At 46.8% G+C, this 124,905-nt stretch overlaps 5 protein-coding genes, 1 long non-coding RNA gene and 1 other non-coding gene across 14 annotated transcripts; 5 read left to right on the top strand and 2 right to left on the bottom strand.

Annotated features, from left to right (window-relative positions):
• Nucleotides 1-6,224: 6,224 nt before the first annotated feature.
• On the top strand, nucleotides 6,225-15,322 carry Dusp15 (dual specificity phosphatase 15). Of its 2 annotated transcripts, none has more exons than XM_026402154.2 (7): nucleotides 6,225-6,422; nucleotides 7,068-7,101; nucleotides 8,719-8,801; nucleotides 11,703-11,752; nucleotides 12,687-12,761; nucleotides 13,894-14,065; nucleotides 14,808-15,322. In XM_026402154.2, the coding sequence occupies exons 1-7, from the start codon at nucleotides 6,402-6,404 to the stop codon at nucleotides 15,087-15,089; spliced, it is 717 nt and encodes a 238-aa protein (XP_026257939.1). In that variant the 5' UTR covers nucleotides 6,225-6,401; the 3' UTR covers nucleotides 15,090-15,322. The 2 variants fall into 2 exon arrangements, with proteins under 2 accessions (XP_026257939.1, XP_026257938.1); XM_026402153.2 differs by having other exon boundaries at nucleotides 14,796-15,322.
• A 2,968-nt stretch (nucleotides 15,323-18,290) lies between these two features.
• Nucleotides 18,291-27,078, top strand: LOC113192125 (interferon regulatory factor 4). Of its 2 annotated transcripts, none has more exons than XM_026402150.2 (8): nucleotides 18,291-18,637; nucleotides 22,351-22,540; nucleotides 23,081-23,178; nucleotides 23,827-23,938; nucleotides 24,051-24,116; nucleotides 24,846-25,220; nucleotides 25,833-25,951; nucleotides 26,143-27,078. In XM_026402150.2, the coding sequence occupies exons 1-8, from the start codon at nucleotides 18,407-18,409 to the stop codon at nucleotides 26,248-26,250; spliced, it is 1,299 nt and encodes a 432-aa protein (XP_026257935.2). In that variant the 5' UTR covers nucleotides 18,291-18,406; the 3' UTR covers nucleotides 26,251-27,078. The 2 variants fall into 2 exon arrangements, with proteins under 2 accessions (XP_026257935.2, XP_026257936.2); XM_026402151.2 differs by having other exon boundaries at nucleotides 25,853-25,951; nucleotides 26,143-26,250.
• A 1,921-nt stretch (nucleotides 27,079-28,999) lies between these two features.
• Nucleotides 29,000-30,253, top strand: Foxs1 (forkhead box S1). Its single transcript, XM_026402130.2, has one exon. It carries the CDS (start codon nucleotides 29,025-29,027, stop codon nucleotides 30,024-30,026), a length of 1,002 nt encoding a protein of 333 aa, XP_026257915.1. The 5' UTR covers nucleotides 29,000-29,024; the 3' UTR covers nucleotides 30,027-30,253.
• Nucleotides 30,254-38,120: 7,867 nt separating this feature from the next.
• On the bottom strand, nucleotides 38,121-51,170 carry Mylk2 (myosin light chain kinase 2). The gene is made up of 13 exons (XM_026402149.2): nucleotides 51,065-51,170; nucleotides 50,860-50,961; nucleotides 49,953-50,373; nucleotides 48,671-48,969; nucleotides 47,151-47,256; nucleotides 46,495-46,588; nucleotides 44,627-44,736; nucleotides 44,405-44,546; nucleotides 41,004-41,074; nucleotides 40,762-40,890; nucleotides 40,088-40,240; nucleotides 39,881-40,013; nucleotides 38,121-39,018 (listed from the first exon to the last, which is right to left on the bottom strand). The coding sequence occupies exons 2-13, from the start codon at nucleotides 50,909-50,911 to the stop codon at nucleotides 38,938-38,940; spliced, it is 1,791 nt and encodes a 596-aa protein (XP_026257934.1). The 5' UTR covers nucleotides 50,912-50,961; nucleotides 51,065-51,170; the 3' UTR covers nucleotides 38,121-38,937.
• Nucleotides 51,171-51,311: 141 nt separating this feature from the next.
• Nucleotides 51,312-64,154, top strand: LOC113192124 (uncharacterized). 3 transcript variants are annotated; one of them, XR_003301977.2, is made up of 4 exons: nucleotides 51,312-51,621; nucleotides 52,313-52,673; nucleotides 54,468-54,634; nucleotides 62,148-64,154. It is a non-coding gene; the product is annotated as an uncharacterized LOC113192124 (long non-coding RNA). The 3 variants fall into 3 exon arrangements; XR_013343757.1 differs by lacking the exon at nucleotides 62,148-64,154 and adding an exon at nucleotides 58,877-58,903; XR_013343758.1 differs by lacking the exon at nucleotides 54,468-54,634.
• Tpx2 (TPX2 microtubule nucleation factor) lies at nucleotides 63,897-114,006 on the bottom strand. Of its 4 annotated transcripts, none has more exons than XM_026402143.2 (18): nucleotides 113,920-114,006; nucleotides 111,986-112,094; nucleotides 101,894-102,068; nucleotides 96,467-96,586; nucleotides 93,333-93,459; nucleotides 90,717-90,842; nucleotides 89,547-89,672; nucleotides 87,496-87,617; nucleotides 85,840-85,991; nucleotides 83,540-83,711; nucleotides 80,953-81,094; nucleotides 79,939-80,155; nucleotides 73,163-73,258; nucleotides 71,868-72,044; nucleotides 71,175-71,321; nucleotides 68,943-69,054; nucleotides 68,107-68,294; nucleotides 63,897-66,361 (listed from the first exon to the last, which is right to left on the bottom strand). In XM_026402143.2, exons 3-18 carry the CDS (start codon nucleotides 101,997-101,999, stop codon nucleotides 66,251-66,253), a joined length of 2,241 nt encoding a protein of 746 aa, XP_026257928.1. In that variant the 5' UTR covers nucleotides 102,000-102,068; nucleotides 111,986-112,094; nucleotides 113,920-114,006; the 3' UTR covers nucleotides 63,897-66,250. The 4 variants fall into 4 exon arrangements, with proteins under 4 accessions (XP_026257928.1, XP_026257932.1, XP_026257930.1 ...); XM_026402147.2 differs by having other exon boundaries at nucleotides 101,894-102,007; XM_026402145.2 differs by lacking the exon at nucleotides 113,920-114,006 and adding an exon at nucleotides 113,558-113,735.
• On the top strand, nucleotides 88,776-88,849 carry Trnaa-ugc (transfer RNA alanine (anticodon UGC)). Its single transcript has one exon. It is a non-coding gene; the product is annotated as a tRNA-Ala (tRNA).
• Nucleotides 114,007-124,905: the final 10,899 nt, after the last annotated feature.

Below are 124,905 nucleotides of genomic sequence, written 5' to 3'. Positions count from 1 at the left end.
TAATTTATATTAACTATAAACATACATATGAAAGTATGTTTCATATTCTTATGGGTATATAGGTGTGACAAGCTTTAAAACATGTCTCAAAAGATACACATCAAGCACATAAGAATTGGTTTTTTTTTTTTAAAGAGAGAGAGAGAGAGAGAGAGAATTATTTTTTAATATTTATTTTTCAGTTTTCGGTGGACACAACATCTTTGTTGGTATGTGGTGCTGAGGATCCAACCCGGGCCTCACGCATGCCAGGCGAGTGCGCTACCGCTTGAGCCACATCCCCAGCCCCAAGCACATAAGAATTGTTGTATCTTGGGAGAGACGAAAGGAATTGGAGAAGGACAACTTCAGCTACTCAAGTTTATTTGGAAAGTTCTATTTAAACAATACAGTTGAAGCAAATAGGTCAAGCAGTTCCTTATCTGGATTTTAGATTTTTTTTTCTTAAATGAAAAAACCCTCAAGTCCTAGTAATAACATGATAGAGGAGTCTAGGATGTTTGGGAAATGCATAACAAGGTGGTCCAAACAAGTCGACATGGGGTCAGTAAAGACTTTCAGGAAGAAATGAGAGTTAGCCTGATAAAGGGGATGGGAAGAGCATTGCAGGCAGAGGGAACAATGTGTGCTAACTCAGGGAGTATGGAGTATGTCACAGGAAGAAAAATGCAGATGAGGACCAGGAGAGGGTGTCAAGGAGGGGAGATAGAAGGCCATTAAGCATGAATGCTTTTGTTGGTTTCCTTTTTTACAGATTTGGTAACAGATTGTTTTAGAGACAGGGTCTAACTAAATTGCTGACTTACCTAGCTACTCAATATGTCCTCTCATTTAATCACATAAAGATCCACAGGCCTTTCCCCTCCCCCTCTCCTTATTTATTGATGATAAAACTGAGAAGCTAAGCAACTTGCTGAAGATGCTCCCGGCAGAAGACGGAGCCCCTGAGGTCATGCTAAGCAGGCTGAACTTTTTTCTAAGGGCCCTGGGGAGCTCACAAGTTTCCAATTGCTGCTTGTCATTATCACAAAATTAGTGACTTGAAATCACCCGAAGGTATTATAATGCTGGAGGTTAGGAATCTGACCCGGGTCTCACTGAGCTAGCAGGGTTAGGGTTAGGGTTAGAGTTAGGGAAGCTCCAGAAGAGAATCGGTTGCCTTGTGGTTTCCACCTGCATTCCTTGGCTGGTGGCCCCCTTCCATCTTCCAAACCAGAAGTCACAGAGCCCCACTTTCTGCAGTCACATCCCTCTGACCCTCACTCTATCTCCCCCTCTTTCACTGAAAGGACCCTTGTGATGAATCCAGGTTCTCTCCCCATCTCAAGATCAGCTGATTAGCAACTTGGATTCCATCTGCAGGAAAAAACAAACAGACATAATTTCATCCACGATATTACTTCCCCCTTCCCAGGCAGCATAACGTTGGACATCTTTAGGGAACCATCATTTTTGCCTACCACGGTGAACCACAGAAGGGTTGGAAGCCAGGGAATGACAGGGTGAGACCTGCAATTTTAGCATCTTCATATAACCGGCTTGTAAAACAGTCACTTCACGACTGAAGAAAAACTGGGCTTTGCAATAACAAACATTTTCAAAGGCTGAACAATACACAGCTAATCAATTATTAAGTCTAATAATGATATCTCTCCTTTCTTCGGGGCTTTGAACAACAGTTCTTTCATACATGTGTCTAGATCATTCCCCCTAATGACCAAGTGAGGGTACACAGGACTGTCATAATTGTCCCTGTAGGGATGAGAAAAGAGACCCAAGGACACTCACCTGCTTAGGTTCACAGAGCTGCTACAGCCAGGACTGGGATGGGGACCTAATCATCAGGGTCCTTTATCATTCCCCTCCCCCTCCTTCCCTCCTTTCTTTCTGTCCTTCCTCTCCCCCCCCCCCAGTACTGGGGCTTGAACCCAGGGCCTCACACACGCCAGGTGAGCACTCTACCTCTAAGTACAACCCCAGCCCTTTAAAAGTTTTATTCTGAAACACGTTCTCATTGCATTGCCTAGACTGGCCTTGAACCTGTGATCCTCCCACTTCAGCCTCCCAAGTAGACAGGATCACAGGCGAGCGCCACCTCACCCAGCTGTCAGCATCTCTTTATTCCATTTGGAGTGGGGCATTCTGGGAAACTCAGTGTCAGCGCATCTTGGGAACAATTTTCCAAGTGTAGTTGGGCATCGAATAAACATGTGTGGAGCTGGTGAAGAGCCCTGCTTCGTTCCTGCGGCTCAGATAATGACTGTCAAGGCAGGGCGCCTGAAGCCATCCTAGCATTCCTTCCTTCCCCCCGGAATATCAGCTGCACTGTCCAAACTGTCATCTATGCTGAGTACCCACCCCCTTCTTCCCAGCCTCTTCATCCACTCTGTACCAGGGCACCATCCTCTCTTGCCTGGGTGGCCACAGTCCACTTCTCACCAACTTCCCAAAGGGAAGAGTTAGTAAGGGTAAGAGAGGGACTTACAATTTAAACCAGATGACCTGGCCTCCTGGGGTAAAGTGCCCCATGCTTTCTGTCACATGGCAGAGAAAACAATGTCAAGGCCCAGTCATGGCCATCGATGGTCCTGCGTGCTGGGCCCCCACTCCACTCTCCAGCCCCATCTCTTACCACCTCCCTCAGCTTCCTCTGCTCTAGCTCTTGACAAAGGCCACATTCTTGTCACCATGGGTCTTTTGCAGTGCTGTCCCTTCTGTTGGAAATACTCTCTCCACTCTTATAATAGTGTGTCCTTATATCCCAGTCCCCTGTCCCCCTTCAGAGAGGTTCTCCCTGACTCCCTTTGTGCCTTTCATAGAAAACTTCCCCTTTTGTGAATGTATTATTTGCTATTTGCTAGTTTCATTTGCCTTCTCTCCTAGATCTGAGATGCTCCCTGTGCACCTCCTAGCCGCACTTGGCCCTTAAACATTTGACATGTAGTTTGTCTGAATTAAGATGAACTCTGCATAAAACATATACCAGATTTTGGAGACAATACAATAAAAGTGATATAAAGTACATGAATAATCCTAAATATTCTGTGCTGAAATTATAATATTGTAGAAATAGTATGTTAAATCAAATCATTAACAATTAATTTCCTTCTACTTTTTAAATGTGGCTACTAGAAACCTAAATGACACACGTGGCTGGCGTCCTCTTGGGCAGTGCTGGTCTAGATTGTTAGCTAATGAAGAGAGGAACCATCTCCACCTCGTCCACAGATGTGTGGTACCTAGTACCTCGTACTCAGCAAGTACTTGCTGAGTAATTGTGTTTGTATGAGGAAACTCAGCACAAAGAGAACTGAGGCAGGCAACCTGATGTGTGCTGTGAACTTGAGAAAGAAAGAAAACATGAAGAAAAGGTTTTATCTCCAGTCACCACATTTCAAGTGGACTATGTCCTCTTTTTGTCCTGCTGTGTGCTGACACTTCCCCACAGTCAAGATGGAGAGACAGGGTGATCCCTGGAGGATGGTTTAGCTGCTTCTATGTCAGTCCCATAAGAGGTGTCTGGTCTCAATTATGTTATATACTTGGACCTAGACGTACAGAGTTAGCTGGGACCCCATGGGGACTTTCCCAGGGTTGCTCATTCACAAGTCAGAGGTGAACAGAGTCTTGAACCTTGGTCTTCCAGGACTCTTGCCTCTAATTAGATACCATTTTAGTTTCCTAACCCAGAACCCAGGTGATTTGAATACTCCCACATCTCCCTTCCCCTGATTTTACCTCTAATATTTGGGATCCCCAAAGTAGTTATGCCTGGTCCCAGGAGAGCTTGCCCAGCTGACACCATCTTCAGAGGGGTCAGAGTGGATGAAAGGAAGGGACGGGATGATGGATGGATGAATGGGAGAAGGGATGGATGGATGGATGGATGGATGGATGGATGGATGGATGGGATGATGAATGCACAAGTGGGTGGGTGGATGGATAGTAGGATGAAAGGATAGATAGATGGAGGGATATGTGGGTAAACAGAAGGATGAATGGATGGATAGGAGAATGGATGGATGGACAGGAGGAAGGAGGATGGATGGGAGGATGGATGGATGGACAGGAGAAAGGAGGATGGATGGGAGGATGGATGAATGGACAGGAAGAAGGAAGATGGATGGGAGGATGGATGGATGGACAGGAAGAAGGAAGATGGATGGGAGGATGGATGGACAGGAGGAAGGAGGATGGATGGGAGGATGAATGGATGGACAGGAGGAAGGAGGAGGGATGAGAGGATGGATGGATGGACAGGAGGAAGGAGGAGGGATGGGAGGATGGATGGATGGACAGGAGGAAGGAGGAGGGATGGGAGGATGGAGGGATGGATGGACAGGAGGAAGGAGGATGGATGGGAGGGTGGATGGATGGACAGGAGGAAGGAGGAGGGATGGGAGGGTGGATGGATGAACAGGAGGAAGGAGGAGGGATGGGAGGGTGGATGGATGGACAGGAGGAAGGAGGATGGATGGGAGGGTGGATGGATGGACAGGAGGAAGGAGGAGGGATGGGAGGATGGATGGATGGATGGACAGGAGGAAGGAGGATGGATGGGAGGATGGATGGATGGACAGGAGGAAGGAGGAGGGATGGGAGGGTGGATGGATGAACAGGAGGAAGGAGGAGGGATGGGAGGGTGGATGGATGGACAGGAGGAAGGAGGATGGATGGGAGGATGGATGGATGAACAGGAGGAAGGAGGAGGGATGGGAGGATGGAGGGATGGATGGACAGGAGGAAGGAGGATGGATGGGAGGATGGATGGATGGACAGGAGGAAGGGGGATGGATGGGAGGATGGATGGATGGACTGGAGGAAGGAGGATGGATGGGAGGATGGATGGATGGATGGACAGGAGGAAGGAGGATAATGGGAGAATGTATGGATGGACAAGAGGAAGGAGGAGGGATGGGAGATGGATGGATGGACAGGAGGAAGAAGGAGGAATGGGAGGATGAATGGATGGACAGGAGGAAGGAGGAGGGATGGGAGGATGGATGGATGGACAGGAGGAAGGAGGATGATGGGAGGGTGGATGGATGGACAGGAGGAAGGAGGATGGATGGGAGGATGGATGGATGGACAGGAGGAAGGGGGATGGATGGGAGGATGGATGGATGGACTGGAGGAAGGAGGATGGATGGGAGGATGGATGGATGGATGGACAGGAGGAAGGAGGATAATGGGAGAATGTATGGATGGACAAGAGGAAGGAGGAGGGATGGGAGATGGATGGATGGACAGGAGGAAGAAGGAGGAATGGGAGGATGAATGGATGGACAGGAGGAAGGAGCAGGGATGGGAGGATGGATGGATGGACAGGAGGAAGGAGGATGATGGGAGGGTGGATGGATGAACAGGAGGAAGGAGGATGGATGGGAGGATGGATGGATGAACAGGAGGAAGGAGGAGGGATGGGAGGATGGAGGGATGGATGGACAGGAGGAAGGAGGAGGGATGGGAGGATGGAGGGATGGATGGACAGGAGGAAGGAGGAGGGATGGGAGGATGGATGGATGGACAGGAGGAAGGAGGAGGGATGGGAGGATGGATGGATGGACTGGAAGAAGGAGGATGGATGGGAGGATGGATGGATGGACTGGAGGAAGGAGGAGGGATGGGAGGATGGATGGCTGAACAGGAGGAAGGAGGACGGATGGGAGGATGGGTGAGAGTGCAGAAGGGCTAATGGGTGAGAAGGAGGGTGGGGACGCGGATGAATGAAGAGTGAGAAAGGCAGAGGGGGAGCGGAGGCTGCACCGACGGGGTGATGTAGCAGAAGGAAATCACCCACTTTTCTTGTCGCGCACACAAACTGAAGAGCTGGGAGCCCTTCGCGACCCAAGTCCAGGCGCCTCCCGTTTGGCTGGAGACCCGGGGCGGGGGGGCGGGTGCTCGGCCCAGGGGCGCAGGGCGGTCGGGCTCCGCGGGAGCAGGATCTCGGGTGGACCCGCGGGGGGCTCCGTGGACACCCCTCCCCGCCCGCGCCTGACGGTGCCAGGGTGGGGGGAGCGCCCCGCCCCCACCTCCGGAGGTGGCGCCCCACGCGGCCGCAACAAGCTGCCGTTGTCCCGCGGGCCGTGGGCCCAGCACACTGGGGCTTTGTCCGGCCCCGCCACGACCCACGGGGGGGCCCCACATGACCGAGGGGGTAGGAGGAGCCTGCGGCGGTGGCGGCGGCGGCGGCGGCGGCTCCTTCGTTTCCCTCCAGGGCCGGGGGTCGGCGGGCGGTGGCGGCGGCGGCGGCGGGACCAGGTTGGGTAGGGCCGCGGACGCCAGGCCCCCGGTTCCCCGTCAGGCTGCAGGCTCCGGGCCCGGGCCAGCAGGGCAGCTGTGACCCGAGCGCTTTCCGGGCGGCGAGCTGGGGGTGCGCCCCGACCCCCGCCCCCAGGATCATGGGAAATGGCATGACCAAGGTAGGGGGGCGGCGACCGCGCATCCCTCACCTGGCTGTCTCCAGCCCTTCCGGCAGGCCACCGGCTGCGACTAGGTCGGTCTGCCCGCCTCTGACCTTCTGGTCCCTCTCTGAGCCCTGTGTGTCCACACCTCTGTGTCCCTGAGGTTCCGAGGCCGCGGCGTGTTCTCTCTCTCTGCCTGTGTCTGTCTGTCCTCTGTGCGACTCGGTGTCTTGCTGTATCTCTGTGGCTGTCTTGCTGTGTCCCTCTCCCAGACTCCCCAGACTCTGGTGCTGTTTTTCCGACCCTCCCCACTCGGCCCCTGCATGCCCTACACCTGCACTGGCCTCGGTCCTCCGGCTCCCAGCCCACTCCTCTGCTCTCCTCCCATTCCCCCTGGGCCCTTTGTCCCCTCCCTCTCTGTCCCCTAAGCCTCCCTCCTCTTCCCTCTCGCTGGTCCCCAAGCCTGACTCTCCCTTGGTTAACTTGCTGGCCTGCTCCCCCAGCCTCCCCAGAGCCCCAGACTCTCTCACAGAGGGCCCAAGCCGCAGCCATTGCTCCTGAGGGACCCTCATGGGACAGAGGGGGGGCTGTGAGTCCCCCAGCCACCCGAGGTGGGAAGTGGTGCGGCCCTGCCCTGCTGACCCCTGCCCCTTCTTCCTCTAGGTACTTCCTGGACTCTACCTCGGAAACTTCATTGGTGAGCACTGCCCACTCTGTCCCCAGCCTGAGTCCACCATCATACTCTGGCCCACACACCAGAGACAGGAATGGGGCTAGAGGTGGGGAAGCCACACCAGGCTGGGAGGAGGAAAGGGGTCCTGGGGGTTGAGGGGGAAGGGGCGGCCCTGGAGCGCTGGGGTCTGATGCTGACATCTTCCCCTTGCCAACCTCCACCCCAATTTCACCTCAAGGCCAAAGGGCAAGGTTCATGATCTGAGCTGGGACCATGCGGCAAGTCTGCTCTGCACCTCTGCTGCCTCCTTGGCTCAAGGCCCACCAGCCTCTCCAGGGCCCTTCTGGCCCTGTGGTTCTGAGCTGAGGTCTGCTTGAGGGTGTGTTTCCACCTGGGAATCAAGGAACCTTCCCCCATCCCCTTCTCTCCCGAGGAGGGGTCTCAGGCCCTCCTGTAAGCACAGACCCATCATCCAGCTGAGGCTGGGGTGGCAAGTCTATAAGCTTCTGCCTTCCCTGTTCTCTCATCCAACATTTCCCAACTTTCAAAGGGGGATGGGGACAAAGAGACAGCACCCCCCATCCCCCTCCTCAGGGGCTTCCAGGTGGCAGAAGGGAAGCAAATCTAAACAGAGATCTTTGTGAGGGAGGAAACAGGCTGAGGCAGGTGGTCCAGGGCTTGGGGGAATCAGAATAAAAAAGCCACTTCAGTCTACAGTGTTGAAAGGGAGGAGCTCAGATGTTCCACCCTCGTAAGCCCTGGTCCCTTTTTTCCTAGGACCCCAGTAGCTCCTGCCACATTGATTTCCATTGGCTATATTAAGGTCTGAATCCTCTTTAAGTATATAAGTCCCATGAGGATAAGGAGCCAGGGAGTTGACCCCCAGACCCCGACGGCTGCATACCATATGCACTCCCAAGATGATTGTTGAGTAAGGCATGGCCTTGTGGAGACGAGGGCCATGTACCGTTTATTCTGATACTAGAAGGTCTGCATGGGCTAAACATCCAGTCCCTAGAAAGGCTACTGTGGGACCTACCCCTGAGTAGTTTTCCATATATCTTTGTAGATACAAGATATAATATTTCAAACAAAATGGAAATCTATCCTGCACACTGTTCTGGAATCTGAACTTCCCACTTCAAAGTCTACTGTGTGCATTCTTGCACATCAGCACAGAGACGTTTTAATGTCTGCACAGTGTTCCAAACTATGAGTATGTCACTATTTACCAGTCCCTTTCTGATGGACATGAGGTGGTTGTAATTGTTTAACTATTCCTGATATGAACCGCGCTGCAGAGAACACTGTCTGCCACCCGACAGCTTTCTGTGTATACAAACGCTTCTGTCCCCAGATTCCTAGAGGCAGAACTGCTGGGTCAAAGAATGTGCTGGGCAAGGGTGTTTAGGATGGAAAGAACAGCGTGAACAAGGCAGGGAGAGGCTGGGCTGTGTCCTCTGGGTGCCCCAGAGGCCATTCTGAGCCTCGGGGTGTACAGGACCTGGGGAAGGAGCCGCAGCCAGGGGAGGAGGGGCCCAGTGGTGAGGTGCAGAGCTGGGTGGCGGCTCTCGCTGTACTTAGCCTCAGTACCCAATAAGCCATACTTGCCAAATTGGCGCAAGCACCTGTTTCTTTCAGATGCCAAAGACCCGGATCAGCTGGGCCGGAATAAGATCACACACATCATCTCTATTCACGAGTCACCCCAGCCTCTTCTGCAGGTATTCTGAACCCCCATTCCAGGGCTGTGCATAGGTGGGTGATGGGCTCTAGATCTCCATAGCACCCATTTATCAACTACCTACCATATGCCAGGTCCTGTCTTATCTTCTTGACTCGTGCTTATGCCTTCTTCACCATTGGATTGGTTTATATTATCATCCTTATTTGGCAACTGAGGCCCAGAGAGGTAAATTAACTTACCTAAGGTCACACATCTAAGAAACTTACCAGCTGGGATTTGAGCACAGGCCATCTGGCCCAAGAAGTCTCTCCTTGATGCTTAAAAAGGCCCTCACAAAGCCACAAAGGCCCACGCAAAGGTCCTCACAGTGGCGCATGCCTGCAATATCAGCTCCTCAGGAGGCTGAGGCAGGGATATTGCAATTTTTTTTTAATAGAGAGGATTTTTAATATTTATTTTTTAGTTTTCGGCAGACACAACATCTTTGTTGGTATGTGGTGCTGAGGATTGAACCCGGGCCGCATGCATGCCAGGCGAGCGCGCTACCGCTTGAGCCACATCCCCAGCCCAGGGATGTTGCAAATTTGAGGCCAGCCTCAGCAACTTAGCAAGACCCTGTTTCAAGTTTGAAATAATTATAAGGGCTGGGGACATAGCTCAGTGGTCAAGATTCCTGTGTTCAATTCCCAGTACTGGACAGGGGAGGGTGGACAAGATCTTCCTATTGCCTTACTGAATGGATGATTCCAAACAGATGATTCTGGGCTGTGTCTTGCTATGCAACCTTGGACTGTGACTTCACCTCTCTGGGCCTTTGATCCCCAACTCTGACTGTCCCCCCCAGGGGCTGTTGTGAAGGTGCAAAGAGAATGCAGGGTGGTGAATCTGCTTCCAACACTGCAAAGTGTGGTCCCCACTGCAGGGGCTGCATTGACCTGGAATCCTGGGAGAGGGGAGGTGAGGGTGTCAGGACTGAGGAGGGAAGCAGTCAGTCTAGACCAAAGGCCCTGCAGTAGGAGACCTGGGTTCTCATCTTCATCACTTGTTCTCTTGCTGACCTTGGGCACAAGACTTCCCATCTCGGAGCCTCAGTTACCTGACCTACTAAATGGAATTTTTTATATCAGTACCTACCTCACTGAGTGGCTGACAGCCACATAATAGATGCTCAACAAATTAAAACTGATATAATACCAAAGTTTAAAATATTCTTATCACAGAAACAGAGACTCCTCCCCATCTGTTTATAAGTCTGTGTCACCAGGCGTGGTGGCACATGCCTGTAATCCCAGCGGCTCGGGAGGCTGAGGCAGGAGGATCTCAAGTTCAAAATCAGCCTCAGCAACTTAGCCAGGCCCTAAGCAACACAGTGAGACCCTGTCTCAAAATAAAACATAAAAAAGAGGAGCTGCAGGGGCTGGGGAGACAGCTCAGTTGGTGGAGTGCTTGCCTTGCATGCACAAGGCCCTGGGTTCCATCCCCAGCACCACAAAAAAAAAAAAAAAAAACCTGGGGAGCTGAGGATGTGACTCCGTGTAAAGCGGCCCTGGATTCCATCCCTATTACCAAAAAAGAAAATCTGTTCTGCCACAGATGCGCTATGTGGGGTAGGGTCCTTTCCCTCCCTTTCCCTCTCTGGGCTCGGTTTATTCAATTTGGGTCCTTTTTTGAGGTGCTGGGGGTCAAGCCCTGGGCCCAGACATACTATGCAGGTGCTCTTCTTCTGACCTACACCCCAGCCCTAGGCCTCCATTTTTTCATGTGACAGATTTGATAGTCTCTAAGGGTACCCTCCAATAATCTATGACTTTCAGTGTCAAAGAAGAAATTTCCAAGCCATTGGGAGTGTGAGTTTGCTTTATAGGGCAGCCTCGTTCTAGAGTATTGAGAATATGCAATCTAAATAGACTGCACAGGGAGGGTTGTCAGTTATTAATATATTTACCTGTGAGGTGACTGCTTACAAAAATTAGCCTGTGCCCCAGCGGCCCTCCCTCCTCTCACTAGCCTCTCTCCATCCCAGGCACCAGTGAATCTAGCAGAGTTTGATAATATCATGCAAACCCAAGGCCAAATGTTTTGCAAAGTGAAATTGCAAACCTTGCAAAAGATGCAGGGTTTCATGACCTTGGGGAATGTGAGCTAGGTAGAGAAGGCCAGGACTTCACACAAAGCCTTGGGCAAATGCGGGCCTAGTGGTGGGTCACTTGAACATCAAAATATCGAGAAAAGCAATGAGGTCCTCAGGATGTGAGCAGAAATAATCTTGACAAAATTATGTGGAAATTAATAAGCATGAAGCAAAGGGTATCACAGCAAATGTGTTGGAAAAATTACCCACAGTCGATTCCTTGACTAATATGTAAACTTGGTTTTATAATTTTTACTTCTTTTCAAGATAAACAAATCTGCTCTGCCCTTTTTACTATGTAATTTTGCAATCTCCACTTGCAGGGGAGACACTTTCCCAGGCTATTGGATAAAAGGTTTGCCAAGTCCTTCTTATCAAGTCCTCATGTCCAAGACACCTATGAAGTTAGGGCATTGTCTGCTCAGAAAGCTCTGAATCACAGACAGAGTTGGGAGGCTCACAGAAATGGTATCTACTTTCTTTGGACAGAAAGAGAAGAATGGCCCAGAGAGAGGCAGGAACTAGGCTGGGGTCACACAGCACTTGGGTTGCTCAGGCCAAGGAAAGGGGGTGCAGGCAAGGTCCCCACTCCCTTAGCGTGGGTTTTTGCTTATTTATGTGCTATTGGGGATTGAACCTAGGGGGACTCTGCCAAGGAGGTACACCCCCAGCCCTTTAAAACAAACCAACAAAAAAACTTATATTGAGAAAAAGCCTTGCTAAATAGCTCAAGATAGCCTCAAACTTGTGTTTCTGTGCCTCAGGCTTCAGAGTCACGGGGACTCCAGGTGTGCTTTGTCTTTGCAGGATATCACCTACCTTCGCATCCCGGTGGCTGACACCCCTGAAGTACCCATGTGAGTTTCCCTGAATGGACCAACAGAGCTACCTCCTGTGGTGGGGGAGGGGAGGCCTGAGGAAGGACAGAGAATACTCACACCGGATAGCTATAGCTGTCACAGGGCACCTCTACCCAAGTTTGACACTGTCTCAACCATGCTCTTGTGGTAGGTCCCCATCCCTCATTCCTGAGCCTCAGTAGTCTCCTCAGCAATGAGATGGGGACAGTTCCCTGCCTCTAGGGATCAGGTGCACCAGCAGATTCCAGAAGGTGAGGCTCAGCCTGTTCCTGGCCTTGGAGTTAAGACATCTGGGTTCCAGCCAGCCTTTGCCATTCCCTGCTGTGTGACCTTGGGCAAATCACTTCCCATCTCTGAGCCTCATCTGTAAAACAGGGTTCTGACCAGAGGCAAGGAGGCTTTCAAAGGTCCGATGACATGCCTTAAGGATCTAGGACAGGACTTATTGTGTAGTGAGGGCTCAGGAAAACAGACATTTTTGCTGGGGTTATTCGCATCTGTGCCCTTCAGCTCGGGATGGACCCAGGCTGAACTCCTGCCCCGTGGGGAATTCTGCTCCCAGCCCACGGCTGACTGTCATTGTTCCTAGATGTTCTTACGTGTGGCCTTTCAAGGACATAGGTAGAAGGTGACCCCGGGGTCCCACTTTTCAGGGTCCCACTCTTGAAGACCCTGAAAAGTGGGACCCCGGGTCTCCTCCTATTTCCTTGAAAAGCCAAAACCGGACCCCAGGACCCTGCAGGGAGGCTCTGCGGGATGGCGGCCCCTCCCAGCCTGGCCTGCCACCTCCGCTGCCTCCCACACCTCCCCCTGCTCCCTGCAAACGCTGGCTGACCTGAGCGCCCAGGGCTCCTGGTCCCTTGCTAGTCCCATGAGGAAAGGGCTCCCGGGAAACCGCCCCATACTCGCTCCTCTGTCCTCTCTTCTCCAGCAAAAAGCACTTCAAAGAATGTATCAGCTTCATCCACTGTTGCCGGCTCAATGGGGGGAACTGCCTTGTGCACTGGTGAGTTGAGGGGGATCTGGTGGCTGTCCTCCATCCCCAACACACAGCCATCCCATGGGCCACAACACCCACAGTCCGCCATTCATCCAGAGGAGCCACCCACAGGCTCAAGTCAGGGTCCGGTTCTTTACCAGCCCTGTGGTCGCAGCCCAGCAGTTGTTTCTCCCTGTGATTCAGTTTTGACATCTGTAAAATGGGGAAAAGGTTGTTGAGCTGACAGGGCTGTTGAGCTGTTGAGAGAGAGAGAGAGAGAGAGATGACCCAGAGAGGGGCAGGAACTGGGCTGGGGTCACACAGCACTTGGGCAGTCCATTCCTCCTGGCTCCCCCTCTCCTCCCTCCCAGGCTTGTGAGGTGGGGAATCCAGGCTAGGAGGAGAGACTTTTGATCTACTCATTTACCCCAGGCCTTGCCTATGTCATTCATTCCACAACTTCTCACCAAGCACCTGTCCTGTGCCTGGCTGGGGCTCTGGCAGAACCAGACTGAACCTGGCCGGCATTTCTGGAGCCTCCATGAGACCACTCTCTCAAGCCTTGCCTTCTCTCTCCCTCCTTCCCCGTTCCAGTTGCACTAGACTCCCATATTTCAAATCCACCAGACTTCCACCTTACGGTCTTGGTGCACGCTGCCTAGAACATGGTTGGCTGACCCTTACCTATCTCTCAAGACCTCTGAAACCCCTTCCCTGACCCTTCCTCATCATCCCCACTAGATCAACACCTCTTCCTCTATGGAACTCCTAGGCCCCAGACTCATCTTTAACACAGTTACCACCACCTGAAATCATGTCTCTGGTTAGTGTCTGTGTCCCCCAACTTACTGAGCTCCAGGACAGCAGAGACCATTGCTTTTTTATTCCCCCCCTGTATCCCCAGGACCTGAAAAAGGAAAAGATGATGAGGAAATATTTTTTGAATGAATGAATGAGGTTTCGCCCAGGCCCTTGATGTGGGAGAGAGAATGCCAGGCAGAGGGAATCTCATGGGCAAAGACCTGGAGCTAGGAGGAGAGGTCCTGGCCAGTTGCTTGTGGTTGGAGGAAAGGGCAGGGGCGCTGCCGTGGGCCGGTGCCTGGGAGGTATGGGGGAGATGGAACCTTACCTGAAGCCTGGGGGCTGCTGGGGAGCCCAGCTTTGCAGGCATCTCCCGCAGTACCACCATTGTGACAGCATATGTGATGACGGTGACGGGGCTGGGCTGGAGGGAAGTGCTTGAAGCCATCAAGGCCACCCGGCCCATCGCCAACCCCAACCCAGGCTTCAGGCAGCAGCTGGAGGAGTTTGGCTGGGGAAACTCCCGGAAGGTAAGGGCTGGCAGGAGCTGCTTGGTCTGGGGGGTTCCGGGGACCCTTCTTTCCACTTGAACCTGAGCAGGATTGGGAGGAATTCAGCCCAGGCTTCAGATCTGGCAGATTATCCTGGGGTCTTGAACTAATCCAGCCCCTGAGTTTAGTTCCTGTTAACAGCCAGGTGGGTTTGGGGGCTGCCCCTAGACCAGTCTGTAGACCCTTCAGTCTGGCCAGGTGTCCCAACATGCCCTCAGGCCCTATCTATCTGCCTGCCACCTAAAGCTTTGAGGGTTTAACCTCTTGGGGGAAAACTGGCCCTGCCACACCCCAACTTTGGATCTTTCTGAGGTCAAAGCCACCCCCTTCCTTATCTCTCCCAGAATTTCAGGAATTGAGGTCACCCGGGCACAAAGGGTGAGAGAGGAGGGAGGAAAGAGGGGAGAGCTGGGGACAGCCTGAAGGCTCCCAGCAGGGTGACAGAAGGGTCCCCAGAGGCTTATCTACAGGGCTGTGCTAGAAAGAAGCCCTGGTGAGCTCAGTTGCCGAGACCACCCGATGTGGTCAGAGGCCAGAGGGAGGGGTTCATGCGGCCCCCGCTGTGTAGGTGGGGGTCACTTTAGCAAATCTGGAAAATGGAGGGAGTTGCAGAGGGAGAGGGACTCCAAGGGATGCTCGCGAGGGCGGGCGGGGTGGGCAGCGGGCCGAGGGCGGCGGCCCTGGGGCGGGACAGACCCTGACTCCGCAGCGGCCACCCCAGCTCCGCCGGCAGCTGGAGGAGCGCTTCGGGGAGAGCCCGTTCCGCGACGAGGAGGACGTGCGCGCGCTGCTGCCGCTGTGCAAGCGCTGCCGCCAGGGCTCCGCCACCTCGGCCGCCTCGGCCGCCCCGACCCCGCCGCACTCGTCAGCCTCGGACGGGACCCTGCAGCGCCTGGTGCCGCGCACGACGCGGGACGCCCACCGGTCGCTGCCGCTGCTGGCGCGCGTCAAGCAGACTTTCTCTTGCCTCCCGCGGTGTCTGTCCCGCAAGGGCAGCAAGTGAGGACCCCACCCCAAGCGGCTCCCCTCGGCCTCCCGCTCCGCCCCTTCGGGGGCTGTCTGGGCCCCCCACCGTCAGGACGGGCCCCGAGGCTGTGGGAGCCCCGCCGAGGCCCGATCCCTGCCCCCACGCCCACCTCGCCAGTCTGCGTCCGCGGTCAGTGTGTCCTCCCTCTGTGCGTCTGTGTCCGGGCCGGCCAGCTGCAGCCACCTGGTGCCTTAGTCCTTGGGCTGGGGGAGGGCCCCGGCTTCCACCCGTAGTGGCGGCGGGAGCGGGAAGTGGGTAGGGGAGGGGTGGACGGGGCTGGAGGGACATTAAAGAGACACGAAAGCTGCCTGACCCCCTGCCTGTCATTCAACAAAGGCCAGACCCTGGTGTCTGCGGAAAACAGGGCGAGGTGTGCAGTGTGCAGCCGTCGGGGACGCAGGAACCCAGCCTCCTCAACTGCGGTCCGCAGAGCTGGATTCTGGGACCTCGAACTCCTGACACAGCCCCTCCTCTCTCCCAGAGCCCTGATCTCCCTCCTGAGAGGCTCCTAAGTACTTCCTTCCATCTCTCGAAGCCCCCCACCTCTTCTCCATACAGGGACTGGCCAGTAAAGTCCAGTAGTGCTTCCCCAACACCTGACCTCTCATTGCTTAAGTTTACTTTATTTTAGGGGAAGATGTAAGCCTCAGAAAGGTCAGGCAGCTTGCTCAGGAACACACAGCTAGAACTGGGAAGCCTAAGTCTCATGACAGTTGGTAGGAAGTAGCTCCTGATTTGGGAGGATACTGGTGGGGAGAACCCACCTCCAGCTAGTGGGAATCATCCTTCCCAGCTAGAGTTTAAAAGCAAGAGCAAGCAGGGACTGACCCCAAGAATGAATGAATAGAGGTCATCAGAGCTGAGGAGTTTGAAGTAGCAATAACCCAACAGCCACTGCTATGGGCTTCTAACTTTGTTCCAAGCCCTGGGTATAGGGGGCCTGAATGAAATGACCTTCCTGTCATCCCAATCTTCTATTTCTCCTTCATTTACCAAATGTTCATTGAGCGCCTACTGTATGTCAGGCACTGTGTTGGGCACTGGATTTACAGCAGTGGGTAAGACCTCTGTCCTCACCTTGCTGACATTCTAGTAAGATACCAGGTAAGAAAAAGGAAACATACCAGGTGGTGAGGGAGTGGGCCATTTTGCTACTGAGGAGTGTACGGAGCCTGTGTCTTCTTGGATAATTTATGGTACCACCGTCCAACTGGTTTAAAACACTCAGATGGTGTCTTCCCCTATTTAAAAACCACAGACCCCATCACCTGGAGGACAAAACAAAGCCCCCTGATCTGGTGTTCTGTGTCCTTCAACATGCTCCCTCCCCCCTTCCAGCACTCCTCCACTGCCTTGGACTCACAGCACACCACTCATTTGTGTTTGTGCTCACTCAGGCTGTATGCTAAACTTTCTACCTGCATCTCAGGCTATTCAACAGATGAGGAAAACTGAGGCTGGTGCCCAAGGTCATCAGGTAGCAGGTGTTGGGGAAGTCTGGCTGTAGACCCCACCCTCTAGACACCATCCTCTGCAACCTAGAAAAATGAAGGGATGGTCCAATACACTGAGGACTCCTGCTTAGTTGTACAGCCTGCCTCAGACTCTGAAAATTTAACCAAACTTGGGCAAAAAAGTGTCTGAAAAAAAATCGCATCTGTATTCAACATACACAGACTTTTAATTTCCCTAAACAATACAGTTTAACAACTATTTACAAAGCATTTACATGAGAGGTGATTTAAAGTCTAGGATATACGTAGGTTAAATGCAAATACTACATTATTTTATATAGGAGACTTGAGCATCCATGGATTTCAGTATCCAAAGGGGTCCTGGAACCCATCCCCCACAAATACTGAGGGTGACTGTCATTATTCTTGTAGCTAATCATATGAAATAATTTGTGCTCTGCTCCACTGGAGTCTAAACCCAGACTGTGTCTATGGAAGTGCTGCTGGCACATGGAAGGGGGACACAGGTGCACATGAGGGACAGTGCTTGGGTCTCTGGTCAGTGCTGGCTGGAGCCCCGCTCTCTGCCTGCTTCAGGAGAGGATGTTATTCTCTCCACCCTGTTTCACTAGGGGCTGGAGCAATCTGAATTTCTTAAAATCTTTCAGGTCAGGAATCCCCTTTTGACAATTGAACGAAAGAAACGTAAAATACATAGATGTGACAAAATTTATGTACTATTTCACAGGATCACAGACCTCACCAGGAATCCATAAATCCCAAGTATAGCTGCCAGGAGGTAGGCTGCAGCACCATTTAGGTCTCTGGACTCTCCCCAGTCAGCTTTGAATGCTGACTCTCCCACCAGACTCTGGGACTTTGTTACAAGGCTTCAAACCTTCTGAGCCTTGATCGTCTTCATGTTAAAATAGGTAATGAGGCTGCGTTGAAGCTCAGTGGTAGACGGCTTGCCTAGCTTGTTTGAGACCCCAGGTTCAACCCCAGCACCACAAAATAAGCAATTAGACTTGTCTCCTGTGCTCTTGTGAGAACCAATGTAGGCACCATAGGGAAGGGTTCAGGCCCAGCACCACAGTGAGCAGTCAGTAAATGGGGATTCCCAATATCTGAAGAAAGAAGTGTGGCTCTGGGCCACCTGCATCAGAATCCCTCCTTCAGATTCAGGTTCCTGGGCTTCTGGCCCAGAAAGTCTGATTCCTCCAATGGGGTCGGGAGTCGGCACCAGAAACGGGTTCCAACCTAGCCAGTCCAGGTTCTGAAAAGAGACTGAAAGCCAGGGGAGGTGTGGTCCCGGCCACTGGGGAGGTTGATCCAGGAGAATCTCTTAAGCTCAGGACTTCAGGGGCCAGCCTGGGCAATTTAGGGACACTGGGGGGGGGGGGGGTTGGCATGGGAAGAGAGGGAGGAAGAGAAGGAGGGAGGAAGGGAGGGCGCGCAGAAGAAAGGAAAATCAGAGACCAACAAGTGTCCAGGGGGCTAGGCAGAGCAGACCACGGGCACAGGAGTGGGGCAGTGTTTGTTCCCTGGGTAGCAGTCGAGCACCTTCCTCCCAGACCCAGAGCCCAGGCCACCCACCGGAGTGCTCCTTGGGTCTTGGCAGTCCGGGTGCCTCTCTACAACCACCACGTGAGGCCCAGCGCCCTCGGGCCAATCTGTCGCGGGGAGGGGCAAAAGGAAAGCGAGAGGGGACGTAACAGAAAGCGAAACCCTCGCTCAGACTTTCACTTCCTTGGGCTCCGCGCGCCATCCAGGGGCCTGGTGATCCCTGAACCCGTGCGGGTCCCCTCGGGATCCAGCCCTCGCTTCACAGAGCTCCAGATGGCCAACGGCCCCTGGCGGAAAGAGGAAGAGAGGGTCCCGATCAGCAATGGACCTATGTTGAGAACCGGGGGTCCCCTGCGTCTCCGCGACTGGCTAGTGGCACAGATCGAGAGCGGACTCTACGCCGGGTTGCGCTGGGAAGACCCGGACAAGACCCTCTTCCGCATCCCCTGGAAGCACGCAGCCAAGCAGGGCTACCAGGCGCAGCAGGACGCAGCGCTCTTCAGGGTAAGGGTCAGGAGCCTACGGACCCCAGCCCGGGACGGCTCTTGCAGCTCATGGTGGCAGCGGACCAACCCATGAGCTGTGTGACCTTGGGCCACTAGCTTGGCCTGGAGAACTAAGGGTAGTGTCCTCCATATGGGAGAACCTCAGACACCTCCTAAAACAGAATCAGCCAGGCTGGCGGTGGACCTGCACCATCCCCATCTCCTCCCACCCCACGGCAGAATGAGATGCCTCTCATTCCAAGCCCACCAGACCCTGCAACTTGGGAGCCTTCTCCGTGCTCCCATATTGGACCTTTTCAGGGCCCCCTGCAGAAAGAACTCCTTCCCCTTGGCCATCCTTAACTTTCTCCAAGTTGACTCCTTTCCATGCACACTCTGAAATCTCTCCCCAAGCAATAAGCAGCCAACTGCACACCAGGCCATTGTCACCACTCCAAACACCCAGGTCACCTCCAGCTCCTCCTTCTTTAGCTTCACCTCTCCCTTCACACCAAGAAGTACATGCAATGTCCTCTTCATTTATCTCCTCCTTCCCAGTCCCCCCACCATGCCCCAGCACCCCCAGTCTGCTTTCTGTCCCTCCTGCTAATATCTCTAGTTGCCAAATCCTGGGATACATCCCAGCCTTCACCTCCTTGACTTCTGCATAGGCTCACACCTGGTGGACTCTCCCTTCTCCCAGAATCATTCTCACTTGTATTCCAGAATCTACCCCTCTTGTCCCAACCCCTGCTGCCATTTTCCTCCCACCTCCCAGGCCCCTGCTGCTCAGCCTCCATCTCCTCCCCTCCTCTATGGGGGCTCCCAGCACTCCCTCTGGACCTCCCTCCTCAGCCTCAGCAGGGAGGCTCCAGGCCTCCCCTCCAAGCCTCAAGCCTGCTGATCTTGAAGTCTCCCAGATGCTATCTCCTGGGTGGCCCCCAGGCCCCTCAGATTCCGCCTATGACTGTACCACATTTGTCAGCTCACCCCCCACAAAATTCTGCCACCTGGGCACCTGAACCCTAGCTGCTCTGCAACTTCCTACCTCATAGTATCCAATTAGCAAGGCCTGCTGGCTCTTCCTGCAAAACATCTTAAACCCATTTCCACCCTCTCTCCCAGGACAACTGCAGTGACCTCCCTGAGCTCCCCCCTCCTCCCACCCCCGGCCCTCAGCCATCCCCTCAGTCCTTTCTAAGTGCAAAGATGTCCTCCTCAGAGTCCTTCCAAGGCTCCTATTGCCCCTCACCCTGGCCTCAAAACCCCGCAGAACTGCCCCTCCCCACCTCCTCCCTTCCCTCCCTAGCTTGGGTTCTTTCACTTTCTAAATACTTGGTGTGTTGCCTTAGGACTTTGTACGTGCTGTTCCCTCTTCCCCCTCCTGGCCAGCTCCCGTCAGCCTCAGCTCAAACATCTCTTCCTCAAGAGAGTCTTCCCTGGTGCACTCATTAATTTAATGCATTTATTAAGCACCAACTCAGTGGCCTCCCAAGTCATCCCCATGGGAGCCAGTATGAGTTCCCTATGAGTTTTCCTGCCTGAGATGACTCTGTCTCCTTACAGCAGACTGTGAGCTGTGTGAGGGTGGCAACACTGTGCACAGTGCCTGGCATATAGTAGGTGCTCAATAAGTGTTGAACAGGTAGATGCATGGCTTATCCCTTAAGCTTTATTCACTGTAGTTCAAAAGAGGGGGATTCTGGGGGCTGGCCCTCCCCATCCCTCAACCCACCACTAATATACATATGTGACTCCGTGGCCCCAACAATATGTGACTTCTGGTGCCCTGTACCCATGGGATAAAGCTTGACCTTCAAGATATAATCTGTCTTCAACCCATGTCTTCTTCCTTAATTCCTCTCCCCTTTCCCCCAGCACACATAAATATGAATTTCATATTTGCAAATTCTCCTGCTTGCCAAAATGTATTTGTATTCCCCAAATCAATACTTGAGGCATTTTTGCAACCATTCATAGATATGCACAGAATGACCAAAATGTCAGTTGCCCAGGGGGGACATCTGAAGCTGAGAGCGCTGCCTTCTGTCTTCAGCTCCCACACGGTGAACATTGACCCTTCCATGGTCTATGTAGTGCCGTATGTTTAATATTTTGTGAGTGATGTCCCTATTTAGAATGACCCCCAAGCATAATGCTGAAGCGCTGTCTAGTGTTCCCCAGTGCAAAAGGCCACCATGTGCCTTAGAGAGAAAATTCATGTTAGATAAGCATTGTTCAAACATGAGCGATAGTGCTCTTGGCCATGAGTTGAATGTTAATGAATCAACAGTGTATATTAAAGAGTGTCCTTCAACAGAAAACACATTAAACAATGTTATGGACTGGTCAGTTGAAGAAAATGCTGTGACCAGAGAATTGCAGAAACTTAGCCCTGTATTTCCCCATGTGTGTGCCTTAGAGAGAAAATTCATGTTAGATAAGCTAATAATGGTGTCATATTGGCTAATTCAGTGTTTGTGGAGACTTAACAGAACATAACTAACTTGCGTAACAAGAGTCTGCACTGAGGCATACATGCCCAACCCCTTGCTGATGTCAGACATTGCAACGTTTTTGCCATAGGTGTCTATTATTTTTGTTTTCGTGCTGGGCATTGAACCCAGGGGTGCTCTATCCCTGAACTACATCCCCAGCCCTTTGTATTTTGTATTTTGAAACAGGGTCTTGCTAAGTTGCTGAGGCTGGTCTCAACTTGCCCTCACCCTACCTCAGCCTCATGAGTCACTGAGATTTCAGGTGTGCATCACCATGCCTGGCTTCATGCCTATTAAGTTTTGCTTTTGATGTGCTCTCTGGACTGACTCATTTCAATATCCTTAGTTCAAGGATAGGTGTACAATAAAAGAGTAACAGAGAAGAATGCAGCAGATATAATGCAAACTGATGTCTCTGGTTCCATATTTTGCCTCAAGAATCTCTCATCTGGGGGCTGGGGCTGTAGCTCAGTGGTGGAGAGCTTGCCTAACATGTGAGAGGCACTGGGTTGGATCCTCAGTTTCACATATAAATAAATAAATAAAGCAAGCTATAAAAAATACTCTCTCATCTGAAAAGTAGGAGGCTAATTAGAACCAAGTTTATTTATGTTATTAGTATTTATATAATGTTACTCATTTCATCTTTTTGGATCTAAATTCCCTCTTTTATAAAAGGAAGGAAGACTAATTCTTAAAGTCTACTTAACTCAATAATTCCATGATTCTACAATGGAATCATATACTAGTAATAAAGATTTGTTAATATTTTAAAAAGAGATGTTCTCTGCCTCTGGAAGATTTCTCCTGTATTATTGTCTATTAATCTTATAGTTTTATCTCCTATCCATGTTTTTTTAAATCATCTGGAGTCCACTTTGTTGGTGGCAATAGGTAGGGACTTAGTTTCATGATGATCCGGATAGCAAACCATTGCCATTATTGATATGCCATCACTTTATTATTTATTGTTGTTTATCACAATCCATAATTGGGGACATGATGATTTCTGATCAGCTGATCACAGCTGCCCTCTGATAGGATTGAGTTCCTTGAGACCCAGGCTCATATGTCTTGCTTCCCATCAAATCCACAGCTCTTTCTAGAATATAGTAGGAACCCAAAGACTATGGGAGGGGGAGAGAGCCCCAGAGAAGGATTTAGAGCCAGGACAGTCTCTCATCCCCCCCCCCCCGCACAGCCCCCCAAGTGCTCCTGCCCTGCTCTCCTTCAGGCCTGGGCTGTGTACAAGGGCAAGCACTTGGAGGGTACTGACAAGGAGGACCCCTCCACCTGGAAGACGAGGCTCCGCTGTGCCCTCAACAAGAGCATCGACTTCCGTGAGGTGCGCGAGCGCAGCCAGCTGGACACCTCCCACCCCTACAAGGTCTACCGGCTGGTGTCTGACCATACCTCCCGCCCAGGTACCACCCTGCCCCTAAGGGTAGTGGCCGAGGGTGGCTCTCTGGGCAATGATGGACCTGTTGAGCTTGAACTCTGGGGAATTTAGAAGGCGTTTAGATCTCCCAGTTTCCCTGTTAGAAAAGGGGGAAGGGCTGGGGTTGTGGCTCAGCGGGAGCGCTTGCCTAGCATGTGTGAGCACCGCATACAAATAAGTAAAAATAAAAGTCTATTAACAGCTAATATTTATATACAGAAAAGGGGGAAGCAGGGGCTGGGACTGTAGCTTGATGGTAGAGCGCTTGCCTAGCACATGTGAAGCATGGGGTTCAATCCTCAGCACTCCATACAAATAAACCAATAAAATAAGGCATGCTGTCCATCTACAACTACCAAAAAAAAAAAAAAAAAAAAAAAAAAGAAAAGAAAAGAAAAAGAAAAAGAGAAAGAGAAAGAAAAGGGGCAGGTCCTGCAGTGAGCTGCTGTGCTTTTGACTGGGGTGACCTTAATTGAGGGGTCCTTTTGGGGCCCTGGGAACAACAAGCTGTTCTTGCTCCATTCAGTTTCCAAGGTCCATGCTTCTCCTGCAAAAGAGGGCACTCCCTCAAGTCAACAGCGACCCCATGGAGAAGCAACTGGGCCTGCCTGCAGGGGACATCAGGTCAGTGTGGCCTTTGAGCCCCTGAAGACTTGTGGGCTCAGTCACTGCTCAGCGAAGCCACCCCGTGGCCTCCTCTCTGTCTGTGATCTCCAGCAATCATTCACCTCATCCCTCCATGAACCCCACCCATCCCCCCACCAGCTCTGCTTTCTTGGTACCTGTGGCCCCCCTTCCCAACAAGCCCCAGCCCCATCACCCTTTGACCTCCCCACCTCTAGTGTGCCCTCTGCCCCCCCCCCACTCCATCTCCATCATTCTGTCTGATCACCTCTGTTATCTCCTCCCTGTCACCTCTCCCCATCATCTATGGGTCATTGCTCTGACCCATTCCCCTGTCAGCTCCGGCCCTTTCTGTGTCCTTAACGCCCCCATCAGCCCCTGTTCTGTGGCTCTGCCTCCCCATCTCCTTCATCTCTAGCTCCTTCGCCTCCATGTTCACCTCCAGCACTTCTCTCCCCAGCTCTCATACTATCACCTCCAACACTCCTATCTGCTCTTCGGAGTGGGGAGGGTCTTGAGTTCCCATCAGCCGGAGCTGGCCTTCAGTCTGCCAGACCTCCCCCTCTCCAGGTGGCATCAATCTAGCAAGCCTTGGGGCCCTGGGTCTCCTCTCTATTTTCATGGCCAGCCCTTTCTTCCAATGCTCAGGATGGCTCCAGATTAGCCACAGAGGATGAGGACAAGGAGCAGCCCCCAAGGCTGGCCCAGCAAGGCTCCTTGCCACCAGCCGCCCTCCTCCCAGACCCTTTGGCTGACCACAGTAAGAACTCAGTCTCCTCACCCACCCCAGCCTCCTCCCTGGCCTCCCCCTGGATCTCCAGGTCCAGGAAGTCAGGGTGAGGTTGTGTCTGACTGATCCCCTCCTTCCCCAGGGTACCAGGCACAGGACCTTGGACACCCCTGGAGCTCAGTGCCCTGTGAGGACTTCAACAGCCCTGGTAAGGAATCTAAAGGCCCTCTCCTAAAATAAATAAATATCCTCTCCTCTGACCAGTGTGCAGAACTGGGGAGGGCTGGGGATAGGGCCAGCTAGCCTGTGTCTCCTGCCCCACAGGGACTCCCCAAACAGCCACAACACCTAGCATTCAAGGACTTAAGTTTGTGTCAGGCATCTTTCTAAGTTCTCCCTATAGACCTGCAATATAGAGGCTGCCATTGCCCCCATTTTACATATGCAGACACTCGACCTTGCTCAAGGTCACACAGCTAGTTACTAAAAGGTCACAGCTCCTAAGGGGCAGTGGGAGAATTGAATCCAAGGGCTGCAGAGCCCGCAGCCCGAACTCATATTGAACTGTACTGCTGCTCCTCCTACCGCTGTGTTATTGCCGTTGCTGTTATTATTTCAACCAGTATTAAATCTTTGCTGGGAGAGCCTAGAGATCTGGGCTAGGAGAGCCTCCAGGCCATACCCTCCTGTACAGGCGGTCCCAGACCCTATGCTTTAACCACAGAACTCCACTACTGGTTCGTCTCCACTGGAAGCTATCATTTCACTATCACCAATGCTAGAATATTATTGTGACTGATTGGGAGGGAGTGACAAATTCCCGAAGTGGGAGCCAGAAGGACCTCCCGGTGCGCCGCCCCCCGGCTGTGTAGGCCGGTGGCAGGGGAAGGGGTGGCCTGCCAACGCTCCGCCCGCGCCCTCTCCCTGGTGCCCGCAGATTACTGGCTGCACGTGCGTCTTTTCTATGGCCCGGCGCTGGTGCGCGAAGCCACCGCGCGCACCGCGGAGGGCTGCCATCTTAGCCCCGGGACAGCTGCCTCCGCCGCCGCCCAGCGCCTGCTGGGGCCGCCCGCACGCTTGGCGCAGGTTCACTTCCCCGAGCCTCCGCCGGGCGCCCGCGTGCTGCGGCGCCTGCTGCCGCACCTCGAGCGCGGCGTGCTGCTGTGGGTGGCGCCCGAGGGCGTGTTCGCCAAGCGTCTGTGCCAGGGCCGCGTGTACTGGCGTGGCCAGCTAGCCCCGCACCGCGCGCAGCCCAACAAGCTGGAGCGCGAGCACACCTGCCAGCTGCTCGACACGCGCCGCTTCCTCGAAGGTAAGCGCGCTGTAGCTCCGCCCTAGGCGCGGGACAGAGGGCTGGGCCGGGGGCGTGGTCACGCGGTAGCCAAAGGAGAGTGGGCATCCGAGAGGAGGATGCCGGGATCTGGGCCCAAGCGTCCTGGGCTTGGGGTAAGCATCGAAACAAAGGTCACAGCTCAGAAGCGCCAGGGATGGGAAAGAACGTGGACATCAAGAGGGCTGGCCACAGATCCCGGTCTAGGTCTATAAGGGGAGTAGGCGCCGGGCATACTGAGGCCCTTAGATCTGTGACATAAGCCTAGGACTCAGGTACGTTTGTTAGCATAAGAGCGCGGGGCATGGGGTGGGCATCAGAGCACTGGCAGACATAGGTGAATAACAATAAGCATGGAGTAGGCCTAATGACCTGAGAGTGGGCAGAGGGACACCAGGCAAGGGACATGAAAGCAGAAAGTGGGTGCAGATGTGGGACATAGCACAGGCACAAAAAGCTGGCCTAGGGCATGGGCACCCAATGGGGATGTGAGCTTACAGAACCTGGGCTCAGGATATAAGCACAAGGTGGGCACCGGGTGGGACGCCTGCTCGGCCAGCCACAGTCCCAGCCCCACAGTCCCGGTGCTTGCAGAGCTGCACGCCCACCTGCAGGATGGACGGCCCGAGCCAGAATACCAGATCCGCCTGTGCTTTGGCGAGGAGTACCCGGGTCCCCCAGACCAGCCGGAGGAGAGGCTCGTCATGGCTCACGTGAGTCACTCCCTCCATCCCACAAGAAGAACCACACCCTCCAGGCCGTCCTGTCCCTCTCCATACCCAGCCCCATCCCACCCAGACCTGTATGGCCCTCTAATATATATATAAATGGGTGTGGGGACAAGGCTGTCACTAGGGCTGTGACTTCCCATGGAAACAGAGTTGACTGCCTCCGGTCCCCACAGGTGGAGCCGTTCTTCGCCCGTGAGCTGCTCCTGCACGCCAGGCGACTTCGCCCTGGCACCCCTCGGGGACCCCAGCAGGGCATCCTGGATGGCCTCACCCACCTTTGACAGTCAACCCCACTCGGGATGCTTCCCCCTCTCCCACACACTAAAGGAAGCCCCACCACGGGGTGAGACACCCCAACCCTGCCCTCACTGAACCAGTGGACTTGGGGCCTCCCTCACCTATTGCCCTGATAACGGACAGCTTAGGCGTTGGTGGCCTTAACTCTCCCTGAAGGGAATGGATCCTGGAACGCCGAGGGGGTCGGAGGCCCAGCGCTGGGCCTAGAGCGTCAGCCGGAAATAGAATTCGACCTTGAGGCCCCAGGAAAAACAGTAATGGGGTTAGAAACAGGACTAAATCGCCTGTTGAAAGCCCAACACGTCAACAGCTGCTTAGAGCTAGTCTTATGGTGCCATTGGGTTCATTTGCTTAAAGCCTAGTTGACCTCAGGGTGGTTCAGAGTGGGAACAACCAGTAGCAGTTGCTTGGCCTCTAAGGGACTCTGGGCTTCCAGATCCTTCCTCCCAACTGCTGCTAGTCTCATTCCTTTATCTGAGGGTCAATGAGAGGGATCCGGAAACAGAGAATTTGAACCCTGGGTTTCAGATGCTGACCACTGAACCACCAGCACAGTCTTTAGAGAGTGAGGCAGGATCCCAAACATAACCCTAAGGCAGAGGCCACAGTGGCAATCCAGTCCCTCCCCCAGCCCCACTCATCTTCACAAACTGTGAGTCGTGGGGAGGATTGGGAGGGTTCCCAACTGGAAGAATTAACCTCGATGTTAAATCCCCCCGCCTCATGGGTAAAGCAACATTTTTCTTGCTTTTCTGATTTCTGACTTTATTTATAGGAATCCTCTTACAGATGCCAACATAATAAATCTTTTAGTGATGCATTAATAAGTGCCTGTGTGTGTGTTGCTTCGGATCCTGCCCAGAGCCTCACACATGCTAAGAATGGACTGTATCACTGAGCTAAACCCCCAGCCAGTAAGCTACTTTCATGGGGATAAAACTGTAAGATTTAACAAAGGACAAAAGTCAATTAGTAGCTGGCACAGTGATGCACGCCTGTAATCTCAGCAGCTTGGGAGGCTGAGGCAGAAGGATCGTGAGTTCAAGGTCAGCCTCAGCAATTTAGCAAGGCCTTAAGCAACTAGTGAGACCCTGTCTCAAAATAAAATATTAAAACAGCTGGGGATGTGGCTCAGTGGTTAAGTACCCCTGGGTTCAATCCCTGGTACAAAAAAAAAAAAAAGTCAATTGTTGCTGTTTTTTCAAGGACTAAACAGACTTTTTCCTTTTCTTTTTTTAGTTTTCTCTTTTTTTAGTTGTTGATTATATGTGGTGCTGAGAATCAAACCCAGTGCCTCACGCATGCTAGGCAAGCACTGTACCACTGAGCTACAGCCCCTCAACAGACGTTTTTTTGAACACCTATTCTGTTCCAGGCCTCTTTCCAGTGTCCAGTGCTGAATACTAGGGATAGAGCAAAAATAGCACAATCCCTACTGTCTTGGGGTTCACAGCCTATTTTCCTGTGACTGTCCCCTAATCTCAGGAGAGGCAGCCCTCTCAGAAGGGGTAGTGTTAAGGAGTTAAAGAATCCTGAATTCAAATCCTAGCATTATCATTCACTAACTGTGTAACCTCAGAAAACTTACTTAACTTCTCTGAGCCTTAGATCCCTCTTCTATTAAAAAGAAGCTATGAAGACCTCCAGATCAGAGTTGGTCCAAGGAGTAAACATGGTGGGGGGAGTGAGCTGGCCTGAACAGAGTAGGTGACCACTGTCTTGGCAGTGGGCAAGAGGGAGGATACTGACCCATCCTTCAGAAGAGCTGTCCTCTGGGCCTGAATGGTGTCTGTCCTCCTGGACCCCAGCTAGAGGCTGCAGCGGGGGTGTCTTGGTGCAGGATTCTGTGTAAGAGAGCCTGATGACCCCGGATTGCTGAAAAGTTGCCAGCTCCGTTTTAGAGATGGAGAAACTGAGGTTTGACCAGCATTTTCCAGACGCCTCCCGGGAGGATCTCTCTGCCCAAATGTCTGTCCTCCCCACACCTGACACTAGAGGGCGCGAGGGCTCACAGAACTGGGCTCTGCCTCCGCTGGGAGCCCTCCCCCGGGGCTGGCCCACAGGGTATGTGTGGCCTCCGGGGCTCTGGGTGGCGGGAAGGAGGTGATAGAGGAGGAGAGGAGAAGCAGGACCAGCGGTGGAGACTCAGAGACCCCTGTGGCTTCTCTCTGTCACCCTCTACCTGTCTCTGGTGGTCTTAGCAGCGCACAGCACACCCCACCTGGCATCTCTACCTGTCACTGTAGTCCCCACCTCCTCTCTGTCTCTGAGGGTTTCTCTGGGTGTCTGGCTGGTTCCAACCCACCCTGTTGGCCCCTTGCCTCGGTGTAGCCCAGGTCTCTCCCTGGAGGTGTGTCTGTGAGTTTTGTCTGCCCGTACCTCCGTCTCTGCCTGCTTCTCTCTCCCCCTCTCTCCTTCTCTCTGCTTCTCTGTTTCTGCCACTCTCTCTTTTTCTGTCTCGCTCCATCTCACATCCTGTCCCTCCCTAGCTGCTACCACCCAGCACATGTGGGCTGAGGGTCTCGGTCCCTTCCCTCCCACCTCCTCACCCCTGGCAGCTGCTCACAGGCCTCTCCTGCCGGCCCCTCCTGGGGCTGGCAGGGGGCGGTGAGGGAGGAGGGCCCGGTAGGCTGCTGGGCCCACCCCTTTTTGCCTTCCCAGGCCGGGAGGCTGGGCCAGTGGGCCTTTTAACCAGCCCGCACAGGCTGCTCCTGGCCTCTGTGGTCTCTGCAGCCACCAACCCGGCCAGCCGGCCAGCATGCAGCAGCCGCCGCCACCACCACCTGGGCCCTTGGCCCCGGCCACCGAGCCCACCAAGCCCCCCTACAGCTACATTGCCCTGATCGCCATGGCCATCCAGAGCTCCCCGGGGCAGAGGGCCACACTCAGTGGCATCTACCGCTATATCATGGGCCGCTTTGCCTTCTACCGCCACAACCGGCCTGGCTGGCAGAACAGCATCCGCCACAACCTGTCTCTCAACGAGTGCTTTGTCAAGGTGCCCCGCGATGACCGCAAGCCAGGCAAGGGCAGCTACTGGACCCTGGACCCCGACTGCCACGACATGTTCCAGCACGGCAGCTTCCTCCGTCGCCGCCGCCGCTTCACCCGTCGGGCAGGTGCAGAGGGCACCAGGAGCCCTGTCAAGGCACGCCGGGGACCCGTCAGGGCCACCAGCCAGGACCCCGGAGTCACCCACACCACGACCAGCAGGCAGTGCCCATTCCCACCAGAGCTGCCAGACCCCAAGGGCCTCAGCTTTGGGGGTCTGGTGGGGACCTTGCCAGACAGCACGTGCCCAGCAACTGCTGATGTCACCAGGCCTCGGCTGCCCATGGAGCCCAAGGAGATGTCCACACCCAAGCCTGCAGGCCCAGGGGAGCTCCCAGTGGTCACTTCACCCTCCCCGTGCCCAGCGTTTGGCTTTCCTGCCAACTTCTCTGAGGCCGAGGGCTTTAGCAAGGCCCCCACGCCCGTCCTGACCCCCGAGGCAGCCGTCGGGAGCGGCTACCAGTGCAGACTGCAAGCCCTCAATTTCTGCATGGGCGCCGACCCGGGCCTGGAGCACCTGCTGGCCTCTGCAGCGCCCTCCCCGGCACCCCCCACCCCGCCAGCCTCACTCCGGGCCCCGCTGCCCCTGCCAGCTGACCCCAAGGAACCCTGGGTCGCAGGAGGCTTCCCTGTCCAGGGAGGCTCCAGCTACCCACTGGGGCTGCCCCCCTGCCTATACCGGACACCAGGAATGTTCTTCTTTGAGTGACAGCAGCCTCACCTCTGTAGGGCCTCTGCCAAACCAGTGCCAGGCTGAGCCTGGCTCTAGGACCTGGAGAGTTCTCAAAGGACCAAGCCCCGGCCGGCCCAGCACCACCTGGACGGGAAGCCAGGACTGGAGCAGCGGCGTTCAGCCGGGCCCTTGGGGCCCCTGGAGAAACTTGGGGGTGAGGGGGCCGGGGTCCTTGGGATTTGTTCTGTGGCTCTTGGCCCCAATAAAACCAGTGTGATGAAGAGGGGCAGCTTGCTGGGTAGTTGGGGCTGAGGGCCAGAAAGCTGGGTTCTACGTGTGACCGTGGGATGGTGCCGCAGGGGCTGGGGACCCCTAATGGAAATGTCTCGCTGGAGGCTTTCTCCTGCTGGGGACTTTCTTGGGGAGTTTCCCAGGAGCAGAGAATGGGGGCAGGCACAGGAGGGACTCAACCAAGAGACACCAGGCAGGGCGTGAGGCAGGGCTGGCCCAGCCCGAAACCGCGAGAGACTCAATGCCCTCCACCCTCCATTAAGAGTTAAGCGTAGCTCTAATACCTGGGACCCTCTGTGACATTTCTTCTGTCCCAGGCTTGTATCCATCATCTCACCAGGGTGCCACAGAATGGGAGCCCCAATTCCAGTGACAGAAGCTGAGGTTCAGAGGGTCTGGGGTCCTCGGGGCTCATGGGAGTCGGATGGCAGATGAGTGACAGAGAGGAGATGGCAGCCAGGCCCGTGGGCTTTGACCCACAGTTTAAGGGAGATGCAGGAAGGAGAACCCCAGTCCCTTCCTCCTCCAAGGAGGAAGGGCTTCTTTGAGACCCTGGATTGTCAGTGCTAACAAGGTGCCCCTTGTCCCTAGTCCAGACAGGGACCCCTGGGCTTGAAAGCTGTACGGACCCCCTTTTGTGGATTTCCCATAGGAACGGGGACCTCTCCTGGGTTTCCTGGTGGCTCTTTATGAAAGTGTTCCCCTGGGGCTGGGCAGCCTTCCTGGCTGACCTGGGTACTGAGCTTGGCCCTTTCCAGTGGCCCCCTCCCATGGGAACAGGAGACACGAAGACACTGGTGGCGCCCACAGAGGAAGAGACTCGGGAACCTCGCTGTGGCGTCTGTCCTGAAGGAGCAGGCAGACGGTGCCCTCCCAGAGCCCGGTCCTCCCCTGCAGATCATGGGTCCAAGGAGAGGAGAAGGAAAGGGGATGTTGGGGCACCTTGGTGTTGGCCTGGGGCTCTGAGGGTCTTCTGTCCCACGAGGTGACGTCCAGGGTCCTGGAGATCCTTTCATTGGGGAGGTGGCCCCGTCTCCTCCAGAGCCCTCCCCTGGGCAGCTGGCCATGCTGACTTCAGCCCAAGTGGCTCCCCCCTCCCTCAGCAGGTCCCCTGGGGCCTGGGAGGAAGCGAGCCCGGCTGGACGGCCTGAAACGTCTGGTTCCCACAGACTCCAGAGCCGGGGTGGAGGGGGGACCTGCAGGGCGGGGGCTCACTGCAACCAGAAGGGGCTGGGAAAATGCCTGGCCAGCTTCGGGGGCCCCTTCTCCCCACGCCTGTCGCACCCCGCCCCCAAGCCACCAAACAGTGGGGAGAACCATGAGGGTCTGTCCTGCCTCAGGCGGACAGCTTCATGGGTCGGCAGGGGGGGAGAAGGGTCCTCTGGTGCCCGGGCATGGCCCAGGAGGGGGAAACAGACCCCAAGGTGTTTGCCCCACGGCGAGTGCCCGTGTGGGTCAGCGTGTGGCAGGAGGTGTGTGGCCATGCACGCTGTCTCAGTTGGGTGGAGGAAGGAGGCCTCCGCTGAGCACCATTCCCCACGGTGCCTTCCTGTGGGGCCCTGGAGACCCCAGTCTCCTTCCAACCTGTGTCCTGAGCTGGCAGGAGGATGGGAGGCCCACATCCTGTTCCCCACTGAGGAGGGGAGTCCCTGGGGGAAGAGGCCTGAGTCCCTGCTCATTCCCGCCCTGGGGTACCCACCGCATCCAGCAGCCAACTCAACTCTGGGCAGGAGCCCCCTCTGCACCCCTCCCTCTGACCCCTCAAAGACTCCTTCTCTGTCAAGAAGTGAAGACAGGCCCCTCAGCTCCAAGCCCCAGGCAGGAGCCGGGCTCGGTGCCTGCTTGGCCTCACTGCGAGCTGGACTGGCGCCCACCTCTCTGGGCCTTGGTTCTCCTCCCTTTGCCCGAGGGTGGGGGATGGGCAGTCTGACTCTGGGTCTGAGTCCCTGGGGAGGGTCTGCCCTGGGGGGTGGTCTGGAGGAGGTCCCATCCCCAGAGGAGCTGTGCCAGGAGGCCAGACACCATGATCTCATGTTGCCCCTGCTCACTGCCCAGCCCAGGGACCCCACCCTCTGGGCCTCCTGCCCTCACATTCTTTCCATGACCAACAGACACCTCTGGCTCCCTCCTGGCCACCCCCTTCTGGGTGGGCATTGACGGGGTGGCCATCTCCACACAGATTCAGACACTGAATCTGGGTCACCCAGAGAGAGCCTCCTGGCACACAAAAGGAGAGACTGAGGCCAGAGCAGGTGAGTGACGGCCCGAGCTCACACAGCCAGGCAGGACAGAGCTGCCCATGGGTCCATGGTCACGTCCCTCTGCTGCCTTCACTATGAGGTTCTCAGGGGACGGTCGGAGCCATGGGGTCTGACTGCACCTCGGGTGCCCTCCTCCCAGAGGCTGGTCTTTCCCAGGTGAGGACCCCGACCCCATCCCTCCCCACAGGTCGGAGCAAAAAAAGAAGGATCCTGAGCGACCTGGCAGAGGGAGCCTGGACCAAACCCTAAAATGGCAGCATCGTGGGCTTTAAGAATATTCCAGAGTTCTTAATCACCGCCGCTCAGATTCTTGGAATATTGGAGTTGGCCGGCGGCAGCTCCCACCCTGTTTCTGCCTCCCCTCCCTGACCCCACGGAGGCTGCCAGGAGGGAGGAGGCCCCTTCCCATCAAAGCAAGGACGGTCAGGAAGCTCCTCACCTGCTGAGAGGACTCCCTGCCCGCCAAGGCCACCCTGCCCACAGGCCCGGCCTTCCCCAGCCTCCTCCACTGGGCCTTATCTCCTCTCCCGCCCACCGCTTCCTTCCCTGGTTTATGGCATTCCAAGGCCCGGGGGTCACTGCTCCTTCCCACACCCCAGGAGCGCCCAGGCTGGGCGGAGACCCTCTCCCCCAGAGGGTGGGGCACCGGGAGGCTGCCACAGTGATCAGGAAGCCTGGTGTGCAGGACCAGGAACCCAGGCCTGGGCCCAGACACCCTTCCCCCCCAGGCTCCCGTGGCCCCCAGCCCAGTGCCAGGCCTGAGTGCCTGGGAGCCCACCCCAGCTCCGCGGCTTCTAGCTGCCCGGCAAGTGACTCCCCTTCTCTGTGTTTTCTTCATCTGTAAAATGTGGACATTCATAGCACCTATGCCCGTGGGGTTGGGAGGATTACATGAGTTAATATTTGCAAAGTGCTTAGAACAGGGACTGGCGCACGGAAATTGCACTCTAAGTGTTTGTTAAGTGAAATAAAAAGGCATTTGGGTCCTGGGCATGTCCCCCTTAACCTGACTTCTCCCCCACCTGAGTGGTGTCTGGTTGCTGTGGAGGGAGGAGGACAGGATGCAGAGGGTTCCGACTGTGACCTAGTCTGAACAAGGCTTTGCCTCGATTTCTGGCCTCTCTACTTCCCTGCTGTGCAAACCTTGAGCCAGTAGATTCACCTCTCTGAGTCTTGTTTTCCTCATCTGTGAAATGGGAGTAATGACTCCTACCCAAGGACTGGTAGGTGGGAAGTCCCATCCTGCAGACTGTGTGTAGGGGTCAACAGGAATGAAACTGGAATTAAAAGCAACCCGCCGGAGGACCTTCTACCCTGGGCCAGTCCTCTCTGACCCTTCCTTCACACATGGCAAAAACCACATCCCTGAAGGTCCAGAGATGCCTCGTCCCTGTTCCCGCCCTGCTGGTGACTCAGGGAGGCAGCTGGTGGGGACGGAGGAAGCGGTTCCATGGCTAAAAACAGGCTAGAGGCCTGTTCCGTCCCCCATCGCCCGAAGGCCAGGGCTGCCCCCTCAGGACCACGCCCTAGAGCCAGCCCCGAGGTCCCTCTGTCCCCCTCGAGTGCCAGGGAAGTCGGCTCCCTGAAGACAGCCTCCTCCCTGCTGGGCTCCCTTTCCATCCCTAGGGCTTTGCACTGGCTGTTCCCTCCTTCTGGAATGTTCCTCCCCACTGGAGGACTCTACATTTTTAAAATTTTCTTTTCCCTTTTTTTTTTTTTTTTTCTTGTGGTACTAGGGATTGAGCCCGGGGACATTTTACCACTGAGCTACACCCCCAGCCCTTTTTGTTTGTGTGTTTGTAAGACAGGGTCCCCCTAAGTTGCCCTGGCTGGCCTTGAATTTGTGATCCTCCTGCCTCAGCCTCCTGCTGGCGACTTCTTAAAATCTAGAGCCCAAGTCAGACACCAGCTCCTCCAAGGAGGCTGCACACCCCGGGCTCTTCCCCCTCTCTGCCCCTGTCCTTGCCATCTGGTGGCTTCTGTGTGTGCATATTCATGTTCAGGCCTCCACCTGAGGATGCAAGACTCAGCCCACCAGGTGGGGCCTGCCTGTTCCTTTCATCCTTGGAGTCCTGGTCACCTTAGTCCAGGCACCAGGGATTATAGCTCAAAGGCCCCCCAGGGCCCCCTCGCCCAGAGCAGCAGTCCCTGTGGGGAAAGGCCTTGAGATCTGGCTGCGACTCCCTCCTCCCTCGCCCTCCAGGCCTTGGCCTGGCTCCTCCTTCGGCCTGGTCCGGTCTCCCACCAGGACCACAAAGTCCTCTCCTCCACCTTGTCCTTCAGTCTCTGCTCAGACGACCGCCATCCTCGCTTCTCCCCCAAGAGCACGTTCTACCTCCATGAGTGCTGGTCAGCTGCCCGCTCTGGAAGGAGCTCTACCCAGGCCTCTTGTCTTCTCCCTGTTTGTCCCCAGCACCTAGAACAGTGTCTGGAACCAGCAGGGGCTCAGGGAACAGCTGTGTGACACCTCATGCAACTTTGGCCTTGACCCTGGGAGGCAGGGACTATTAGTACCCACCTTTCCAGACAGGAACTGGGGCTCAGAGAGGAGCCATAAGTGGATTTGAATCCTTTCTGTTTACCTGGAATTCGGTCACTTGTTCCCAGCCCGTCTGCTTAGAGATGTCTGAGCTCAATACTTCCCGGCTCTCGATCTCAGTGGCCTCCTGAGAAGACACCGCCTGGCCTCCCCTGCTCTCCCTTCTCCAGTCTCCATTCACTGACCCGCCCAGATGCAGGAGTCCTTTTTAGTGCACGAATGTGATCGTGTCCCTCCTCTGCTCACAACCCTTCCGTGGCTCCCTACTACCCCGAGTCAGCCTGCCCTGCAAACTTCTTCCCAACTTCTCCAGACCTACTTCCTGCTTCCTCTTATACAAAAGCCCTGCAGCGCCTGGTGCTCCATAAACACCACCCTTTAGAGTGAAGGGAAGAAGCGGGGAAGGAAAACAGGGTGGAGGCGGCTGCCAGGTGGGATGGTGGGCCAGGTGGGCACCTCCCTCAGGACGGCCCGGCCACCTCACACGCCCAGGGCCCAGGGCGGCCCGTCACTGGCCGAGTCTTTTCCCACCACTGCCTGGTTGGGTCCAAGGTGGCTGGTGGAATTCAAGGCCACTAGACCAGACAGGAAAAGGCCACGTCACCAGTCCGGGTGTAATCCAAACCAGATGTGGCCTCAGTGGCTTCCAGGCCCATGGGGGTGGTCACTGTGGGCCTGGCCCAGGCCCAGAGGCAGGAAATGGTCTTGGAGGAAAGCTTTCTGGGCTGGGGCCAGTGGGAAGGGCAGCCCCACTGAGGGGTTAACCCTTCTCAGCCCACGGGCGGGGGGAGTGCCCCAGCAGCACAGCCCACCTTGGGGGGCCCAGGGAGGGACGCTGCGGGAGGCGCTCTGGCCTGGCCTGTGGGCCAAGCGGATCATGCAAGGAAGAGGGCAGTCCACAGCTGGCACCTTGGGAACCGCAAGGGACAGAGCCTCGGCCCGACCTGCCCAGGGTCCAGCTTGGCCCAAACCAGAGACTCCCCCCTCCATCAGGGCAGCTCCAGAGTGAAAAGCCTTTTGTCCCCGTGATCACCAGGGATGCCAGCCATTGAGAGGGTAGGCACCCAGGCCGCCCAAGAGGGGCCCCCAGCTCACACCTGACTGTGCTCTGCAGCCCCAGAGAGAACAAGACCTCTCTGAAATCCTCTTTCCCACCCACATTCTCTGCCTCCAAGGAGCAGGGGAGGCTTAAAGGAGGCCCCCAAATAACCCAAACAGCTTTCTAAGATGCCTTCCTGGGAGGAGATGGAGAGGGGGTCCCTCAGCCCTGGGCCTTGGTCCTGTGTTGGCTTCTTGCCCAGGACTTGTTCATTTGCTGTGTGGCCTTGGGAAGGTCACTTTCCCTCTCTGGAGCCTGTTTCCTTACCTGTGAAATATGCTAAAGCCCACCCCAGCCCATCCCTCCACTGTCCTCATGGCCGTAGGGGTGGCAGAGGAGAGCCTGAGGCTGCCATGGTCACGTTACAGAGGAAGAAACTGAGGTGTGGCTGGGAGTCTGGAGGCCTGGGTTCTGGTCCCAGCATCTTCCCCTTTGGGCCTTGGTTTCCCCAGCTGGATCCCAGCCTTGAGTTTCTGCTCTGGCTGGACACGGCCTCCCCCCTCCCCCTCGAGGTGACTCATCCCTCATCATCGTGCTGTGTGGCCGAGGCTCAGCCTGGGTGGGGGCCAGGGAGGCCGCAAGAACCACTCAGAGGAAACCGCAGGCCTGGCCCAGCTGGCAGGTGGCAGGGGACGGCGGGCTCCGGGACCTGGGGCCCCGCCCACCAGCAGGCCTCCCCACAGAGCCCACACCAGGCTCCTGGCCCAGGTTCCCAGCCTGAGGAGTCACGCACAGGTCCCAAAGTCCCCCAGGCCCACCCCCCGCAGGGCACCTGCACAGCGGGACTCTGCACCCACCTGCTGGAGCAGGGTGGAGCGCTCTGGGCCCTGGCTTCAGCCCCCGGGGCAGTGTTTGGAGAGGGATGGAACCAGCTGCTAGGCCTCACCCGGGTCAGGTCCAAGGTTGCTCGAGGCAGGCAGAGCAGGGTGAGGGGCAGGGCCCACCTCAGTCGGGGTTCAAACCCTGGCTCCACACCAAGTGTGTGACCCTGGGCCAGCGGCAGACCCTCCCTGGGGCTCCCCCTGAGCTGGGAAGCAGCAGAACGCTCACCCGCTGGCCCCGAGAGCGGCCCAAGTGGTCGGAATGGGGCTCACTGCACCTCCGCCACCCCCCCACCCCACCCCCCACCCCGACCTCTGAGCCCCTGCAGGCCGCACCACTCTGACCCGGCAGGGAGGACGGCCCTACCAGGCTCCGACCACCTGCCCTCCAGCTGCCCCTGCCAGGGGAGGCAGCCCCCTGCCCTGCTCGGCTGCCTGGCAAGTGGGAGGGACAGAGAGCAGGACTCTGCCCTGGGTCCCCTGGGCACCCTCACCACCGCGGGCACCACAGGCCACCGCGCCTGCCCACGCCTTGATTCTGCAGGCAGCGGGGGAGCTTGCTCCAGAGCCTCGCTCTGGAGGCAGAAAGTCCATTTCCAGCCCCAGGCCCTGACCCGCCTTCCAGCGCTTCAGTTCCCCTTTCTGAACTGTCCCCTCATCTGACAGCAGATCAGAACAGCTCCCTGAGCCGGGCAGTGGCCCACACCTGTCATCCCAACAGCTCGGGAGGCGGAGGCAGGAGGATCGGAGGTTCAAAGTCAGCCTCAGCAACTCAGTGAGACCCTGTCTCTAAATAAAGACGATGACCCCCCTGTGCCACGCTCCTGGTGCCCCAACCTGATGGAGGCAGAAATGATACAGTCCCGGTAGGAGGACTAACGACATGACACATGCCAGCCCTTAACCAAAGCCTAGCGATCACTACCACCCAGTCACTGTGGGCTGCTGCTGCGCCCTCCCTGCCACAGGTGAGAAACCTGGGTGCACAGCAGGAATGCCTCTGGCCCAGATGGCGAGCTGGGCGCTCTGGCTCCTAAGCCTGCGGGGGTGCCCAGCGCTCAGATGGACGTCGGAGAGTGCCCACCCGCACCGCGCAGAGGGAAGGAGGCCACGTCCGCGTCCAACCTGTACATTTATTTACAAGGCACAAGCTGAGAGCAGGTTGGGGGCTGCCCAATGGCCTTTGCACTCCTCCGGGACCTGCTGACCCCTGCATCTGAGGCCGTGGGTGCCCCCTGGGATGGGTCCAGAGTGGCCAGGTGGGGCGGGCTTGACCCTCAGGCAAGCTCAGGGGTGGTCTCCTGTGTCCCCCAGCCTCTCCCGGCCCCCTGCCAGGCCTGGGCGGGGCGTCCCCCTCTCACACAGTTCCTGTGTGTTGGTGGTCACCAAGAAGGCTGCGGGCGGCCAGATGGTATGTGCAAGGCCTTATCTGCCGGGAGTGGGCGGGGCCTGAGGTCCCCCTTCACAAAGCCTGCTTCTTCCGGGGCAGCTGGGCCTGAGGAACTGGGGGCTGCCTTCCTGCCCCCTCGGGGGGCCTCCGCCCATGACTGCAGGAGCCCCAGCCGTCCCACCCCAGCTAGGAGCAAGCCCAGGCCGGTGGGCAGAGCAGGGGCCACCAGGGCAGCAGTTCAAAGGGAGCCAGGGGGAAGGGGAGTGGCCGCAGTGGCCCTTGGTGTGGTCTGGGGTGCGGTGGACAGCCAGAGCCGGTCTGGGGGCGTTAGCTGGATGGACCTGGCCACACTCCGAGCGGCTCGGCTCGGGTCGGGGAAGCGTCACTGCGCGGAGGCGTGGGGAGCCCCGAGCCTCCCTGCCCGGCGCAGCCTTGTCCTGACCAGCCCGCCCAAGGATCTGGCCTGCCCTCTCGGGCCTTCTGGACTGTGTGGCCTCAGCCCTGGCCACTGTGCGGCTGCGTCCGGGCCTCAGCTGCTCCGGGGGCTCAGACCCCTAGAGCCATCAGGGACCCCGAGCTGCTGATCTTCTTGAAGCGGTTGGCAGCGCTGACAGCGATGAAGTTTTTCTAGGGCAGGAGAGAGAGGGGTCAGGGAGACCCCGTGAGGAAGCTGAGCGTCCTCTCAGGGTCCCCTTCACTCCAGGAGGGCCAGAGGCCGGGGCAGGGACGGCCCAAACCAGCTACAGGATGGCTTCCTCCATTCATTCATCAGATTAAGTCAACCAGGCCAGAGCCCAGACCACTCTAGTGGCTCTAAGTAAAAAACCTCTTGTGGTGGCAGATAAGTCCCTCTGGCTCCTGTCCCTTTGTTTCTCTCTGACGTCATTCCTACCCCTCACTCACTCTACTTTCAGCTATACTGGCTCCTACCTGTTCATTGAACTCACCAGCTGGCTCTGCCACAGGGCCTTTGCACTGACTCTTCCCTCTGCCTGGAATACTCTTCCCTCAGTCCTGGCACAGCTCACTCTGTATCTCCTAGAGGTCTCCCTTCACAGGCTTCTCGGCGAGCCCTCCCTGACTGCTTATTTATAAGTGCAGCCTCTCTCCTGGCACTGCTGATTGCCCTCATTTTTTCCTAGAACCCATCCAGCCTTAATCCATTCCAACAACTCTCCATTTTCCACCCAAGGTAGTCCACAAGGATTGGGATCATGGTCTCTTGTGTCCACGGATGCCTAGAAGTAGTGGCTGTTTGATAAATATTTGGAATATGACCCCACACAGTGACGGGGTCAGAGACACTTTCCTGAGCCCCGGCCCCTGATGAGCCCCTCCCCAGATGGAGGGGTGGGCGGAGGGCCCCACTCGGGGGGAGGGAGGCCAGCCCTGTTTTCCAGGCCTGGTGGAGGAAATATGCCAGGCAGGGCTGGAGGGGCCGGGGTCTGGCACGGGGACTTCTCCGCCCACCTCCGGCGCCCGGCGGTACCTTCCAGCGCCTCTTCATGAGGTATTTCTTGAGCAGGATCTGGGACTTGAGGCGGCGGTTGCAGCGCTTGGCTTTCTCGGCCAGGTTGTTGAGCCAGGGGTGGGCCAGGCACTGGGCAGCGCTCATGCGGGCCCTGTGGGAGGGGCGTCAGCAGGGCGATGGTGGCACGGTCCCCACCCTCCCCCGCACAGTCACACGGAGGCTCACCCCTGATCCTTGACGATGAGGTTGGAGACAAAGTCTTTGGCCTCATCCGACACGGCCTCGAAGGTCTCCTCGTCAAAGTACCAGTTGGCAGACAGGACGTTGTTCAGGGTCTCTGTGTCGTCATCTCCCAGGAACGGGGAGAGGCCGCTCAGCCTGGAGGAAAGAGGTGGCAGGGGGCCGGGGGGTGAGACTGGACCTGCAGAGTGGGCGGGGGGTGGGCAGAGCCTCGGAGGCACACCATGTGCTGGAAAGACCCCCGGCTTCCCAAGTGGGACAGACCTGGGTTTGGATCTGGCTGGGTGACTTTGGGTAAGTCACTTCCCCTCTCTGAGCCTCACTCTTCTCATCTGAAAAATGGGCATGATCATCCCAGCTCCCCAGGGAAGATGAGGAAGGACGAGTGCAAGGCCCGGTGATGAGCGCACAAAAAGTCTCCACTGCCCCTCTGCCCCGCCCGGGTCGCCTGCAGCCTGCCGTCCAGGACCCTGGGCTGAGATGCTACGCCTCTGGGGGCCTGGGCTTTTCCATCTATGAAATGGGTACAAAAGCCCCTTTCCTGGTTCTCCCAGTGGGTGGGCCCACCTCACCAGGACCCCGGGGCCCACCTTGGCCTCTGCTGCCCCTCCCGTGTACCCCAACCAGCCCCACAGTCGCCGCCCTCCCCCGGGGCTCACAGCATGTAGGTGATGACCCCCAGGCTCCACATGTCTGTCCTGTCGGAGATCTGGTCATAATTCACCACCTCAGGTGACAGGAACTCCGGGGTCCCAAAATTCACCTTCAGCTTCTCGTTGGGGTTGTACCTGGGGGTGCGATCACCAACTCAGAGCCCCAGCCTGCTCCGGGCACTCTCTGCCCTGCCCTGGCCCTGCCCACACAGAGGCCGGCCCTGCTGTCCCCCGCACCCAGGTGGTACCTCCGTGCCAGGCCAAAGTCGATGATCTTCACCAGGTGGCCCGTGGTGTTGACACACAGGATGTTCTCTGGCTGCGGAAACGGGGTGACCTGGATTGGCCTCTGATCCTGCTCTCTGTCCCTCTCCACCCAAGACCAGGCTCCCCGACGCGAGGCCCAAGTTGCCAGTGTGGGCAGCCATCGGGGGCCATCCACTCTGACTGTCCCTGCACAGAGAGGAGGCTGAGAGCCCCGGGGGACTCGCAGGAAGGCTCAAGGCTGGAGAACACTCCGTGGGTTTGGGTCGGACTCCCCTCCCTCTAAGCCACAAAGAACCACGTCCTAGCGATTCTGAGGGGGACTGAGGTCTGCAGAGGAGAGAGGTGTGCCCGGGTGGGTGGCCAGGGCAGGGCCACCTCCAGGCTGTGGAGCGCCAGAGTCCCAGGCCAGAGCACACCAGCCCAGGGCTCCCAGGGCTGTGACCCCAGGACGCAGCTGCCATTCACCCCTCTTTATGGCCGAGAAAACTGAGGCTCAGACTCAGAAGTGCCCTGGTGGCCCAGAAATGAATGACAGAACCAAGATCTGAGCCTGGATTGTCAGACTTCAGCACTGGCCTCCCGACGTCCCCGCCAGCCAACAAGGTCCCGTGGTACACTCTACGGGGTAGGCCTGGGCGCATGGAGTGCTTGTGGGTTGGTGCAGGGCAGGGACCCTCTCTCCCAGTCTCCTTCGTCCATCAGTGACCAGCTAAAGCATTCAGCAGGTGCTCAACAAGGCTCCGAGGAAATCTGCTTGTCCAGCTCGGGTGAGTGTGAGGAGGACACGCCCAGCCTGTTTCCTCTTCCTGAACACGACCCAGGACCAAGCCCAGTCCAGGGCAGACACAGGAGGGTCCCCGTGGTTTAAGGCAGGTTCCACATAAACCCGGCTCCTTCCTGGAGACGGAGGCCCAGCCTCAGGGGCCTCCTGCAGTAGAGGGAGACAGGACCAAAGTCCTTGAGCCCCTGGGTCTTCGCCACGACCCGGCACTAGGTCCCTCTGGGTGTCTGATTTGAGGTCTTTAATCAAACGCTTCCTGAGGCCTTTGCAGAATCCATGGGCTCACTCGGCCAGACACAAGAGACCTCCACGGTTCGGCCGGGTCCCACCAGGACAAGGAAAAGAAAGGCCCAGGCTGCGGGCACTTGAGGGAACAAGCAGACTCGGGCCTCCTTTTGGAGATGCTCAGGCCAGAGCATCCCCAGAGGTCCCCAGAAGCCCTGCCGCCGCGAGTCCTGGAGAACAGCCTTGGGCTGGGGAGCAGCCCACTCTCTTGATCCTGGCAAAACCCTTTTTTGATGAAGATCTTATTGTCATCCTGAAAACCACTGCAGGTCGACCTTCCCGGGGGCAGTGCATTTGATTGGGGATCCTGTTCTAGTCCCCAAAGAAACTGGCTTTCAGAGGGGAATGCAGGCCTCCCATGTCCCCACGCAGGCACCAGCTGCCCCCAGTAACTCTGGGGTCACCTTGATTCTTTCCTGCCCCTGCCCCCACTCAAACCATCAGCAAATCGGCTTGGCCCAGGCCCCCTCCCTCTCTGAGGGTCTCCCCACAGTCTCCTGAGCACCCCACGCCCGCCCTGGCCCCGTGGAGCCATCTCTTCACCCTCCTCCCTCATCATCACAGGATGGTGACAGGGCACTTTCACTACGCGAGGCCCAAGAGGCAGTTGGAAGGATCCCATGACCAGGCAGATTGAGCCTGTCACTAGGCGACCCCCGTAGTGTCAGAGCCACCTCCTGCCACCCGCTCCGACCTCCCAGTCTCTGGCTCTTGCCTGTCTCCGTCCTCGTTATTGTTGTGCACTTTCCTGTAACACTTTTAATAATATTTTTATGGGTATAGATGTATATATGTGTTAACCATTTCTTTTTTTTTGGGGGGGGGGTTGAACTCAGGGACTTAACCACTGGGCCACATCCCAGCCCCTTTCTCTATTTTATTTAGGCTCCGTCTCACTGAGTTGCTTAGGGCCTCACTAAGTTGCTGAGGCTGGCTTTGAACTCGAGATCCTCCTGTCTCAGCCTCCTGAGCCACGGGGATTATAGGCATGTGACACTGCACCCGCCATAGTGACCATTTCTAAGTGTATTTTTTTTTTTTCAATGTTAGAGATTGAACCAGGACCTCGCACATTTCAGGCAAATGTTCTACCATTGAGATACCCCCAGGCCTCCGCACATTCTGAAAGGTTTATAATGCTAATTACTGTAGTTATTATTAGTCATGTTATGAATGTCCGTTTCCCCCACTAATCTGTAGGTTCCCTGAGACAGGTATTCTGTCCTTTGTGGTCCTTACGGGAAGACCTGTGTTAGGGGTAGTCTAACCTGCTACTGGGCAGTCCCTTCCCATCACAGATACTTGGCACGTGTTTATCAAGTGAATGAATGAAATCGACCCAGCTGGTGTCACTGACGCACTTCGGCATTAACGTTTCATCTCTGCTAGCCTCGCCACTTACCCCACAACGTTAGCACCTGCTGTAAGGGTACCTGGCACTGGTGCGGCCCCTCCCTACTCCACACCTGGGCAGGTGTCACCAAGCTCCGGGCAGCCACTACCAGCCAACAGGAGTTGATGTGGTACATGATTCCAGGTAACCTCCCGACCTACTGCATGCCTGGTGCCATGCCAGGTCAGAAAGGGACATAAATATTTTCCATTAAACTGATGGTGACACCCACGTCTCCTGCATTGGTGCCTGGACAATATTCTCATTGGTTAGCTCCAAGAGGGCAGGGGTCGGTCTTTATTTGGTTCAGCCTCAGATCTCCACCATGGAACGCTGGCTGGCAGACAGCAGGCCAGAGACACATATTCATTGCTTTTGAATAAATGAACAAGCGCTCATAGTACCTATCACAGGCCAACACGGAGGCAGCTGCTTAGCCACCTGGATGTGAGACACACCGAGCCTGGAGCTCACGGGACTGTAGAGGATCCTTTAGCATCCAGGCCCGGTGGCTTACACCTGTAATCCCAGCAGCTCGGGAGGCTGAGGCAGGAGGATCACGAGATCAGAGGCAGCCTCAGCAATTTAGCGAGGTCCTAAGCAACTCAGTGAGACCCTGTCTGTAAATAAAATATAAAAAGGGCTGGGGATGCGGCTCAGTGATAAAGCACTCCAGGGTTCAATCCCCAGTGCCAAAGCAATAAAAAATATTCTTTAGCAAATACTTAGCACCGGACTAGAAGTTCCATGAAAACTGGAATCACAGGACCCCCAGCTCCTGGTACTCAGTAAGTACCCAGTGCCCTTTGAATCTGTTACTGGAACGATGGATGGAAGTAGGGGTGGAAGACCACTGGTGACAACGCGGACATTGGGTGTTAGTGGTTAGTGCCTCATCCCTTTTGGGAGCCCCTGCCCAGTACCTTGAGGTCCAGGTGCAGGACCCTCATCTTGTGCATGAAGAGGATCCCGTCACAGATCTGCCTGACGAACACCATGGTGTCCACCTCGGTCAGGTGGTAGTCTTCATCCACGATCCTCTCAAAGAGCTCGCCACCCTCGATGCTGCGTGCACAGACCGCAGTACAGGCTCACCCTGGGAGGCCGGCACCCACCCCCCGCACCGCCCCCGGGCTGGTACTCACTACTCCATGAACAGGATGATCTCGTTCGACGTCTCAATGGCCGCGTAGAGCTGGATCAGATTGCGGTGGTTGAGCTGGTTCATGACCTCGATCTCCAGCATCACCATTTCCTGGGGACCCGTCAAGCAAATCACTCCCTGCCTCCAGCCCCTACACCTCACCCCTGGCCAGACCTGCGGGTCCCTGCCTGGACCCCTGCCCAGCCTCCTTCCCTGCTGGCCTCTGTGCCTCTGTCTCCCCCCTTGCTGAGATCTCTCCTTGGAAGTCCACATCGACGTCACAACTGTCCACTGCATGCAGGGATCCGTTCCCAGACACACATCTCGGCCTCTGACCCCGTCCTGCAGCTCCACACCCCAACACATCAGCGGCCTGCCTGCCATTCCCGGGGAGGACTGAGAAGGAGCGCAAATCCACCGTTCCCCAGAGGAAGCCATGGATAGCACCTTCTCCACAGCCGATGGGCCCCGGCTTGCTCCCAGCACAGGGGCAAAACGTTAGGAACCACCTCAGCTTCCCGTGTCCCTCGCTTCCTCATGCCCCACACGGGAGCCACTGGTAAGTCCTTCAGTACAGGCCACTTTCAAACTAGATGATGTGCCGGTCATTTCTCACCTCCTCGCACCGCCTTCTTAGTCTAAGTCACCAGAATCCATCACTTTCAAGAAGTGTGCCAGCCTGTTACCACGTTGGTAGGTTGGTATTGGCTCTGGGTAGGGACATTCACACCATGGGAAACCTCAAATGCCACCCATCGGCCAGGCGCGGTGGCGCACACCTGTGATCCCAGCAGCTCGGGAGGCTGAGGCAGCAAAATTGTGCGTTCAAAGCCAGCCTCAGCAACTTAGTGAGGCCCTACGTAACTCAGTGAGATCCTGTCTCTAAATAAAATACATAAAAAGGGCTGGGGTTCGATCCCTAGTACCAAAAACAAAACAAGAAAAAAAATGCATTCCTTGCTACCATGCTTAGAGCCATGAAGGGCTGCTGTGCTTCAAGCTGCTCCGTGTGCGCCTGCTGTGCTCTGGGCCTTTGCATATGCCACACTCGGTCGCCTCTGTGGAAAACGTCATAACCTCACTTCTTAGCACCCCTGCTATTTCTGGTACTTGGTCCTTACTTTCCTGTCATGGTCCCTCTCCTCTTCCTCCTCCTTTTCTTCCTCTTCCTCCTCCCCTGTGCTGAGGATGGAACCCAGGGCTTTGTATAGGCAGGCGCTCTACCACTGAGCTACACCCCATAATGCCTTCTGCCTGAAACTCCTTCCTGCTCTCTCCTCCAGAACATCTCACTCTGAAAAGCCCTTGGTCAGGAGAAGCTGGTCCAGGAAGCCTCCCTGACCCCATGGCTGAGTCAGGGCCTCCCTGATCCCACTCCTGAGCCCCCCGCTCCCGAGTTGCGGCTGTGAACACCTGGGCAGGAGGCCATCCTCACCCCCACACCAGCCCCTGCCTCACCACCTGTGCCCAGCTGCCCGCCCATTACTCATGGCCTCTGCGCTGGGCCCAGGCTGGGGACTAGAGATACTTTACACCGGGCCCTTCCACCTTGGTGGGGACAGGGACTGTAGCCACACACTTCGAGACTCTAGTGCCCAGCACAGGGCCTGGCCCAGAGCCCACCCTCACCAGCAGGGCTGAACTGAACCCGCGTCATGAAGAGCCCAAGCCTGGAAGGGGGCAGTCCCCAGAGAAGTTCACTAACTGAAAAGTCTGGTGTGTGGTGAGGGCCCGGGCTCCTGCAGAGAGCTGTCTGTCCCTCTGTCTGTGCGGCAACTTCAGTGCCACGATTTTCCCACCAGGCAGAAGGTGGTGAGAGGTGCCCACTCAGGCACTGCCCGCCCCGCCAGCCCCCCCCCCCCCCGCTACCTTGTCTTTGGGGGTCTGTTTCTTGATGACTTTGGCTGCCAGCTTGAGGCCTGTGGCCTTCTCTGTGCAGGTACACACGGCGCCAAACTTGCCTCTGGAAAGACGGGAAGCTGGGAGTGAGGGGCTCTGAAGGGCAGGGGGTCAGCAGGGCCCTGTGCACTACTCCTGTCTTGGCCCCAGACCCGATGGTGACTCTGGATCCTCGTCTGGGAGGTAGGAGCCATGGCCCAAGCCAGCCCTGCTGCGCTCCGGAAGCCGGGTACCGGCTGAAGGCAGGCTGTGCTCAGGAAGGGCAGCTCCTGGGCAGGATGGCCCTGGAATGAACCCTTCCAGGCTTCGGAGGGGCACCCTGGGCCTCAGGGAGGGAGCTGGCTCTTTAGTGGTACCAGACCCAGCCAGGATTGTTACCAAGCAGGAACTGCAGGGTCACTGTGGTCCCAGAGACAGGAAAATCCTGTGTCTTTCCTCTGGGAACTCTGAATGACCAACGGTGTGTCCATGAGAGGGACAGCGTCATCTGCATGAGACAGCCTGTGCACGTGTGGGCACACAGAAATGACCGTCTCCACGTGACCCGTCCCCTAGTGAGCTGTGTCTGGGCCGGGGTCTGGGTGCCCACCCACCTCTGGGTCCCAGATTGGGGTCTCAGCTCTCACCCTCCCAGCGCCTCCTTGGAGTTCATGCTGAATTCACTGCTGACGTTTGCGGTCCTCAGCTCCACGATGCGGTGTGGGAAGGGGGCGGGGGGTGGTGGGCAATCGTCTGGGGAAGCAGAGCAGAAGGTCAGTGTCAGGACTGCTGGGGATGAACTCTGTCACCCCTTGTCTGCCTGCCTGGGTCCCTTCCAGGGAAGGTAAATTCACTGAATGATCACTGGGACACCAGGAGAGGTGCTAGGGGCCCAGTTTCCAATTTCCTGTTCCAGGACACCTAAAATAATCTTGGAAGAATCCAGTGTGCCCGGGCAGGACCATGGGAGAGCTGATAGGACTTCTGGGACCTTCCTACTTTGTAAGGCCGGGTACTCCATCCCCAAGTGTCTTTGTTTCTATTAAAACAACCAGTACAGCGGCCGCCAAGTGGAATCCCAGACACTGGGGCTGCTGGTTGGGGCTGGGACCTGCCCTCCCTCGCGGCTGATCTCGCCACCCGGACCCGGGCGGAGCAGTTCGGTGGGGGGATGGCGCCACCTAGCGTCCCCATGGGGAACTGCGGGCCCCGCGGGCCTGCGGGCTGAGTCATGGGGAATGGAAACCTCTTTATAAATAGCAGGAGGGGCAGGGAAGCCGGCCGGTGATAAATCAGACGGCCCTTGGAGGAGGTTCAGGTCCCGTCTCGCCGAGGATGTGATCTCAGGGCGGGGCGGGGGGGACGGAGGTCTGTGCCACCGCTGGGGGCAGGAGGCAGGGCTGCTGGCCGCCGCCCAGCCGCCAGGTCCTCCCACCCAGTCTGGGTGGCACTGTGCCGCTCACCAGGCAGGCTGGCGGGTCTCCCGGGGCACCTCGGCCGGGAGGGGGTGCGGGTGGCGTCCGGACACTGGGCTCTCCTGACCCCATCTCACCCACCCCAGCCCTGTAGCGTCCCTGTCCGGGCCCTTTCCGTCTTCGCCCGCTCCCCAGGTCCACTCAGACTCAGGGCTCTCTGCTGCCCACTCACAATCGCCCCTGGCTCCTTGTCCGCAGTCCTGCCCCATCTCATGCACAGTTCCGTGGTCCCTGGTCCCACACACAGACACCGGTGCTCCTCAGCTCATGAACTCTCTATGGCTCCCAGAAGCCCTTCCCCCCAACCTGTAGTTGACCAAAGCCGGGCGTTTGAGCCCTGGTCCAGATTGACCCTCAAGCCACACTGCGCTGCAGGTTCTTGCTCTAATAACCTGCCTGACTTTTTTTCTTTCTTTCTTTCTTTTTTCTTTTACTTCATTTTAGTCAAAGTAGAATAAAATCTAAATTGGGAGTCAGGCCGCCTTCGCTTATGCTGCAGGGTGCTTGGCTTCCTCTCTTCCATTTCTATCCAGAGGAAATACTTCCTGAGGCTGTGAACATTCAGTCTGGTGGGCCTGGGTGGGGCATGGCTCAGGGCCTTTCAGTCCCCTGAATGGGGACTCTTGGGACTGATGGGTCCCTCCCCTCCCCCCACCTCTAGGGCAACCCCAGTCCGCCTGCCCCTGGCCTACCCAAAATCTGGAAGCAGTCCTCTTCCCTGGCTGTCAGACAGAGGGCCTGCCCCACCTCCGATCTCTCTGAGGGAACAGCCTGGAACTCGATCCCCCTCGAGGTGTCCCCTTGCACCTTAGCCTGGCCAGCCTGGCCCGGGGCTTTGTCTCCGGCTTCCTTCTGGCTCCCTGCCTGGATGCTCTTCCCTCCTTCTGCCTTGGCTGGCCCAGGATCTGTGGGGTCAGGGGTCACCGGCACCCCTTCAAAGATGAGCTCTGGCACCTCGCTCGGGGGCTTCTCCACGAGTGGCTTCTCAGAGCTAGGAAGTGAGAACAGAGTTGACGCTCCCGGCAGCCGCCACCCTGCGCCTCGGCTCCACGCTTCCAGAACCTACCTCACCTGCAGTGCCCACCCCTGCCCCCAAATACTTCCAAATTCACTTTGTGCAAAATCAAGGAATGGTCATTACCTTGACCATCAACCCACTACTAGGTCATTGTTAACTATGAATGGGTTGCTGATATCATGTAGATACAGCTAAGGAGCTATGGAGCTGGGAAGGGGGGTCCTAGGGATGGAGCCCAGAGCCTCTAGCAGGCCAGCCAAACATTCTACCGCTGAGCCTCATCTCCAATCCTTTTTCTTTTTTCTTTTGAAACAGGGCCTCAATAAATTGTCCAGGCTGGCCTTAAACTTGCCATCTTCCTCCTTCAGCCTCCCAAAGTAGCTGGGATTACAGACAGGTACCACCTCACCCAGTTAAGTAGATCGTGATTCTTAAAAACTGTGACCATGAAATTGACATTACATGATTATCAGATTGCTATGGTGTGATCACTGTGGATGGCAACGTATCAGGAATGACTTCAGGTGTACACAACTGACGCAACACGGGACCTGTGCTGAATGATGGTTACCAAAGTATTAGCATTGACTACCAATCTATCAGTCATCTTTTCATATTACACCAGTAAAATTAGAATAAGAAGGATTATCCTTTCCCCCAAGGTCTTGGCCAGACCTAAGTCCACGGAATAAGGGGGACTCTTGACCCCAGATGCCTAGAAAAGGAAAGAAAAATTCAGCCTAGGTGGTCTTTGGGGATAGCTCCCACCTAACATTCCAGGTCTGGTTTGTGCAGGGACGAGATGTTTAACCAATGCCCAGGACAGAGGGACCTGGACCTCAGAACTCCCCTCCTGGAACCGAAGATGATGATATCCTGGCCAGCTAGGGGACCTGAGCATGACCCCGGGATCAGAGCCACCGCCCCCTCCCCACTCCCAGGCAGAGGGTGTTCACCTGGAGATGGCCGCGGGGCAGCTGGGGCTGTGCAGAAAGGCCGGGGAGCCCCTCCTGGCGGCGGCCTGGCCCTCGGCTGCCTTCTTGCCCACCTTGGGCTCTTCGGGGCCCTGGCTGCCCGAGGGTCCCTGCTCTTCCCTGGACTTCTTGACACTGGCCTCGGCCGTCGCCGTCTGCTGGGGCAGGGCTGCCGGCTGCCCAGCACTGCCCTCGGCAGGCCCCCCGCCCCCATCCCCCTCTCCCCCGGGGCCCTGGCTGCCCGCTGAGGGTTGCGCGGGGGCACCGTCCCCTTTCTCTGGGGTGGGGGCTTTGGTATCTCCCTTTGGGGGGCATGGGTCAGGATCTTTCTTGGGGTCTGGGGGGCCAGGGTCCTTCTCTGCAGCCGGAGGTCCTTCACCTGCAGCACCTGTGGGTGCCTCTTCTGCAAAGGAGGTGAGACATCCATCAGGACCCGCCCTCCTGGTCCTCCCTCCCCAGTCAGCTGGGCAGAGACCAGTTCTGGGCTCAGGTCTCCACTAGGAAATGGCTTGCAAATGCTGGCCCCACTGGGCCTAGGGGTCACTTGGTGGGCCCTAGAAATGAGTGCCAGGACCTCGGAGGCCTCCGTGGGAGGCTCTGTCCCTTTGGGTGGGCCTTGCTGTCCCTCCCTCCACCCCTTGCCTAAGGTGTGTAAGTGGGTCCCCAGGAGCCATCCACGGTGGCTTCACACCTCCTGGTCTCTCCAGGAAGGGCTTCCTGCAGGCCCTGGACCCAGCCCAACCCTACCCACAGATCATCCTGATGTCTGAATCCCCATGCACCATGCAAAGAAACTTCGGCACAGAACTCCCTCCGAGGAACTGCCCAGCCTTGGATTCATACACCCCTTCCCAAGCTCCTCCCTCCATCTTCGGCCCCAGCTTGGCACCTGTTGATGGGCTCTGGATTCCCAGCTCCACTGCTCCGTTTTCTGTCGCCATGAGGTGTAGGGAGGTGTGTGCTTCTGTTTGTCTAACTCAAGTCTTTCTAGCTGCAGAAAGAAGAGTGAGGTATGTCGAGCTAGTGAATACCTCCTGTGGTCTGGCTGTGGCCAGAGGAGGCCAAGGCCAGCTGACTTGAGGGTAGAGACGTACCTGGAGCAGAGAGGGGCAACCTGGTGGCTGCCTGTCTCGCAGCGGCTGCTCGGGAAGAGTTCTGGGGAGGTTGTAAGGGATTGGGCCCGGTGGGCAGAGGCGGAGGCAGGGGCACGGGCAGTGGAGGCGGGGACGGAGAAGAGGATCTCTTACACCAGGGGCCATGTAGCCCAGGCTGCCACCACCTGTCACTCTTGGCCCCCGTTCAGAGGACACGGCATTCTTCCCACGGCCTGGCTGGGGGGAGAATGGTGTGGAATAAGCAGGAAGAGAAAAGGGAGGGGGCCCCAGGGGGCCCCGGGGGAGCAGCCCTTTCCCAGGCCTTGCCCAGTACCCCTGACTTGGTCAAGACCAGAGGGGGACCCTGGCAGGAAAGGGGCTCCCAGGCAGGGCTGAAGGGCAGAACGACACCCAGGCCCAGCCCGACTCTGCCACCTGCCTGCTACAACTCCTAGGTCCCCCAGAATCTGAGGAAAGCCCGCAGGTCCAGGGACAATCACCTGACCCAAGTACCCCGCTCTGTGCCTCTGGCTCTGGACCTATCGGACCATCTTTGGGTAAGAATCGTCTCAGGGGTACCTGCTCCACATGTCCCTAGGCCAGAAAGCTTTTTCCTTAGATAAAAGGGATGGTGAAGGCTGGCTGAGCGGCCACGGGAGCTGGTCAGTGCCCTGGGCCCCTCTCCTGTGCAGGGCCAGTTCTCTCTGATGTCCCACCTGGAAGAAGGAAGCTGGCAGAGGCTTTTCAAGGATGCTTCACTTCGGTGGGGACCTGAGGGACGGCCTGGTCTGAGGTGTTGGGGCTGAGACAGGGAGAGCTGTGCTCTGAGGAGCCTGCCCTCGCCCGGGGGCTGCTACCCAGACTTCCTCTGCGGCACCCTGATCTGGCCACCCCACCCACACCGTGGCCTCGGCTCCCCCATCCAACAAAGGCAACAGCCACTGCCCAGGTGGGCGAGGGAGGGAAAGCCAGGAGGGAGAAGGCCTGGCTCCTAGGCGGCGAGGCAATCCATGCCTATGCAGGGGGTGGAGGAAGCCGTTCCTGAACCTCCGTGTTTTGTTTCCGAGGTGGCACCAAGAGCAAGGTGCAGAGTGGCAGCAAGAGTGAGCCATGGCGTGTGCAGAACGGCCGGGGGATAATACATGAGGTTTCCTTTATTTATTTTTTGGTAGTTGGGATTGAACCCGGAGTGGGGGGATTTACCACTGAGCCACATCCCCAGGACTTTTATTTTTTTTTTATTTGCAGACAGAGTCTAAGTTGCTTAGAGCCTTGCTAAGTTCTGAGGCTGGCTTTGAACTTGCCGTCCTCCTGCCTCCGCCTCCTGAACCTCTGGGATTACAGGTGTGCGCCACCGCGCCAGCTTGTCAAAGGTTCTTGACATAAAACTAGCAAAAACCCAGAACTGGAGCCCCCTCCGCAGTGTCGACTCAGTGTGACCCTCCATTCCAGGCCTGGCCTCTGCTCCCACCCTTCTCTGTTCAGTTGACAGCCTGCCTCTTCCAGGAAGCCAAGTCACTCATGCCCACATAGCACCTGTCACAGGCCAGGCCACAGTGCTCTTGTGTAGATGAGCTTACGCGAGCGATCTTCATAACAACCCCATGAGGTAGGTGCTCTTATAGATGGGGAAATGGAGGCACATCTGTCTTTACGCATCATCTTGATAATAACTGGCAGTATTTGTTCCATTTTTCTGATGAGAACAAGGAGAGTTAAAGGAATGAGTGGCTCACCTAAAAAAAAAAAAATCACTCAAAGAAGGGATGGCAGGGAGGTAGCTCAGTGGTAAAGCACTCCCCTAGCACATGTGCAAGGTCCTGGGTTCAATGCCAGCTCTGCAAACACACATGCACGCACACACACAAGCGCGCGCGCACACACACACACACACACACACACACACACACACACGGAGTTGAGGCAGGAATGTCTTATTTCAAAGCCTAAAGTCCTCTTTCCTCCCTAAACTTTCCCAGAATGTGCCTCCACCCCTCTCCCTGCTGGTCACCCTGTGGAACTCATAACTTTCTGAGGATGGAAATGCTTCCTGTCCGTGACTATGAGGGGACCTCCTAGCCTTCTGTTTGTTTGTTTCCACAGCAAGTTCTAGTTTAGCTCAAAATGTTGGATATGTCCCTGCAACCAACCCCTGTCAGTGCCCCAGGCTGATCCAGCGTGGGCTGACAATCTGGGCAGGGATGCTCACGTGTGTCCCCAGCACAGAGTGTGCCTGCCAATCACTGTTTGATAACTGTTAAATAACTGAGTGACCAGCGAGAAGTGGCCTTGGGTGGGATTACTAGGATTACTGTGCCGGCCACTGCTGACATCCCCTTGTTATTATTGTGGTTATCAATACCAGGCATGTACTGGGTGAGGACCACTAAGGGCCAGGCTGGACCGACTGCCAGATCCTCCTGAGGGACACTAGGGCCAAGTGTCAAGAGCATTCTCTCTCTCTCTCTGTCTCTATCTATCTATCTATCTGTCTATCTATCTATCTATCTATCTATCTATCTATCTATCTATCTATCTATCTATCTATCTATCAGTACTAGGGATTGAACCCAGTAGTGCTCTACCACTGAGCTACATTCCTGGTCCTTTTTATTTATTTTTAATTTTTTGGTGCCAGGTAGCGAACCCAGGGGTGCTTAACCACTGAGCCACATCCCCAGCCCTTTTTATTTTTTTATTTTGAGACAGGGTCTCAGACACTGCTGAGGCTGGCTTTGAACTCTCGAGCCTCCCGCCTCAGTTTTCCGAGCTGCTGGGATTACAGGCATGCGCCACTATGTCTGGCCTTTTTTAATTTTCATTTTGAGGTGGGATCCCATTAAGTCACCCAGGTTGGCCTCAATCAAACTTGTGATCCTCCTGCCTCAACCCCCCTTGGAGCTTGGGTTGCAGGCAGGCGCCACCGCAGCCAGCTAGGAGCATTTTGAAGATGCTGAGACTGATGGATGCTAGAGAGGATAAATAGTTTGTCTCCAGAGTCACAGAGCTTAGTGAGTGACTTCAAATCACCCAGATTCAAATCCAGAGCTGCCTCTAAACAAGACAAAAAATCCAGGCTTAGATAACATAAGTGACCTTTTAAAAATTATTATTGTTTCTGTTTTAGTTCCCAAATGAAACTTAATTGAACTTTTACTAATAGGGGCCAGATACTGGGGTAACAAGTGTCCTTTTAATCCTTACAAAACTGCTGAGTAGAGGTGAGTGGTGCTGTCCATGAAGCTCTGTGACCTATAACTGTGATCTTAGACAAGGGCTTTTGAGGGTGTCCAGGTCTCTAGATGAGCATCTGCCCAGGGGAAGGTTATAAAGCATTCTGAGCAGTGCAGGGGAGCATAGTATGTGCTTTATCAACATGAGCCATTTCATTCCCATTTCATAGATGCAGCAGGAAAACTGAGTCACAGTGCAAAGCCACAGTCAGGATTGAAACCATCTAACTAACCCAAGACTTGGCTCTGAACTGCTGTGCCCCATGGCCTCCTGCTCACCAGGCAGCTGGGAGTGTTTAGCCAGCACATGTGTGGAGTGTTGGGCACGGTGCCACAGGTACTAGGGGCTTGATAATGCTGTAGACGCCTCAGGTAGAGGGCTCAGCTGTGCCTGCCGGCTTCGCCAGTGTCTGCTGCTGGGATGGGAGGCCAGCCTGGCTCCCGATCCCCTGGATTGCTTGCTCCAGCCAGCTGCTCCATGGGAGTCCCCAAGCTGCTTCTCAGCACTCCCTTGGAGGCACAGGGGTGGGGCACCGGGAAACCTCCTCCACTCAGCTAGGGGCTGCCAGAGCCCCTGCCCACCCTTAGAAGGGGCTTCCCCGCCCTACACCAGCTCTGCCTCTACAGGGGCAGGACAGGAAGTGGGGCAATGCCAGGACCAATTAAACCAGCCAGGGGAATTAAGGTCAGCAGGATGCAATTATGCCTGTTAGATTTAACAAGGCCAGAGGGAAGGTTTCTCCAGCCAGAGTTCGCGGCTCCTTAGGCCTCTTGCCCTGGGTAGCTCTGCCTTCTAAGAGCCCGAGCTCCCAGGCCCGTCCACCTCTGAGAATTAATCCGCAGTGGAGGGGTTAACTCCACCCGGGCACTGTTTCCTTGGCTCCTAGGAGGAAATTGGTCCAGCCAAAAGGCTTTAAAAGGACCTGCTCAGAGGAGACATTTCCCCCCCTGACCCTTTCCCTGCTCCCCTGTGATGGAAAATCCAAGGAGTTGAGCAACGACCTCTCTGACTCCAAAGAGAGCAGCCAACTCTCCTGCAACTTCCAGCCTGGTCCTGACCTGAGAGCCACTCGTGGGTGTCGTTGGCAAGTTCTGTTCTCTGGCCCTCTCCCACCTTGGGCCCCTGAGTGCAAAGTCCTGGCAGTACCTCTAGGGTCTCTGGAAAAGCCCTAGATGAGGCTGTCGTCCCCTGGAGCAGCCCTGTCCTTGCTGCTAAGGCTGGTGGGCAGAGATCTGTGGACACCCTCTGTGGCAAACTGGACACAGAATTCTCTGGAAGTCCAATGGACACACTGTCCTGTTCTAAAATTGTAGGATTTTATTTACTGAATACTCTGGCCAGGACTAAACCAGCCACCTTGGAGACACAGAAATGAAGTTGGGGGAGGGCTACAGGATCACCATCTATTGCATTTTAGGTTAAAAAAAAAAAAAGATTGTGAAGTCCTTCATGGAATAGGAACTTCTCGTTATTCAAAATATTTATAGAGATGTCTGGAGAGATGTAGGTACATATTAAGAAGTGTGGCAATGGAGAGGATTCCTATTCTTTATTTGCCTGGATTTTCCAACTTATAAAAAAATGATCCTTTATAACTATGATCAGATTAATAAATCAAAACATCAACAGGGACACATCAACAGGCAGAAAGATAAGAAGTTATGAAATGCCAGGGGATTTCGGAAGCAGTCTTTGGAACTGAGGGTCTGGAATGACTTCCCAGAGGAAGGTGAGGCCCAGGCCCCCAGAGAACTCAAATTCTCCCCCAGGGCCATGTGCCTGAGCCCCACAGATCTTCTTTAAATGAAGACTGCTTGGAACGGGGCCCAGTATTATCTTTATGGCCAGCATTTCAGGTGGTTTTCATGCAGGCCCAAATTTGAGAACTGCCAGGCCAGTGGCTGGAAAACCTCATGAGAGCCTTTGAAGAGGATCAGTTTTGAGGCAGTCTAGATAAGTCACAAGGGCGCAGCCTGTGGAGAGCTCCGAGGACACATATCCTAGTCAGGGCTGCCCTCCTCAGCCCAGGTGATACTGGAAACACCTGAGAGCATGGGCAGCTCCTGTAATCTGAGCCCCTCCTGATCAGACCAATTAAGTCAGAGCATCTAGAGATTGGTACAGATTTTTTAAAAGTTCCCCAGAGGATTCTGATATGTCTTCAGGGTTGAGAGCCACTGCTGAGTCTTTCCCAAGAGGGAAACCATGTTTTGGGTTTCCCTTGAATACCCCCCTTGAGTCAGGATAAAGCGATGCCTATGGCAGGTGTTGCTTCTGACTGGTGTGGGCTATGTGCACCCCGGATAGCTGACACTCTGCGAGCCCAGATGTCAACTCTGAACAGACAGGCCAGGTGTCATTCAGCTCTGTACCTCACAAAACTACGTGGTGCTACCGTAATTGGTAGTTAAAACTGCTGATGTTATTGTGTATTTATTGTGCCAGTCACAGGTATGAGCTCCTTTAATCTTATGAGGCAGGGACCATAACCATTTCCATTTCCAAGGGGAAATCAAGGAGAAACTTACCCAAGGTTTCAGAAGTAAATGGGGTGGGGGGCAGAATTTCAACACAAACTGTCTAGCGCCAGAGCCCTCATGCTTAATTTCCACTCTAATACACAAAATATTGCCCACAGAAAAATAAATTCAAGGGGCTGGGTTGTGGCTCAGTGGTAAAGCACTTGCCTAGAATGTGTGAGGCACTGGGTTCAGGTCTCAGCACAACATATAAATAAATAAAGGTCCATCAACAACTAATAAAATATTTTAAAAAGAAAAAAAAAGAAAAAGAAATTCAAGAGTGAAGAATATTTAGACTATTGTCATCAAGTTGGCTGCTCCAGGGCCTGACATTCAGTAGGTGCTTTGTAAATGTCGAAGAATTAATGTTCCTACTTTGGTAGAGCCTGGGACAAGGGAAAGCCAAGCCCAGCCCCTCCTTCACTCCCCCTGCTCCCCCACCCCAGCCCAACTTTGGTGGCATAAACAGCAAAGCTAAAAATAGCTCCCTAATGACGTCAGAGGAACAAGGTCATTTGAAAATTACCCAGAGCCACTGGACACCTCCCTATAGGATCAAGTAGCAGGAGGGTACCCCAGGCTGGTGCAGCTGTTCCAAGAACAGGAAACGTCCCAGGAGCAGACTTGGAAGCCCTGCTGAGCGAAGGCAGGGCACTGGAGGGACACTCACATGCCCAAGAGTGGAAGCCAGACCAAGTGGGCAGCCCCGACACAGAAGTGAGAGCCATTCGACTTTATCTGCACTAAAGTCATTTCCATCCCAGGATCCCAGGAAATGGCTCCAGAAGCAGGGAAGGCCTGTTCTGTCTTGTTGCACAGGACACTTCCCGGCCTGCCATTCAGCTATTTATAAAACTCTGGGCCTGTTTGCTAAACTAGGTTACCATAGAACTAGGGGCTGCATGGCGAGCTGAGTGGTTGCTGGGAGGAAAGGGCCCTCCTGGGATGGTGAGGGGCATCCAAATAAAGGGCAAGGAGGGGGCTGGGGAAGCTCCTCCGCCTGCAGTCTGCTTGGCACCCTGACCACCTCGGCTACCATTCAGGCCTGCCGAGGCTGTGGCTTAATTGACTGGCAGCTGCCACATCCCTGACAGGAACCTAAGCATCCGGCAGAGTAGAGGAGACGCCTGCTGTGCTGATGGCAGGTGACAGTGAGGAGAGGACCTGCAGCCTCGGGAGGCTTAGCTGGAGGCTCCCCCAGCAAGGTCAAGAGTTCAGAGAAGGCTCCCAGAGAGGCAGGCCCTACCCTCCTGGTGCTCCTGAGGATGCCCATCCCCTCCAGGGTACAAGCTGGTATGGGAAAAAGGCTCTTGGTGCAGACAGACCTGGTCCAAATTCTGACCCTGTCACTTCTATCAGCGTGACTTTGGGAACTCTGAGCCTCAGTTTCCTCATATGACTTATTGGAAAGATATATGGAAAAATATCCTTCCTTCCACCTTCCTCCTGGGCAGTCTTGGCTGAGGAGACAAATACCTTCTCAGTGAACCCAGCAACAGGATAAGACTGCACAAAGGTGATTTCCAGGGGGCCATCGTGGGGAGCAACATGCTCTCACTCTAGGTAGGCTCCTGACTGGTCCTGACACCCTAGGCCACAGGAGAGTGGCTGCTGGCTCCTCAGCCCACGGGAACCTGAGTCAGGATTTGCAGATCCCTCTCCTGGCACGGTGGTCCCCACACTTGGCCATGCCCGGTCATCCCCTGGAAGGTGTATTAAAACACACTGATGAGCCCCACCCGAAGTGTCTGATTCAATAGGTCCAGATTAGGGGAGGGAATCTGATGCTCATGCTGTTGGTCCGCGGATCACTGAGGACCACTGTCCCAGAGAAAAGTCCCACTGCCCAAGAAGCTGAGCTTCCATTTAGCTCATTTCCGAGGCCTCTGGACAGTAGACAGCAGCAGTGCTCAGGGAACACTCAGAGCCAGTCAGTACAGCTGACATCCCAAGGCAAGAGATGCACACAAAGTGATGCCCCTGCCGACTCCTGCCCCACTCTGCCCGGCCAGCCGTGCCCTGTGCTGCTTTGTGCATTTGTGTTCTGTCGCTGCAGGACACACCACCGCCTGAGAGAAAAGGGCCAGTGTGCAAATTAGAAAAGGGAGGCCGTCCTAAGCTCGGTGAGGCTACAGCGTAGACATCGACCAGCAACCAACAGCAATGAGATTTCTACAGGTTCAACTCAAAGCCATCCCTGTTTTTCTTGCTTGCTCGAACCCCCCTACAAAGTATCCCTGTTCCTTTCAGCTGGCTGTGAACTAGCAGCTGCTGACCCTGTCCTGTCAGGTTGTTAGCTATGGGTAAACAGCAGGGGCTTCTGGCAACGCTTGGTGACACATACCCACTGATAATTAATACTGAATATGTGACTCAAGCATAGTCACACAGTTACACCAGCCAACAGAGGTGGTAACAGTTACTATTGCCACCCACAGTCAGTTGGGGTCATTTTATAGCTGGGGAAAACTCCACCAAGCTGGAGGGTCCTTTCCAGAAACATTCGAGCCTGGCACAGTAACCCCAGCAATTTGGGAGACTTAAACAGGACGGTCACAAGTCACAGTCAGCCTGGGAAGCTTAGCAAGACCATTTCAAAATAAAAAATAAAAAAGGACTGGGGGTATAGCTCAGTATAGTAAAGCACCCCTGGGTTCAATGACCAGTAAGCCCCACCCCCCCAAAAAAAGAAAAAAAAAACACCATTCTAATCATTTTAACTTCTAACATGAGAAGATTTAAGCCCAGAGAATGCAACTGTCACACCCAAGGCCATAAAGCCAGAAGCAGCTCTCCCAATTCCCAGTCTAGGGTTTATTCCACTAAATCAGTCTGTGTTGCTCCTGAACTCTGTGCCAGTTATTCAAAAGCAATCCAGATCTCCTTGACCACGGACACTGTAGAAACTGAAAGGCAGCAGAGAGAAATAGAAAACGAGCTAGGAAAGGTTATCAATTTTACTGTGACATCCTTCCAACAATAGAAAGACCACTTCAAAAAAAAAAAAAAATCAATCTTGGAAAAAACTGCATCTTGGATGGAGAGGGGTATTTCTTTCTGCTAGTCTGTAAGAATTCATTGAACATTCTGTGCAGTCTTTAACCAGTTCCAAGGTCAAGAGAAACATAAGAAAATATGTGTGTGTGTCAGAGGACATTATTCAGGGATTAGTCCCCTGGAGTGATCTGGGCTAGATTTCCGCTTCCAGAACAACCCTTGGAAAGTCCTCAACAAGATAGCACACTGGTTTCCAACATATTTGGTTGAAGTTCACATGGGAAAGAAGGGGCAGAACTTGCTAGAGGTGCCCTCTTGCAGGGATCAAGCAGCTGGCTATAGATGAAATGTAAATATGAAAGTAGGGCTGGTGGGATTTAAACAAATTGCCTAGAAAAAAATGGAAGATGAAAAGAGCTTTATTAATTGTTCTGATTCAATCTTGCTTGACAGATGTGGAAACTGAGGCCCAGGAAAGGGGGATAACTTGTTCAAGTTTACCCAGCCTGTCAGTGACATGTGAGATTGTAGACTCCCACCCTCACTTTTCTGTTTTTTTTTGGCAACACTGGGGATTGAACCCAAGGATGCTCTACCACTGAGCTACATCCCCAGCGCTTTTTTTTTTTTTTTTTTTTTTTTAATTTTAAGACATAGTCTTCCCAAGTGACTTAGGCTGGCCCCAAACTTGTGATCCTCCTGCTTCAGCCTAAGACTGACTGGGATTATAGGCCTGCATCACCATACCAGCCCCACCCTTGCTCTTCCCAAGGCACATACAAGCCCAGCTAGAGTAAGTGAGACAACATCCTTTCTCCTTTCAAATCTGACCTGGAGGGCCAGGGATATGGCTCAGTAGTAGAGTTTGCCTAGCAAGGATGAGGCCCTGAATTCGGTCCCCAGCACCCCCCAAAAAAATTGGACGTGAAGGTTCAGAGATCACAAATCCACTGGGTGAGCCTATTTGAAAATGTAGACTTGGAAGACTTTAAAATAACAGAACTACAATTTTCTCCAGAAAGGTTTTGCTAAGTGCCAATGTATTTTTTCACTGGGCACAGGTGCCAGTAATGCTGACATCACATCAGCCAGAAGGAACTCTCCATTTTGCAAGAGCATATGCCAGAATAATGTCATTGACTATACTTTAGGGAGGGGTTTGTATTTCCTTTTGAGCATATATTTTAATTACAAAGCTGAACTGGTAATGGTTAGAACACAGCCATTTAAAGTTTAGATACAGACATGACACATCAGGGGGATGCAAATACAGACAACTCTGCCCTATAAATAGGACCCAGAACAATCCTTTGCAAAACAAACATCTTCACAGGGGAGAAGTAAACTCAGAACAGAACAGTAGGCTGTTATTAAAATTGGCATTTACAAAGTATGCAATAATACAGGAAAAATGTGGTACTGAGTGAAAGAATGCAGTACACAAATACGTGTGTGTGTGTGTGTGTGTGTGTGTGTGTGCAGAAGAGACACACAATGCATACAAACACAAGTTTTACATCAAACACCAGGCCATCTGTGTAATGCATGCGTGCCTGTGACAGAAGAACAGACTCCTCATCTCAACTTGGCACCAGGGAAGTTTAAACAATGGGCCCCGAACTACATTTCTAGAAGTTAATGACCACTATTAAGTATTCTGACCCACTGAAATCTATTTCTCCCACTCTTTGCTCCTGAGAGAAGGCCGGAGATAACAATCATCACAAAAACAAGTTGGGCAGCAGCACATGGCCAAGACACATTCACACACCTGCCTATAATGTCGCAGGTCAGCAGCCCCATAACTACATAGGCCTCTGTAGATCAGAGAGGCCAGATTTTATTAAAATTTATTAAAAACATTTTAAGGGAGAAGGGCAATTGATGTCTTCAGAACAGGCTGTCTGCAAAATCATTCTTTCTAGCATTTCCTTAAGCAGATTAACCTGACTCTTCAACTACATTTCTGTGAGAAAAGTCGGCATTTATGAAGCCTTTCAGGAAGCTGATGCCTTCAGCACAAAAGAGCCATGGTTTGGCCTAAGCCCAGCCCTTTATTCTCTTACAAGAGAATGATAAAAACAAGCAGACATTTCCAATGTCGACAGCCTTCTCCACAGAGCTAGAAAAGAGTAGGTAGGCAAGAAGGCAAAGGAAATGAGGGGAGACGGGCTGGCCGCAGGCTTCTTTGTAGCAACTGCGCTGGCTTTAACTGGATAACAAATTGTCCTGGAATTCTTGGCATCAGAGCAAACATGTCGGCTCCCTGGTTACGCCTTCGTCACTGCTGAAAAGTACCACACACTTTAACCTTCCTGCTCTTTCCATAGGCCTGGGTTTGTCCCATCTCCAGGAAACTTTATATGTTGTCTAAACTGAGCATCCCAGCAGGCTGCAAGGCAGACGGCAACTCAAGATTCAGAATGATGACCAATTCCTACCTGGATCCACACCATGCTGAAACTCAGCCTGCCTGTGCAGAAATAAGAGCCTGGCCACATGACTAACAGCTTTTTTAACTGCCACTCTCAGCAATGAGGAAGTTCCCCAGCAGACAAGATACTCTTGAGATGGCTTTCTTCAAGGGAACTGAAAAGAAAATGACATCAGGATCTAACAGGATCCCAGGTTCAACCAGATACTCAAAATAAGCAAATGCCCACAGCTCAACTAAGCCAAGAGGGGTTGCTAACCTACCCTTGAGTCATTAGGGCTGCAAGTCTCTAGCCCAGCACATCATGCAGAGGTCTGCCTCCATGTCACTAGGTTCACATAAGAGGCTTCACACTTCAGTAAGGAGGCAGGTACAAGCTTGAGGTAGCACCTGAACTACATCATTCAGATACATCACAAGTTGAAAAAAGGTAAAGAATAGAGTATAACACTATTTGCATATAGTAATAAAAGCAGGGGAGGTAGGAACACATATATGTAGAAACTGCAAGAGAACGCAAGGACATGACAACTATCTCTGGGAACGGCAATTGAACAACTGGGAGAAAAGGCTTTGGCTGCTTCTTCTTATCTATAGATGGACAGTATGCCTTTATTTTTATGTGGTGGTAAGGTTAGAATCCAATGCCTCACACATCCAGGCAAGTGCTCTGCCACTGAGCTACAGCCTCAGCCCCTGCTTTATATCTTCTAAATTTTCAATCATGTGAATGTACAGAACCTTTCTAAGAACCAAATTTTAAAACATTTTAATGCAGAAGGCTATAATTCTCCCCACCCCAACCCTCTTGGAGACTAACTCCAGGAGTATTCAATCACTGAGCTCCATCCCCAGCCGTTTTTTTTTTGAGACAGGGTCTTACTAACTTGCCCAGGCTGAACTCAAACTTGTAATCATTCTGCCTCAGCTTCCAGAGTTGCTGGAGTTATGGATGTACACATACCTAGCTATAATCTTATTTTTCTCAAGGCAGGGGAAATTCTCTATAAATGTGTGTGCATGTAAACATTCTTGAATACAGAACTGTGAACAAGGGGTTACTTCCAGAGGATGGGAGTAGGTGAAGAAAGGAGACTTGCAGGTTTTATTTTATGTCTACTGGTGTGTTTCCAAGAGGCAGTACTACTTTTGTAATATTTATTTTAAAAAAAGAAAACCAAGCTGGTTGTGGTGGTGCACTCCTGTAATCCCAGCGGCTCAGGAGGCTGAGGCAGGAGGATTGCAAGCCTCAGCAAAAGCGAGGTGTTAATCAACTCGGTGATACCCTGTCTCTAAATAAAATACAGAATAGGGTTGGGGATGTAGCTCAGTGATCGAGTGCTCCTGAGTTCAATCCCTGGTACCAAAAAAGAGAAAACATTTTATGAAAAGCAACCTTGCTTCCAATGAGAGTCCCTTAGTTCCCACATCACTCAGTTACTGAAGCACATGCCATCTGTGTTATAAGTACCTGTCCGGGTCTCCTTTCTGTTAAAACATTGGAGCAACTGTAGTCTGTCCATCCCTCTGGCTCTACGTAGTTACCACTCTGATGTGACTGTGCAGAGGAGATAATATAGAATGAAGCAAATGGGGTAGAAGGATCCCTTAAGTTAATCATTCTCAATAACACTTTTCCCAAAACTCTCAACTTGAGGGCTGGATTTATTGTTACACCTGAAACAATCAAAATCAAAAAATGATTTTATATGAATAAAATATCAGATGGAAATACATGAATGACAGTGAATGGTTATAGGAGAACTGCAGTTACAAGTAGAGAAAAAAAGTCAGGATAGGATGGACCCAGAAAAGGGATCAAGAGATGGTTTCTCAAGTGAAGAAACGACAGAGGTGCCAGGAAAAAAGAAAGCTCTGAGAATCCCCCGCCCCCACCCCCAAATATAAGGACTAAGGTAGAACCAGATTTCTCACAGTTCAAGGGATGGAGGAGCTGCCTTTGGGCTGATACCTGCATGCTCTCCTTAACTCCCTTCTCATTCTCCACATCCAGTCTGTTAGCAACACTCAGCAGTTACAACCTCAAAATGCATCCAAGATCCAACCATTTCTGAAGAGCTTTCTACTGTCATGTGTAACTCATTAGAATAAAAAAAAATAAAGAATCCAACCATTTCTTACCATCTCCACCGCGATCACCAGCTCTCACTCTCTCAGTTACAACCTCCCATGCTCCCCTCGCCACCCCAGTTTATTCTCACATAGCAGAATGGGAACACCTCTCACCAGACAGAAGGACCCAGTTATTCCCTTACTCTCTCCCTCCCATTTAAAATGTAAGCTCCATGTAGGCAAGGTCTTTGTTTTTGCTCATTGCTGTATTCAATGCCACGGTATATAGCACCCAATATTTGTTAAATGGACTAAGTAGTCATGCAACTGTATACTGCATACTTCTAGGAAATGAATCCAGGAATTGCATTTTGTACCAGTTTGTGGATATTCAGGAGGATGAGAAACCTGCAAATCACACTGTGAAAAACACTATCTTGTTCAGTCACCCACTGCTGAATCTACAATGGCCTGCACAATAGGTTTACAAAAGTTCACTGAGAGAATAAAATGATGAATATAAAATAGGGCTAATATCACAAAGTGCTGAGAACTGGCCTACACAGAACACTAATGTTTCTATATCTAATGGTGCGGAAGATAATTGACAGAGTAGATGCTCAAAAATAAATGAAATCTGAAAGAAAATGTATTATTTAACACAGACCCAAGCCAACTCTGTGAAAGCCACAAAAAACACGGAAATGGAGAGATGGGGCTGGGGATGTGGTTCAGCGGTAGAGGAGGGCCTAACACGTGTGAGGCCCTGGGTTCTATCCCCAGCAGCGCACACACAGAGAGTTCAAGGAACTGACACCTCTATTATAATAGTTTGTGAACAATAATAACTCAGATGTAATATAATTGCTCTCTTAGAGAGATTTTATACAAGAAACATTTTGGAGACACTAAGAAAGAAGGACCCTCCTTATCTGAGAAGGCCAGATGGTTAACAAAAAATTTCTAAAAGATTTTACTTGAGCTAAGTCTTAAAAGGAGGAATTTACAAGAGGAGAAGCAGCTCATTTAGGGAAAAAGGCTCAGTCTATGCAAAGGCATAACACACATGACTGGGTGATTACTGGGAGGGAGGTAGCAAAATGTGGAGGATATTCTGACATTAAGACAGAAAAGTTACAAAGCATTTTCCTTTAAGCACAGAGCCTATGTTCTTAAAAGTTCCTGGACCCACCTCTCCAATTACCCATTCCTCAGTAAGATTTGACCTCTAAAGGGACCTGACAGACTTAACATTAAATAACAAAATCAGGAAGGGTAGAACAAAACATAATATGCTAGGCTAGGTCTTAAAATGCATGCGGCACCATTCCCTGTTATAATCAGCACTGATGAGAGAGACTATGCCTATAGCAGCTCTGCTAGAAGCTTGCAAATGGTGCCATGTGGTTCCCTATGAATCCATGTGTTGTTCTACCTGCTCACTGGTGCAGGACTCCTGAACTATAAATTCATTTTCATGCAGAGATGAAAAAAAATCTGGTATAAATTATTCCTCATTTAAACCATGACTTAAACCCTATCTGAGGATTTAACTACTTTATTTTCTGATTAAAACACACACATACACACACACACACACACATATATTTATATAAAAAGGAAGGGGATAAAGAGAAATAGAAATTGCACTGTGCTGACACAGACACCTAAAATCCTAGTCAGAGTTAAGTCCAATATTAAAGGTCAACTGATGGTTTAAAGGAAATAACTACAAGGAGTATGATGGAGACACAGATGAACCACGTCTCAATGTTAGCCTCAAAAATGAATGAGAACAATTCTCAACAAAACTGGAGTCCACCGTTGTCAGGTATGCTCTTCTAGGCATGGGTAGGTAGGTCCATGCCTGGTGTGATATAAGGAGCAGCTCCTGTTCCAAGCAGCATCTGCAGCTCACAGCAGAGTTCAGCAGTGGAATCGAGTGGAGAACTTAGGAGATACAGGCACTGTCAGAGGCTGGTCACTTGACTTTACCTCCACAGCCTGGTACTTGCGTATTGGATTTGCCTTGTGCACCTGCAGAGAAGAGAAAATAAGTTACCACTGAGAGAAATGTCAGAGAACTATGCTCACAGTTGTTTTTATTTTTCCTTTTAGAAAAAATGTTTGTACAGTCCTATAGATCCCAGTCATGAATTTAAAGGCACAGGTGGCAACACAGTAAAATGGAAAAGCATATGAGCTTTGGAGCTTCTACAGGTCTTTCTTGGGTTCCCTTGCTTTCACTAACAATGTCAAATATATCTCCAGTATGATCTACACGTTGTTATGGGGCTACACTCAACTGCAACAGAAAAAAAGAGTCACAAATTAGAAATTTGCTATAATTTTAGGCTTACTTACTCATATTCACCAAAATGGACCAAAACAAAATATAAAAAGTAAAGAAAACAACAATAATCAGAAAGGGCCACTGTAAAGGACATGGTCCCATCCATTCTTTTGGATATTCTACAATCAAGCCTGATTCAAGCCAGATTAGCAGAGAGAGAACTGGCGCTAACTGTGTCTTCAGCCTATTTTGAGAACTGCTGTAAGAAACAGTTCTGTAGTGGGGACAAGATGCAGGTACCAAGTATTGAAGAAAATCAAAGAAGTTGAGGGTGATTTTATGAGTGCATTGGGACTGAGAACTTGTTTTCTCATTCAATCAGCAAATAGTAATTTGGATGTCCCACGAGGCTATGGTCTCTTGAAGTTGTTCTTAGAGCCTTCCCGTGGGCATAGTCACCTATGGGTATCTATTTCAACATTTAGACTTGCACTTGGTTTGTTTTGGGGATACTGGATGGGGACTGTACCCAGGGCCTCACTCATGCCACAGTAAAGACTCTGCGACTAAACTACACCACCAACGCTTTTTAAAAAAATCTTTGAGACAGTCTTATTGAGTTGCCCTGGCTGGCCTTGAATTTGCAATCCTCTGCCTCAGCCTCCAGAGTAGCTGGGATTACAGAAATGTACCACTGGGTCTGGCTGACAATGGGATCCTTAAGGTAAATTATGATTTTTTGGTGGGGAAGATAATGAATATCTAAATCATTATGCTGTGCGATTACCTACACCATGAGGATTACCTAGACCAACAAACACTGTAACTTCAAAAAGTCTGAGCCAAATATTAAGAGGAAAGAAAAATACATAGTTGCTACACAGTTTCCACATCCTTCCCTAAGTATTCTGGTCTAATTGTAAAATGTATTGTTTCTTGTTAAGCACAGAATAATAAAATAAATTAAAAAGTAAACAAAAAAGAATCCTAGGAAATACATCACTGTGTATGACTATATCTATGATGTCTTCTTCATGAAGCTCCCTGGAAGAAATTCTGTCTAACTACTATATGAAGGATAAATGTTTTTGCTTTTTTAAAATAAATATATTTTTTAATATATTCAATATTCAAATATATTGAATATATATTTTTTTATAAATATTTTTAATATATTTTTATATTTAAAAAAATTGGTTTTATATTAGTTTCATAATTAACAGGTTGGTTCCTAAAAAGGGCCAAAATTGTGGCTCATATTTAGACTACAATGTATACATCTTTTGTCTCATTCACACCTCAACCTCCTCACCCCACCCTGAGTCTGGATGATTTCTCTTTTTTTTACTTGTCTTTGAGATAGCCTTGCAGGCCACTGTAGATCCTGTTTAGAACAAATGTTCTAAAGCACCACCTAGTGCTTAAGAAATCAAGGTAAAATAAAACAGAGACAACCTTGGGTTAGTCAGTACTCATGCTACCCAGTTACCAATTCTTTCCGTAGCCTGGCCAGCTCCTCCTTCCTCTGCTCTTCTTCCTGTTGCCTGGCCTCCTCCAGCTGCTGGATTTTCTGGGCTTCTACCTCAGCCATTCTCTTTTCCAGCTCCTGCCGCTCCTTGGCTCTCTTCTCAGTGGCCAGCTGAAAAGGTTCCTGAACTAGAGAACCAGAAAGGCCCTCTGAGTACAGAAACAGAAAGAATATTGGTGCATAAGAAGTATTTGCATGAACCCAGCCCCCCAGGATTGAGCCAAGTAGCAGAGACTCTAAGGAAGCCCTGCTAAAAGAAAGGCAGAGTAAACCACATAAAAGTCTTAGAATTTTAAGAGTTGTAAGAGCCCCTGGAAATCATCTAGTGTAAATGGAATAAAAACAAGACCCACAAGGGTGAAGTAAACTCAAAACTATATAGTGATTTTAAGATGGTGGTAGAAGAATCCCAATTTTCTAACACACCACCTAGTGCTTAAGAAATCAAACATTCTGTACCTAAGGCTCGGCTTCACCTAGAACTCCAGAAGGACACCCTGGCCTCCCTTTCTCATTTACTTGCTACTCTTTGGTAGGGAGAGCCTGTAACTTACTAAAAGGCCAGCGGTTTCCACCAAGGCTCATGTTATACCAATCTGTCCCCAGCACATTCTGAAACTCAACAAGGTACTGGATTCAACAGAGGCAAAAGACTGGGTCTAAGGGAAGAAAAACCACCATCCTCTAAAACCCAACACTCTGGGTGAACCAAGTATTGTCTGATACAACTGAGTCCCACTTCCCCCAGGAAATCTTATAATTCTGCCCCAGACCCCCAAAAGTTCATAGAATACTACCAGCAACTGATTTTTTCTCTTTCTTGGGAACAAAGGGCTCCTGGGAGGTGATGGTATTTGGACGAGCCTTGAAGCAAGCTGCTTCTTTCTGTTGTTTCAGTTCTTCCTCCAGCTATTAGGAAGAAAGACTATCAGACAGGCAACTTCCATGACCACCACGTTAACTCAAGATCTAGTGTTTCTGAACTGCTTTGGCATTCCAGATAGAAGATGATGTGATCTAACCTCTAGTTACCTTCTCCCACCACCCAGAATCTAGAGTCCACTCAGAGAACTAAAAAATATCTTTAAGATATTTTTAAGGCCTATTTTAACATCACAAAAACTCTAAAAAACTAGATATTATATGACTTCCGATGTGATTCATTAGATACCATGTAATAGCACTATAAAACATTCTCCTGGCCTGGGGATGTGACTCAGCAATAAAGCACATGCCTAGTATATATGTGCAAAGCCCCAATTCAATCCCCAGCACCACATACATACACACACACACACACACACACACACACACACACACACACGGGAAAAAAAAAAAAGAAAACCCTAACCAGAATTAATCAAGCCTCTAGATCTATAGGAAACAGAAAAATACTTTAAATGAAATATTTGAGCAAAATCCAGATTGTGGAAAAATCTACACAATCTAGTTCACTCAACAAATAAAATACAAAGAGACAAGTTCACCGATTGAGACTTAGAGATTTATCAAACAAGGGCTGGGGATGTGGCTCAAGTGGTAGCGTGCTCGCCTAGCATGCGCGGGGGCACTGGGTTAGATCCTCAGCACCACATAAAAATAAAATAAAGATGTGTCCACCGAAAAACTAAAAAATAAATACTAAAAAAATTCTCTCTCTCTCTCTCTAAAAAAAGGAGGGAGATTTATCAAACAAATACGTAATGTGGACCTTATTTTGATCTTGATTTGAACAAGTCAACTGTTTCAATTATGAAAAATTTAAGGATATTTGAATATTGACTATTTGTCTCTATATAGGAATCACTGTTAATCTTTTTTTATATTATTGTGTTTGTTTTAAGTAAGTCTTTATTTTTTTGTGTGATGCTGGATATCAAATCCAGGGGTTTGCACATGTTAGGCAAATACTCTATACAAATAAACTTACACCCTTAACCCAGTCTTTATATTTTAAATACAAGCTCAAGTATTTTTGATGAATAGAGATTCAGTTCAAAGTAATGTTGTGTAGGTAACGTATACAATGGAGGAGTAAGTGGTAGAAGTACAGGTGAAATAAGATTTTCCATGTTTTAATCATTACAGAAGGTGTTAGGTTCATGAAAGTTTATTATATCATTATCACTTTACTTTTGTTAAGTATTTGAGAAACTGAAAATGCCCCACAAGACATCCTATGTCTTGGTCCTTAAGAAAGGGAGAGTTACTACTATTGCCAAAGCAGCAGTCCTTAGGTTTTCTACAAAACAACGCCAAAAGGTGGCCTGCACTCGGTCACAGGGAAATCAGATCTCTTGGGCTTCAAGAGGAGTGATTCCTACAAATAATGACTAGCCTAGAGCTCCTTTGGGGCAGAGTCCAGGATAAGTGACGGCATAAAATACTAACGAACACAAAAATTTTTAAAAATGTTTTCAACTGGGTAGAAATACATCCTAATTAAACAAGCCAATAACCAATCAATTGCTTTTAATTATTTTGTTATCTATAAAGAGCAAGTTTATCACACACCATGCTGAGAAAATAGCATATCATATTGAGAACTTTTTCTTGCATTCTGTTTCTTACCAAAGCAGTCAATAGAACAGAGTGAATACTTAATGAATGAGTCTAACAGATGGAGCTCTCAGACTCAAGCTCAAAAGAAGCCTGAGTTCTCACATTCCCAAGATGATCACTTAAATCAGGGGTCAGAAAACTTCAGCCTAAAGGCCAAATCCAGCTTGCAAATGGTTTTGATTCAGCCCTTGAGCTAAGAATGTTTTTTACATTTTTCAAAGGATTGAAAACACAGGCACACAGTATGTGGTAGAGGCTCTTCTAACCCATAAAACCTAAAATAATTATTATCTGGTCCTTTTCAGAAAAGGTGCTGAACCTTGATTTAGACAGAGTACACCGAAATAATCAAGTATGTTTTCCCAGATGATTTTCAGTATAGTTGGTCTGCCAGTCAAACCAACCAAACAGCCAACCAACCACCAATAAACCAACCAACATTTTGGCTGCTCTCCCCAGGCTCCCACCTGGTGCTTCCATATCTGTGCCTTAACAGCACCTCTTTTGTCAGTCTCCAAGCAGAAAGGCTCAATCTGGGTCACATTCTTCACCTTCTTTTCTGGCAGGCTAACGGTGTCAAAATGAGGCACAGGAAGGGCCTTAAACTTGGGCACCTAATGCAAAAGAAACATGAAATTTAAGATGAAGACTTCTTCGGTTAGAAGGCAAGAGCTCCTCCAAAATATGTGGAAGAACCTGAAAAGTTTGGATGGCCAGCCAGTTTTCAAAACAGCACATGGTCTTTTAGAGAAGAGTAATGAACCCAAAAGGAAATCTAGGTTTTCCTCCCAATATTGCCAATAACTGGCAGTATGCTCCCAATAACTAGGAGGAAGTCACTTAACCTCCTTCTGCCAAAAGGATTACTTAAGGGGCTGGGATTGTGGCTCAGTGGTAGAGCGCTCGCCTAGCATGAGCAGGACCTGGGTTCCATCCTCAGCACCACATAAAAATAAAGGCATTATGTTAAATAAAGGCATTAAATATAAATATTGAAAAAAAAGGATTACTTAAAATCATTTGCCCTGTTTTATTTCATAAAATTCTTAAGAGGGATCAAAGGAAAGTAGTGATTTTACAGTTAAAAGTACTACATAAGAGGTTATATTTGAGGGCTCAAAGAAAAGCAGTATCCTACTTGCAGAAAAGGAAACACCTACCTCCCCTTTCTGCAGTTCTTTTATTTTCTTCTCCTTCTGCAACTGTCGTTCTTTGTCCCGAGAATCAAAGGAGAAAGGGCACATTTCCACAGTTCTTGCCTCTGGGATTTGGGGCTTAAAAGGCACCCCATAATGTGGCACAGGTTGAGCTCTTATTACTGCCTGTTCATCCTCTTCCTAAGAGAAACTGCAGTTTAGAAACAAGACTCCTCATTCTCTCCTATCTCCTCAGCATGCAGTCAGAAGATACTGTAGGGGTAAGCCATTAATGAAGGCAAGTCCCTCAACCTTAGATGTTTTAGCTTCCTATTTCTTTTCTTTCCTTTCTTTCTTTTTTATAAATCTGAAGGTTTTCACAGGAATGTTATAAAAATTAAATGAGGTCAGACAGTGTAAATAAAATGAAGATAAGAAATACATTAACCAGGTATATACCTTAGCCTCTTCTTTGACCCAGCCTCCAGACTACAATAAAACATGTGACTGGAGTTAATGTGACTGGGTTGCCAAACCCAGAATAGGACCAGTAAGTTGTTTGGGTTCAAGCTGGTAACATAAGATAACTGTGTATTTTAGTTTCAAATGAACTATAAAAAGGCTTATGCTTGAGATCTGCTATAAAATTACCCTAACTCTGGATATTTATAGATAAATGGGAGATGTAATAAGATACTAGTATGATCAATGACAGTTTATATATTACAAATCCATGAAACATCACTAAATAGTCACCTTTGTGACCCCTGGGTTAACAGAGATAGGAGGAGGTGGATGTAACTGCAAGGCCGATATGACTATTTAGTATGAATTTAAAAGTCCCTCACTGAATAATGACTATAACTCAAGACAAATAAAATGCAGAGGTTGGCAATTTTTGATCCACTTTATAAAGACTAACTGACTTCAAAACTATAGAAACAGACAAGCCTCCAATACCTAATTCTTCCCTACAGTTTCCATAAACTGTAACCTATTATCAGTGACAGAAGATTCATACCTTACCAACTACTTTACTCTTGGATGAGTCAAAAAGATGATCAAATGTTAATACCATATTTAAAGACAACTTCGGACAAAAGTAGTTGTGTTATATCTCTTTTAGGTTTAAGAAATGGTAAGGCTTAGGGGCTGGGGTTGTGGCTCAGTGGTAGAGCGCTTGCCTTGCATGTGTGAGGCACTGGGTTCGATCCTTAGTACCTCATAAATAAATAAAATAAAGATCTATTAAAAAAAATGGTAAGGCTTAGATTGACTATGCAGAAGGAAAAAGAATCCCCCTACTTCCAGGGAATTACCTCTTCCTCTTTGGTGGGTATTCGAATTCTGTTTTTCAATGCGAAAGCTGGTGACTTGGGGACAGTGATTGGAAGTACCTTCTTTTCAGGAACACCCTGGAAGGAACACATAACTCAGTTAAACATCCTGCAACAACCTCCACTATGAAAGATTAAATCACTTTCTTAAAGAGAAGTTTATGTATCATGACAACAGATCTCTGCTCCTAGAACCTGTAGAAGTAAACACCGCCCCCAAAATCCACAGATGCTCAAATCCTGTATAAAAATGGTGTATATTTGCATAAAACTTATTCTTTCCTGTACAGTTTTTCTCTAGTTACTTATAATACCTAATATAATGTAAATGCTACGGAAAGTTGTTAGTCTGAATTGTTTAGGGAATAATGACAAGAAAACAAAGTCTGTACATGTTTAGTACAAATGAAATTTCCCCCCCAATATTTTCCAATCATATTTGGTTGAATCTGCAGAGGAACAAGGAGAGATGACTATACCTACAAAACTTCACTGCACTTATTTGTTTAGATGTTCATCCGCCTCAGCTAGACTATAAGTGCTTTCAAGGGTAGGGACTATTTTATTCCATCAACCCCTAGCATCTAACACAGACCTTGGCAAGGATAAGGCATTCAGTAAATGTTAAATGAATGCTCTAAGAATGAATGCATGAGAATTTGAATGTTGGACTCTATGAAGATACCTTGGGAGACTTCTCCTTAATCCCAACAATGCTGCACCTGCTCAAAACATGTTTGGAATGTCTTTCTTGGAGTGGTTTTGAAAGCCACTTTTTGGACCATGCCAGACAGTTGCTCAATCTTTTATCTTTCATTTAACAAAATTATTTCTGCCTCTATTATCTTGGGCTACTCAGAGGTTTTTATTTAAAAAAAAAAAATTCTTTCTTCTAGTTCTAAACACCTTTAGATTAGAACAGATTTATAAACCCTTTAGGTGACCACTGTGAAGGAATGCTCACTCTGCTATGAAATTTCTTGTGTTTTCTAAAGAGTGCTATCACTAGCATAGTGAAATCCAGTTCAGCAATCTTGTAATGAGTGGCAAGAATCCAAGAAATAATTTACATACAACAAAACCTGCTGCTACAATAGCCAGCACAGGTGGACATGAGCACATCTTGACTGAATGCACCAAGGGCATGTGGAAGTAGAAAGAACAATGAGCCCAGGCCCAGTTCTGCTTCCAGCCTATAAAACCAGGCACATCAGATAGCCTTCTAGGCCTGGAGAGGAGCAGGGCGAGGGGGTTCATAAAATAATTTAATTAAAATAAATATCCAAGGACTCCTTTAGTTCTAAAATAATCCCCCCTTTCCTGTTTCCTCCCTCTAATCCAACCAGTAGAGATCTACATTTTAAAAGAGGAGCAATGGAAATCTCTAATACGTAGGCCATGACAGAGACATTATGAGTGAGATCAATCCTCACTAGTTGGGGGGGAGGACATGGCTAAGAAAATGATCTTTGTAGCAACTATCCACCCACACCCCTTCTCTACTACAATAAAAACCAACTGGAGACTTGATTTGAAATAAAAGGAAATTAGACTTCCAGAAAAAAAATGAAGATTTCTTGTTATTTTAAGTTTAAATCATAAGCTCCTTGAGGACTAGGATATTGCCATTTTCATTCCTTTGCACTTACAAGAAGACCTGGTAGTAACTGAACATATGTTGATTACTATTACTCTGCGTATTTGTTTACATGTTAGTCCACTCTACCAGTTTGTGCAAGCTTTAAGAACAAGAAGGTCATGTCTTTGAATTCCCAGTATCTATAGATACATAGGCCGGTCCATGTCAGCTTGTACTGTACACATCTGGTTATCCTGTATTTGTAGGAGTTACTGATGGTCCTTGTTCTCAAGGGTTTCACACTTTAATGGAAAAAACACAATCAATAAGTAATAAATTAGCCAGGCTGGGTGACAGACATCTGTAATCCCAGCAACTTGGGTGGCTGAGGTAGGACGATCCCAAGTTCAAAGCCGGCCTCAGTAATTTAGCAAGGCCTAAGCAATTTAGTGAGACCCTGTCTCAAAATAAAAAAGTAAAAAACAAAAAAATGACTGGAACGTGGCTCAGTGGTTATGCGCCCCTTGGTTAAATCCCCAATACCAAAAAAAAAAAAAAAAAAAAAAAAGTCATAAAGTGAATATTTTCTAATTTTCACAAATGTTCTAAAGAAACCCAGCAGAATATGGGGCTAAAGGCTACTAGGGAAACACATTCCCTCAATGGGAAGTTTGAGGAAGGTATCTCTTAAGAGGTGATGTGCGGTTAGAAATGGGCAATGTGGGTGGACAGATGACACATTTAGGAAAAACAGCAAGGAAGGAGTTGGGGCTGAACACTTGAAATGCAGGAAATGCCCCCAATTGCCCTGGAATAAGTCTCAAGCCTGTCCCAGAGCAGTTAGGAAATTACTATAAAGCAACATTATCCCAAGGAGTACACAAAGAAAGAAAAAAAAAAAAAAAAAAACCCTGCTAGTCTTTCCCTAAGTCATCCCTAAAATATCTCTGCTAAAATTATTCACTGGCCTCACTGATACCACATGTACCTCAGGAGCCCCAGCCCCCCATTAGATACAGGCACCAAGTTCCCATTTCACACCCTCATGCGCAAGGCTTTCATCACTCTGCCTCTGCCCCAAGAGCCCTTTCTTCATCTCTGCCTCAGGCCCACTGCTGCTCAAGCCCATCTCTCATCAGTCCTGTTGTCCTCTTGCCACCTTCAACCACAAGTGGAAAGCACAAGAAGCAGTGTTAAGGACACATGGAAATAGGACTTCAGCACTAGGGGCACATGGATGGGGCATGACAGCAGCAGGCAGACATGCTAAATCAGGCTCTGAGAGGCAGATTTCTTCAGTTCTGTTCTAAGTCCAAGACCAGAAGTTAAGAGAGTTAATCTCAATTCTGCCACCAGCTTTTTAAAATGTTTCTCTGAGTGCATTGCCCTTTGAAAGCCTCCCTTTCTGAAAAAATAAAGAGGATAGAAGAAAAATACATCTCCTTCTATGCTTTGATTCTCTAGAAACAAAGACTTGAAATGAAATTAAATCCTGGTTCTGCTTACTAGACCCCTCTTACTGTTTTATCACTTTAAAAATAGAGATAAAAAGTCCACTTCTTAAAGCTATTACAAGAAATAAATAAGATAATCTACATTAAGCACTCGGGACAATATAAGCACTCAATAAAATGACAGCTATTACTATTAACACCTGACTGCTTACTGCGAGTCAGGCACACAGCTTGTCACCTGTGCTGCCTCCACACTGCATACAACAAATCAAAACTCCAGGGCTGGGGCCCAGGAATCTGTTTCTGTAATAAAAGCCCCAGAGGGATTCTGAGAACCAGATGAATTTGGTGAACATTTTCCTTCAGCACACATTAATTCAGTGCCACCTTATTGACTTACCTACTGCTTCACAGATCTTTTTGTTTAGAATTCTCAAAAGACATAACCTGGAACAGTGCTACTCTCAGACTGCAACTGCAATCAACATTTAATGAGCTTTAGTCATGCTTCCCCGCTTACCACTCTGTCTTAGCTTCTCCAGAGCACAACAAACTTACAATAATTTCCTAATCAGAATTTTCAAAAATGGATTTCAGGTACAACTGGTGATACAGACTGTAGGTGGGATGCAAACATTTTTGTTAAATAATCACATATGTCCTAAGAATTTTCTGTTTTAAAAGATATCATCTGGCTTGGGGTGTAGCTCAGTGGTACAGCACTTGCCTAGTATGTATGAGACTCTGGGTTTGATCCATAGCATGGTGGGGGAGGGGGGGTCTGAAAAACAAATAAAAGATATCTTCCATTTTAAGACAAGAGGACTCTGGGGCCATACTATCTATCCTAGTTCTGCCACTGGCTAGTTATTTTATCTCTGCTTCCTCACTGCAAAATGGACTAACGCAAGTACCTACAGTGTTCATCTCATAGGGTGATTGTGAGAAAATAAGTTATTATATAAAAGTAAAGAGCTTAGAAGGTCAACTTGCTAGAGCTATTTTTACTTATGTATTTATTGTTCTTGATCATAAACCATTTATTTATATCATGTCTATCTTTAAGAACCTAAAAGCACTTTATATAGTTTTTAATTAATATTAAAATATAATTAAGGTGACCAAAATGCCTGTCTCTCCAAATTTGGTTGTAGAAATAAGGCACAGATATAAATTGATGTTTAGAAGCCCCACTTTCCAATTCACTAGGTGGGACTGCTGAAATTTAGGCCAAATCCTAGTTGGTATTTTGGGTCCAGGACAGCAAGGGCTTAGGAAGCCCCAATGATTTGGGAAGTCAGGGGTGGGGGAGCAGTGGGGCCTTTGATTTACAGGGAGAAGTGGCACGTGTCTAAGTGCTAACTGGCTGCATAGTTCAGGCAAATCCTCCAAAATGGAAATGGGAGGGGCTACTTGGAAAGATGGCTCCCCCAGAACTTCTGTTTGTCTTATGCTTCTCTAAGGGAAAAACATGCAATCTTTTAGTGTTGTCCACATACATTCTATCAGCAGGGCGAACACCCTGGTTCTGGATAAACAGCCAATATTTTCAGCAACTATTCCAAAAAGGGTTAGGACCAACTACAAATCAATGTGAGGTGCAAAATGAAGTATTTCCGGAATTTCCTATTTTTCCTGAGGAAAAAATTATATATATTTTTTTCAAATGTAAAAACAAAGTAAAGAGCTTAGAATAAAATCCTGTTATATAGTAAGCTTTATATTAAGTGTTAACTATTATTATGTTATTCAAGGGGAAAGGGGTAGGTTTTCCACTTATGTATTTGCTTAAAAGTTTCCTTTAAATTTACTTTAAAATGTTGGGGGCAGTGGCACATGCCTGTAATCCCAGCAACTTGGGAGGTTGAGGCAGGAGGATGGCAAGCAACTCAGCAAGACTGTCTCAAAATAAAAAAATAGGGGCTGGGGATGTGGCTCAAGCGGTAGCGCGCTTGCCTGGCATGCGTGCGGCCCAGGTTCGATCCTCAGCACCACATACCAACAAAGATGTTGTGTCCGCCGAGAACTAAAAAATAAATATTAAAAAAAAAATTCTCTGTCTCTGTCTCTCTCTCTCTTTCTCTCTCCCTCTCCCCTCTCACTCTCTCTTTAAAAAAAAAATAAAAAATAAAAAAAAATAAAGTAAAGGCGGGGGATGTAGCTCAGTGGTAAAGTACCCCGAGGTTCAACCTCCAGTACACAAATAAATAAATAAACATATACAAACACATACATATATACAAACATTGAAGCTACAAAGTGAATTGATTTTTTAAAATACATAAAACCAGTGTTGATATGTAAGGAACCAGGGTAAAGTAAAAACTGAGAACATGGCATGAGAATTAAAGAACAAAGCACACAGGAGAGGAAAAGCCAGGAGTTTGGAGGAGAAAAAGATGCTTTTTTTTTTCCCCCCTGATACTGGGGATTAAACCCAGGGGCATTTACCACTGCAGCTTCATCCCCAGCCCCTATTTATTTGTTTGTTTAGAAACAAGGTCTATTAAATTTCTGAGGCTGACCTTAAAATTTAAATCTTCCTGCCTCAGAGTTGCTGGGATTACAGGTATACATCACCATGCCCAGCAAAAAAGATGCTATTAAAAGCAAGGTACCAGATGACTGTCATGAAAGATTTGAGGATACAGTTTCTCTTTTCTGGGTCTCAATTTTCTAGTACATAAAACAAACATGTTGAGCCCTTCAGGCTTAAGGTCCTGAGGTGTGCAGTCAACCTACCTTTGTCCTGTCATATTCAGGACATTGTTTTCTAAGAAGTTAATGACAAAGAAGGCACAACTCTTAGTGACTAATCACTATATATAAGAGTTTGGCCTATGGTGTATGAGTTTGTAACAAAAAAGCGGGGAAGGCACTATAAATAGAAAAGAAGTCTCACATTTAAAAAGCTTTCAACTAAAAGAGGATATGGGAGATAGAACCATTTGTAAGCATAAACATAATTCTTGTAAGCCCTGGAAAACATAATCTCAGGTTGTTTTTGACTTAGTGCTAAGAAAATAGAATAAACAAAACTAGGTACCCAATGAAAGGTATAATACTTGTAGTTTCACTGAAAACCATGATGACTCTAAAGCAAGTAAGAGAGAACAGTAAGCTAGGAGTGATGGCATGTGCCCCTAGTTCCACCCACTCAGGAGGTTGAAGCAAGATCACTTGAGTCAGGAATTCAAGGCGGGCTTAAGCAACATAGTAAGACCCAGTCTCAAAAAAATAAATGATAGGATACATGTGGTTTATATGAAAATACTACACTATTCTATATAGGAGACTTTAGCATCTGCAGACCTGAGAATCTGTGGGGGTCCTGTAACCAATCCCCCATGGATACTGAGGGATGACTGTATATGAGAAGGACAGAGAGCAGTGCCTGGCATACAGCACAAGCATTAACTATCACAGCAAACATAGCATTCCCTGAGCCTTCTGAATGAAAAAATTCTCTCCTCTGAATTCTTATAGTACTTTAAACTGTCATCTCTCTGAACACTTCCGCATTTTATATCATTTAAGTGCATATCGCTTCCTTTACTGGACTTTAAGTACTAACAGCAAATTCTATTTCTGCTTCATCTCTTTAAATTCCCAGCTCCTAATACAATGTCCTGCTCTTAGTACCCACTAGTACGTTTGTGAATGGTTAGATATTCAGCTACAGGCAGAACACTCCGGCCAGCACACAAAGCCTCAACTGTTCTTACCACAACATCTTCCAAGATCTTGGTAGGACAAGGTCTGGAATGAAATTCAAAGCATTCATCCTCTGATTTTTTCTTTGGCTCTCGCTCCTGGATTCTTTTCTCAATTTCCAAATCAAAGCCAACAGGCTGAGTGGGTGGTTTCACAGGTGGTTTCTTGGGCAAGATAGGCCCACCTTCAAGAATTCTGGGATCTAGTTCACGTGCTTTGAATTTATATCTGTGAGAGTTTAATGACAACCACAAATAAATAAACTACACAAACAACAAAGTGAAGCAAAAACAAAAAATAATCATCACTAAGATGACCAATCATACATGATAAAATTTCCATTCTCTCTCTAAAGTCATTATCTTTACTTTTAAGTATAGAACAATGAGACAGTCTCAACATTTCCACTTTTAAGATTGGACTTCTCTTCACAGAGGAGTTTCTCCTCCCTCAAAAGAGGCACAAATAGGAATAAAACAAATATATAGAAGTTCCAATGCTAACCTTATTAAGTGCCAGTTTGCTCCACTAATAATTGTAAAAATCTCTTAAGTAGCCACAAACAGGACATTTCTTAATTAGAATTGTAAGAAGCTCGAAGCTCTCCTATTCCAACCTATGCATTAGATTTTTATCAGGACATCTGCATATTCCCACTTTCAGGACTTTAATCATAGAGGCAGATACACAGCCTACAGAGCCTACAAGAGTTTCATGAAAAGAAAACAGCAACTATCACTCTTATAGAACAAAGAGAAAGCCAGGTACAGTGGCACAAGCCTGCAATCCCAGCAACTCAGGAGGACAAAGCAGGAGGATCACAATTTAGTGAGATCCTCAGCAATTTAATGAGATGCTTTCTCAAAAATAAAAATGAATAGGGATGTAGCTAAGTGTTTGTAAAGTACCCCTGGGTTCAATCCCTAGTATTAAAAAAGTTTTTGTTTTTTTTTAATTTTTTAAGAACTGAGAGGAAAGCAGGCAGTCCTTGGAAGCTTTCCTCAGATACTGCCAGTGAGACTTACTGCTGCAGCTTCTCAAGCTCCTCAGCTTCCTGTTCCGCTGCACTTTTGTAGGTAACAGGCCTTGCCCGGTATTTGGTTTGTAGTAAGGGAGTTTGTGGGTCTCTGGACATCTTGGTCACAGATGATTTGGAAGGTAACACATCTATAAAGCAAGATTAGATATTCACTCGTTTCCTAAGATCTACTGTACCTATAAGTGCTGACTCAACTAGGGAGCCCAAAGATGAATAAAATCAGAGTGGCTAGCCCTCCCCACTCAGCTCTGCTATGTCAGACTATTTAACAAATACTCCCTTCTTATTATCACTATTTATTGAGGGGTAGCCTTTTGGTAAATTAAATTCCTGTCATCTTCTAAATCTAATATCCATTCAAGTCTGATGGGTTTGTTGGCAATCTACCAGGCTGCATTTTCTATTTCTGTCATTGACAATTAAGATTTCTTTAATCTAGCTTTAAAAATAAGACCTTTACAAAGCTCAAGAAATGAATCTCAGTTTTATAAATTTCCCAAAACTATATATCAAAGCATCAGTAAAAAAAGAAGTAAAAAAAATAAAAACAACTATGTCAAAGCGTAACTACGAAGATAATCACCACCACTCATAGAAAATACTGATTTACCTGGCCAGGGACAATGCTGGCAATTCTCATAATTATTTAGAATGAGTCCTCTAATTTAGTTCTTATCACAAAACAGGGGGAAATCAAAACCAAATCTATTTATTTTGGAAATAAGTCATGCTTCAAATATATATACAAGGGGGCCAGGGTTGTGGCTCAGTGGTAGAGCACTTGCCTAGCATGCAGGAAGCACTGGGTTAAATAAAATAAAGGTATTGTGCCCATCTACAACTTAAAAAAAAAAAGAAATTTAAATACATATTTTTAAATTTTTTTTTAGTACGAGCATAATTTAATTATATCTGTATAAAGTAAAATGTGTATAAAATAGATTTTTATTTCCATTTGCCACAACTAGGATTCTAAGAACAGGGCATATCAGATTAAATCTTACCATCATATATTATTTGAGAAGCCAAGTTTTATATTTAAATTTCCATAGGGATAAAAAAAATGATATTTTGCTGGGTGCAGTGGCATATGCCTATAACCCTACTCAGGAAACTGAGGCAAGAGGATCCCAATTTATTTTTTTTTTTATGGGAAGGGAGGTACTGGGGATTGAACTGAGGAGCACTTAACAACTGAGCCACATTCCCAATCCTACTCTGTATTTTATTTACAGACAGGGTCTCACTGAGTTGCTTAGCACCTCGCCGTTTCTGAAGCTGGCTTTGAAGTCCCTATCCTCCTGCCTCAGCCTCTCCCCACTGGGATTATAGGGGTGTGCCACCATGACAAGTGAGGATCTCAATTTCAAGGCTAGCCATGGCAACTTAATGAGACCCTGTCTCAAAACAAACAATAAAAAAAGGCTGGGTTTATAACTTTGCGGTAGAGCACTTGCCCAGCATGAGTAAGGATACATCCTCAGTAACAACCCCCCCAAATTTTTTTTCATTATTCTCATAATATAAAATCTGACAAAATGAAAACATTAAGAAATGCTGTATGGTAAGGCACAGTGGAGCATGCCTGTAATCCCAGCAATTTGGGAGGGTGAGGCAGGAAGACTGCAAGTTCAAAGCCAGCCTTAGCAATTTAGCAAGGCCCTAAGCAACTTAGCAAGATCTTGTCTCAAAATAAAAAATAAAAAGGGACAGGAATGTAACCCAGGGGTAAAGTGCTCCTGGGTTCAATCTCAAGTACCTCCTTTAAAAAAAAAAAAAAAAAAAAAAGAAAGAAAGAAAAGAAACATGGGGCTGGGGATGTGGCTCAAGCGGTAGCGTGCTTGCTCGCCTGGCATGCATGCAGCCCGGGTTCGATCCTCAGCACCACATACAAACAGAGATGTTGTGTCTGCCGAAAACTAAAAAAAATAAATAAATATTAAAAAATTCTCTCTCTCTCTTAAAAAAAAAAAAAAAGAAAGAAAAGAAACACTGTATATACATAGCCAGGTGTAGAGACACATCCCTGTAATATCCAAGCAGCTCAGGAGGTTGAGGCAAGAGGATCACAAGTTCAAAGCCAGCCTCAGCAACTTAATGAGACCCTGTCTCAAAAAAATAAATAAATAAAAAGACTGGGGATGTGGCTCTGAGGATAAGTACCCTTTAGATTGAATCCCTGGTACCAAAGAAGAAATGCTATATTTTATAAAGGAACTCTTGTGGTTACCTAATACAGTGCTAAACAATGCCTATGCAAGGATATAAAAATTTTAGAGAGCTCAAAAACAAAATGATCACATTCTGTTTTATCTAGAATACTAGCCCTAGTCTCTCGTTGACAACTATTTTATAATACCTCCACTCTTCAGGCTTAGTTTAGAAATTGTTTTCATAAAGATTGAACCTATTAGATTAGAACCCATTCATCAGTTCACCGCCAAACCCAGAAACCCACCAGCATTTGAACTCACACTATTCACTCTTCATCCTCCTTTTAAAGAACAACCACTCCACCTATGTGAAGAATTCTAGGAGAAGGCACCAGCCAATTTTATTAGTAGAAAACTTACTAAAATCTTCCTTCTTGCTCCTCAAATGATATCTGTTAGGAGTTCGTTTATGGAAGGCTTCAACTTGCTGTGCAAGGGGCACATATGTAGAAGCTGCTTCATCAAATGTTCTCTTCTTTCCTTGGGAGAGGTTAAAAGGCTTTGTAATGGTACATCCCTTAAGCACATGAGCCTATGAAAAGAAAAGTTGTTCCACAAACAAAATGTTATAATAAATATAATAATAAAAGAGCACAGATCTACCATAAGGCATATATTCTGCACAAATAATAAAAATATAAGCCTGGCATGGAGGTGAACACCTGAAATCTCAACAAACTCAGGAGGCTGAGGTAAGAAGGTTCCAGGTTTGAGGTGAACCTCAGCAACTTAGCGAGAACCTGTCTCAATACAAAAGGGCTAGGAATGTAGCTCAGTATAGAGTGCCCCTGGGTTCGATCCCCAGAACTCCAAGAATGAATGAATACATAAACTGTGTAATACCATTGAGCTACATTCCCAGCTCCCTTTTTGTTTTTTGGCTTTTTAAATTTGGGACAGGGTCTTACTAAGTTATGGAAGCTGGCCTTAAAACTGCATTCCTTCTGCCTCAGTCTCCCAAGTAGCTGGCATTACACCCATGCACCACTGCACTAATCTCCCTTTATTTAAAAAAAAAAAAATCGAGCATTTAACAAATTATTATTATTATTATTTTTTGCAATAATACTTAGTTTTCCCAAGCATGTGAGTATTTTGAACTAATCAAGACCAAACTTTCTTAGAATTCAATGGGGGAAAAAATGCTGCAAAGGCATCCTACCCAAACCCTTTAAAGTCAATTGACCAGGCTCTGGGTCTGCATCAAGTCAGGCAGATGACTGATGAAAAAGCCTACTCCTTAAATCACTAATTTTAATAAAACTAGTCTCTGACAGGAAGAAAAAGTTTAAGGATATATCTTAAAAGGAACACAAATTCAGGGTTTAAGATTGCAAAAGACTGGTCTGGGGCTGTAGCACGTGCCTAGAATGTGTGAGGCACTGAATTTGATCCTCAGCACCACATAAAAATAAACAAATAAAGGCATTCTATTCTGTCCATCTACAACTACAAAAAAAAAAAAAAAAAACTGACCGACTTTAAAAACTGATGGTGCTCTGGAGTTGTGGCTCAGTGGTAGAGGACTTGCCTGGCATGTGTGAGGCCACAGGTTCAATCCTCAGCACCACATAGAAATAAAATTTTAAAATATCCATTTACAACTAAAAAATATTAAAAAAAAAAAAAAAACCAACAAACAAACTGATAATGCCAGGGGCTGGGGTTATAGCTCAGCGGCATAGTGCTTGCCTTGCACTTGTGAGGTACTGGGTACAATCCTCAGCACCACATAAAAAAATAAATAAATATGGCTGGGTCTGTGGTTCAGTGATAGAGCGCTTGCATGTGTGAGGCCCTGGGTTTGATTCTCAGCACCACATACAAATAAATAAATAAAGGCCCATCAATAACTAATAAAAATATTTAAAATAAATAAATAAAGATATTGTGTCCATCTTTAAAAAAAAGAAATAATTAAAAAAACTGATGATGCCAACTACAAATGAGAGTAGATTATCAGTTCTAGAATTTTTGAATTATTATTTAATAAATATTTAATAATTTTAATAAATAATTTTATTAAATAGAATTTGAGTGATCTGCCCCAACCTCATTTTCCCCATAACCTCTCTTATATTTTGTATAAAATTTTGCAAACCTAAGAGTCTGTCAAGAATTTTATGACAGTAAAAATGCCTATACCTTCAGTTTCTCAAACTGAATGTGCTTTATGCATCTTTTTTTTTTTTTTTTTTTTTTTTTTTTTAAGGAAGGAAGGAAGGAAGGGAGAGGAGAGGAGAGGAGAGGAGAGGAGAGGAGAGGAGAGAGAGAAAGAAAGGCAAGTCTCTTTTTTTTTTTTTTTTTTTTAAGAGAGAGAGAGAGAGAATTTTTTTTTTAATATTTATTTTTTAGTTCTCGGTGGACACAACATCTTTGTTGGTATGTGGTGCTGAGGATCGAACCCGGGCCGCACGCATGCCAGGCGAGCGTGCTACCGCTTGAGCCACATCCCCAGCCCACTTTATGCATCTTATCAATTACATTTTCAGAGCAACTTAGTAAGATAGTTTCCAGGAAGGAATGATTTATCCAAGGCCACACAGTTTACAAAAGATTTACTTAAATTCAAAATATATACTTCTCTGAATTGTACTACTGTAAAAAGTGACCACAAATGCTACACTTGAAGTCTTAACTGAATTAATTTATCAACATACAGGAGATGAAGGATGCTTTCGAAGTTCAGATACAAAGTTTACTTCCTTATACTCCTCCTGGTTCTTAGGGTGCTGTTTGATTCGCTCATCTGTGCGGAAGTGGAAGTCAACTGATTTAGTTACTTGGCTCACTGATTTCTTCACAGGTTGCCCTAAGTGAGAAGCAGAGTAAAACAGAGATAACATGAAGAATAGAGAACATCGGGCTGGGGATGTGGCTCAAGCAGTAGCGTTCTTGCCTGGCATGCATGTGGCCCAGGTTCGATCGTCAGCACCATATACAAAGATGTTGTGTCCGCCAAAAAAAAAGAAAAACTAAAAAATAAATATTAAAATTCTCTCTCTCTCTCTAAAAAAAAAGAATAGAGAACATCAGTTGAGTGCAGTAGCTCCTGCTTATAATCCCAGCAATTCAGAAGACTGAGGCAAGAGAATCACAAAGCTGAGGACAGCCTTGGCAACTCAGCAAGAAACTGTCTCAAAAAAAAAAAAAAAATACAAAGGGACTGGAGATATAGTTCAGTAGTAAAGCACTGCTGGGCTCGATCCCCATTACCCACCTCCCCTAACACAAAAAGAATACAGAACATCATTAAATCCTCTTTTACACTAATCCTTTTGGTATTCCTATTACCATGGATCTAACTGTTTACTATCTACATGTAACCTGGAACTGAAAACAGTCCTCAGGGACACTAACACATGTCATGTTTATTAAGTCCTACTGGGTTTGAAGCCCTTTGGTCAGATACAAGCAAAGGGAAGAATCCCATTTCCTAGGTATAATCATTACTCTGGAGAAAAAATTACTAGAATACTTTTGATAGGAAAAGCTATGGACTGATCTTTTTCATGTGGGGGGTGCTAGAGACTGAACCTAGAACCCCACATATGCTAGTCAAGTGCTCTGCTACTAAGCTACACTATCACTCCCTATACAATGACTTTATTTTTTTTTTTTTTTTAAAAGAGAGAGTGAGAGAGGAGAGAGAGAGAGAAAGAGAGAGAGAATTTTTAACATTTTATTTCTTAGTGTTCGGCGGACACAACATCTTTGTTGGTATGTGGTGCTGAGGATCGAACCCGGGCCGCACGCATGCCAGGCGAGCGCGCTACCGCTTGAGCCACATCCCCAGCCCCCCTATACAATGACTTTAAACGCAAACTTAGCATCCCTAAGAAGTAAAACTTATAAACTCCATGGTTGCTTTTTCAACCCAGTAAGCAGACTCTTTAGTTTTGACTTAATAAATCTATGTCAAAGTAAAGCAAAACTGTAATCTTTTCCCTCAGTTATACTTTTCCTCCACAGCTACAAGTGAAGTTGACTCAGCTCTTTTTGCCTTTACGATAAAAGGAAGAAACAACAACAAACTGGCCTGTATAATTATTTTGCCTTTTGTCTCAATCATAGTTCCTTCTTTTTCTAATACAAAGAGGAGGAATAGCACACCTAAGGAAGGGCTAATGCAGATAAAATGTTTTATGGAATAATCATTGGGATATAAATGGAATTCATGTCCAGTCTTTTAATACACCCAGCCTTTAGTGATGACTACCAAGAAAGCCTTTTTTTGCTTTAGAGACCTCAGAAAACCCTACCAAGATTATAAAAAGCATCCCTCAAAAATTAGTCTCAACCAGAGCCAAGCTGACCTGCTCCTGCAAGAGCAAGTTTCTTGTATTCTTCATTCTTTTTCCGCATCTCCACTACTTCCTGCTGCATTTTCATTCTCTTCTCCAACTCTTGCTCCTCAGTACTTTTTAAAACCTTCTGCCTAAAGGGAAATCATTAAGAGATGAGAGGAGAAAGAGGCCCAATGATTCACAAGAACTTAAAGGTATTATATAGACTGTTTTTAATCTATGATAAGTAAGCATCAAAATCCAAAAATATTATCTAATAAGCAGATATTGGCTTAATTAGATAACATGATAAAAATATGCATACTTCAAAATTTAAGAATTTTTCGGAAAAAATATAGCCAAAACAGACTATAAAAGACTCACAAATCTGTGCAATGATTAGCTTTTATGCCATATAAAAAATTTAATTCAAAAATCCAGGGACAAGGTTGTGGCTCAGTGGTAGAGCGCTTGCCTAGCATGTGTGAGGCACTGGGTTCGATCCCGGGTACCACATTAAAAAATATATAAATAAATAAATAAAATTAAATAAAGATAGTGTGTCCATCTACAACTAAAAAAAAAAAAAATCCAGTAGAACAGTGAGGCTGTAGAGTATTTTGCATAGCACATGTGAGGCATGGGTTTGAACCTCAATACCACATAGAAATAAAAATAAATAAAATAAGGGTATTGTGTCCATCTACAACTAAAAAAACCAAAAACAAAAAACAGTAGAATGGGAAAAAAAGAGGACTAGGGATGTAGCTCAGAGGTATAGTGCTTGCCTAGTATCTGCAAGACCTTGGCTTGATTCCCAATACTGAAGAAAAAAACAAGAATAGGGAAAATATTTACCAACAAATATAACAAAGAATACGTAAGTGTAATAGAGAAGACAGAAGTAAAGTCAACCGGGGTTCAAATCTCAACCCTGTCATTTCATTTCTTACCTATATGAATTTTTTAAAAAATTATTTAGCCAGGTTCAGTGCCACATGCCTATAATCCCAGAGACTCAGGAGGCTGAGACAGTAGGATTAAAAGTCTAAGGCCAGGGGCTGGGGTTGTAGCTCAGTGGTAGAGCGCTTGCCTTGTACATTTAGCATCACATAAAAATAAATAAATCAAACAAAGTTATTGTGTCCATCTACAACTAAGAAAAAAAATTTTTAAAAAAGAAAGTCTGAGGCCAGCCTGGGCAACTTAGTGAGACTGTCTCAAAATAAAAAAATTAAAAGGACTAGGACTGGAAAATAGTGGTAGAGAGTGCCCCTGGGTTCAATTCCCAATAAAAGGAAGTAAGGAGTTGGGGATATAGCTCAGTTGGTAGAGTGCTTGCCTTGCATGCACAAAGCCCTGGGTTCAATCCCCAGTATCCCAGTACCACAAAAAAAAAAAAAGGAAGTAAGGAAAAAAGAAAGGAAGGGAAAGAAGAGAGAGGGAGGATTAGAGGAAGGGAGGAAAAGAGGGGAGGGAAACAAGGCAAGCAGGCATGATTGAACTATGTCATGGCAAGTGAATAAAACAGAACCCAAAAGTTCTTTATTAACAGTTATGAAAGTATGTGTATCTACTTAGATAAAGGCCAAAGGGAGCAGGCTGGGATCGTGGCTCAGTGGTAGAGTGCTTGCCTGGTATGTGTGAGGCCCTGGGTTTGAATCTCAGCACCGCGTATAAATAAAAAAAAGGGAGCTTTTAAAAATGAAAATTGTTGGGCTGGGGTTGTAGCTCAGTGATAAAGGACTTGCCTCACATGCGTGAGGCCCTGGGTTCGATTCTCAGCACCAAATAAAAATAAACATATTGTGTCCATCTACAACTTAAAAAAATTAAAACTGTTCAATGTATGTAGTAAGAATCTTTACCTTTTCCTTCTATATTTTAAATTTGCTTTAATAGCATATTTTTCTCATTATTTAAAGTATAAGCACCCTCCAGAACACTAGTAACAATTCACTTTGCCCCCTGGTCACAACTTTAGAGGAGTTTCCCAAGCTCCAGGAGCACCAAATGGAATGAGGATGTACCTTTTTGTAAATGGAATCTATTTGCTCTAAAATATAAATAGGGAAACTTACTTTATGAATGGTGTGCAAGTCATAGTATGTCTGCCCTTGACTTTCTCTGAGGAAGATTCAGCCTTTTGAGAAGTATCTTGAGAACTGCCTCCTTCCTCTTCCTCTGGTTTCTTTTTGTTGGTAGAACTTAAGTTCAGAAGGACACAAAATATATTCTCAATGTCCTAAAGCATATGCCACACCATCCTCTCCAAATCTACCATGTGGCTTAAATTTTCTCATTTTTAAGATGGTAAGCATGTATCAACCACATAATTCTTTCAATAGTATCATCTGAACATATATACCGAAGGTTCCAGGGAATAAACTTTGAAAAAATCAACAGAGGTCAAGGTAAAGGTTGACCAGCGGTGATTCGGTAGAGTAAGATGGGATTCTTTCTATCAGCTCATCATCAAATGAACAAATGGCAGACATCTAATCCCCTTCCTAATATCTATTCCATCTCTTTCTTATTAATAAGACCCCAGTTTGGGAGGAATCACCAATATACCAAAGCTACTACAAGTAAGTGCTGAACTTGTTTTAATAGACTCCTCTGCAACTAAGGGGTCAAGGTAGTAGTCTGGCAACTAAAATACAATTCAAAGGCTTCTGGGAAAGATTTCATTTTCCTTCCACTACTGTACTCCTTCTCTTGAAAATGGATGTGATACAGCAGCTACCTTGTGGCAAGAAGCAAAAGGAAAAAGCTGAGAAACAGAGCAGCCACCTTGAGCCACAAGTATGAAAAAAAATGCTAAGAATCAGAGATGCTAGCCCTGGCATTATTTACCCACTGAACCAAAGCCAGCAGCAAACTACTTTGTAAAGCAAATAAATCACTATTATTTAAACATTTCAGCTGAATAGACCATGACTTGCAGCAAAATACATTCCTAACTGGTAAAAATAAGAACCAACAGTATATATTCAGCTTGCTCTTAGACAGGGAATCAAACAGAAATAAAATCTGTGTCAAGGCAGATTTGACAACCTCCAGGGTGCATATAACAATTTACCTCATCATGGTCACAGCCTTAAGCTTCCCCAGATCCAGGTGCAAATATATTGCGGATGTACATATTTTACTTGTACCCTATTCCCTTGGAAAGAAATTAACCTTACAGGTGGTAAGCAAGGCACACACAGTACGTCTGCTCTCAGCAGTTAGACGCTCAGGCTACTTACACTTTCATTCTTTTGGAAGGTGGTATTTCACTGATTACGGGAGTGGCACATCTCTTTGCTTTCATTTGAACATGGCGTTTTTCTTTTTGCTCCAAATCCTTCTGAGCAGAGAGTCTAAGAGATCTTCTATGGTAGAGGAATTGACAAAATTTATAATGAATACAGCTGCTACAGACAAAATGTTCTTCAGAAGCATGAAATTGTAAAAACTACAAAAGATTATAAAAAGCTTAAAAATATTATCTACATTCCAAAAATCTAACCTCTCTTAAGTTGCTGACAATTTTTGAAATTTGACAATAAGATTTTGGTTAAATAAATTTGTGTTTATAAATTAAATCTCAATAAACCTGATTTAAAAAAAAAAAAGAGAGCAGGTACAGTTGAGTGTACTGTTGAGTTTCTTAGGAGTCTGGGGGGGGGGGGGGGGCATGGAACTCAGGAGTTCAAGACCAGCCAGGGTATATAGTAAGATTCTACTTCCTTTAAAAAAAATAAATAACTTGCCAGCAATCACCTATAATTCCTTCCTTTTATAGGTCAGAGTCAAAAGAAATGAAAAGGCTTGACTCTTTTAGTCAACATGTTAGTAACTTGCCATAGCTTGTTACCATCAGACTTAAAATTAGAGTAGAGCTTCTAGAAATTGACTAAGGTGTTCATTTTTTCCTTTTTCTTTTAGTAGACCCTACCTTTGGAAAAATACAAGAAACAGTGAACAAAACACAAATAAATAATTACAAAGTGAAGACTCATGAAATCACCACCTAGGATAAGAAACAGAATACTGACAATAGCTGCTATCTTGATTTTTACAGTAATCATCACTTCTTCTTTATCATGTTACCAAATAAGCATGCATCCCATAAATATGATATATTAGTTCTTAGGGAAAACAATAAACTTCATAAAATATAAAAATCAGACTACTACAAGTATAATTTTGTGTTTTATTTCACTCAGTGTTGTAGAATTCCATATATATATTAAGAGAAGTTAGATTTTTGGAATGTAGATAATAATTCTAAGCTTTTTATAATCTTTTGTAGTTTTTACAATTTTCATGTTTCTGAAGAACATTATGTCTGCAGCAGCTATACTCATAAATTTTGTCATACACACACACACACACACACACACACACACACACACTTCAAAAGCCAATAGATGAATTAAAATACAAAACTAAAAATTATTTGTATGACGGCTAGGGTTGAGCTGAGTGGTAGACACTTGCCAAGCATGTGCAAGGCTCTGGGTTGAATCTCTGGCACAATAAATAAATAAGCAAACAAACAAACAAATATTTGAATGATACAAATATAGGAAAGGAAAATCAGAACAACAAAAAAAGATGAGATGTATAGAAAACACCAAGTACAAAGGCAGTTCTAATTTAATTAAATTCATGATTATAATACAGAAATGGTAAAAGCAAATATAAACATTTTAAACAAAATGCAATTATTAGATCAATGGTAGAGTGTTCATTTAGCATACATGAGGTCCTCAATTTGATCCCAAACACCACAAATAAAAGTGACAATAATAAAATAAAAGTCAAAAACAGGTCAAAAGTTAAAGGATAGCAAGAAATCTACAAGCTACGTGAGATAGCACATGACTAATCCCAGCTACTCAGGAGACTGAGGTAAGAGATTGCAAGTTCAAGGCCAGCCTTGGCAACTAAGACTTGTCTCAGAACAAAGAGAAACAGGCTAGGAATGTAACTCAGTGCTAGAGCACTGGCTTAGCATGTGCACTCAAACTTTTTCAATCCCAGTGGGGGGGGGGGGTAATAAAGAAAAAGATACTATGCAAATATAACCTTGAGAAACATTGAGGAATAAAAAGAAACAGGGGCTGGGACTGATGCTCAGTGGTAGAGTGCTTGCCTAGCACATGTGAGATAATAGGTTTGATCCTCAGTACTGCATAAAAATAAAGTTATAAAAAAGAGAGATAAAATAAATAAAAATGAAACCTTCAAAAAATATGACATCAGGAAGATGTAACAATTAAATGCATATAAAGCTTTTGGATCCAGACTGATCAGGATCTGAATTCTAGCTCTGAAATGACTTGCCTTGGGCAAGCAACTTAGTATGACTGAGCTCTGTAAATTAAGCTTACAAGCTACAATTCATGTGTTAAATGAGGTAACATAAAGAGTGTAACACAGAGCTGGGGCCCTGGCTCAGCGGCAGAGTGCTTACATGTGAGGCACTGGGTTCAATCCTTAGCACTGCATACAAAAATAAACACATAAAATAAAGGCATGCTGTTCATCTACAACTACTAATTTAAAAAAAAAAAAAAAGAGTGTAACAGAGTGGACACATAGGAGGTGATCTACGGGGTTATTACTTTTTTGAAAATGATTATAAGCACAACTTTTTTCTTTTTGGTACCAGGTATTGAACCCAGTGGTGCTTTACCACCAATCCTTCTTTTTTTAAATTTTAAGACAGTGTCTCCCTAAATTGCTTAGGGCCTTGCTAAGTTGCTGAGTGCCAAGGCTGGCCTTGAACTTGCAATCCTCTGCCTCAGCCTCCCAAGTCGCTGGGATGTGCACCACCAGCAAAACCATAATTTTGAGCCCTAATACAGACTTACCTCTGAGGCTGGGTTGGAGTATTTCTTGATACGGCTCTCTCAGTTTCCAGGGAAGAACAAGCATTTGAAGGAATGGAATATTCCATAAGATTTTCCTTTTCAGCCTCTTTGTAATAAATGTTGTCAACTGTGGAAAACCAAAAAAAAAGTTGGCACTCAAATCCAAAAGGCAATAGATTAGAAAAGATATAGACATATATAAGTATAGATATATATATGACTTAATACAGAATATATATGACTTAATACAGAATTCTAGGTTGAAATCATGTATACACACACACACACAAACACACCCTTCCTAAGCAAAGGAACCCTTAGTTCCAGTGATATCTTATGTAGCAGTCTGTTTATAAAAGCTTCTTTGCTGCCGGAAGTGGTAGCACATGCCGATAATTCCTGCAACTCAGGAGGCTGAGGTAGAAGAATTTCAAATTCTAGGTCAACCTCAGCAATTTAGCGAGACTCTGTCTCAAAATAAAAATTTTTAAAAATTTTTTTTTCTATTGTTGACAGACCTCCATTTCATTCATCTATATGTGTGCTGAGAAATGAACCCAGTGCCTCACACATGCCAGGCAAGTGCGCCACTGCTGAGCCACAGCCCCAGCCCATCAAAATAAAACATTTTTAAAAAGCTACTATGGTTAAAGCAGAAATAAAATATGCAAGTTGGGTGCAGTGGCACAACTCTGTAATTCCAGGACCTCAGGAGGTTGAAAAAGGAGGATCAAAAGTTTGATCTTGCTAAGCCAGCCACAATAACTTAGTAAGAACCTGCCTCAAAATAAAAAGTTAAAAGGACTAGGGATATAATTCATTGGTAAAGCACCCTTGGATTCTTTTTTTTTTAATATTTATTTATTCATTTATCTTAGTTTTAGGTAGACACAATATCTTCATTTTATTTTTATGTGGCGATGAGGAATGAACCCAGTGCCTCACACATGCTAGGTGAGTGCTCTACCTCTGAGCCACAACCACAACCCAGCACCCTTGGATTCTATTCCCAGTATTGAAAGGAAGGGAGTAAAGGAAGGAAGAAGGAATGAGGGAGGGAGGAAGGCAAGCAGGCAGGCAAAAGAGAAAAAGCAAAAGACACATGAATACCAGGCTGGGGTTGTGGCTCAGTGGTAGAGTATTTGCCTAGCATTGTGAAGCACAGGGTTCGATTCTTAGCACTGCATATAAATAAATAAAGATCCGTTGACAACTAAAAAAATATTAAAAAAAAAAAAAACACAGATGGATACCAAAGTTCAGGGTCCTTGTTCCGATCCTGAACTCAGATACCATTTATACCCACAATCAATTATTTGAAAGTCAGCCTAGCAGCACAGACTATGAACTAATCAAGTTCACTGAAAATATGGTTATATCTCTGATACAGCCCCTCTAGTTACAAAGTGACTGAGATCAGTTTCAGATTTACCCACAGGATAATTTTCAGATGTTCTAAATTGATTAAGTTGATAGGTGCACAGCTCTGAGTATACTAAAAAACACCAAAATGTCTATTTTAAGTAGATGAATTACACGATAAATGAACTGTATCTCAACCGAGCCATTACTTTTTTAAAAAAATCATTTTCAAGAGGTTTTAGGGACTGGGGTTGTAGCTCAGTGGTAGAGCACTTGATTAACACATGTAAGGCACTGGGTTCGATCCTACCACCACATAAAAATAGATTTAAAAAAATAGACAGGTGCAGTGGCACACACCTGTAATCCTAGCAGCTTGGGAGGCTGAGACAGGAGGATAGCAAGTTCAAAGCCAGCCTTAGCAAAGGCAAGGCATTAAGCGACTCAGCGAGACCCTGTCTCTAAATAAAATACAAAATAGTGCTGGGGATGTGGCTCAGTGGTTGAGTGCCTCTGAGTTCAATCTTTACTACCCTAGAAAATAAATAAATAAATAAAGGTACTGTGTTCATCTACAACTAAAAAGAAAAACAGGTTTTAGGACCTCTGAATGCATGCTGCTCCTGTTCTGATCAAAGAGACAATATTGAATAGAGTTAGTAACCACCAGTTTAAATGTCAATCATCTTTTTTTTCCCCTTGGTATAGGTGATTGAACCCAGGGGCACTTTGCCTCTAAGCTACATCCCTAATCCTTTCTTTCTTTCCTTTTTTTTTTTTTTTTTTTTTTTTTTAATTTGGAGTCAGGATCTTGTTGTTACTAAGGCTGACCTCAAGCCTCAGCCTCCCAAATCACTGGGGTTACAGGCATGTGCCACCATACCCAGCTCAATCATCTTTTTTAAAATCAATACATAAGTCCAAGAATTCATATTTAATGGTAAGCAGTACACTCTTCTCTTCTGCTGTTTTGTTTCCCAACCAGACCCAAGTTAGGTTTTGTCATAAAACAACAATAATTAGGCACCTAGCAATAAAATTTTATATTAGTTCAAGTTCTAAGAATTAAAATAATAATTAGAACAAGATTAGTTTTATGATCATCAAGAAATTAACTAGCTCAGGGGCTGAGATTGTGGCTCAGTAGTAGAGTACTTGCCTAGCATGCATGAGGCACTGGGTTCAATACCCGGCACCACATAAAAAAATAAAATAAAGGTATTGTGTCCATCTACAAATAAAAAAAAAAAAAAATTTTTTTTTTTTTTTAAAAAAGAAGGGCTGGGATTATGGCTCAGCCGTAGAGTGCTCACTTTGCACGTGCGAGACCCTGGGTTTGATCCTCAGCACCACATAAAAATAAATCAGTGAAATAAAGGTATTGTGTCAAACTACAACTAAAAAATAAATATTAAAAAAAAAGAAAAAGAAAGAAAGAAAAGAAATTAACTAGCCCAGTTCACCAATAATAAACCAAGAGATACAGCATTTAGGTAATTTCCCAGGTCCTCAGGTTCCTAATACACTGTCCCACATTCTGTCAAAAAACTTTTTTCTGGGCTGGGGATGTGGCTCAAGAGGTAGCGTGCTCGCATGGCATGCATGCGGCCCGGGTTCGATCCTCAGCACCACATACAAACAAAGATGTTGTGTCTGCCGAAAACTAAAAAATAAATATTAAAAAAAATTCTCTCTCTTAAAAAAAAAAAAAAAAAAAAAAAAAAAGAAAAACAAAAACAAAAACACTTTTTTCTAAAAATGTTCTTTATTACCTGGTCTCAAAGGTGTGTCATTAGCTTGCTGAAGATTAGCCTTTTTCACAGAAGTTTTACTCTGAAAAATCTCTCCTGTCCCATTCCCAGGATACTTGTTTTCCAAATTGGCCTTCTCATCTGCAAAAAAGCAAAGTCATCATCATCCAAACAATGAATAAAAGCAAAACAAATTTGCACCAGGTACTTAAAACAGGGAATAAAGCCCCTTCCAGTATCTTTCCAATTTGTTTAGGAAGAACAAGCAAAGTTCTAGCAATCAAAAGGAAGAGGAGGACTGGAAGAGTTAGGAGTACCACTAGGCAAGTGGGCTACCACTGAGTTCAATCTCCAGAAGAAGGGAAAAAGAAAAAGGAAATGAATATACATTATATCAGAAACTCTGAAAACTGTCACTAAACAAGTGGTAACACTGAAAAATGTACAATGAACAAAAGCAAAAGTTCGGAATCTGCAAGTGTAAATAGCTCCTTATCTTTTGCTTGATACACGATCAGGGCCATACAAACATGACCTGGCCTTGTCTACTATTTAAATACATTATGTTCCTCTTAAAGTAAACTGTAGCCACCAGGAACTGTAGGACTTACAAGGGATATTGTATAGTCAGACCTGCTTCTACAACTGACAAGATGAGACATGCATGTCCAATGCATGCAAGTGAAGCAGAGCTAGCTTCTCTCTTAACTGAGATAATTTTATCTTAGGTTCTGCTGTGCAAAATAGTGAAAAGTCTATTCTACCAACACCACACTGATAAAGCTGCAGGAATGCAGTGATCCCCAGCAATAACATCTCTGTGCCTGTATGCTCTGATTGCAAGTGTATAAAGACATGATTATCTGAAAGAAAAGTGGAAAGTAATATATTAAAATAAGAAAGTTCTGAAAGATTGTGGGATTAAGTTTTTTTCTGCCAAGTTGTATGTAATAGTATTGTTATGCTAGTATTTCTTTTTCTATCATTCTTTTGTTTGTTTGTTTGTTTAAAGACAATCTTGGAAAAAGAAATCCTCAGGGGCTGGGGATATAGCTCAGTTGGTAGACTACTTGCCTAGTAAACACAAGGCCCTGGGTTCAATCCCTAGCCCACCAAACAAAGAAAAAAAAAAGAAAAAAGAAATCCTCAGACAGCCCAGGCATTTCCTCCAGGTTCCAGAGAAGCAAGGACACGGGGAAGACCCCTCTAGGATAGCTAGCCCTCTTATATACCCCTTCCTCCCAAATCATTTCCAACAGACCACTCCTCTCAGGATTCCCAATGGATACCACTAAAATCCTTTCCCAAGAGAATGGCAGATGCCATCACATTGGGACACTATACTTAAGTGCCAAGTATGGCTACAAAGGATCCATTTTTGTCCCTACCACATATTGATTTCTCCTTCAAGGAGGATGACGACATGAGAAAGAATAAAATGAAGGGGCCTCATCAACCACTGATCTCACATTATTATTCCAAAGTTAAGTAAAAACATAACCATGTGTGAGGCACTGGATTTAAAAAACTAAAAAAATAAAAGCATGTGTCCATCTATGACTATTAAAAAAAATAAACATATTGTGGCCTGGCTTCAGACTATATGCCACATCACAGAACCAAATCAGGCAATTCTGTTATTGAGGACTGGGTCTTTAGGAGCAAAATCTTTCCACTTAAAAATGAATTGGGAAAGGGAGTGAGAAGGGAAATTGCATGGAAATGGAAGGCGATCCTCAGGGTTATACAAAATGTCATATAAGAGGTAAGGAGGGGTAAGTCAAGAGAATACAAATGGAAGACATGATTTACAGTAGAAGGGGTAGAGAGAGAAAAGGGGAGGGGAGGGGAGGGGGGATAGTAGACAATAGGACAGACAGCAGAATACATCAGACACTAGAAAGGCAATATGTCAATCAATGGAAGGGTAACTGATGTGATACAGCAATTTGTATACGGGGTAAAAGCGGGAGTTCATAATCCACTTGAATCAAACCGTGTAATATGATGTATTAAGAACTATGTAATGTTATGAACGACCAATAAAAAAAAAAAAAAAAATGAATTGGGGGGCTGGGGATGTGGCTCAAGCGGTAGCGTGCTCCCTTGGCATGCGTGCAGCCAGGGTTCGATCCTCAGCAACACATACAAACAAAGATGTTGTGTCCGCTGGAAAATTTAAAAATATTAAAAAAAAAATTCTTAAAAAAAAATGAGTTGGGGGGGTTGGGGTTGCGGCTCAGTGGTAGAACACTTGCCTAGCATGTGTGAGGCACTAGGTTCGATTCTCAGCACCACATATAAATAAATGAATAAAATAAAGGTCCGTCAACATCTAAAAAAAAATTTTTTTTTGTAAATGAATTGGGGGCTAGGGTTGGGGCTTAGTGGTAGAGCATTCGCCTAGAATGAGGTACTGGGTTTGATCCTCAGCACCACATAAAAACAGAATAAAGATATTGTGTCCATCTACAAATAAAAAAAATACATATTTAAAAGAAAATGAATTGAGGCGGGCAGAGGGAATGTAATTATAAAAGGGCAACACCAGGCACAGTGGTACACACCTATAGTCCCGGCTACTCAGGAGGCTAAAATAGGGGGTTATCTCTTGAGCCCAAAAGTGTGAGGCTAGCCTGGGAAATAGTGAAATTCCATCTCAAAAAATAAGTAAATAAATAAAGATAAAATAAGATAATAAAAAATAGCTGGGCATAGTGGCACATGTCTGCAATCCCCACAGCTTGGGAGGCTGAAGCAGGAGGATCTCAAATTCAAAGCCAGCCTCAGTAACTTAGTAAGGCCCTAAGTAACCCAGGGAGACCGTCTCTAAATAAAATACAAAAAAAGGGCTGGGGACGTGGCTCCGCGGTTAAGCACCCCTTGGTTTACCCCCCAATACACCCCCCCCAAAAAAAGATAATGAAAAATAAAACAGGGCCAGGAATGAAGTTCAGTAATATAGTGTCCCTGTGTTCAATCCCCAATATTATAATCCCAATAACTTGAGAGGCTAAGGCACAAATCAATCATCACAAATTTTAACTCATCCCAATACAGCAAAAGAGGTGGGTGGCGGGGGTGGGGGCAGGGGAGGGTGGGGAACTTGTGCAAAGGGTTGGGTGTAGTTCAATTGGTAGAGTGCTTGCATGGTATGCAGGAGGCCCTGGGTTCAATCCCCAGCATTGGTAAGAAAAAAATAAATAAAACATTTGGATTTTGACTGAGGTAGCAGAAACATGAACCTACACAAGTGATAAAATTGAAGAGAATTTAATACATATACACACACAAAAATGAAGTAAAGTAAAAGCGGGGAAATCTGAGTAAAATTGGCATATTATATCAATGTCAATATCCAAGTTGTAATATTATAGTCTATGTCAAATGATACAGAGCAAAATTTCTTTTCTTTTGGTACAGGGGATTGAACTTGGGCACCAAAACACTGTGAATCACATCCCCAGCCCTATTTTGTATTTTTATTTAGAGACGGGTTCTCACTGAGTTGCTTAGTGCCTTGCTTTTTGTTGAGGCTGGCTCTGAATCGGAGATCCTCCTGCCTCAGCCTCCCAGGCCACTGGGATTACAGGCGTGCACCACCACGCCCTGCTTATAAGATTTCTTGTGGCTGTCATCATTTCAGACATGTATGCCTCCTGGAGACTTACTGAACATTGTTTCATCTGGATTTTCCTATACATCCTCAAAGCCTGAATATCTGTCATTTTCAATTACAAAATAACATTAATTTGTACTTACAGTCCATTCCCCAAATATTGGGCATTTTAATTACAGCCAACCACTAAACAATTTGATAATTAGGGGTACACACTCTCACAGTCAAAAATCTGTAGAGAGGACTAGGGTTGTAGCTCAGTGGTAGAGTGCTTGCCTCACATGCATGAGGCACTGGTTTGAACTCCAGCACCACATATAAAATAAATAAATAAAATTATGCCCATCTACAATTATGCCCATCTATTATTAAAACAATATTAAAAAAAATTTACAGAGAATTTTAGGTTCCCTGCAATGAGGGTAATTACAAAATTGTAACAATAATATGGTATTACTACAGTTAATTTTATGCAATTATGATTTTTGGTAGTTATAGATGGACAGAATGCTTTTGTTTATTTTTATGTGGTGCTAAGGATCAAACCCAGTGCCTTACTCACACCTGCTGGCAAGCGCTCTACAACTGAGCTACAGCCCCAGCCCCCTGCAGTTAAAATTTAATGTCACATCTTTACATTTATTTACATTTCTCTCAGCATATGGCACCATACATAGTCCATAAGAGTCTATGTTAAGTTTGATACATTTTAACTTTTCATAATTGATTTGTACATATTTTATGGTACTAAATGACAAAATAAAATATTGTTTAAACAAATTTTAGACATGCACAAGGAAGAGGAGGACTGGAAGAGTAGGAGTACCACTGGGCAAATGGGCTACCACTGAGTTCAATCTCCAGAAGAAGGGAAAAAGAAAAAGGAAATGAATACACATTATATCAGAAACTCTGAAAACTATCACTAAACAAGTGGCAACACTGAACAATGTACAATGAACAAAAGCAAAATTTTGGAATCTGCAAGTGTGAATAGCTCCTTAGAAAAGCAGTGACACATGCTTGTAATCCCAACAATTCAGAAGGCTTGGACAGGAGGACCTCAAGATCAAGGGCAGCTTCAGCAACTTAGTAAGACCCCATCTCAAAATAAAAAAGGGGTTGGGATGTAGCTCAATGGTAGGATGCCTTTCCATTCATCCTCCCATGCCAAAATAAAATTTGTGCATTCATGGCATACTGAACTTTCTGAAACTTCTAAGCTCTGCAATTGACAAGTTTTTTTTAAATTATCACAAATCTTACAAAAAAAAAAAAATGTATGACTGGACCCATACAGTTCAAACCCATGTAGGTCAAAATTCAAATATATTTCTATCAAGTCAGGGATGACAAAGTATCTTGGTGCATAAAGGGGTTTGTATATTAGAATTGTCTTCTAATTCCTCTTTGTTTTTTCATTTTGTTTTGTTTTACCTTTTGCAGTACTAGGGACTGAACCCAGGGGAGCTCTCTACCACTGAGAAACATTCTCAGCCTCTTTTCTTTTGAGATAGGATCTCGCTAAATTGCTTAAGATCTTGCTAAATTGCTAAGGCTGGCCTCAAACTTGCAATTCTCCTGCGTTAGCCTCCCTAGTCATTGGGATTACAAGTGTGTGCCACCATGCCTAGCTGGGTATTATTTTGAGGCAAAGTCTTGCTAAATTGCCCAGCCAGGCTGTCCTCAAACTTGCAATCATCCTGCCTCAGCCTGCTGAGTAGCTGGGATTATAGATGTGCACCACTGCCCAGATAAATAACTCTGTTTGAAAGGTACTCAGAGAAAATCAAGCCACTAATTGTAAAATGGCCAGAGAAAGCACTTACCAAACCATGAATCTATGTTTTCGGAATCTTCCTCATCATCCAAAGATGTAAAATTAATGAAGTCCGTAGGAGCATCGAAAGAATAAGTTGTTGTAACTTGTGACATTGTCCACCCTTAATGCAGAAGAGCAGGTTTTTTTCAGTATATGTATGACTTTTCTCAACAGGTCACTTTCTGAGGAAAGAAATGATTCAGAAATTTGGTTGCAGCCAGAAGCAGTGGCACACACCTGTAATCCCAGTGGCTTGGGAGGCTGAGATAGGAGGATCAAGAGTTCGAAGTCAGCCTCAGCAACGGTGAAGCACAAAGCAACTGTGAGACCCTGCCTCTAAATAAAATACAAAATAGGGCTGGGGATGTGGCTCAGTGTTTGAGTGCCCCAGGGTTCAATCCCTGTTACCCATCACCGCCAAAAAAAAAAAAAAATTTTGATTGCACATTAATCTAAGGCACTGATTCCCCAACAACTACTTTGGTTTTACTACTGAATTTTGCAATTCAGAAAATCATCTGGACAATATGCATTTCTATGTCAAATCAACCTAAAAATTAGTTGTTCCGGTTTTTGCTTTAGTAACTTGAACACACTCTTTGAGATGTTGGGTACTACAAAGAGAACTTCACAATGTTATGTACTGTACAGGGTGTATTTTGTTGTGTTGTGGCTTTCTTTGTTTTTTTGGTTTTTTTTTTAATTAAGGATTGAATCCAGGGGCACTTTGCCACTGAGCTATAACCCCTAACCCTTTTTATTTCTATTTTGGTTGCTGAGGTCTCACTAAGTTGCTGAGTCTGGCCTGGAACTTACAATCTTCCTGCCTCAGCCTCCCAAATCACTGGGATTATAGTTGTATACCACTGTGCCTGGCTATGCCAGGTTGCTGAGTGCCACAGTTGGAACGGAGTGGTTGATGCCAGCAAGCCATTGAGATGATGATATGGTTATGTTAAACTGTGTATTCAATTGTATATTAGATCCCTGCTGTCCGCCTCAGGCGCTGGCTACTTTGGAGTTCTCGAGGGGATTCCTGGAGAGTTGTGTTGGTTGGGGAAGTGCCGGAGGGGGATTTCCTCCGGTTGGTGTGTGGTGTGTCCGGGAGAAGGCCATGTGGCATTCAGGGGAGTTCGGAAATAAAGTTTGTTCCTGCTTGAGTGGCTTGTGATTTGTGCCCAGCCAGACTGCGGCACCAGGTGTTTTATATATTTATTATTTTATTATCTTCCCTCAATCTTAACTTTTATATCTACCAAAAAAAATCTTACCAAAGACCAATTCAAATCTCTTATGTCTTTACAAAATCCAAGCTTTGTTTATATCTCTGATCTAATACACACCACTTAATTTTTTTTTTAACACATTTATTTCTTTAGCTACTGGGGATTGAACCCAAGGGTTCTTTACTACTGAGCTATATTTTCATCCCTTTTAAATTTTGAGACAAGGTCTTGCTAAATTGCTAAGGGTCTGGCTAAATTGCTGAGGCTGGCCTCAAACTTGTGGTCCTCCTGCCTCAGCCTCCTGAGTCACTGGGATTACAGGTGTACACCACAATACCCTGCACATACCATTCAATTTTATATTAGTTAACCATGCAAATGTCTCTCCCAATAGACTGAAGTTCCTAAACACAGGAGCAGATTTTATTTATTTATACCTCATCCATTTGTTAAGTAGCTTAACACAGTACTTAATACACACTAAAAGCTAGATGCAGTTTCGCCAAATACAGGTTTTCTTTCCTTAAAAATACATTCAAAAAATGTTCAGGCATTGTGGTGCACACCTATAATCCCAGCAACTTGGGAGGTTGAGGCAGAAGGATAGTAAGTTCAAGGGTAGCATGGTCAACTTAGTGAGATCCTGTCTCAAAATAAAAAATAAAAAGGGCTGAGGGTGTAGCTCAGCAGAAGAGTAACCCTAGATTCAACCTCCAGTATTGCCACCACACACACACACACACAAACTTTCAAAAACAAGTAGGCCTCTCTAGTATTTTCTACATTTACATGCCAGTCATTATCTCCCTGTCCACCTACTTCCCATAAATAAATGAGACGATATTTCAAATACTATGAAATGTACTATCCTCAGATATTATCAGTGCCATCTGACCTACTGATACCTTTCCTTTTCTTGAGCACTTTTTCTATTCAAAAGACCCTCAATGAAGAATTTCTCAGTGACTACAGTGGTTAAAACTGGCTTGCTACAAGAAGGATGTTTTCATGTTCTTGTGAACACGCTGGAAGACATGGGAAAATCTTGGATTCCCATGATCTTAATGCCTAATTGAGGTCACTGGGAACACTTCCCAGGCAGGAATGTAATGAACACAACTAAAGCTGGGGGAGGGAAGAAGCAGGAATGTAACAAGCAGCAATCCCACTTAGCCATCTAAAATTCATGATTCCACCAAAGCATGCTGCTGAAAAACACCTGGAAAAATGTTCAAGTTTAACCTCTCACATCCTTTTATTCTCTCTTTTCTTTTAAAATTATGAAGCTATTCAGTTAGCTTCTTTAGAGGGCAGTTTCCATGTTTTTTCTTGATAGGTCTTGCCAAATACAGAAATTTATCTTATAAATACTTATGCATGTATAAGAAAGTTAATATAGCATTGTTCAAAAAGTAAAAAAAAAATACAAATCCCATCAATAGGAGATTGGTAGAATAAATTATGACACAACTATATTATGAAGTATTAAATAACTTTAATATTAGGTAACTGCAGATGTGGCAATATGTATAGAATAGTTCTAAGAATAATTAAGTGAGAAATACAAGTGAAAAAGAGTGTGTCCTGAGGGCAGGGGTTGTAGCTCAGCCTGCCTCATACATGTGAGGCACTGGGTTTGATCCTCAGCATCACATAAAAATATTGTATCCATCTACAACTAAAAAAATATTTAAAAAGAGTGCGTCCCCATTGTTTTAAAGAGGAAAAAGGCAATCTATAATCATATGTACATTTATATGTGGAAGAAGACAATGTTAATGGTAGTTGGGTCTATGAAGGGAGCTGGGATTTATGAATTTGGGAAAAAAATTTCACTATATGAAAAGTTTCTTTGAATATGTTTCATTCATATAGTCAAATACTCAATATGCTTATTCATGCTCTTTGAATATGTTTTGTTATCATATAAATGCATCATTTTTAAGGCTGGGGATACAGCACAGTTGGGAGAGTGCTTTCCTCCCATGCACAAGGCCCTGGGTTCAATCCCCAGCACCACAATAAATAAATAAATAAATAAACGTATCATTTTCAGTTTAAAAGACTAGTTAAGTAGTATTTATTTACCCTTAAATCTACATTTGCAGTCCAGAAGGCATTGGACACTATTAGCAGTGTTTTACACTTATTAACTAACTAAATCCTCACAAAAATTCTACAAAGTAGGTACTATTATTATCTTCCATTTTGAACATTACCACAAAAGGTGAGGAAATTGAGACCCAGAGATTTACTACTTATTCAGTCACAGAACTAAGAAGTAGCAGAGCCAAGGTTTGAACCCCGATAGGCATTAAGGTTCTATTCTTATCCACTGCCTCTCAAATTTATTTAAAAATAGATATTTAAGCTGGGTGCAGTGCTGCACACTTGTAATCCCAGCAACATGGGAGGCTGATGCAAGAGGATTACAAATTCAAGGCCAGCCTCAGCAATTAGCAATGCCCTCAGCAATTTAATGAAGCCTATCTCAAAAAAAAAAAAAAAAAAAGGATACTGGGTTCAATCTCTAGTACCAAAAAAAAGATGAGATCTAAAAAATTCTAAAATCTGGGGGCTGGGAATGTGGCTCAGGCGATAGCGCGCTAATCTGGCATGCGTGCGGCCCAGGTTCGATCCTCCGCACCACATACAAACACCACATACACTTCTTGTATCCGCCGAGAATTAAAAGATAAATATTAAAAATTCTCTCTCTCTCTCTCTCTCTCTCTCTCTCTCCTCTCTCACTCTCTCTTTAAAAAAAAAAAAATCTAAAATCTGGAGTCTCTTTCATGCACAGGGTTTTCCTATAATCATCCCTTCAGAAGAAGATAGATAACCAAATCACACTAAACCATTAGAGAAAAACAAGGGCTAGAGATGTAGCTCAGTGGTAGAGCCCCTGCCTAGCATGCATAAGACCCTGGGTTTGATATCTAGTGCTGCAAAAAAACAACAAACAAGCTGGGCATGGTGATACACTGAGGCAAGATGATGGCCAAGTTCAGAGCCAGCCTCAGCAACGTAGTGAAACCCTACCTCAAAATAAAAAGGTCTAGAAACATGGCTCAGTGGTTAAGCACCTCTGGGTTCAATCTCTGGTACCAAAAAAAACAAAAACAAAGGCAAATAAATTCTGCTACATAAAAAAACTACACATCCCCAACAAATTATTCATAAGGAAAACTTTGGTAAATTACAAATTCTTTTCTAAGTATACTAGGAAAGCTCTGAGCTGAAATCTTCCCACAGACAAAACATTATCCTTTAATTTATCTTTATTCTAAGTGTGTACTTTTGCATATAGTTTTTGCTCTATATAAGATGTAAGTTAACCAGGCATAGTGGTGTTCACCTATAATTCCAGCTACTCAGGAGACTGAGGCAGGAGGATCAGATAGGCAACTTAGCAAGGTCCTAGCTCAAAATAAAAAGAGATAAAGGTATAACTCAGAGGCATAAAGCTTGCTCTTGAGTTTGATCTCCAGTATGGCATAGAGGTGAGAACCTCTGAGTAGACATTGTAGAGTAAAAGGGACTATGGAGCTGGGCACAATGGCACATGCCTGTAATCCCAGTGGCTCAGGAGGCTAAGGCAGGAGGATCGCAAATTCGAAGCCAGCCTCAGCAAAAGTGAGCCACTAAACAACTCAGTAAGACCCTTGTCTCTATTTTTTTTTTTAATATTTATTTTTTAGTTTTCAGCAGACACAACATCTTTGTTCCTATGTGGTGCCTGAGGATCGAACCCGGGCCGCACGCATGCCAGGCGAGCACGCTACCGCTTGAGCCACATCCCCAGCCCCAAGACCCTGTCTCTAAATAAAATACAAAACAGGGCTGGGGATGTGGTTCAGAGATCGAGTAACCCTGAGTTCAGTCCCTGATACCAAAAAAGAGAGGGAAACCATTTTTTTTTTTTTAAAAGAGAGAGAGAGAACTTTAATATTTATTTTTTTTTTTTAGTTTTCGGCGGACACAACATCTTGCTTTGTATGTGGTGCTGAGGATCGAACCCGGGCTGCGCGTATGCCAGGCGAGCGCACTACCGCTTGAGCCACATCCCCAGCCCCGAGAGGGAAACCATTTAAGCAGGTTTTTCAAGCATCACAAAGGTTCTCCTCTGAGGTCTAGGACTGCACTTTATTAGTGAGGGATAAAGGGTGAGAGATACAAACCCAAGTATACTTAATCTTCAGTTAGGTGAAATTTTAAAACCAAAATATTATTTTCTTAACATGACCTCTTCTTTAAAAAGCTGCTTTTAGGGCTGGAGTTGTGGCTCAGCAGTAGAGCGCTCACTAGCACATGTGAGGCCCTGGGTTCCATCCTCAGCACCACATAAAAACAAATAAACAAAATAAAGGTATTGTGTACAACTAAAAATTAAATATTTAAAAAAAAGTATTAAAAAAAAAAAAAAGCTGGGGCTGGGGATGTGGCTCAAGCGGTAGCGCGCTCACCTGGCATGTGTGCGGCCCGGGTTCGATCCTCAGCACCACATACCAACAAAGATGTTGTGTCCACCAATAACTAAAAGAAATAAATATTTAAAAAAAAAAAAAAAAAAAAAAGCTGCTTTTAGCTGGGTGCAATGGCACACACTTGTAAGTGACCAGGAATACTGAGGCGGAAGATTGCAAGTTCAAGGCCAGCCTCAGCAACTCAGCAAGACCCTGCCTCAAAATAAAAAAAATCAAAAGGATTGGGGATATAGCTCAGCAGTAAAGTGCCCCTGGCTTCAATCCCCAGTACCAAAAAAAACCAAACAAACAAACAAAAAAAAAACACTTTGTTTAAACTATCTTTTGGTCTTGTGTAACCAATGCATAAGACAATCCCTACTCCCTGAAAAATAGGAATAAACAAACATGAATTAAGAACCCTGATTCTCTTCAATGACAACAAACAGCACAAATACATAAAGAAAACCAGTAGTAACTGCTGGGTCATGCCAGTTTCACCACACTATCTCTCCCATAAATAGTAAATATTAGAAGGTTAAAAACTTCAAATATTAAAGTCCTTAAGATCTAGCAGAAAATGGAACTAGCTGGAGCTAAAGACAACCATTTAAATGAGCCAAAAGCATGGTGGGAACTGGATGCCTTCCTGCACCCCTTAATCAAGATTGAATTTCTGTCAACAGGTCCCACTGAAAAAAAAAAAAAAGAGACATGCGTCAACCACATTCCCCCAAACAAGCCAAGTTGCCAAGCAAGAGAAGAGAATTAGCTTCATATTTCAAAATTATCTGAATCTGCCACAGCTAAGACTCCTGCAAAACTAGAAATATTCTGAGTGGAGAAATAGTTATTAATGATGAATAATCCTGCAATTCACCTGAGGAAAAAAGCCCTATCCCACATGTTATGATCTAGTTAAGTTCTTTTAAAACTGCCTACTAAATGCCAATCCATCATATCATACAGCTCACTTTTTCTTTCCAAAAAACAGACTTTAAGGAACTCACAGCCAAATGAGAAATAAAGACAAATAGGATACAGGATGATCCTTGTAATAACAGGGCATAAATAGAGCACACTCAGGAAGTACAGAGAACAAAGTGAAGGAGGGTCAGTGAAGGCTTCCTGATGGAAGTGATACCTAAAGGACAAAGAGACCTGCAGAGTTCTACAGATTAAAAAATGAATGTTGAGCCAAGCAAGGTAGTACACAGCTATAAACAAGGCTGAGGCAGGAGGATCTCAAGTTAATGGCCAAGGTAATCCCAGCTATAAAGGAGGCTAAGGCAAAAGGATCTCAAGTTCATGGCCAACTCATGCAACTTAACAAGACCCTGCCTCAAAATTTAAAAATTTTTAAAAAGATGAGGAGGTTGAGGAGGCAGGTCAGTGAAAAAATACTCCTGGATTCAATCCCCAGTGCTGTGAAAATAAATAAATAAAGGTTTGACTTTTTCTGGGAGAAGAAATGGAAAGGAAAAACAAATAGGGACAAATATACATGAGGAAGACTGCAGAAGAAGCAATTGTAACCTATTTCCATATTCATCTGAAATTAACCTCCCATTGCCTCCTGCCTCTCTTCACTCTCAAACCAAAAATAACTAGACTTGACAAGCTCTATAAATCAAAAGGTGCAGGACCAGAGGGGGTGGGGGAAAGCTGCAGAGGGTACATTCTAAGCAGGGCTGAAATAGTGGACTAGCAGCTCCTAGCAAAACAAAGACTTTTGGTATGACAGATGCTCCCAAACTATCCAGTTTGTGAGATGTGTCTTGCTTATTTCTATTAGAGGGAAAAGCATGAGGTAAGCAATTGGTAATGTAACAGAATAAACACAGTTAAGCCAACACTTGGTTAGAAGTATAGTTAGTTAAGATAGTCCCATCCAGGCAGTGCCATTTCCCCAGGAACACCCTCCTACTTTCACAAGGGATAAGAGATCCTGTTACATTACTGCAAGCAAAAGAGAGCTGAGTTACATTCATTTAACAAGAGAAAACACCTACATTTTTTTTCCTTTACATAAAGAATTAACAAGAGTCAGTAAATTACAAGATAATCCAGCGTGCAATTTTAACTGTTATTCAAAGTCACAAACTAAGTCTGAAGAAAGTTTAATGGACTCTGGGTTTCCACATTTATGTTTGCTAACTTCTATGTTGAAATCGGATCTGTTTACAGAAACAGATCTATGAAGCTTCCAAAATTGGGTCAATTTAAAATCCAATGACAATCCCTCACTGTGCAAACACTCAGAAGTCAGAACAGGACACATGGACACTTGTTCTAATTCATCACTGTCCAAAAACCTAAAGCAAATATATTTTTATATCATTTCTCTTTCAAACTTGTGAAATTCATATTATCCATTTTAAAGATTAGAAACTCAGTACTGCATTAATTTATGCATAGAACTCAATAAATCTCAAACCACTCCTGAGCTGTAGGACCTATACAAAAATCAATGATGCTGTTTCATTTAGGTCAAATAATGACACCAATCTTTGCAGTTACCAAAGGAAATCTTTGTAGCATTCCAAAGTATTATAATAATTCAACAGTAAGAAGTTTCAAGAGTTTATAAGGGTGGACTGAGGGAGGCTGTAGGATGTTACAAGCATCAACAAATGTCAATATTATACTTAGCCTTGTAGAGATTTTTATACTTTAAATGGTATCTGGTTTAGAAAATACCCACAAGCAAAAAAAAAAAAAAAAAAAAAAATCCAAGAATCTAACAAACTGTTTAACCTGGAGTAGCAGGGAGAAGTAAACTGATAGGACTAGATTTTTTTTTTTCCCCCCTATTATAGTACTGGGGATTGAGCCCAGGGGTACTTTACCACTGAGATATACCCCTAGCCCTTGCATTTATTTTTTGAGTTAGGATCTCTTTTTTTTTTTTTTTTTTTTTTTTTTTTTTTTTTTTTCAGAGTAGAAATTAGAAGTTTATTAAAGGACAGCAGAAAAGACTTCTCCTGGAGGAAGAAGGGGACCCAAGAGGTGGAATCCCGAGTTAGGATCTCTCTCAATTGCTAAGGCTGACCTCAAACTTGCTATCCTCTTGCCTCAGCTTCCCGAGTAGCTGGGATTACAGGCCTGTGCTATCACATAAATATAATTTCAATGTTATTTTCAATTATATACGTATATATAATATAGTTTCAATTATAGTTTGCATTTATACTTTTTATATTGTTTTGCTTTTTGTGTCATGCAAATGTCTTACCTATTTTAAAAATATACATATGTATGCCTATAACAATATATACTGTTTTAGTAGATATGTAAATGAACATAATCTCATAAGGCAACTTGGTGTTATCATGAGTATAACTTGATTATACATTTGGTATAGCAAAAGTCTTAAAAATAGCATTCTTAGTTGGGTGCTATAGTACACACCTATAATCCCAGGGGCTCAGGAGGCTTAGACAGAAGGATCACAAGTTCACCTCAGTAAAAGCAAAGTGCTAAGCAACTCATGAGACCCTGTCTCTAAATAAAACTTAAAAATAGCATTCTTAGTGCTTACCTAGCAATGGGCAAAGCTCTGGGCTCAATCCCTAGTACTGAAAAGAAAACAAAACCCAGCATTCTTATGTTGAATTTTGTTTTGGCATTTTTTTTTTTTTTTTTGGTACCAGGGATTAAACTCAGGGGCACGAACTGTGAGTCATTTCCCCAGTCCTATTTTGTATTTTATTTAGAGACAGGGTCTCACAGAGTTGCTTTGCAACTCACCATTGCTGAGGCTGGCTTTGAATTCTCGATCTTCCTGCCTTAGCCTCCTGAGCCCCTGGGATCATAGGCGTGTGCCACTGAGCCAGGCTTGTTTTGGCTTTTTTGTTTGTTTTTTTAGTTGTAGTTGGACACAATAGCTTTATTTTATTATTTTTCTGTGGTGCTGAGGATTGAACCCAGTGCCTCGCACTAGCTAGGCGAGTGCTCTACCGCTGAGCCCCAGCTCCAGCCACTTGTTTTGGCGTTTCTGAAAATTAAAAATAATTTGGCTAGCAATTTCAGTGGGTAAATTACTATAGTAGAATCATATAATGGAATACCATATAACCATTAAAATTAGATTATAGAAAAATTTAGCATGGGTAAATAAATATTCATGACCTAATTACTATGTAAATAAAAAGCAACAAAGGTTTTTAGTTTTTTTATTATTTTCTAATTTTTAAAACAAAATATAGGCACAGAAAAAAAAAATGAAATCTATCAAAATGATAGCTTTATTTTATCTAAGAGGTAGGAAAATGGGTGATTTTTCTTTGTTTTTACATATGACATAAGTTTCCTTTCAAAATGTTACCTTGTAAAGGGACCTATTTAACATTACATATTAATGTTTCCCTTCTTTTTTAATGTAACTCACTGTAAACACAACCTTACCTGTGGTTTAATGGGTCTGTCAATCCACTTGCCTACAGGCTTGACTCAAAAGTTGCAATATACTCTTTCCTGAAATCTTGAAGTCAGGAAGATATTTCTTGTTAAAAACCTGGAAATAGCAGAAAGGTGATGAAAAAGACTCAAATTCTTTGTAATAAGAAAGGTTAATGAACAATAGTAGGGGTCCATAAATAAAAGAACATGAATCATAACATAACCAAAGGATGAGCCAGGTGCAATAACTTAACACACAGTAATCCCAGTGACTCTGGAAGCTGAGACAAGGGGGATCACAAGTTCAAGGCCAGACTCAGCTAGTTAACTAAGCAACTGAATGAGACCCTGTCTCAAAAATAAATAAATAAATAAATAAAAAGGGCTAGGGAATGTAGCTCAATGTGAGTGCCCCTCAGTTAAATACCCCATACCCTGCCCCCCACCAGAAAAGGCTGCTTCTGATCATGGACCTCTTAACATGCCAAACTGCTTAACAGATTGCTGCTGCATCACTGTAAACGTATCCTTAGACTTCTTAGTGTATATTTGCTGTCTTCTGGTGTCTTTGTATTCCATAGTCTCACATTAAAGCAATATTTCCAAAGCCTGCCATTTAGGAACACTAACACCTAAAGGTTAACATCTATTCAAACATCAGGTTCACTTAAAATATAAACAAACTTTTACTATCTTTCCTATTTATAATTTTATACCTTTTTCATTAATCTTTTAATTTCTTTCTACTTTACCAAGTTTTCCTTGACAAACAATATCAGAATCCCTTCCCAGTTATCTATCCCTTGGGGAGTCTCTGCTACGAAACTGCTTAGAAAATTTCACATCAGAAAAAGAAACCATATATCAAGAAACAGAGGTTAAGGTAGGAGGATTGCTAATTCAAGGCTAACCTCGGTAACACAAAGACCCTGCCTCAAAATAAAAAAATTTAAAAAAAAAAAAGGTTTGGGGGTGTAAGCTGGGAAATAAAGCGCCCCTGGGCTGAATCCCAGTACAAAGGAACAAGAGAGAAAGAAATAGAAAATAAAAGTTACGTCAATTCTTCAATATTATAACCTGGTTCTGGTTCCCTTTCCCCTCCTATACATCTATAAATGTTCTAAGAAAGGAAATTAGAAAGGCAAAACTAGTAACTCATACCAAGGGATAAGCAAATATGGACAACTGTAAGTTCCCAACAAGACGAATTCAAGTGACATTACACTCTCCCCCTCGATTATGTTTGCACAACCTTTTATCTTACACAATCTTTTTTTTTTTTTTTTAGTTGCAGTTGGACACAACACCTTTATTCATTTTTATGTGGTGCCGAGGATCGAACCCAGGTCCTCGAACGTCCTAGGCGAGCGCTCAGCCGCAGAGCCAGAGCCTGAGCCCCAGCCCCAGCCCCAGCCCAATCGTCCTGAAATGTAGTGGCGTGCGACCACCTTTGTTTTCCTTCACCAAACGCCTCATTTCTTGAGGGCGGAGCCGCTATTTCACCCGCTTCTCGAAACTTATACAGATCGTAGGCCTCGGTTTCCGTCTCTGTAAAGTGAAAAATAGCACCTAACTCACTGGTGCAAAAATCTAGTGAAAAATCGCACGCGGATGGCTCGGTCCGCAAAACGCTTCCCACCGGTTGGCGCCGCAGGAACAATAACAGTGGTCGTTAACGTTGTGGCTGGCCGACAGCCTCCCGCAAATTCTTCTCCACCCGGTTTCCCAGGCCGCCTTCACCGCAAAACCCTGTCACCAAAAGAAGAACGGCCCGAAGCCCCCGCCTAGGCGGCGCCCCAACCCCGCAACCGCCTCAGAGGCCCGGCCCAGAGACGCTCACAGGGCTAAGGGTGGGGGGGGCGACCTCTCAGACGTTCGAAAGTCGGGGAGAAGGGAAGCCCCGCGCCCCAGCCGCTCGCAGTTCCCTTCCCACCGCTCACCTCGCTTCGCCTAGCCACGGTTCTGACAATCAAGCGCCGCCAGCCAGCCGCGGGGATCATTCAGTACCGTTGAAAATTTGAACCCAGGCAGCCTGGTCGAATGCACCAATCAGAGCTCCAAGAACGAGCCATCCCAGTCTCTCGATTGGCCCTTGAGAACGCAGCGACGCCGGAAGTCAGGAGGAGGGACGAGCAAACAACCGGCCCGAGAGGCTTCTGGGACATATAGTCTCCAGGGCACTTGTGAGCCCATAGGAACAACTCCTCTACTACAAAACCCGGAATGCTCTGCTCTAGCTACTTAGGAAAGGTGGTACCAACTAAGAAGTAGGGAGTCTGTTAAGATCACAGAAGGACACTCATTCTGGACTTCCCCAACGCATTCAAGAAGAAAATATTTTCCAATTTTATTTTTAAAAATTAGTCGCTGTATTTGTGCGTTGTTTTGAATATTTATGGGAATTCACTTCATTTCATTAGGCAGTTTCCTAAATGCAACATAAAATTTTCCCCAGCTTCCTTCCTCATCATGAAAGCATTTCTCAGCCTGTTTCTCCAGTCCTACCCCTGATCTTAACTAGCTGAAAGTCGTGGTTTATTTGGTGATTCGTCTTCATTATCCAAATGCATCCTTGGCTTTGTTATTCCCGTGTTATAAAGGAACAAACACAGGCCAAGAAATGTTGAGTAAATCTATCTAAAACTGCCATAAATGGAGATGGGATTTGAGTGGAGAATGTCTGTTCTTTTTATACATCATCAATTAGAAAATAATGAGAACAACAAAAAGACCTTATTTATAATAGCAACAAAAGCTACAATTTAACAAATTAACCTGAATTAAAACTATAAAACTTGGTTGAATAGCCATTAAAAATTAAATGAAGGGGATGGGGTTGTAGCTTGGTGGTAGAGCGCTCCTCTAGCACGTGGGAGGCCCTGGGTTCGATCTTCAGCACCACATAACAACAAATAAATAAAATAAAGATGTTGTGTCCAGTTATAACTAAAAAATAAATATTAAAAAAATTGTAAAAATTAAATGAAGTTATATAATGGATGGAGAGATACTATTTTAAAGATGTTAAATCTCCAAATTAAAATTTCAAGGCAATTCTAATGTAAATCCCAAGAAGTTTTGGCATGGAACTTTTTTGGGGGTGGGGGCAGGGTACCGCGTTTTGAACTCAGTGGCACACGACCACTGAGCCACATCTCCAGCCCTATTTTGTAGTATTTTATTTACAGACAGGGTCTCACTGAGTTGCTTAGCGCCTTGCTGTTGCTGAGGCTAGCCTTGAACCCACCATCCTCCTGCCTCAGCCTCCTGAGCCGCTAGAATCATAGGCGTGTCCACCAGGCCCAGCTGGAACTTCTTAATGATTATAAAGTAAATTTATATAGAAGCGGAAATGCACAAGAAGTGACATCTGAGCAGGGTATGTGAGCACACAGCTGTAATCACAGCAACTCCTGAGGCTTAGACATGAGGATGGCAAATTCAAGGCCAGCCTCAACAATTTAGCAAGACCCAGTTTCAAAATTTAAAAATAACAATTATAAAAAAGTCTGGAGGGGGCTGGGGATGTGGCTCAAGCGGTAGCGCGCTCGCCTGGCATGTGTGCAGCCCGGGTTCGATCCTCAGCACCACATACCAACAAAGATGTTGTGTCCGCCGAGAACTAAAAAATAAATATTAAAAATTCTCTCTCTCTCTCTCCTCTCTCACTCTCTCTTTAAAAAAGAAAAAAAATATTAAAAAAAAAAGTCTGGAGGTGTAGCTTAGTGGTAAAGCACCCCTGGGTTCAACCCCAGTACCCCAAAAAAATAAATAAAGTGGCATTTGAGTGTTGAAAAATGATAGGGGTACTAAATTAAATTTGGCCTGAGGATGGCTCAGCACTGAAGTCTTTACATATGGAACTAGGACCTAGTTAGCAGGTAAAGGAATTTAGGAGTACACTGTACTCTTAGAACAAACAGCTGTCTCAGTCAATGACAGTAGCAGAGCTTCAACAATTTGCAGGCATCCAACTGATTCAAATAAAGCAAAATATGACCTATAATCAATTAAGCTATCTCTGTACCTCACTTTTTTGTTTTCAGTCCATAAATGCTTCCTGATCATGTTGCATTCTGGAGTTTTAAAACCTGTTCTGGTTCTGACAGCTACCCTTTCAAGAATCTCTGCCAGGGCATTAGCACAAGCCTGTAATCCCAGCAGCTCAGGAGATTGAGGCAGAAGGATCGTGAGTTCAAAGCCACACTCAGCAGTTTAACAAGACCCTGTCTCTAAATAAAAAAATAGAAAGAGATGGGAATGTAACTCAGTGGTTAAGTGCCACTTGGTTCAATCCCAAATAACCCAAAAGAAAGAATGGTTCTTTGCTCAACTAAATTATTAAATTTGTCTAGGACTTTTCCTTTTAACACGGGGAATTTTTTTAAATTTTTATTTTTTGTATATTTATTTACAGTGCTAGAGATGGAACCCAGGGCCTTGCACATGCTAGGCAAGCACTTTATCACTGAACAACATTCTTAATCCCAACAAAGAGAGTTGACATACCAGATTTCACCATATTAATATATAAAAGTAGGGGCTGGGGTTGTGGCTCAGTGGTGGAGCACTCGCCTAGCATGTGCAGGGCCCTGGGTTCAATCCTCAGCATGACATAAAGATGAAAAAATAAAATAAAGGTTAAAAAAAAAAATATATATATATATATAGTCATTTTTATATGGTATATATAGTCATTTTTATATGGTATATATAGTCATTTTTATATATATATTATATATATATAATGAATATATATATATATATATATATATATATTCATTTTTATATGGTTTGTTTCATTCAAACCATGGAGGTGCAATCAACAAAAATTAGACAGGAAAATTCAACAGGAAAAAATATCTGAATTGGAGCTGGGGTTGTGGCTCAGTGGTAGAGTGCCTGCCTAGCATGCAGGAGGCACTGGGTTCAATCCTCCTAAATGTAAAGTAAAGATATTGTGTCCACCTAAAACTTAAGAATAAATATTTTAAAATAAAAATTTAAAAATAAATAAATAAAAATATGGAATTGCTCTTAGTTTTTTGATTTTTATGGCACTGTGGATCAAACCCAGGTGCTCACATATGCTAAGCAGATGCTCTACCACTAAGCAGTAGCCCCAGCACTCGGGTTTGCTTAAGTGTCCTTGTGTTGTAGACATACTATACAGAGCTACAGATGTAATTCAGTGGTAGAGTTCTTGCCTATCATGTGTGAAGCCCTGAGTTTAATCCCTAGCACATAATAGATAGAAATGGGAGAGGGGCTGGGGATGTGGCTCAAGCGGTAGCGCGCTCGCCTGGCATGCGTGCGGCCCGGGTTCGATCCTCAGCACCACATACCAACAAAGATGTTGTGTCCGCCGAGAACTAAAAAATAAATATTAAAAAAAAAAAAAGATTCTCTCTCTCTCTCTCTCTCTCTCTCTCTCTCTCTCTCTCTCTCTCCTCTCTCACTCTCTCTTAAAAAAAATAGAAATGGGAGAGGTGAAATGTTTCTAAAATTTGCTTCAGATAATTGGTAGAATGCAGTAGAAGGAAGTAGATGGGAGTTTAGATGAAAGAAGATGAGCCACAGTTGATAATTGCTGAAGCTGAGAGATAGGTTCATGATACAAAAGTATATTCATATACCCATGTATGTGTTTGAAATTTTCTTTTTTTAAAATATTTTTTAGTTGTAGTTGACACAATACCTTTATTTTACTTATTTATTTTATATGTGGTGCTGAGGATCGAACCCAGGGCCTCGCACATGCTAGGCGAGCACTCTACCGCTAAGCCAAAACCCCAGCCCCTTGAAATTTTCTACAATTAAAAAAAATTTTTTTAAACCATTGTATTGCTATAGAAATTAAAGGGAAAAAAATCAGTAGAAGAGTTTTAAGTGTCCAGAAACAGCCAAGGCCAGTGGCACACACTTGTAATCCCGGCTACTCAGGAGGCTGAGGCAAGAGGATAGCCAGTTCAAGACCAACCTGGAAAACTTAGCTAAAATCAGTCTCAAAATAAAATTTTAAATTGTGCTAGGGATATGGCTTTGAAATAGAAAAATTGTCTAGCATGTGCAAGGCTCTGGGTTCAGTCCCCATTACTGAAAAAATAAAAATCAAATGTATATGCCCTATGACCTAGGATTTCCAGGAGAGACTCATCCACACCCACACACAGGCACAGTTGCTGCAGCATTTACTGGGTGCCTACCAAGTGCCAGTCATTGTGCTAAAATCAGGGATCTGCAATCAAAGAGACAAAATCCTGCTGGGCATGGTAGTGCATACCTATGATCCCAGTTGCTTGGGAGGCTGAGGCAGGAGGATCACGAGTTCAAAGCCAGCCTCAGCAAAAGCAAGGATCTAAGCATATCAATGAGACCCTGTCTCTAAATAAAATACAAAATAGGGCTGGGGATGTGGCTCAGTGGTCAAGTGCCCCTGAGTTCAATTCCTGGTACCAAAAGAGAGAGAGAGAGAGAGAGAGAGAGAGACAGACAGACAGACAGACAAAATCCTATCTTCAAGGAGCTGATAGCCTAGTGGAGAAGAAAAATATTAAAAAGGTAAATAATTAAATAATGCTAGGTGCAGTGGTGCACCCTTGCAATCCCAGCAACTCAAGAAGCTGAGGCAGGAGAATCCCAAGTTCAAGGCCAGCCCCAGCAATTTAGTGAGAACTTGTCTCAAAATAATAAATAAATAAATAAATAAATAAATAAATAAATAAATAAATAAATGTAAAAAGGACTGGGTTCAATCCCTGGTGTCTCAAAGATACCTCCCTGTCAGCCCAAATCCCTGGAACTCTTTAACTGCTGCTTAGTATTCCATTCTATAGGTGGTCTTATGAAATATTCTCTTATTTATGAAAGTTTAGGGGATTTAGAGTTTTTCACAACAACTCCACAACACAACAAACTATTTTAATGGACTTCTCTTTTTTTAACATTTATTTTTAGTTGTAGATGGACATGATATCTTTGTTTTATTTATTTTTTTATGTGCATTGAGGATTGAACCCAGTGCCTCACACACGTGAGGCAGGCGCTCAACCACTGAACTACATCCCCAGCCCCTTATTTCTACTCTTGTCCCCTCCCTCAGTCATGGTTGAAATTGCAACAGACTGGACCAGATGAGTCTGCTTTCTTCCAGCACTGAAATTTCTACTTTAGGGATTTGAGACCTCCTAGTGTGCTCCTGCAGAATGGGAACTTGAGCCTCAGCCTAGAATGTAAGGGATGCAGAAGGAATGACAGGAGAGGAAGCTCTTGCCCAGGCCAACTTGTTGATTTGGAAGGACCTGGGAGTTCTTGCACACTTCCTGGTTTCTTGGCATTACCTCATTCATTCATTCATTCATTCAGTTAACCATTCACTGAGCACCTTGAGCTCACAGACCCTATAAGCACAGCTCTGCTGCCCCTTCCTTCCTCGTATAAAACAATGTACCGGGGCTGGGGATGTGGCTCAAGCGGTAGCGCGCTCGCCTGGCATGCCTGCGGCCCGGGTTCAATCCTCAGCACCACATACAAACAAAGATGTTGTGTCCGCCGAAAACTGAAAAATAAATATTTAAAAAAAAATAATAAATAAATAAAACAATGTACCCCCATCCCTGACTGAGCCTGCCTGCTCTGTGGCGGTGGTTGTATGATATATGTGTTCTGAAATTGGGGTACCCATAGCCTAGGAAGCCCCCTGCCCTCCCTTTGCCTCACTATCTGGTCTTCCTCCTCTTCTTGCCATTCATACTTTGGGGCCTGGTCAGCAAATAGTTCTGCATTTATCACCTCCTAATCTGCTACATCATTTACTGTTTTTGTTTCTTTGTTTTTATTGTTTTGTAAAGCTAGGGATTGAACCCAGCACCTTGCACATGATATAGGTAAGTGCTGTACCACTGAGCTACATGTCCAGCCCTTATGGAATGTTTTCTAGTTAAAAAAATGAATTGTTGATTGATATAAATTCATTATAAAATCATTTTTTAAATATGCAAGATAATACTCCATTTTTCCCGTGTGTATGTGTGTGTGTGTGTGTGTGTGTGCGTGTGTGTGTGTGTATGTGTGTGTGTGTGTGTGTGTGAGAGAGAGAGAGAGTAATAATAGCTGGTACACCATGTACTGGGCACTATTCGAAGTACTTTAAAACTATTAACTGGTTTTATTAAAATAACCCTACAAGTAGGTAATATCACCATAACCGTTTTATAGTTTGGGGAAATTGAGGCTCAGGAAGGTGGATAGCTTCTCCAAGATTATACAGTTTGTGTGTGACAAAATCAGAATTTGAACTCAAGAAAGCCAACTACAGAGGCCAACATCTATTACAATGTCACGTATGCAAGGTATGGTGGCACATGCCTATAATGCTAGCTACTGGGGAAGAATAGAAAGTTCAAGACCAGTGGTGGCAACTTAGTGAGACTCTTTCTCAAAAAAATAAGAAAGGATTGGAGGTGTAGTTCAGTGATAGAGTGCTTACCTAGCATTTGTGAGGCCCAGGGTTCAATCCCCAGCATCAATTAAGAAAAGAAAAGCAATTACCAACCCTTTAGTAACAACATCTCCACTATTGGCGTTTTACCATATTTCCTTCTGTTTTTATTTTTATTTTCTTTCTTTCTTCTTTTTTTTTTTTTTTTTTTTTTAATGTGGTGCTGGGGATTGATCCCAACGGTGATCTACCACTTAGCTACATCCCTAGCCCCTTCAAGCCATTTTGTTTTTTTATTTTGAAACACAGTCTTTACCAGTCATTACCCAGGCTGGCCTCAAACTGTGGTTCTCTGCCTCAGTCTCTTGAGTAGCTGGAATTACAGGCATTGCACCACCATGCTCAGTTCTTTCTAGTCTTCTAAAAAACTGATTTTATTAGTTATAATACAAATATATATGCTTATATATGCATAAATATATATATATACACACACACATGAAATGTATGAGATAAATAATAATGAGGCAAAAACGTGTACATATATACAATTCAATGTAATAAAAACATTCTACTCTTTCAAGATGGCAATTTCATCCTGTTACCTGGGTTCATACTGCACCCTCCCCTGTTAATGTTCAATGGTTATCTTAAATTTTTGAAGCTCTTCAATATCTGTCTTTTTGGGGGGGTTATGGAGGCTTCATGGTATAAATATGATTGATTAAATCATTGGCCACTGAAGATCAACTTCACCTTCAGCCCACTCCTCCAGGGAGGCTAGGGAATGGGGCTACAAGTCCCAACCCTCTATTCCTGCCTTGGCCTGTCTTGGACAGACCCCATCCTAAAGCTATCAAGGGGCTGTCAACCATCAGTCAGCTGTATTTGGAAAGACACCACTTTGAAAATTCCAAGGATGTTAGGAAACAGAGATGAAGACCCAAAATAAATTTTTGCAATGCTGGGCTGGGGATGTAGCTCAGCTGGTAAAGTGCTTGCCTCTCACACCACACACAAGACCCTGAGTTCTAATCCCAGCACCACACAAAAACAAAAACAAAACAAACAACATTATATATATATATATATATATATATATATATATATGGAAGAATCACAAGTCTATGATCTCTAGACAGAATTTATCTGCCCTCTGCTGGGCTCCAAAAGCACACTTAAGACTTACATAATCCTACTTCTCATTGAAATAATTGCCACACCACAGGTTTCAAAAATTAAATCAGATCACGTTCTACGCCAGTTTAAACCCTACCATGGAACAAAATAGCCTCTTTTTTTTTTTTTTTTTTTACCATGCTGGGAACAAATCAGGGCCTCATGCATATTAGGCAAGGGCTCTACCACTGAGCTATGTACTCCCAACCTATGGAATAAAATAGAAAGTTCAAAATTGACCCAATATACTTAGGAATGTAGTTTCTGACAATGAAAGTATTTCAAGTCAGTAGGGAAAAAATGATGACAATATGATCATAACTTGATAGTCATTTGGAAAAAAGTTTTTGATTTCTACCTCACACTTCATATTAAGAGAGTGTTCAGTGTATTTAAACGTAAAAGATGAAACCACATAAAAACTAGAAGAAACCGAGAGTGTTTTTTTATAATATTGAACTGGAGAATTTTTTAAATATTATTTTTTAGTTTTAGGTGGACAATATCTTTATTTTACATTTATGTGGTGCTGAAGATCGAACCCAGTGCCTCCCACATGGTAGGTGAGCGCTCTACCACTGAGCCACAATCCTAGCCTCAAGAATGTTTTTTTTGTTTTGTTTTGTTTTTTTTTTAAGTATGACATAAAACCTAGAAAAACTGATAAATTAAGACACATAGAAAATAAAAGCTTTTTCCATGATAATAAGTTGGAAAAGTATCTATTATTCATATGTAAAAAAATAAGTAATGAGAAAAAAGTTGAATAGGAAGACAAACTGAAAAAAGAGCAAACAAAAAATATAAATGAAGAATTCAAGATCCACCCTTCCAGAAGAACTAAAACATATGATATATTGCTTAAGCTCACTCGCAATAATAAAAAAGAAATGAAAAATAAAGGTGCCTCTCAGTTTTCACCTGATGGCAAGGATAAAAAAGTTTGATAACACAATGTATAGTTCAAGATGTGAGGAAATAAGCACTCTTATTTAATGATGAGAGAATAAATGGATACAGCTGGGTGTGGTGGCACAGGCTTACAATCCCAATAGCTTGGGAGGCTGAGGCAGGAAGATTGCAAGTTCTAAACCAGCCTCAGCAACAGCAAGGTACTAAGCAACTCAGTGAGACACCGTCTCTAAAGAAAATACAAAATAGGACTGGGGATGTGGTTCAGAGGCTGAGCACCCCTGAGTTCAATCCCTGGTACCAATCAAAACAAGAAAAAAGCTACATGGATTACTTTGTCAATATTCATCAAAATAAAACAAAAGTAACTAATGTTGGGCCATGATGGCCCATGACTATAATTTTAGCTACTCAGAAGGCTGAGGCAGGAGGATCGAAAGTTCAAGGCCAGCCTCAGCAACTTAGCAAGATCCTGTCTCAAAATAAAAAAAATAAAAAGTACTGAAAATGTAACTCAGTGGTTAAGCATACCTGGGTTCAATCCTAGTACCTATAACACTATACATTGTGTTATCAACCTTTTTTATCCCTGCCAATCAGGTGAAAACTGATGTCCTCAAGTATAGGAATGGGCAATTAGATCACAATGTGTCCTTATAAAGTTATTATTTTTTATGGTGCTGTGGATCAAACCCAGGGCCTTTCACATGATAGGTATTCCCTCTGCCACAGAGCTACACTTCCAGTGCTAAAGCTAATTTTTATGAGGATCTGGGGGTATAGCACAGTAGCAAAAGAACATGGTTGGGCTGGGGATATAGCTCAGTTGGTAAAGTGCTTGCCTGGCATGCACTAGGCCCTTGGTTCAATCCCCAGCACCCCCCCCCCAAAAAAAAAAAGCTTAACATGCCTGAGATCCCTCAGGTTCAATCACCAACACCATAAACACACACACACAATTCTGAGGGGGTGGGGAGTGCATGCCTGTAATCCCAGCAGGAGGCCGAGGCAGGAGGATCATATGTTTGAAACAAGCCTCAGCAATTTAGCAAGACCCTAATCAACTTAGCAAAACCCATCTCAAAAAATAAAAAAAGGGTCAGAGATGTGGCTGTGTTGAGAACCCCTTCATTCACTCCCTGGTACTAAAAAAGAAAAAAGAAAAAAAAAAAAAGTTGAGCCATCTTCAAAATGTAGAGCCCAGTGTAAAAAGCAAAGTACAGAAGTGTTTATACCAGCCAGGCTACTGCTTGAATACAGCTTTTATACACATGAATATTCTCTTGAACACACCTTGGGAACGCAAACCAAGAAACAGGTTATGAGTGATGACCTATACCTATGTGATGGAATCTGGGGACTGAAAAGCAGGTGGAAGAGGACTTAATTTCCATTCCATGCTCTTTTTTATTTAGGTTTCTGTACCCTTTCTTTCCCAGGGCCTTGTGAATACTAAGCTGGTACTCTGTTACTAAACTACACCCTGAGGATATATATATATATATATTTAGAAAAAGGAAAAAGAAAGAAAGTTTATTGCTTTGCTTTGCTGGCAAAGAAACACAGGAGACTCCAGTCCAAAAGGGGCTGTGATTCTGCAGGAACAGGATATATCTTTTTTTTTTTTTTTTAGTTGTTGATGGACCTTTACTTATTTATATGCAGTGCTGAGAATCAAACCCAGTGCTTTATCAAACCCAGTGCCTCACACATACTAGGCACACATTCTACCACTGAGCTACAATCCCAGCCCCAGTATATATCTATTTTTAATCAACTAAATTAACATAAAATATTTTCACTGGGTAAGGTGGCACACACCTGTAATCTCAGCTATCCAGGAGGCTGAGGCACGAGATTCACAATTTTGAGGCTAGACTTAGCAATTTAGGGAGACTCTGTTTCAAAATTTAAAATTTAAAATGAGTCCACACTCTTTTATATGACTTCTTTGGCACATGAGGTGATGCCAGCTATATCCTCTTTAAAAGTAATTTGAGCCAGGTGCGGTGGTGCATGCCTATAATTCTAGTCATCTTGAAGCTGAGACAGGAGGATCACAAGTTCAAGCCAGCCTGGATAACTTAGTGAGAACATATCTCTAAAAAATAAAAAGGTTTCAGGGTGTAGTTCAGTGGTAGGTTCAATCCCCAGTATTGTTATGAGAGAGAGAGAGAGAGAGAGAGAGAGAGAGAGAGAGAGAGAGAGAGAGAGAGAGAGAGAAAACGAACGAACTGAACAAAACAAACAACAATAACAACAAAACTTCAATTTTTAGAATCAATTTCAGTTCATTTCCAAGGTCAATTTTCCAACTTCTTCCCTACTATACTTGCCCTCATTCTAGCCACACTGCTTCTGTTTCAGCTTTTGGGACAAGCCAACATCTTCCTAA

This window comes from Urocitellus parryii, chromosome 6 (genome assembly GCF_045843805.1).
Source record: "Urocitellus parryii isolate mUroPar1 chromosome 6, mUroPar1.hap1, whole genome shotgun sequence".
Lineage (NCBI taxonomy): Eukaryota > Metazoa > Chordata > Mammalia > Rodentia > Sciuridae > Urocitellus > Urocitellus parryii.
Note: the sequence above shows the minus strand (reverse complement) of the source record. Positions and strands in the feature narration are given on the sequence as shown.

What these genes read in the sequence shown, in the direction of transcription:
- Dusp15 (XM_026402153.2), top strand. Translation starts at nt 6,402, where the DNA reads ATGGGAAATGGCATGACCAAG. An exon ending in GACACCCCTGAAGTACCCAT is followed by an intron (nt 11,753 to 12,686) that starts GTGAGTTTCCCT and finishes TCTCTTCTCCAG; the next exon opens with CAAAAAGCACTTCAAAGAAT. An exon ending in GGGAACTGCCTTGTGCACTG is followed by an intron (nt 12,762 to 13,893) that starts GTGAGTTGAGGG and finishes TGGGGAGCCCAG; the next exon opens with CTTTGCAGGCATCTCCCGCA.
- LOC113192125 (XM_026402150.2), top strand. Translation starts at nt 18,407, where the DNA reads ATGGCCAACGGCCCCTGGCGGAAAGAGGAAGAGAGGGTCCCGATCAGC. An exon ending in AGACCCTTTGGCTGACCACA is followed by an intron (nt 23,939 to 24,050) that starts GTAAGAACTCAG and finishes CTCCTTCCCCAG; the next exon opens with GGTACCAGGCACAGGACCTT. An exon ending in AGAGGCTCGTCATGGCTCAC is followed by an intron (nt 25,952 to 26,142) that starts GTGAGTCACTCC and finishes CGGTCCCCACAG; the next exon opens with GTGGAGCCGTTCTTCGCCCG.
- Foxs1 (XM_026402130.2), top strand. Translation starts at nt 29,025, where the DNA reads ATGCAGCAGCCGCCGCCACCACCACCTGGGCCCTTGGCCCCGGCCACC.
- Mylk2 (XM_026402149.2), bottom strand. Translation starts at nt 50,911, where the DNA reads ATGGCGACAGAAAACGGAGCAGTGGAGCTGGGAATCCAGAGCCCATCA. An exon ending in TGCCCCGCGGCCATCTCCAG is followed by an intron (nt 48,970 to 49,952) that starts GTGAACACCCTC and finishes CTCACTTCCTAG; the next exon opens with CTCTGAGAAGCCACTCGTGG. An exon ending in GGACTGCTTCCAGATTTTGG is followed by an intron (nt 47,257 to 48,670) that starts GTAGGCCAGGGG and finishes CTGCTTCCCCAG; the next exon opens with ACGATTGCCCACCACCCCCC.
- Tpx2 (XM_026402143.2), bottom strand. Translation starts at nt 101,999, where the DNA reads ATGTCACAAGTTACAACAACTTATTCTTTCGATGCTCCTACGGACTTC. An exon ending in GAGCAAGAAGGAAGATTTTA is followed by an intron (nt 81,095 to 83,539) that starts GTAAGTTTTCTA and finishes CTTGCTTTATAG; the next exon opens with ATGTGTTACCTTCCAAATCA. An exon ending in AGAGAAAAAATCAGTTGCTG is followed by an intron (nt 68,295 to 68,942) that starts GTAGTATTCTAT and finishes TTCTGTACTCAG; the next exon opens with AGGGCCTTTCTGGTTCTCTA.